We start from the raw sequence: 140207 nt of genomic DNA, 5'->3' as shown, positions 1-140207 counted from the left end.
TCTCACGACTCCACGCCAGGACATCACACTGGTAGCCTGAAAGCAGCCATGATCGGAGAATTTTCTTCAGGGAAATAGCACATGATACACATCAGGGCTTCCCAGCCCCCTATACCCTCAACCTCGCTCCCAAAGGCACTGGTAAACATTTACCACCAGAAATGTTCTCCTCTAACACTGACAACGTTTCATGCAGGAGAAATGAAAAAAGGTCAAGGTGTCCCTGAAGCAAAACCTTAGAAGCAGAAACTTCCCTCCCTCCTCACCCAGAGGTGATGAGTGCAGTGATAATTTATTTAGGAATTTGGGAACTTCCCTGGCTTCCCTGTCGAGTCACCCTGCCAAAAGTTGTTTGCAGAGTCTCTCTAAAATCTCTTACTGCACTTTAATGAGCTTTTCTTGCCAGAGCCTCGCTGTTCTCACCCTTCAAAGGAAGGCTAAGTCTGAGCCCAGCTCCCTGGTTGCTAGAATGGGGAAGATGATGTCATTCAACACAACCTGTACAGCTGACTGCCTCTGTCCCTCACCTCCTTGCAGGAAGCTGAGCTGGAGGCTCCTCAGACTGGGAGAGCCCTCCCCAAGTCACCCTATTCAATCCCTTGCCTTAGGGCAAAAGTGTGCCAGGCCCAGCACCCTGCTGAAGCTCTAACTCTCTATTTATGAACAAATCATCCTATAGGTGCTCATAAATGTTTCCAAATAAATGAGGGGATGGGTGGTTCCTGCAGTTCTGTTCCCCTCACTGCTTAATCCCCTTACCTGCTGTATCCCCATCCATCCTCAGTAATCCCCACCTCCCCACCCTCACTCCAAGACATTTGTTCCTGGCTCCCTCTGTCCCACCATCATCTCTACTTTCTCTTCCCAAGCTCTGTCAAGGCAGAACCAGAGATGCCATCACCCTTTTGCAAATACCCAAGCCAACCAGAAGGGTTTCCTAGTTATGTACAACCAAGCAGGGTTTCAGGGCTTCCTCTGTCAACAGACTCTGAGGTCCATCCATACCCCACACTTCACATGGCCACAGGGTAGAAGCAGAAAGAATTAGGAAGCCCAGCTTCTCCTCAAGAGAAGAAGAGGCAAAAAGAAAAGGAAGTGCCTGGGCTCTCAACAGGCAGGTGGCTGGGCAGAGGCAGGTAGAACAGAGTGACCTTCAAGTACTATGCTCTTCAGAAGACCCTCAACCCCTAGACTAGGCATAGGTCCATTTGTGTGCCTGTTGCAGTCATCCTGTATGGAGTACAGCCACTTGGTCCACTAGAGGCAGCTGAATTGGAAATGTGATGCTTAGGGCTCCCTAAGAGTAGAACTTGGACCAAGGGATAAAAACTATGTGGTGTCCAAAATTGGGTTGAATAGGAGAAATATGGATATATCTCTGACCGTCAGAGGCCAAATGGACTGCTTTGGGAGGTAGTGAGTTGCCACTGCAGGTATTCAAGAAGAGGTCTTTTGTCAAGAAAATATCTTTTGTCAGGAATGCAGTAGAAGGAATTCAAATGTCAGAGAAAAAAAGCCTGATGTCCTAGAGTCAAACATGCCCGGATCAAAACCTGTTATTACCTTTGTGGCCTTGGTTAAGATAACTAAATCCTCTGAGCCTCAGTTTCTTCATCTATAATGGATACTGCACCTCATAGGATTAAAATAAGGATTAAATTAGACAAAATATGGGAAAGCACCTGGCATTCAGAGGGTGCCCAATAAATGTAAATCCCCCTTCCATTAAAAAAGGGACTAGATTAGATGAATTTGGTCTTTCTACCCCCAGAGTATGACTCTGAAACCCTTCCTGGTTTTTTGAGAAGAATGGCATACATCTGGGAGAGATAAGGAAGTCAAGATTTGGTAGGTGAGGAGAGAAGGAAGGAGGATGCTGAGAATGGTCAGGGAATATTCAGAGAGGTCATCCTTGCCGTTACCTTGTTTCCTTTCTTTTGATTTCTGGAATAAAAGAGAAAAGTGGGATTCTGGATTTAAAATCAAGCCTGAGGAGTCTCAGTTTCCCCATCTGCATAGGGAAGGGATAGGATTAGACAGCCCCTTCCAGCTCTAACTGTTCCCGATCTAAGGAGGGGGAGGGGGGAAATGGTGCAGAAATGATGCGGGACGACAGGGAGCAACGCCCCTCCCCCCATCCCTGAGCAGGGCCCACCACCCTGACCCCATGCCCAACCCTCCGTGGAACCAGTCACCTCAGTCTCGAGTCTTACATTTTCTTTATTGTGCTAACACTGCCGCCTCGGAGCTCAGACCTCACACGCACGATTCAGTCCAGACCCCCACCCACCCGGCCCCCGGGGCTCCCTTGGCTGGGAACGCCTGGCCTCCGGCCTCCAGCGCTCTCGGACACTTCCTCCTCCCTCCCTCTGCCCGAGCCTCGTGGCCCCGGGGATGCGGAGAGGGCCGAGACGGCCTCTCTTCCCTCCCCCGCCCCCTCCCACTTTAGGGGAGGAGGCGCAGCCGCCCAACTCAGTTCCAGAGGGAAACTCTTCCAGGCCCCCTGCCGCCGGGCGGCCCCGGGCAGGCGAGGTCGGCGCCGGCCCAAGCGCGTCCCCAGCTGCAGGCAGAGAGCCCGCACCCTCCTCCTGGCCGGGCAGGAGCCCGGTGCCGCGCGCTCACACCAGGAGGCTGTCCTTGCACGGCAGCGGCCCCTCGGCGGCGCAGTCGGCTGGCTCTGCACTCTTGACCTTGACGTAGACCGGGGACCGGTCCGCTTCGCAGTCCAGAGCGGCGGCGGCGGCGCTGGACGCCAGGGCCGAGTCCTCGGGGCCTTCGCAGTGAGGAGGAGCGTACTTGAGGCGCAGAGAGCGCCTGACCTTCTGCATCGGGTACCCCAGGATCTGGGTAACGCTGCTGCCGCGCCCCTTGGCCTTGCACCCGGGCGCCACGTCGTCCTCTCTGTGGAAAACAACAGGCGCGCGGGTGAGCGGGCTCCTCCGCGGCGCGGCGTGGGTACGGCCTGGGCAGAGCCGGGGGCTCTTGGCAACCTCTCCTCTCGCGCGCCTCCCTCCGCCTCCCCTCGCCTGTCAACCTCAGCCTCGACCTACTCTTTTCTCTGCCTCTTCCTGGGCCAGTGACCCCGCAGCACTCCCGGGGGGCACCATCCCCACCCTCCAGACAAGGCTTATCCACACGTGTCCGGACAGCGCACGGTAGGCAGGCAGCCCCATCTAGGCGCCCTCCACTGCCCTTCTGATCGTTTCGCAAGACCACCGGCTCGGATAGAGAGGGCACCTTGGAGATCCAGAAGGAGCTGCTTTCCCTGTCCTTTCCTTAACTAACCTTGACCTTGCCCTCTCTCTCTCTCTCTCTCTCTCTCTCTCTCTCTTCTCCTCACCTGCCTCTTAATCTTCTCCCTCTTTTCCTCCATACCCAGGGCATTGCAATCATTAGCACTGCTAGTCTTGTTCTATTTTTATTTCTAGTTTGTTTCTAATATAAGTTATTAGCGCTATTATTTATATTAATTAACTCTTCTTAAGTAAGCATGTCCAAGAGTTCTCACTGGTGCAATACAGGGGAAAAGTGAGAAAATAAGTACAGGCCCTGCCCTGCAGGAGCTTACAGTCTAGACAAGACAGACAGACAGGTGCAAAGATGGGAGGGAGATGGAGGGCAGGGAAGCAGAAGTGAAGACTGGACATGGGAAGGCGGAGAGAGAAAAGCCATACGACGAGTGGCCGGTCAACATGCTGGGGTCCCAGCACTCCATGGTGATGGCAGGCAGGGTTGGGGTGGGGGTCCCAGCCAGCCGGTGGCAGGCAGGGGTGAGAAGGGGCAGGGCGCCAGCCCCCTGCCACACAGCAGCATGCATCAGATTTTACCTGATATCATTAGGCAAGTCACAGCAGGCCTTTCTGCGGACCTTGCCACTGTAGCAGGAGGCACCGCGGGGCCCCCTGCGGCAGCCCCAGACGAACCCCCAGATGCCCAACGTCAGACAGCCCAGCATGAGTAAAGAGCCCAGCACTGCGCCAATGATTATTCCTATGTGCCAGGATGCTGGGGAGAGAAATAAAGATTAGTCAGGCCTTCTGCAGCCTGGCAGATGGCTGGCTAACCAGGAGTTGCAGGTGTCTCTGGGAAAGAGGATGGGGGACCCAGGGGATCTCAGGGCCCCTGGACACACAGGGAGGACTATATGGGGAGATGCAAGTTAACCCCTCATGTTTGCATGTTTCTCCCAGGGCTTCCCAGCTGCCCCTGGCAGAGCTATGCGCTGATGGCAGTGGGAAGGCAGAGCCAGCTGAGGCTCCAAAATACAGCACAAGTTCCTCCAGTCCAACCCTCCCAGCCACAGGGCCTCCAGGGCCACTGTCCCTGCACCCACCTGAGACCTTTATCTCCACCACACATACGCTGTAGCCTACATTGTTGGTCACTGTGCACTGATACAGCCCATTATCCTTGGCGGAGATGCCTATCAACACCAGCTCACCATGGTTCAGGCCTGAAATTGAAGGAGCATCAGAGGGCTGTGGTGAGGCCGAGGGGCCTGGTCTCTGAGAGCTTCACCCCAGCCTAGACCACTGCAGGGTGGGGCATGGAAAGAGGGAAGGGTGTATGCACACACACAGGTCCACCCCACTCTCCAGGTGAGTCACCTTCCCCCTGCTGAAACAGAGAGGCAAGGAAGGGGCCCTTTTCCAGCAACAGGAGAGAAACTGTGAATTCACTCGGTGACCTTAGGGGAACATGTCCCCTCCCTGAGCCTTGGTCTCCTCATTTGTACAGCGAGGGCAGGGTTACACCAGAGGAAGTCTAAGGTCTCTTCCAGCTCTGATAGTCTTTGATTGTGAGTACTAGGCAGCTTCTGCCTGTGCCAGAAGCTTTATACACCTCATCCATTTAATCCTTACACGCCCCTGGAAGATAGACATTATCATTCCCTTTTCATATACTGTAGAATGAAACAGAGAGGTTAAGCCACTTGCCTGAGTCTTGTAGCCAGTCGTGGTCCAGCCAGGATTCAAGCCCAGCTCTATCCCAGACCATTCTCTTTCCAAATTAACCATACTGCTTTCAACTGACTCTCCCCTTTTGCCTCCTCTTCCCTCAATAGCAGCTTCTGGAACAGGCTCAGAGGAGGGGTCTCCCACAGGGGTTTTATGTTTGACTTGGTGCCACTGATGAACCAGGGAAGCCCCAGCGGGACCCAGCGTCCCAATCTTCCCCTCTCCCCGGGTCCCCTCACCTTGACTTATGGAGATGTAGAAGGACTCGTCGTAGGAGGCCTCAGAATGGAAGCTGCCCTGGGACTGATAGGAGCTGGCACGGTAGGGGCGGGTGTACCCACTGATCTTGTCCCACTTGTAGGTGAGAGGCAGGCTGCCCCCAGTGACAGAGCACTTCAGTACCACATTGTTGCCGTATGACATGTGGCCCTCAGACCAGCACTTGGGCATCGCAGGCCGTGCTGCAGGGAAGGGGGGGCAGTTGTGAGCCAGGGTCCAGCCAAGAGGCAGAGCCAGGCTCAGGGTGGCCAAGCCGCCCTTGGCTCTGAAGTCTGGGGAAGAGGAGCTCAGAGGAGTCTGGTCATACCTTGGACAGTGATGATGACCGTCCGCGTGGCCACGGTGGTCTTCTTCACCCGGCACTCATAGGTAGCTGTGTCGGATAGCTGCAGGTTCAAGAGGTTGATGGAGGCATCGTACTGGCTGGGATCTGGGGCTGCAAAGCGGACCCTCTGCTGCAGACTGGGGAGGCCGGCATGGTTGACCCTCTTGTTCTGGTAACTAAGGAACTGTGAAGAGAAGAAAACAGAGATGGTGAGACAGGCAGAGCCAAGGAAGGCCTTGTGGATTGGCTGTCTTGGGCAATTCACTGAACTTTTCTGAGACTCAGCTTTCTCAGCTGAAAAATGGGAACCATGATGCCTGATCCACTGACTTTCAACAGAATGTGTGAGATCAGATGAGATCAACCACTATCTGCCTAACGTCTACCTTCCAGGGGCATGTGAGGATTAAATGGGATGAGGTGTATACAGCTGCTGGCACACAGAGAAGCTGGCTGGTACTCAAAATCAAAGACGATCAGAGCTGGAAGTATATTGTCTGGGCCAGGACAGTGCCTCGTCTTCCCTTTGGAGTGGGGTGGGAGGAAGTTGACTGACTGGCTGACTTGAGTGGTGATTACAGAGCTCCTCCCTGTTCCCTCATTCTCTGAGAAGTCTTGGGGGAAGTTCAAGGCCTTGGTTTTCTTATCTGCCCTGCTTTTCCCCTCAGGGTGCTGGCTGCCCAACAGGTAGATGCCATGAAGTGTAGAGTAAGGGGAATCCGGTGCCCAGCACCTACCACATTCTCCTGACGTGAGGGTTCTGGGTTGACCTGCATCCACTCGATGCCCAGCCCATTAGGACCATAGTCCTCAGGGTCCAGGATGTAGGGGCAGCCCAGTTTGATACTGTCACCTTCCGCCACGTTCAGGATTTCCTGGTTATCCCCATTGATCCGCACAGCGGGCAGCAGTGCTAGGACACAGGCAGGGCAGATGGGGTAAGGGGAGCAGGACCAGGGCTTGGGTGGTCAGCTTCAGCCCCCCTCCCTCCACCACTCCTGTCAGTGGCAAGCCAGGGCTCAGTGGGGGTTCCACAAGGAGGAGGGGCTGCTCTGACCGTGTGCATAGGTGTGTGCGTGAATTGATAGACGCATGTCTATGCAGACTTGTGTAGGCATGTCTGTAGTCTATGATCGTGTAGGGTTGCATCTATACAGTTTGTATATATATATCTAGCTGTTAAGAATGCTTGTATGGGGGACTTCCCTGGTGGTCCAGTGGTTAAGACTTCGCCTTTCAATGCATGGGGTGCGGGTTTGATCCCTGGTCAGGGAGCTGAGGTCCCACATGCCTCACGGCCAAGGAACCAAAACATAAAACAGAGTGATATTGTAACAAATTCAATAAAGACTTTAAAACCAGTCCACATCAAAAGAATCTTAAAATAAAAAAAAAAGAATGCTTGTATGTTTGCATGATTGCGTATCCATGTATGGGTGTATACACATATGTACATTGTATGTTTACGAGTGTTTGTGGCCGCTTATGTGTACTGTAGGGAGATTCATGCATATGACCAGGTAGAGTGTCTGCTTATATATTTACATGACAGCGCATGTGTGTGCGTGTGTGAGTGTGTGTGTGTGTGTGTGTGTGTGTACAGGCACATGGAGCACATAGAGTTGTTAAATGCTCTGATGGAAGAGACTCGTTGGTTAAAAGCCACCTCTGGGGCTTCCCTGGTGGTGCAGTGGTTGGGAGTCCGCCTGCCAATGCAGGGGACACGGGTTCGAGCCCTGATCTGGGAGGATCCCACATGCCGCGGAGCAACTAAGCCCATGCGCCACAACTGCTGAGCCTGCACTCTGGAGCTCGTGAGCCACAACTACTGAGCCCGTGTGCCACAACTACTGAAGCCTGCATGCCTAGAGCTCATGCTCTGCAGCAGGAGAGGCCACCGCAATGAGAAGCCCGCACACCACAACGAAGAGTAACCCCTGCTCACCGCAACTAGAGAAAGCCCGCAAGCAGCAACAAAGACCCAACACAGCCAAAAATAAATAAATAAATTTATAAAAAAAAAAAGCCACCTCTGTCTGGACCAAGTGAGGTGGTCGTGTCTAGAGGCAGGATGATGGACACCGTGGCCCCTGGAGTCCCTTTCCAGCCCAAGGAGCAGAAGAATGCGTATGTCTCTGTGTGTCTGTGTATGACAGCGCATGTCTGCGGCTGTGTGCCCGTGTGACAGTGAATGCCTGGTTGTGTAAGTGCTCTGAGTGATAGTGCGTGCCTGCGCGTGACTGTGACCGCGAGCTTAGCTGGGTCTGTGTGTGATAGTGAACGACGGTGCTGGGACCATGGCCACACGCATCTGTCGGACAGGTGAGCCTCGTGTGAAGGCATGTGGCATTGTGCGCTTTGCGTCCTTCCCCTTGTGTGATTGTGTGGTCACCTCCACGTGCTCGCTCCAGTTGGGGCCTCTCCCACTACTGCCAGCCTCAGCCCCACTGAGTCAGCCTGAGATGAGGAGCCAGGATCTGGAAGCTCAGGACTGATCTCTCCCTCCCTAATCTGAAGCCCCAGGCAAGTGCTAGCCCCAACCGGTTGGACCTAGAGAGGAATATGAAGGTGGAGGTGTGCCCAGGGCCCCAACCCTGGCTGGGCTGGCAGCATGCCACCTCCCAGCCTCCTGCAATCCTCCCTCTGCCGGCTCCTCACCCAGCCTGGCTCAGTCTCCTCCTGTGAGAGTCAGCAAGTCCTTTGGAGCCCTAGCCCTTGGTCTCAGCAACTCATCCTGCTCTGCCCTTCTCTGGCTCTCTTCTGGGACCACCTTCACACTTAGAGAGCATCTCACACACACAACTGCACACTGTCACAGCCAAAGAGATCAACACATAGACAAACTCTTATAAGCCTTCAAAATGCAGATACCTACCTAGGCAGTCCCACCTTCTCACACACACACACTGTCGGATCCATACAGACACACATCTACACACAAACACAAGTGCGTATTAATCCAGAAGACACACCCGCTGTGCACACTTAGAGCCCCGCATGTGTATTCATGCAAGACCAAACATACCTGCAGAAGCTTAGTCCGGTTCTACAGAGCCAGCAGGCACCCTTTCAACACCCCTAACAACTCAGGCATCACTGAACCTGCCCCTCGGAATCCTGGCTGGGTCGTCAGCCATGTCCTAACCCCCTAGGCTCCAGGGTAATCCAGAGCAGGCAGGTTAGCTGCTGGGGCTCTAACGGGACCTGGTGATGCCTCCTAAAGCGCCAGGCCAAGCTAACACCAGCCCACTCCTGAGATAAGGATCCTGATGCCATCTGCCAGGTCCTGGGCTGTCACAAAGCAAACCAGGAATGAGTCAGAACTCAGCAGAGAGCAGAGGCCCCACCCTGGGGAAGGACTGCCGAAAGTAACCCACAACAAGAGAATGGTCTCCATGCCCTGGGAGCCAGCCGGAAAGGAGGGTAAGCATTCCAGGAAGGGGACTTGAGAAGGAAGGACAAGCTGCAAGAGAGTGCCTCCACCCTGCACTAGGCAGAGTGTCTGCCCTTGTCCCAGGCCAGGGAGCCTCACCCTAGCCTTTCCGTCTCCCTAAAAGCTTTCTCAACCTTCTGCCAAGGGTTCCAGCTTTTCTGCACCCCTCGCTCTCCTGGGGAAGTCGCCCCTGGTGTCTCACCTTCATTCCTCTTGCTGTGGCACTGAGGAAGTACTTCCAGGGAATGTGAGAGAAGAGAGAGGCTGGAGGGAGGGAAGAAGACCAGAGTGGGAGAGAGAGGTGGGTGCAGAGACTTGGAGGGAGGGAAGGAAATCACAACAGGCTCGCCAGGGAAGAGGGCAGACACCTCAATAGTCGTGTCTACTCTAAGCTTGTAAGTCCTTTGTGAATTTTTCAGCTTCTTCCAGAGCTCCTAACCCTCCCTCTGCAGATGAGGGAGGGGAAGAAAAGGGAGGGGAGAAAAAGTGGCTCCCACAGAGGGTATTGGTGCATTATGACATTAAGACACTATACACAGAGATGTCCCAGGTCCCCACAGCACAGCTCCTGAGTGAGCTCTGCCCGGCCAGCTCTTACCAGACAGAGAGGGTGTTGCAGGCATCCTGCTAGAAATGCAGTCATTCACACATAGTCACACTCTCACACCAAGGCTGAAAATGCACCCCCCCCTTCCTGAGCTCCTCCCCCAGGCCCCCTTAGCCTGAACCCAGACCCCCAGGAGGGTCTCAGAGCCATTTGCAGCAATGCCCACACAGATGGGCCCTTGCTGGGACTTGCCCCTTCCCAGGCAGGCAGCCGTGATGTCCAGTTCTGAGCCCTGCCTTGCAGACGTGCCCCAGGGAGTGGGCTCTGGGAGTTACCCTCCCCACCCTCCCAGGCTTATCCTAGACGGGGTGGGTGCTACCCTGGAACGCTCACAGCACAGGGGCCCCGAGCAGAGGTCTCAGGCCCCGGCTGTCCCTGGCCCACTCACACTCCACCAGCCTGAGGCTCTGCCCTCTCGAGGCAAGCAGGGTTGGGGGAGAGGCCCTCCTGCTGGAAGGACAGAGACCAATGGAAAGGGGATCTTTCCCAGGCTCTTTCTCAGCCCCCAACCAGCTTTGCTGCTCACCTGCCCCTCCTACCCCACCCCCAGATCCCCCAGTAACTCAGGGCGAGCCCTATGCTCCCATGCGCAACATGTGCATACATGTATGAGCCCCACACGTTCACAGACACGATGAAGAACCATCCAAGAACACGTGCCCCAAACCTTCAGGTGCAGGGCTCTCCTGGGGAGAGGCCCCCTTGGCAACATCCAAACCCTGGTAGCAGCAGGGCGAGGGTGAGCGGCATCCTGCCAGGGCATCTCAGCCCACCTTCCAGGTTCCTCTGTGAGCCCTTCGCTGCCCTTTTCTTGCCCATCCGGCGTCATGCAGGCACCCCTGCCCCTCCCCAGCCCCATACCTGGGCTCAGGCACACGAGCAGAAGATGGAATGCTCCTCCGACTCTCATGTCTCTAGGCTCAGCGTTTCCTCCGCCTGGGCTGGGATCCCTGGGGCCAGTGGCTATGGGGCTGGCGGTGTTGGGTACGTAGGGACCGGTAGACGGAGGGGGAGCTGAGGGCCCAGATGCTGCCCGGAGTGGCAGGAAGGTGCAGTGAGGGCCCGGCTGGGGAGCAGCCAGAGTTATTACTATGAGAGGGAGGGGGCCTGGTCCCCACCTTGGGGAGGAGTCCCAGGAGCCCTAATTAGCAGGGTGACACAATGGCTTACCCGGGAATTACCCAGCCCTTCCCCAAGCTCTTCCCTATGTTGAGAGTGGTGCAGGACGGCCAACGGGACATGTAATTAGACACCTGTTAAACTTCCACTTCCTCCCGGCCCCAGCCTCGGGGTGACGACAGTTGCCCAATTTTACAGTGTCCACGGAGCTCCCCTCACCACACATTTACTGCCTCCTTCCCCAGGGGAAGTGGAGAAGAGGAAGGAGAAGCCAGGCTGGGGATGGAAGGGTGGTCAGGCCTTGAAGGGCTCACACTGACCCCAGGGCACTGGTGTCTGACACGCCCGCCCAGCGCAGGCTCCAGCATTCCAAATTGCGGTCCCCTCCTCCTATCCCTGACCCTACAGACCCCGTCCCACCCAGGTCAAAGTCTGTGGGAAAGGGCACCAGGGAAGGGGTCACTGGGGCTGGAGGGGAGGTCCTGGCAGATGAAAGGGCCCCAGGACTTCAAAGGGAGCCAGGCCTCCTGAGCTGAAAGAAGGAGGGAAGGGGTGTGTAGGGGAACAGGGTCTTCCCCTGGCTGCCCCCTCTGGAGCTGTGCCCTCCACCCATACCCGACGTGAGGTCACCCCCAGGTGCAGGGGATCCCTGGGAGCTGGGGGTGTTACAGGGGCTCCAGACCCCCACCTCCCACACAGATCTACAACCAGTTCAGTGAGGCCTGAGAGGAGAGGGACCAGGGTGTGTGGAGTGGGCGAGGTGAGTGGGCAGGTGGTTGAGGGGCTGCTAGGGAGAATAGCGCCAGGAGGGCCGGGAAAGGGTGCGCCTGAGTGCCTGTATACCCCCTCACCAGGATGTGTCTGTGCATCTTTGTTGAAGAGCGTCAAGCCCCTCTACATGCCCCTCTTTCAGGGATCGCTTGGTGCCCTGGCTTCTATGCACAGGAAGGGAAACCAAGGACCTCATAACCGGGACAGGCATCAGGTGACTAAGCCATCACAGTTCTGGGCAGGTTGGAGCTGGGGTGGGGATGTCCTGCTGGGCAGAGGGAGAAGATGGAGGGCCAGCCCTTGCTTATTGGTCCAGGGGGTCCCAGAACAGGCCTTGGGCCTCCCCTGGATTCCAGGACTGCCCCATCAACAATGGTAAGGGTCTGGTCATGAGTTGCCTTGTTCAACAGCTTAGCCCTCTCAAAGGAATCAAGGGCCTGCCCCCGTCGCTGACAGATGCGCAAGAAGGGTGGGGGGGAAGAGTTTTGGAGAGAGTTATGGGGCTCAGGATGCTGCCAGGGCCCACCCCCTGGGAAAAAATAAGACAGAACAATAAGGAAGCACAAGGACTCCGTGCGTCTCTGCATTGCAGCCCCCCAGCTGCACTCCCAACGATAACAGGGCGCTCTGGGACCCACAAAATGTACACAATGAATAGCCTTATTTCCTTATTTATTTTGAGGATTATGGGGTTGTCCTGCGCACTCTGGAGAGCAGGGATCATTATCCCCACTTCACAGATGGGGAACCAGAAGCCTGGAGAAACATGAGGATTCAGCACAGGTGATGCTGCTGGGGCCTGAGTGGGGGGTATGCAGGCGTCCCGACTCTCAATCCAGAGTGGACCAAGAAAAGGGCATGGTGACCCTATGGGTTACCAGACCCACCCATGGGGAAAGTCAGTGATGGGTGGAGGGGTGAACAGGTGGGACCAGGAAGAGGGAGTCTGAAAAGAGAGGAGTAAGTTCGTGGTTCCATTAGACTGAAGTATAAGGCTGGAGTTTAACTGGGTTCTGGATTTTAGCTGATGTTAGAGTTAGTGTGAAGGCTGGAGCTGGGATTAAGGTTGGGCTTAGTTAGGTGGAATGATGAATGAGGTTGAGGTCAGATTTGAAGTTGGGATGAGAGTTAACACTGAGATTAAGCCTAGAACAACAGCTAGAACTGAGGCTAGGGTTTATGGCTGGGATTCATGTTACGATAAGGAACAGTGTTTTAGCTTCATTTAGAGCTTTGCCTGGGAATACAGTTAGAGCTAAACTGAAGGCTGCGGAGATTGATTTAGGATTGGATTTATAACTGTGTTAGACTTTAGTTTGGGATTTGAGTTAGAATAGGCTGTGGTTAGGGTTAGAACTTGGGTTAAAGTTATATGGACAGAGGATTCATGGGGATCAAAAATTAGGTTTTATTTATGATATAGAAAGACCTTAGCCTCCATTCACTAAATCTAAGTTTGGTTAGAATTTTCATCCCTTTGCTCTGGGAGAATACCAATGGCACACGTTGATTGGGGTCCCAAGATTTTGGCAAGAGTTCCAGATACACATGAGCCCATCTCAGGGGTATGAAGTAACTGAATTCCACAACAAATGTAACCTCTGAAATTCTGCTCCACGACCTAAGCTCACCACCTGGTCAAGCTCCCAGAAAGGCATTTGGGGAGGGGATGCAGGAACGTACAGCAATGAGTGGGGCTCTGACACCAAATTGAACTGGAAGATGGGGTCCATCAGAGGCAGTTTTACTAGGGAGGAGGGGAGTTCTGGTTTTGGCGTCTAGGAGACGGGAGTTGGGGAAGACTGAGGGCCTAGATGCTCTCGGAAGAACAGCCACTTTTGAGGGCTCCATACAGGGGCCCCTCAAAGCCTCAAAAGGCAGGGCACATTGTTGCTCTCCTTTGATCCACCTAGGTCTAATTGCCACCTCCTTGCAATCTGGGGCCCATTAAAGAAACTGTCAGCATTCCTGCCCTGTGCCCTGAGCCCTGCAAGGGTTTTGAGGGGGCAGTGTTGGAGTGAGGGCACTGGGGCATCAGCTCAGTTTTCATAGCACAAGTCCAGCCCATGGCCCCTTCCCTGGGACCAGCCCACAGCTCACATTTCTCTGTGGGCTTCATCCTCAGCGGAGGAAGAGGGCCCATTCCTGGGAGGCCACCTCCCCCAACTCCTCCCTCTCTTCTTCCCCACCAGTCTCAGCCCCAAACATCCCATTGCCCCATCCACTTCCTTTTCAGGTCCCATAAAGGTCTGGACAGATCTCGGAGACTACTGGGATTCCCTCTGTGCCCCGAGGGAGAAAGAGATTGGGAGAGGCAGTGGTTAGAAAAGGAGCAGAGAAACACATGTGCCATCCAAATGGCCCAACCAGAGGCTGAGAGAGAGACAGGAGGCAGAGGGCCCAGGCTACAGTCAGGGTCCCAGCACACCAATTTCCAAAAGGGCCCCTTGCTTTTCCCTGAGTAATCCATAGCTCCCCGGGGGCAGAATGGCTTCTCTTTTCTGCATACCGCCCCCCCCAGATTGGGTTGTATTTGCTTCTGTTCTAAGGCAGAAGGAGAAACACAAAGACAGAAGCTTGGAAAGGAGTGAACAGAGGTACAGAAGCAGAGGGAAGAGGTGAGACAAGGACCCAGAGAAGCCCAGAGATTGCTTCTGAGAGGAGGTACAGCCCAACCCCAGAACATCGCGGGGAGGGACAGGCCAAGGATGTGGCCCATCTACTCTTCCTTCAAAGTGCCCTTCACAGCAACTCTGCACAGCGCCTGTAGGCTCTCCCCTCGCCCTGCCTGGACCTACCCCCAGCCCCTCTCCCCAGGCCTCCCAGGCTCAGGTTCAAGCTCCCCATTTCCGCTCCAGGGCCCCAGGTCTGCAGCTTGACCCTTTCTAAGCCCTCACACACAGAGTCAGCAGGCTCCTGAGCCCCTCTCCCAAGTCCCCCTGTAGACCCAGGCTCACCCTTGCAACATCCATGGAGTGAGAAGCAGCCCTTGGAGTGGCCATGTAGAGAAAACCTCAGAGGAAATGGTCTGGGAGCAGGAGGGCCATGGGATAGACAATGCCATGCTTAGAGAGGACGGACAGAGGCACAGGGCACACACAGTCACAGAGAAGTCAGGGAACCCCAGCAGCTGCTGCCCTTCCCCCAGCTCTCAGTGAAGGTTTGGGGTTGGAGGACCCCCAGGTGAGGCCCTGGCTTGGACGACAAGAGTGGTGGAGCTTAGAGGTGGTACAGGTGGTGTGATGGGAGCAGTTACGTTGAGACGAGGAAGGGTTACAGTTAGTTGTAGAGAGAAGGACAAGATCCACGTGTGGGGTTCAGTTTCAGGAATGGGATAGGGGTTTAAGGACTGAGGCCCAGATCAAGGCTAGTGGACAAGAGCTTCTGACACGTGAGACACAGGGATTCCCTGGGTCTTGGCTCAGGCTTCCCAAGCCTCAGCGATTCCTGCTGGTCCACTTCAGAAGAAGGGGAATCCTAGGAGGGAGCCTGGATATGCCCAGCTCTCTCCCAGCGGGTGATGAGATCCTGGAGCTGACCCAGACTCATAGGAGCATACAGCCCTGAAATGGTCCCCATCCCTGAAAGGAGTGGCCTAACCTACTTTATCAGCAAAGCATCTTAGCAAAGGGCGGCTGATTAAATGTTATAAACTGAACTGTTATCAAGGGAACAGTGGAGGAAAGAAGAATTTGCTTTTAAAGAGTATGCGAATCCCTGATGACAAACCTGAAGAAGAATTAAGAGACCCTGAAGATAAAAGATATTGCACCTGGCTGAGATCAACCATATCCTTCATTCATTCAACAAACCAGCGGGGCCTTGTGCTAGGCCCTGGGGAAGCAGTGGTTAACAAAACTCTATCTTCTAGAGCGCCCAGTCTGGAGGGGGAGACAGACAAGGGAAGGGGCACCAACCCCTCATCACAGGCTGCTGAGCTATGGTGATATCTGGCAAGACCCCCTGGCCTGGTGGAAATGACCTTTAAACGGCGATCTGAAGGATAACTAAGGATGCGTCGGGCAGGACTGAGAGTGGAGAGAGGTGGCCGGAAGAGTATCTCAGTCCTTGAAAAATAAACCAGGGCCCTGCCAGACACGGCAGAGAAGAGAGTGAAGTCAGGATAGATAGCTGATGGGTATTTTTGGACTGAGGAGGGAAGATCCTTGAGAACTGAACCTCTGGGACCTCCTGAGTGCTCAATGGGGTCAGAGCCAGACCCTCAGGATAGACTAGGCAACTAAGATTGATCATCCTGAACCGTGTGTGTTTGGGTGTGGAGAGAAGGACCTTGTGATGGATTAATCCACGTGTCCAATGGGACTTTGACCTTTGAATTTATAGAAATAAAATTTGCCTTGGATTCTGCCATCTGGATCCCCCAACACATAGCCACAGAAGGGAGCTGTGGTCCCCCTTGGCCCCTGGGGCAGCCCCAGGCCTGCCTGGCCTCCTTGCAAGTTGGCAGGGAAGGTGTGTGGAGCTGGCAGTAGCAGAGCAAAGCTGGGTGTGTGTCTGCTTCAAAGCCTTCCCTACTAAGTCCTTCCAACCAGCCCTCACTCTGCTCTTCCAGTTTGTTTCTTGTTTCCTGGACACTGGGAGAGGGGAAGGTGGTACCAGAGGGGGTGGGGCTCAGAGGCAACACAGCTTAGCCAAGGCTGCCTGAGACAGTGGGAGTGTTAACTGTCACAGGAGAGCAACATGCCCAGCCCAAGGGATAAAGTGGAAGGTTCCCCAATTTCTCCCACTTCCTCCCTCCAGCACACCCTTCTCTCCCCCCACCAAATGCTCAGAAGAGCATTGTATTCCAGAACTTCAGACACTTCCCCACATGGGGTCGGGCCACACAGCAGCTAGGGTAGGAGATACCTGAACAAGTGTCATGAAGAAAACTTATGTGATCCCAAAGGGCAGAACTAGGGCCCCACAGCGGATGCTCAAGAAGACACGTATTGACTCAACATTAAGAACTTTCTGAGCATCAGGGCTGATCTGAGACAATCTGGGTTTGGCCTTATGAGGTAATGAGCACCCCATCACTTAGGGTGTGCAAACTCAGACTGTCCAACCATTGGATTAGTTTACAAAGGAGATTCAAGGACCAGAGAGTCTTGGAGGTCCTTTCCAGCCTCGACATTCTAAAATTTGGTGCTCACCCCCACTAGCCTGGGGACAAACAGTCTTTCCCCAGGAGCCATGCAAAAATGCGCATGATTGGGCTTCCCTGGGGGCACAGTGGTTGAGAGTCTGCCTGCCGATGCAGGGGACACGGGTTCGAGCCCTGGTCCGGGAAGATCCCACATGCCACGGAGCAACTAAGCCCGTGCGCCACAACTACTGAGCCTGCGCGTCCGGAGCCGTGCTCCGCAAAGAGAGGCCGCGACAGTGAGAGTAGAGGCCCGCGCACCGCGATGAAGAGTGGCCCCTGCTCGCCACAACTGGAGAAGGCCCTCGCACAGAAACGAAGAACCGACACAGCCAAAAAATAAATAAATAAATAAATTTTTTTAAAAAAATGCGCATGATCTCTGGGCAGTTTCTCTGACTCCCCACTCCCACCCACCCCCTTGACTCCTCTTTCCAGGAGTCTCCTGAGAAAGTCACCCAAAATCTCAACCTTATTCCTGTCCCAGCCTCAAAGTCATCAAAGGGCAGGGAGGTGACGACTATCCCGCTCCCAAGAGGACATGGAAAATGCAGGAAGAAACGCAGAGCTGGGAGGCTGGCAGCTTTGGGAGCTAAGGCAGAGGGAAAGTCTAAGCTATTTAAAGCCAGTCAAATCAAAAATAACTTAGCCCTTTCTGGGACTCTAGATTTCTGTGCTGATGGACATGAGCTTCTTCCAGGTAACCTTGGTGTGATTTGCCAGGATATCTCTCAGAGTGTGGGAGGGGGAGGGAAAGGGGGGCAGGTCACCTTGGCGGCAGCCTAGAACTGGGGAGAGACCTCTGGTCTGGAGTGGCCCATCCCCTCCCCAGCAGTCCTCTCCGAGGCCCCAAGCTCCCCAGAAGCAGCAGTGGGGTCGGATGAGTGAGAAAACAGAGTGAGGCGCTCCATGGCCTCAACACCCAGACTTCTTGTCTGAGACTAAAGTGTCTCCCCTCCACTGTCACCTCAACAGCTGCCACTCCCTCACCCCAAAAGCCCTGATTGGCTTTGAAATCTCCTGAGCCCCTTTCATTCGAGCTTAATCAGAGTGATTTTACTGAAACCAGTTAATGCCCAGCGGGGGGCCCGAGTCATTGACAGGGATGCTGAGGCTTTCAGGGGTGTTGGAGGACATCCCAGGACTCCACTGAGTCAGGGACAGCCTGGCCGGGCCACCAGGGTGGGCTGCTGAGTCACGTCCAACTGGTGCTGCTTCTGCAGCAGGTGCAAAGGTTCTGAGACCGCCTCCAAGCCCCAGTGCAACATGACTCAGGCAACACGCACACATGGGCAGGGAGAGCATGGAGCCCAGCCAGGAGCTGGGGCATACGTTCCCAGGAGGCAGCTGCCTGCAGACCTGACTCAGTGCTCCAAGGTGGCACCCAGCCACTGGATATTCCAGGCAGCACCAGCCCAGTCTGACACTGAAAGGACCGGAAAACCCAAGGAAATGGTAAGGAAGCTGGGAAGTCAATCAGGTACACATACCACAAAGTTAGTAGCTTGGGCATTTTTTTTTTTTTTTTTGCAAGCTTCTAATATCTTTACATCAACAAAGACAATCCACCAAACAGTACTTCTTACTTATCTCTAGATTTCCCCAGCGCTGCTCTACAGCTTGGAATCTCACAGCTTCCTAGATACCCCGAAGATGATTTAGCAGCTTGGAGGGGTGCACAGAGTTTATTTCTACCCTTGAGCCCTAGGAGGGAAAGTTGAAGCCATCCCTAGGAGAAAACACTGCCCACCCAAAAGTCCAACCTCTAGCAACAAGTCTGAGGCTGGTTGTTCCCGAGCAGGACAGGTGGGGGCAGTTGGGGGGAGGTCCACTTCTTGGCCTGTACTCCAAGGGAGCTTGTTCCTCTCAGCCCTGAGATGGATGACATCAGTAGGGAGCTGGGCAAACTCCAGGCACCTGAGGTCCTTTCTGGCTTTCCTGGGAAGAGGGTCCCCTGAAACAAGTAAAGTCTCACTCCTTGGTCCCTGCAGGTATTTTTAATCGTGCAATAGGAATGCTTAGAGAGAACCTAAGCAAGTATGCCAGCTGCCTCAGTGACATTGCCATGTCTTCTCTCCCATCCCAGGCTGGGTACCACATCTTCCCAAGACCCCTAGGGAGGAAGGGATTAACTTCTTTAGGTAGGAGGTATGCACTTAGGGGTATGGAGCAGGGAAGGTGAGAAAGCCTCTTCCCCTAGCAGCTGGTGGGGCTGCCCCCCTGGTCTGGGGGAAAAGGGGGCTGCAGTCTTCTCTGGTGGGGAAGGTGAGGAAGGTGCCTGGGGAAGCTGTAGTTGTCCTGAGGCAGAGGAAGCACAGGAAGCAGCTTGCCCACTCTCCCTGGGCCCTGTGAAAAGAGGACTCTTGCCAGAGGTCCTTGTAACCTGGCATTGTGAACACTGGGGACGCGCCCAGCAGCTATCCTCTGCCTCCTCTTAGTGCAGGACCCACCTGGCTCTGGATTTGAGAAATGAAACCGGGGGAGAAGGAGTCTGCCATAGTGATGGGAGCCGGATGGAGGCCCTTTCCCTTCAAAGGCATACAAAAATGGGGGAAATGGCTCCATCCCTGAAAGCTAGCACACAGCCCAAAATGGGAGCCTGATCGTCCAGGTCCTTCCAAATAGGGTGAGACTCTTCTAAAGCTACAAGAAATTTTGTGGGAAGCAGCACGGGGGCAGTGGGAAGCTAGAGCAGACTGACTGACACAGATGAGAAGCTTCTGTGGAGATGGAAACAGGTCTGCTGATTCACTGAGAACTGACTTCACTAGCATGTACCTAGCACATGGTAGGCACTCAGAGGTACTTGAATGAGTAAATGAATGAATGAAGAATATTTGGGGGAAAAGCGAGGCAAGCTAACACAGATCTTTATCTTTGGGGATAAAGCTTTGCGGAGCCTCACTTGTTGGAGAGAGGTGGACTAAGGAGAGCCGGCCACCTGAGTGGGGTGGGGGGCTGTGTTTGGGTGAGGGGACCAGGCTGGCAGGGTTAGACGCTGGGCCCTGGTCATGCCCCGATGGAGGATGGAGCGGGTGCCTATGTCGTGACACCGCCTGGCATTGAAAGGGCTCTGGCATGAGAGGGCTGAGACAGGAGTGTGAGCCACAGGTTCAAACATCACCCTCTCCACATTCATGATCTGAGTCACAGGCACGCAACTGGTAAGAGCTCTGACACCTCCTTCCCCAGCACCGCCCAGCCCAGCCCTTGCCCCAGCCCCACCCTGAGAGAGCATCTCTAGCTCCTTGCCCTGAAGTGTCTCTGAGCTGGGCGTGGAACGGGGACAGAGATAAGCCTGAGCTGAGGGCTCCCCTGGTGGCGCAGTGGTTGAGAATCTGCCTGCCAATGCAGGGGACACGGGTTCGAGCCCTGGTCTGGGAGGATCCCACATGCCGTGGAGCAGCTGGGCCCGTGAGCCACAACTACTGAGCCTGCGCGTCTGGAGCCTGTGCTCCGCAACAAGAGAGGCCGCGATAGTGAGAGGCCCGCGCACCGCGATGAAGAGTGGCTCCCGCTCGCCGCAACTAGAGAAAGCCCTCGCACAGAAACGAAGACCCAACACAGCCATAAATAAATAAAATTTAAAATAAAAAGACTGAGCTGAAAGTGGACATGATGACAGCATCCCAGAGGGTAACAGAAAAGCCGGGAGACACCAGGACAAAGGGACCACCTGGCTTAGGAGTGCGACCATGAGAGAGCGTCCTTCCATTCTCTGCCTCTGAGCATCAAACCGCCCACAGCCTGGGGCTCCCATAACCTATTTTGCTCCTCGTTCAGTGCCCGTGGCAGCCACAACCCCGCAGCAAGAAAGCTGGACTGCTCCTTAGAGAAGTAGAATAGATTTAATCTGTAACTCAGAAGTGTCTAGATTAGCAGCAGTTATGGACACCGAGAGCCTGGGAGGAAGCTGCCCCCTGAAGGCATCCCGAGGGGCAGAGAGGCACCCTCAGTTCACAGAGGTGTCGGGTGGGATGTTAGCTTTGCGCTCAGCTTCAGTGCAGTACTTCTCAGGAAGGCCGGTGGCTCTGCAGGGGAAACACAGGTGTAAGGGGGTGTAAGGGGTGTAATGGGTAGGGATAGAGGAGGAGACCAAAGAGGAGGCAGCAGAAGCAGGCTCTGGGTGGCGTTTACAGAACCTAGGGACCTGTACCCCAACCCTGGTCCCCCAATCCATCCCCCAAACACATCCCTGTCGAGGCTCCAGCATCCTGCCGAGGAGTTCCCAGAGAGCCAGGAAGACCCCATCCCAGAACTTTCTCCAGGAGCCCCCTTCAGAGGGCAACAGCCCATGTGGGCCTGGAGTCAGGAGGGAGGCCCTCCCCGCACCCCTGTCACCATCCCTTCATTCCCCTGATCCCACACTTTCCAGCCCACCTCCCTGGGGAAGAGGAGAGGAGCTGGGCAGGAAGGGATTCGGGCACACCTCAACTCCTCTATCTTTTTCTTCTTGATGTCTTCAATGCGCTCACGCCGCTTCCGGGTCTCCTCTTTGAGGCGCCGGCCCTCCTCGAAGGTGGCGATCCGGTCCTGCACCTGCTTCTGCTGGCTCTCCCGCACCTGGCGCCGGAGCTCATTGGCATACTGTAAGCGCCCCATGGCCTTTTTCTCCTCCTCCAGCTGCTCCTTCTCAATCTGCTCTCTCTGAGCCCTAGAGGAGGGACACGGTCGAATGGGCTGGGCTGAGCTGTCCCAGCCCAGGGAAGTCTCTGGGGGAGTTGCTGGGTAGCCTCCTCCAGGGGACACGCTGCAGAGACCAAGGCCCTCCACACTCAGGCCCTCCTCTTCTGTGGCTCCGAGATCAGCCCCAAAGGCTGATCCCAGCCAGGCCCGGGTTCATGGCATATGACTCGATGCCATGGGCATGTTTAGAAGGGCCCAGTGCTTGGGCCCAGAGCTAAGGCTCTGCTGTCACTGTTTTGAAATTCTTAATTGTTGAACAAAGGGCTCCACATTCTCGTTTTTCACTGAGCCCTGCAAATTTTGTAGCTGGCCCTACACCCAGGATGTCACCCACTGGAAGCTATTGTTCCTACTCTTCTCTCTTATAACAATGCCTAACTCCTCTCCAGCTTGTTCTGAGATAGCTTTCTTTCTCTCTCTCTCTTCCTTCCTTTCCACTAACAATAATAATGACATTAACAAAACCAACAAAGAGGATGTTTAGGAAGTTCAAAGAAGTTGTAAAGTCTGCAATGCTGGCTCTTCTTAGTTGCTGGAAGAAGAAGGAACTTAGCCTGTTATCTCTGATTTCTCTTACTGCTCCAAGTCTCCAACTCTCAGGAGCCTCTGCTGCAAGAAAACTTCACGAACCCTGACATCAGAAGGAAAACGGCTAATGTAGACCAGATGTTCCGAGAAAAAAAACTCAAATGAAATGTATTCACATCTCAGAGGAAATGCAGTCATAGGCCATCCTGAGCTAACTCCTTTTTTCTTTCTCAGTGTAATCAAAAACAAAAACTAAATGTAAAATCACCTTAGGCCAGGACCTCTCAGCTGGGGTCACTCATACCCCAACCAAAAGCACCACTTCACAGACTCATTTCCCTCTAGCTATCTTCCAAGCTCCACCATGCATGGCATGTCCTCTCGGTGCTCAGCAACTCTTTTACACCATGTAGACACCTCTTAAAATTCTATACCTTCCAGGTTTATCAGAAGAAAACTGCTGACTTCCTTGCTCCTCTGTACTTATACACCAAATCCCCACTGCTCGGACACATCTGTGAAAGCAGAAAGATTCTCCTCCTTGCCTTGCCATTATTTTCCTACATAGAGAGCAGTTTTCTATTGTTTCACATTATGTGAAACAGGGTGGAAATGGGGAACCTGTATGTGTCAATAGAGAGCCCCTGGGGTGGCAGGCAATTGGAACTAAACAGGGAAGGGCCTGGTCATTTCACAGGGCTGGGGCACGGATCCTGGAGGCTGGCTGCATTACAATCATCTTGGGGCTTTCAAAACTACTGATGCCTGGGCCTCACCCCAGACCAGTTAAATGAGAATCTATGGAGTTGGCTCCTGGGCACCAGTACTCTTTGAAAGCTGCCAGGCATTTATAAGAACCATTGGGTAGGGAAGGTCAGCTATTTCTGCTTAGTCAACAGGCTGACAGTTAAAGGCATCCCTCTGTCCAGAAGCAGGAAGTCCATATATAGGCCATAGAGGAGGCCATGCTCTCGAAGTAGGAAAAGTTGGAATGCTGGCCATGGAAGAGACGCTCCTAGCACTTGGAGATGCACATCATGGTGGTCACATGGCCCTGGAGACCCTAGGTCCAGATGCTAACCTAGAAAAAGATGAAATTGAACTTAAAGCTAGGGAGGGCAACATCGTTCTCAATGGTGAAAAACTGAAAGCATTTCCTCTAAGATCAGGAACAAGACAAGGATGTCCACTCTCACCACTATTATTCAACATAGTTTTGGAAGTCCTAGCCATGGCAATCAGAGAAGAAAAAGAAATAAAAGGAATTCAAATTGGAAAAGAAGAAGTAAAACTGTCACTGTTTGCAGATGACATGATACTATACATAGAGAATCCTAAAGATGCCACTAGAAAACTACTAGAGCTAATGAATGAATTTGGTAAAGTTGAAGGATACCAAATTAATGCACAGAAATCTCTTGCATTCCTATACACTAATGATGAAATATCTGAAAGAGAAATTAAGGAAATACTCCCATTTACCATTGCAACAAAAAGAATAAAATATCTAGGAATAAACCTACCTAAGGAGACAAAAGACCTGTATGCAGAAAACTATAAGACACTGATGAAAGAAATTAAAGATGATACAGACAGATGGAGAGATATACCATGTTCTTGGATTGGAAGAATCAACATTGTGAAAATGACTCTACTACCCAAAGCAATCTACAGATTCAATGCAATCCCTATCAAATTACCAATGGCATTTTTTACAGAACTAGAACAAAAAATCTTAAAATTTGTACGGAGACACAAAAGACCCCGAATAGCAAAAGTGGTCTTGAGGGAAAAAAACAGAGCTGGAGGAATCAGACTCCCTGACTTCAGACTATACTACAAAGCTACAGTAATCAAGACAATATGGTACTGGCACAAAAACAGAAATATAGATCAATGGAACAGGATGGAAAGCCCATCCTGCGCACCTATGGTCAACTAATCTATGACAAAGGAGGCAAGGATATACAATGGAGAAAAGACAGTCTCTTCAATAATTGGTGCTGGGAAAACTGGACAGCTACATGGAAAAGAATAAAATTAGAACACTCCCTAACACCATACACAAAAATAAACTCAAAATGGATTAGAGACCTAAATGTAAGACTGGACACTATCAAACTCTTAGAGGAAAACATAGGAAGAACACTCTTTGACATAAATTGCAGCAAGATCTTTTTTGATCCACCTCCTAGAGTAATGGAAATAAAAACAAAAATAAACAAATGGGACCTAGTGAAACTTAAAAGTTTTTGTACAGCAAAGGAAACTACAAACAAGACGAAAAGATAACCCTCAGAATGGGAGAAAATATTTGCAAACAAATCAACGGACAAAGGATTAGTCTCCAAAATATATAAAGAGCTCATGCAGCTCAATATTAAAGAAAAAAAAACCCAATCCAAAAATGGGCAGACCTAAACAGACATTTCTCCAAAGAAGACATACAGATGGCCAAGAGGCACATGAAAAGCTGCTCAACATCACTAATTATTAGAGAAATGCAAATCAAAACTACAGTGAGGTATCACCTCACACCAGTTAGAATGGGCATCATCAGAAAATCTACAAACAATAAATGCTGGAGAGGATGTGGAGAAAAGGGAACCCTCTTGCACTGTTGGTGGGAATGTAAATTGATACAGCCACTATGGAGAACAGTATGAATGTTCCTTAAAAAACTAAGAATAGAATTACCATATGACCCAGCAATCCCACTACTGGGTATATACCCAGAGAAAACCATAATTCAAAAAGACACATGCACCCCAATGTTCATTGCAGCACTATTTACAATAGCCAGGACATGGAAGCAAGCTAAATGCCCAGCAACAGATGAATGGATAATGAAGATGTGGTACATATATACAATGGAATATTACTCAACCATGAAAAAGAACAAACTTGGGTCATTTGTAGAGACGTGGATAGATCTAGAGACTGTCATACAGAGTGAAGTAAGTCAGAAAGAGAAAAACAAATATTGTATATTAATGCATATATGTGGAACCTAGAAAAATGGTACAGATGAACTGATTTGCAGGGCAGAAATTGAGACACAGATGTAGAGAACAAATGTATGGACACCAAGGGGGGAAAGTGGCAGAGGGGTGGGGTGGTGGTGTGCTGAATAGGGAGATTGGGATTGACATATATACACTAATATGTATAAAATGGATAACTAATAAGAACCTGCTGTATAAAAAAATAATTTAAATAAAATTCAAAAAAAAATGAAAGATGGGCTGCATCACTCAATCTCTACTTATCTGAGCAAAATTTCTGTAATTTTTGTAGCCCTCCACCCTAATTAAAATTTTGTTTGGTTTATTTCCTATTTTATTTTATTTTATTTTTTATTTTATTATTTTTTAATGGCTGCACTGAACAGCATGCATGATCTTAATTCCCCGACCAGGGATCAAAAATGGGCCTGGCAGTGAAAGTGCCGAGTCCTAACCACCGGACAGCCAGGGAATTCGCTGGTTTGTTTCCTTTAAAAATTTTTTTTGATGTTATAGAGTCTGGACCAGAGCAAGAAGAGAGTCTTTCCCAGTTAGGCCAGAACACTTAGAGGCAGTAGAACGTCCCAGGGGCCAGGTCTGGTGGTGGCAGATCTAACTGGTAGAAAGTAGAACTACTGAGACTGCTCACTGCTTTGGGGTAGGAGAAGGGAGACAGACAGTGAGAGGTGTGAACACTTAACTTCCACTTATGTGTTGGAATTATAACTGAGCCAACAGAGAGAACAAAAATAAAAGGATAAAGAGCTGACAAGCCAGAAAGATGGAGAAATATAGGTGAAGTCCATCCAAATACGAGTCTCTAACATCCTTCTTAGATGAATGGGCAAGAATGGTGTTTTATTCATCTCTAATATCTCCCATAGCATCCAACACAGAGCCTTGACTTCACGTGCTTAGTACATATTTGTCAAAAGACCTCCCTAAAAGCCCTGCTCTGATGACTCGCAACCCTGAGTGTGTGAGTTCTTCTCTCCCTCTCTCTTCAACCTCCCCTGCTGCAGTTTCAGCCCAAAGTTGTCGAGGGACATGGAGGTGGGGAGGGCAAAAGGGACCAGATTTATACCTTTACTTACACTTTTAATGCTCCTGGGGAAATAATCCCTATAATCCCCAATTCCTTAATCACTTCCAGGTGCTATTTTCCAATTCTTTAATAAAATTCTTGGCTCAAGTGTCTTTGAAATATTTCAATTATCCATCTACTTAGAATGACCCCACCAACCTGGCCAAGGTGGGTGCACATCTGTCCGTGGACATGCCAGAAATTGCCTCTCCACCCAGTACGGACCATCCCTGCCACAGTACCAGGAAGGGAAGCTGAGGTTCCCAGCTCCACCTACCGAAGAATCCTCTCGAACTCATCCCGGTCCCGTTGCACTTGAACGGCCAGAGTGTGCTCCTTGAAAGCCACCTGTTCTAGCCGACTTTTCCGCAGTTTGGCCTCAGTTTCCATCTTCTTCTGTGCGTTTTCCTTTTCCTTTCTGCGCCACTCTCTGTCGGCAACCTCCTGGTTGCGTTTGGCCCGCAAGGCATCCTGGGAAAGGAGGTGGGGGGGAACCACTGAGGATGCAAAATAACTTCAGGTCCCTTTAGGAAGACACCTACTTCGGACTCTGCCTCAGCTTGCTTTGAGAAGCCCCCCGAATTTCTCTAGCAGCAGGGTTATGCTAGGAAAGAATAAAGGGAATCCTGTCATAGAACTTTCAGGTCAGAAGATACCTTGAGGGGTCATCTTGTCCTTCCCCCACCCCCAGCTCATCCCAGTTCTTTCCCTATACCTGAAACACCTCCCATCTGTCCTGCGATTGCTTCTAATTTTAATAACTGCTAATGATGGAGATGGCACAGTTTCCTCTGGTGACACATTTCAATGGTTAGTTGAGGTTGAAAGTTTTTTATGTGGCAGCCAAAATCTTTCTCTTGGACCTTAAGCACGTAATACACTTCTCGATCCTTGCTGCCATAGGCTTGGAAGGAGGCCCATCCCTCTGTCCTCCAGCTACTGAAGTCGAGATAACTTGCATCCTCTCTTCTATACCCTCACCCTTGAGACCATTCTACAGGATGTCAAAGGAATAGTTAAGGGGATGGGAGAGGCTGAGAGAGGCTGAGACTGAATAGGTACCTGCTCTGCCTGGTAATCTTGGGCCTTCTCTTGCATTGCCCTCAGGCGGGCGATCTCCTTCTCTTTCTCCCTCCGGATTCTCTCCTGCTCAGCCTCAAACTCTGCTTCTCGAGCCTGCCAGGAAGAAAAGGCCTCACAGAATGGCTCCCATTGCCCCAGCCTTGCAGAGAGAAACTGAGCCCCTTGTCTATTCAATATTCCCCCTACCCTTTCCTGACTCCTTTTAAGGTAGGGCAAAATGACTAGCAATGCATTGACATGAAACTAATCAGCATTTGTAAGATGCTTCGTTGCTTACAAAATGCCTTCTCCTGTAATATCCCAGATGGTCCTCACAACATCGCATTAGATTGATATTATAAAGAAACTGATGTTCATAGAATTCAAGGGTCCTGTCCAAGATGGCACAGCTAGTAAACTACCAAACAGATTCAAATGCAGGTGAGCCCAGCCTTCATGCTCTGTCTGCTACTTCACAATTTCCAAGTTGCAAGGCTGCTGGGCCAAGTTTCTAGAAATAACAACTGTGGCTTCCTGCCTGTCTTGTAAAGTACAGGAGGTGGAAGTTGTCTCATTAGTCCTTGGGCAAATGGCCAACCGTGCGATGTGCGGTCCCCCAGTGGTTAGCAGACACCTAAGGAATGAACTATCAAAATTAGCTCCCTTTGCCACTTCTCTGAAAGAGCAGACATATCCTTAAAAGCTTTCCATACACAGCGTCCCAACTACCATTCTTGGGTAGTCATAAGACTAATGGCTTAGGTTGGGTGGAAATGTGATCATCCCGCAAAGAACGTTCCTTAGCCTTGTTCCACCTTTCCAGATTTCTGTGCACCCAGTGGGTTGCCAACTTGTGAGCTGTGCACAGCTGGCTGTGTGTCAAGCTGGTCTCTCTGCTCCACGTTGCCCTAGATGGCAGGGCAGGGAACTCTGGAGGCTTCCACCACCAATCTCTGCCTTTAGCTCTAAAGCGGCAGCCCCGGCTGTAAGAGCAGAGACCACTGTGAGGTCAGGGAAGGGCTTGTGATATACTTGGATACTTATGGTGGGCTGTGGGCATGCCCAAGTGCCCGATCCCTTTGCCAGTTTCCTGCCTCTCCCAGCTCCTCCTGCCAATGACATTTTCATGTATGAAGACAAGACATATTCCTCTCCTGCTCAGAAATCAATGGCAATTCCTCATCATTCCACACTTCCAGTTCTGCTCAAGGTCCAAGACATTCCCAACAACTGCTCTCAGCTCTCCATCATCTTGCTACCTCATTTCCCATCACAACCACCAGAGACTCTCTGCTGCAGCCAGTGAAACTGTTCACCAATTCCTACATGTGATTGGCTTATTATCACCACCTTCACTCATTCAGGGAAACAGTTGCTGAGTTCCATACGTTGTACATAGCATTACTCTAGGTACATTCAGCCTGTCTGATACTGAACACACACTGAAGCACTCAGGATCTTTTCAATCAGTCAATGACTAGGTTCACAAGGTTGTTGTAACGACTAGATAAGACAACACACAAAGTCCTTAACACAGAGCCTGTGTACAGACTAAGTGCTTGATTAATGGTAGTTGTGTGATCGTTATTATGCTGGAACCCCCATGTCCCCAGTCTCACATTCTCACTCTGTTGCCTGCATATCCCTGGCATCCAGTAAGGAAGCCAAAGCCAATAAATGAGCTTTGCTGAGCTTCATTTTCTATCGTTTGCATTTGGAGTATAGAGGTATATCAAATATGCCTTTTCCAATTGCACCCACACCCTCCGCCTGCCCATAATTAAGAATCCCTACCATAGAGAAGTATGGTATCATCATGGAACCTCAAAGCTAGCAGGGAAGGCAGGACTCACACATGAAGAATTGAATAACTTTCCTGCCACCTCAAGTCTTTCCTTCTCTTCTTATAGAAATCCATGTTCACTCCATCTAAACCATGCCTAAAAGCTTTCTCTTGCCCTCCATTCCTCACAGACCCCAATCATGCCATTACTCATTCTTGCCCCAGAATGAGTCTGCACATTCATGAGCTGCATCTCCCTATAACTGTTCGAGGGTATTGCTCCCTGTTCCATGGTGCATTTGTTCTTATAAGTACTACAGGGGGTGGTGGTTGAAGGCTCTATTTTCTGAGCCTAGCATCCAGTATAGGATGGTTGCCCAATATAGGAATTTTCACAAGAAATTTATGGGGCAGCTGACTCATGATTGATTACTGAAGATATAATTATCCAGGTCATGAGGAATCCACGAAAACTTTACTTTCACCAATAGTTTTAATTTTCTTCCCTGCCTGCACCTGACCCTCACCCCAACTTCTAATCAAAGGTGTTAACAAGGACAATAACACCCTAATTGGGGTGTCCTTTCCAGGCTACTCTCTGGTAATGAACAAGGGGACTGGCCAAGTGGAAGAGAAAAAGAAGCCAGGCCCTTGAACTAAGGACATGAATTTTAGGATGATGACATAACTATCTTCTGTTGCGTGAGCTTAGTTCTCATGCCTGCATCTCCCTGAGACAGACACTCCATTCCTGCTCAGAAGTCCCAGGCATCAGTAAGCAGGTCCCTACCATCTTCTTCTTGGTAAATTCCATCACCATCTGGTCTGCCAGCTTCTCCTGAGCCAGCAGCTCTGCTTTCTGCCTCTGGTTTTCATCACTGATGCGTTTGATCTCAGCCTGCATCTTCAGCTTTTGCTGGTGTCTTCGTTCCAAGTCCTGCCACGGAAGGGAGAGAGTCTCAGAGTAGAAGGGGAAAGATCAAAAGATACTGGCCTATCAGGACAGAGAGACACAGATGGAGGCAGGGAGAGAAATGCACACTCTGAAGTCTAGCTCCAATTACTGCCCTTGATTAAAGCGGTTCTTTCAAGGGTCATCAATGACCTCTCCTAGCCAAATGGGCCTTTGCAGTCTTCATCCACCTTGACTTTGCGGCAGCCCCTGACACTGTTGATCTCTATGCACTCTCAGGAAGTGGAGGCTCTTAAAATTCTACTCAGTGTCTTCCCCATGTCAGGCAAAATCCTATCCTTTGTTCATTATGCTTTCCTCCTGCCTTCAATTTCCTTCCCCTATTCAAACCCAAACTTTTGGTCTCTGTTCAATAGTGATGATTAAAATAGATAAAATAGAGTATTGCACTAATTGAGTACTTTTTATTCATAAGACACTTTATATAACCTGCGTCTAACACCGAAATGTGCCCCAAAAAACCCTGAGAAGTAGTCCTTGTTATCTTTCTTGTACAGGTGGAAAAACTGAGGCTCAGAGTTTAAGCGACTTGCCCAAGGGCCATACAGCTAATGAACTCCAGAGCCAGAATTTTGGAACCTGGTCTGTCTAAACTAAAGTTCCAATCTTCTCTGGAGCTCTTACTTGATTGTCCCAAGTTTTAATTCTCTCTGCATTTCTGAATTCCCTTTGCACTTAAGATGGTGCCACACCTCCTCGGACTTGATCATACGTTGCCGTGAGGATCCCATTCGCTTCCTGTGTGTTCATTCTGCCCCAGCCAGAGGACAGGGACCATGTGTAACACTTCTTCTCTTTCCCAATACTGAGAGGGAAACAGCAAATACTCAATAATGAGGCAGGGAAGAGGGGGCCAAGGTGAGTGGCAAGTGAGAAAGAGAAAAAACCTCAGAGAGAAAAACAATGAGTGATGGACATCAGAGGCCCCATCACCCTGAGTGACGAGATCCCTTCTAAGGAATGAGCCTGAGCCTTTGAAAGCTCCCAGTGATCAGACTACTTCTGAGCACATCCTCAGGTCCCAATGTGGAGGGGCACGGGGACCTTGGGCAGTGGCCTCCCTACCATCTCAAACTTGGACTCCTTGCTTCAAACTCTCCTACCCATCAACTCACCCCACCTCCCACACTGCTCCCAGCTCCCTCCATTTCTTCAAAGACTAACCCCTACCTGGCCTCCCAGCTCCTCCTCAGCCCAGCTTCTACCCTGACGCATCCCAGGCAACACTGCTGACCCTCCCCCAGCTTGGCTCACTGCCCAGTGAAGGGCTGTTTCCTCCAGGAAGCCTCCTGAACCAGACCAGCACAGTGCTGTGTGCCTCCCCCCAGGTCCACGTGGTGCCTGAGTCACGGCCGCCAGCATCCCCTCACTCTCCAAGCACCTGCCTCCTTGCTCACGCCACAGTTCCCCTCCTGACACTCCAACGCCCACACTCTTTTTTCCCCTTTCCCTTTCTTCCTTTCCTTCCTACCTTCTTCCCATCAGTTTTACGTATGCCATTGGTACCCCAGGCAGTATTTAATCCCACTGACCCTCAAAGCTAGAAAAGCTGCTGACTTCTGATCTATGACATACATATAATCATATATTTACTTACTTCTTTGCCTATTTATTTACTTTTTGTTGTGTTGTTTTTGTGGGTTCATTTCATTTCCAAGAAACCAAAGGACTTCCCCTGTTTCTCATCTTTGAAGCCATCGTAAAGCAACCCCAGATAAACTCCCTTCATTCTCTCCATCTTGCTAGCAAGGTGGGGAAAGCTGCCTTTGCATCACCCGGAGATGATGAAGTTCTAGGCTGGGGAGGCAGAGGTTTCTATCTCTGCCTAATGATACTTCCTGGAGACTTAGGGAGTGCCTAGGACAGGAAAAGGACAATGACGTAACACTAGAGTAATTGTGTTGACTCAGTGACACCTGGAACTTTCTCAATGAACCCACCAATGCCCATTCTCCACAATCAAGTTGGATTTTCCAGTCTCCTGCATATCTACCCCAGACCTGTCCTTCCTGGTCCTTTCCCTCTCTCTCCTGAGCCAGGAGCTTGGTCAGGTCTTGTCTGTCTTCATGGCCCTGTTGTTCCCCTTCTCAAGCAGTTCACAAGGCTGCCTGTCCCTCATCTTCCCTGACCATCTGGTGATCAGCCTCCCACCCCTCACACAGATCTTCATACTGCAAGTGCTCGAGAAGCCCTCATAATTATAAGGCCCCCCATGAGATCCTTCCGGGCCCCCTGTCGCTCCTCACCATCAAATTCACTGGGAGATGACAACTCAATCACCCCTAAACATGGGGAAGGAGGAGAACAATAAAAGAATATGTGTTCCACAAGTTAAATGGCACCATGAGGAAATAATCAGACAAATCAGAATGTGGGACATTCTTCAAGTCAAATGTCCTGGATGCTTCAAAATATCAGTGCTATAAAAATGAATGAATGAATGAATGAATGAATGAGGGAACTCTTCTAGATCAAAATAGACTAAAAAGACTTAGTGAATGCCATGTGTGAACCTTGATTGAATCCTGGTTTGGATGAAAGAAAATAACTGAAAATATATTTTTGTAACAACTGAGTAAATTTGAGCATAGAGTAAATATTAAACGATATTATAGAATCATCGGATTCTAATTTTGTTGATAATGGTATTGTTGACTTGTAAGCGAATGTCCTTCTTCAGAGATACAGGTTGAAGCATATAGCAGCAAAGTGTCAAGACGTTGGCAACTTACTTTCAAAGAGTTTAACAATATCAAAATATTTATATACATCTAAAAGAGACAAACAACTCGGGCAGATTAACAACCACTAAATCTAGGTGAAGCATTGATGGGGGTGGTACAGTTCTTTCAACTTGTCTGTGTGTATAAAATTTTTTAAAAGTAAAAGATTGAGGGGAAAAAAGAATAAATGCACCAAATGCTTGCCATGTACCTCACTGTGCCAGGGGCCTTTGTATATTGCAACAGATCAGGTAAGGCCAATAGAAGAAGATTTGTTTAAGTCTACCCGGTCTGAACAGGTGTGTCTTCATTTCTTTTGCAATGGCCATGGTTACTAATTTTATTTAGGCTAACAGGAAAAAAGGGTTTGGCTCCTCAACACAATTAATGACACTGGGAGGCAATGTACTTTGGATGAGGCAACAGCAGGGAGTCTGGAACTAAGACACTGCTACTCTTCACCTACAAAGTCTATAATATCCCTAGATAATTGAGGGAAGACAATAAAACATCCCTATGTTTATTTGTGCAAAGCATGTAGCCATATCTTTCCTTCACGTGTCCATTCACACGGATGTGTCAGTCCTGGACCCCAAGTCCCAGTAAGACAGGGACGGTATCCAAATCACTGCTCCTCCCCCAGCATGACTCCACAGCCCAACAAATGTTTCATCTGGCAATAAAAAGTTGATGGTGACGATGATGTGAAATGAGCATGTGCCTGACGGAACATCAGCCCACAAACTCAAACCCCACAGTGCTGGAGGGCTTTTTCGCTGTTGCTGGTGGAGCTTGGCATTATGTGTGCCGCCCTGTTACCCTTAGATCCTCCTCCTGGAGCTGTTCCCTATACGCCAGCATCTGCTCCTTCTCCTGCTCCCTCTGTTCGGCAAGCAGCGATCGCTCCTCCTGGTTCTTTTCCATCTGTTCCACTATGTGCCGTCTTCCTCTGGGAAGAAACAGTGCCACGGTGTCTTAGAAACCAAGGGTCTGTGTCTCTCTGTTCTAACCTCCACCCAAATAACCCCCAAGATGGGAGGCATCGTAGGAACAGTGTGACAAGTGCCCCCTAAACATGGCTATGCTTCATGAACCCAGACCAAACTCCTTCCCCAGAGGGTCCTGGCAGGTTGGTCCTCTCCCTTCTGAACTCCTGGTTCTGGGACTCACTCTTCTTTTTTTTTTTTTTTTTTAAATTGGATGCAGTCCACTTTATTGATTTTTTTTCTTTCATAGATTGTACTTTTCTCTTGTTGCAGAGCATGGGCTCTAGGCACGAGGGCTTCAGTAGTTGTGGCTCGCAGGCTCTAGAGCGCAGGCTCAGTAGTTGTGGCTCACGGGCCTAGTAGCTCCGTGGCATGTGGGATCTTCCCAGACCAGGGCTCGAACCCGCGTCCCCTGCATTGGCAAGCGGATTCTTAACCACTGCGCCACCAGGGAAGACCCTCACCCTTCTTGATATTCCCTCACTTCATTTGTTTGCCCAAGAGGCACCCACATCGTAACACACCTTCTCCCTTTCAGTGTGTAAGAGCTTCTGAAATCCTACCACCTCCCAAGCCTTCCCAGAGTAATCAGAGGGAGTGACCTTCTCAAGCTGGCTTCACAGAGCTTCCCAGAGTTAAAAAGCCCATGACTTCTGTCTCTGGTGCATCTGCTATCACCCAATGTATCTCGTCTTCCCACTCCACCTCCCATGCCTAGTTTGCTAACTGTTCTTCTTATACCCAATCGTATATTTTAAGACCGTCAGCTGCTGGTGGACAGGGCTGAGTCTGAGGAAGTCTCTCCACTCAGCAGTGCCCTGGCTCAACAATGGAAAGCAGAGAAACCAGATTCTACAATCAGTGTTGCCAGTGACTCCCTATGTGTTATTTGGATGTCAATAAATTTGGAAGCATCCAGATACCGTGATATATGAGTAAAGGCTGAGAGAGTGGGAGAAGACACAGATTAGGATAAGAATCTACGGGAAGGAATAGGAGATTGGCATTCAGATAGAGCTCTTGAATGGCTTCATGACTCCAAATGAAATACACTAGAGCAATGAGTAAGAGTTATATGGAAGCAGGTTTAGACTCAATATAAGGATCAGGTCAAATCATTAGAGCTGCTGATAAGGCAGGGATTTTCCTTTCATTGGAACTGTTTATGCAAAAAATGAAGAGCCACTTGGCCATGAAATAAACTTTTATTGGGAGCCTGCTATAGTGGACCAGGTACCTACTAGAAGTACAAAATTGAATGGTACATGAGAACAGAATACAGATGGGGAGAGAGAACTGCCACTCAGTGTGGTGCAATGACTAATTTTTTTACAAGGACTATTTATAGAGGTAATTCTTGAATTATATGTTTGGCGTTCTAAATCCAGGATACTATGATTCTATAATTTACCTGCGTTGGGACTTGTCCTTTCCTGAAAAATGAAGGGGACTGAATTTATTCATTCTAACATATATTAAGCACCTACTACAGTCCAAGCACTCTGGTAGGCCCAGAAGCTACAGAAATGAATAAGACAGGGACCCTGTCCTCAGTGAGCATATAGCCTGGTGAGGGTCAGGGAGCCACAGTGCAAGGAGGGGTGTGCCAGAGTATAAACAGGGTGTGGCGGGACCCAGAGAAGGGAGCCCTAAAGCCTGCCAGGTGAAGTGAGGGAGGTTTCTCAGGGGAGGAGACAGCAAAGCTACATACTAAAGGAAGAGAGCGCGTTTTTCAGGGGAAAAGGAAAGAGAAGGGTATTCAAAGGAGAGGGAACAACAAAAGTCATGAGCTTTTGTCAAGACCTGGCATGTTGGGGGAAATGAAGGAAAGCCTCATAGAATGGATGGCAGGAAAGGGTGCAAAATGAGGCTGAATTGGGGCCAGATTATGAAGCACCTGTTGTGATCTTGGAAATAAGCTTTAAGAAGTTCTGTGGTTCTCTGAATCACTCCATAAAGGTTTTGAGATAATAACAGAGGATGATAATGACCATTTCTCGCGTCTTCCCCCTTTGCAAGGCTATATGGACCTAAAGGCACATGGAAATGACTTAGAGAGGGAGGTGCCAAAGCCATCTCTTTACCGGATTCTCTCTTCCCGCCTCTTTCTGTGCAGCTCCTCCTGCCTCTGCACAGATTTCAGGCGCTCCACCTCCATCATCTGATCCAACCGCTTCTCCTCTGCATCAAGTTCTTTTTGGATCAGCTGCTTCTCCAGAATTTGGGCATCCCGGATGGCATGGCACTTAGCATTGAGGATGATCTGGGGAGTGGAAATGAAGTTGTGGTACTAGGCCTGGGAGTAAGGATGGGGGGGGGGAATGCATCACGGGGATGTGGAATTTGGAGCGGGGAGAAATGGGAGTAGAATCCTATTGAGTGTGCTCACAAGCCCAGAAAAGCAATAGCGTCTTTCAGGGTATTGGATCTTAGTGTTTGGGGGGTCATGGATCACGCTTTGGGAATATGATGAAAGCTATGGGCTTTCTCCTCCATAAAATTCATTTGCATCTGTACACACAAAATTTCCATAAAACTTCAGAAGTTCATGGTCCCCCCTTAGAGACCCATGAACCCCAAGTGAAGACCCCCTGTTCTACACTTCGGGGAAACAAACATTCTTGCAGAGGCCAAGCCACTAGATTTTTAAGCTAGAAGAGCCCAACATGACACATAAGGGAATGAAAAACCATGAGCCATCAATAAGAACTATGCAGTAAAAGCTTTGGAAAATAAAAGGAAGTAGAGAAGATTTACCTGAGAGACAGAAACTGTAGATGAAGGGGTTGGGGAGTCAGCATTTTTCATTTGGCCAGGAAGTGAACCACATGCAATTGAGTTACACAATAGAATTCCAAATGAGCCTCTGGTCTTTATGCTCTCAGCTAAGGGAAGCACTTTGAACACGACAAAAAGAACCCAATTGCCTGGGACCACCATACGTGGCCAGAATTGAACTAGCAGGATAAAGATACAAGTAACATCCTCACATGCCTTTATCAACCCACAGTTCGCAAAGCCTCTCCCATATATTAGCATATTTAATCCTGCCAATAATTCTGCTAAGTAGTTTCACCACCCTCATTTTACAAAGGAAGAAAGTGAGGCTCAGGGAGGGCAAGTGACTTGCTGAAGGTCACACAGCAGGCACGTGGCAAGTGCAGCTCTCCACCCCATTCCCCTGCCAAGGCCAGACCCTGACCTTTCACCCCTGCACCCTGTCTCCAGCTGGAGCCCATGCTGTCAGGTGTGTGAATAAGAGATAAGAGGAGGGAGGACTTCCTTGGCGGTCCAGTGGTTAAGACTCTGTGCTCCCACTGCAGGGGGCATGGATTCGATCCCTGGTCAGGGAACTAAGATCTCGCAAGCTGTGTGGCACGGCCAAAGGAAAAAAAGAGAGAGAAAGAGAGATAAGAGGAGGGAGGGAGAATGGAGGGCTCACCTTTCTCATGTCCTTCAGCTCCTCCTCCTGCTCCATCCGCAGCTGGCTGGCTCTCTGAAGGAGGTCCTGGGCCCTCTCCTTGGCCACCTCCTCCAGATCGTTGAGCTTCTTGCTGTTCCTCCAAACCATTTCCTTCTGTTTCATGATCTTCTTGCGTGTGGTCACTGCGTCCTATGGGAGCCACGTCGGGATTAGTGGGGGGGTTACTCCCTGTGTTCTGTGCCCTGGGCACTAGCCTGGCTGCCACGGTTGACCCCAGATGAGTTTCGCATCACCCCACCGCACCACTGTCAGAGCCCAGGGGTTTCTCAGCCTGGCTTCCTCACCCTTCCCGCTGCCCTGCGGTTCCTCACACACACAATCTTAATTCTACAACATGTCCTCTTTAGCACGTTCAAGCCCCATTTTAGGGTCCCCTAACTAGAGCTCCCAGTCTTGTGGGAAGCCAGCCTCTCCCCAGCCCTTCTCTCCAACCCCCCTCTGCATAGATGGGGGACGGGGGTAGCTACCACAATGGCTTCCTTCTCCTTCTTGAAGGCCTGCTCCCTGGCCTTGAGTTCTTCTCTAGTCAGGACGTGGGATGCCCATTTGATCCGCTCAAACTCCTCAGGGCTCATGATAAGGGACTCCCCAGAGGGGTCCTTGGTAGGGATGCTGACACAAGGATTGAACAAAATTAGGGAGGGGAGGGGAGGGCAAGCTCTCAGCACCACACTGCAGGCTGCTCGGCTCTCTTCCCCGCCCCTCATCACTGCCCACCACCTGCAGGGACTCGGGCAAGGGCAGGAAAGACAGCCAACTGCGCAACGGGTCCACTGGGGAAAAGGGGTCCCAGGCAAGGGTGGAGTAGCGTCACGGGCTAAAAAAGGGACAGTTTAAGGACTTTTCCTAAAAGGTCCAGTTCATATGCTACTTTCTCTGCACCGCCGTGTATGACCCTCCCCCATGTATACATACATAGACCACCTCCTTCCCTCTGCTCTCCCTGCCAGTGTTGTGGGCAACTTCTGTTTCCCTTGCTGGATCACAAGCTCCTCCAGGATACAGACTCTGTCTTAACCCCACAGGCAACCCAGTGTCTGGCACAGTGCTGGGCACAGAGTGAGGATAAATAAAGCTATTGAATTGAACTTTTAAAATAGATGATTCCTGGGCTTCCCTGGTGGCGCAGTGGTTGAGAATCTGCCTGCCAATGCAGGGGACACGGGTTCGAGCCCTAGTCTGGGAAGATCCCACATGCCGCGGAGCAACTGGGCCCGTGTGCCACAACTACTGAGCCTGTGTGTCTGGAGCCTGTGCTCCGCCACAAGAGAGGCCGCGACAGTGAGAGGCCCGCGCACCGCGATGAGGAGTGGCCCCCGCCTGCCACAACTAGAGAAAGCCCTCGCACAGAAACGAAGACCCAACACAGCCAAAAATAAAATAATTAATTAATTAATTAATTTTTTTAAAAAAAAAATAGATGATTCCTCAAGGATGACATAAAAAGAGCAAGGGGATGCCAGACAAGGATGAAGCGGATGCCAGTGAGAAACAAAAACATCCCTGTGCATCCAGCCCAGAGAGAAGCTTTGAACCCTAAATATTAATTAAACTCTCTGATCAACAATAGTCAGAGACATGTCTATAGACCTTTCTAGCCGCCCAACACATTCAACAAACCAATAGATAATTATAATGATTACAAACAAATGACACACATTAAACATGGAGCAGAGGCATTAAAGATGCCTCTGGGTGAGGCGATTTAACAGGTACATGGCTAGGAGGCAGGAAGTTAAACTTCCTCCAATAAAACTGGTGCAGGGAAGGTGTCCAGGAGGTGGACGAATGAGGGAGTGGACTTGAGGCTTAGCCAAGATCTTGTGGTTCACTGGGTGGCGTGGCCCCAAACATCTGGGATCTGGAATAACAAAAAATGATCTAAATCTGAGACAGCGTCTCACGCTGCTCTCAGCAGCCCTGACAAGTCACCAGCAACTTCACCTCCAACGTGTTTTTTAGGACTGGACCAGTCCAAGAAGGAGACATTTCTTGGGCTCCAGGAGTATCTGCAGGGCTGCTACCACATCTGGCCATTTGAAGCCAGAGCTGACCAGAGTGCTCCTGGAGCTCTGTCCCAGCCATGCCTCCCCAGCTTGTGACACAGGCTGCATTTCCTGGGAATTCAAGTTTTTAGTGAGTGGAGCCAGAGTAGAAAGAACGGTTTGGAGAATGAAGCACTAGCACAAGAGCTAAACCACTGAGTGACAGTGTTGGCTCATTTCACACGGCTGAGCTGGGCCTAAACCCCACAGGAGAGGCCCAAGCAAGGGGACCGCTCCAGTCAGGAAGCCATGCTGAGCTAATCCCAAAAGAACCCAAGAGCCCTTGGGAATTTCCTCTTCTGGCCTCAGAGCCTGGGAAGAAGCCAAGGGGCTAATTAGGCATCTGGTCAGTTTCCCTTTGCTTCCTATTCTTGATGCAGCCAAAAGGAAGTGACTCATCTGGACATTTCCCTTTACCAGTGGGAAAGTGCACTAATGGGGGCTCAGAGAGGACCCCTAAGCCCCTCCCCTCTACCAGCCCCATAGGACCCACGGCAGCCAGAAGAAAGGGAAGAGAAAGAGAATCAAGGACAATGGCAGTAATAGATACAAGGTGGGGAGAAACAAAAGAAACCAAAATGGAGAAAAAAGGAGAATCAAGAAACAAAAGGGGGGAATGAATAGGAAAGAGGTGGGGTCCGCAATGACAGAATGAGACCAGGTGGGTTTCCCCATCTCCCCGCAGAGATCCTCAGCGGAAAGGCTCTGTGCACTAGGTACTCACATGAGCTCCCGGACCATGTCCCGGGTGATGAGCTGGACGGTCTCTGGCTTGTGGTCCAAGCCCAGGGCAGTGAGAGTTTTCCGAATGGCATGCTTATCTCGGAGCAGCACGAGGGGGCTGTCGCTCTGGGTCAGAGGCTGTGGTGTCAGGAAGGACAGCTTAAAAGCTGGTCACCACACTTCCTGCTGGTCAGCCCTAACTTCAAGTACAGCCTTCCCCTCTCCTGGGGCTTCTACCCCATCCAGCAGCAGGGGAGGCTGGCTGGGGCCCAGACTGCAGGACCACCAAGAGTAGCCAGGGCACTGAGAGAGCAGCAGGGTACTCTGCCCTTAACATGGCCAGATGTGCTCTGTAACAACCAACTCTTCTGAGAGCAAGGTTTCTTTATACCTTGTACAGATACTCCCAGAGCAATGGGGGCGCGGGGGGAGGGTTGCTAGCGTACGTCCATTCCTAACCTAAAACCATCAGGAATGAAAATTTGGGGTCTCTAGTTTCTCCTCCCTCCATGGTTTATGAAAGAAAAAATAATTAGCTCTCCTGACCACACTGTGGGTTTGAAGCATACAATTTGTTACGGACCCATCCAATCTATGAAATTTGTTATTTTTAATCCTTTCTAATGATTCATTTACTTTCATCCCCCAAAAAAGCCATATGGAGGAAGTTAGAAATAGCTAAATGGCCCTGGTGGAGACCTGCCCTTAAATCTAATGGGGTGAGGAAGTCAGTGAGTTAGAATTCAGCAAGGAGAATACAAATTAGATATATGAGGTTTTTTTTAAAACGTTCTGACCATGAAGGAGTTACATAATAAGAAAATGAAATCACTTTTCAGGAAATTTTGAACACAGGAGAGAATTTCATTTGTCATGAACGCAGTATCTGTGGTCCTGTGTAGAGGCAGGGGCATGGCTTCAGTGGAGGTCCTTCCTGTCTGGAGAATCCCGCTTTGCACACCCGTCCCTGGAGTGCTGCTGCCACCTGGTGCCCATCTCTCCTTCCAAGTGGCACAACTCAGTCAGGTCACAGGCCACTTCTGCCCCCTACTGTCGGCTGGGAGACTTCCGGGACTCTCACCCAGCAAAAAGGCCAAAGAACAGGCCAGGAATAGGCATTACTTTGCCTGCACACTCTTGCAAGTCAGCAGGACTAAGTCTGGAGACCTCGGCCATTTCCAAATCTATCTTCACTTTAACTAGAAGACTCCCCATGGACTCAAAACAAATAAACGACACATCTGTAAGTGAAATTGCATTGCTTTGATTCTTTCCCTTGTCAATAGGAAACTGTTGCAGAGTGGGCATCTTCTAAATGGATAAAGATGCCCATCTGGAACACTCTGGAAAGTCCTTTTTTGTTCGCAATGAGGATAGTGAGGGGCAGGGGTAGACATCAACTCTCATCTCCCCAGTCTGCCTGCAGCCAGAGCTATTCACACTAGTATTCACACCACCACTGGTATCTTTCTTCTTTTTCGCTTTTCTCTGCTTCTTTTTCTTTTCTTTTTTTTCTTCCAGTTTTCTTGAGACATAGTTGACATACAGCACTGTATAAGTGTACAGCATAATGATTTGATTTACATCCATCATGAAGTGATAATCACAGTAAGTTTAGGGAATACCCATTATCTCACACAGATGCAAAATTAAAGAAATAGAGAAAAACATTTTCCTTGTGCTGAGAACTCTTAGGATTTACTCTAACAACTTTCATAGATAACATACAGGCAGTGTCCCTTTCCTCTCTCAATCTCTCACCACCCTTCTCTCCATGTCTCATCCTCCTTCTCTCCTTGCCTCTCTTCCTTCTTACTGCCTGAACATCATGTGTACCAAGGTTACTCCAAGTTACACTCTGGTTCCCCTTCTCTAGTCATCAGCCTCTTGGACGGGATGACATTTGCAAATAAACACCTGCCTGTTTCCCAAAGCAAAGTAACTGTTTTAGCTGAGCAACTGGGAAAGAAGGATGATTTTGTGCTTTTTCACTCTGATGCTATTCTCGGATGGAGGGGGAATTATGTTGGTCTGTATCTGCAAGCTTGGGCCAGTGGCCCTCAAACATTTCCATCACGGGGCGCTCGCTGAACAAATAGCGAATATTGAGTGCTCTGCAGCTGAGACTCCCTTCAACGTTATAACAGATTTTTAAATGCTGTGAAGACGTAAGGATTTCATGGTGGAGGAAGCCAGGTGCCCTGTTTGCTTGGGCCCCACCAGGCGTCCGAGCTCGTGCACTCGAGCTTCAGAACCCCTCCCTGTCTTCAGTCTGAGAATCACCTGGGAGGGGGGTGGCCTGCCCAGAGCTAGCATTGTCCTGAGCAATGCTAGTTTGGGTCACTGCCTCCAAGTGGCAGCTCCCTGGAGGGGCTGGGTGAGGGTTACCTTGATAGCTCCGAAGAGGCTCTCATCCACCTCGGAGTTCAGGGCTTTGGTCCGATAGCAAGGCCTGTTCCTTGACCTGTTGGAAGTGGTAGAGGAGGAGCTCAGGACGCCGGCTGTGCTTAACGGCTGCAGGGAGAGGCAGAGAATTGCGATCATCAGTACTGAGTGCCATCTGGACCCCGGGCAAGGTAGACACTTCGCCAGCCCGTGCTGGGGAGACGTTGGATGGGCACATGGAAAAGCACCTGGGTAAGCCCTGAAACGTAGGGGACACCCCACAGGAGCAGGGGCTGGCACACCAGCTCAGTGAGGAGGAGGACTCCTGAGGGTCCCCGGCTAAAGAAGGCCAAGACACCATGCGGCAGAGAAGGAAGGAGAAAGGACACAGGATGGCAGAAGGATGACCTCAGTGTCAGCTCGGTCCTAGTTTCCCACAAGCACAGTCTTGTGAGGCCACGTGGGCTTTCCTGCCCAGATATGTAGTGTCCTCTTCACCTCCAACCTCCTCAGCCCGAGCGCCAAACCCCCTTCACAACTGACACTACTATTTGACCTCCTTCATGTCCCCACCATCTCACAAGGTTGTGCTGGGGACCTGAGGACACTCAGGATGGAAAAGCACTTTGCCCACTGCTGGCAGGTGGTTGGTGCCTGATAAACTTCAGTGTATTAACAGCTACCAGCTACAGTTAGGCAGACCGGTTCACAGCATACACCATGATGCTCTTTCACTCCCAGGACCCCTTTAATGTGCATTAGTCAGTTTTTAACCATCCAGTACTTTCTAGATTTGGGGAGTTCCCCATCTAATGAGGTGAGAGAGACAAGGATCATCCCTGAATGTAGAAGCTGAAAACACCAGATGTTTGCCTTCCAAGCCTGGGCAAAGGACCCCTAGGCTGAGCCATCAGATGCCCCAAGCCTGACAATAAATAGGGAACTAGTGATGAAAGAAGGAGAACATGGAAACCCCTTCTGACAAAGGCAGCCACACCCCGTGTCTGGGGCAATGCCGATAAGGGCACCAGCGGCAACTGCCCACAATAAAGCTGCCAGTGCTGGAGGTGCAACAGTGCATCGAGGGTCTTTGCCAGACCATTTCTGGATTGTGATTTAGGCCTAGGTTCTGGCTGCAGTGCCTCCTCTGTTCTCATTTTCCAAGCCTACTTGCCCAGCATCGGTGTGAAGTCTGTGCGCGCTCCAAAATCCTCTCCATACATTCCCATCTCCTTAAATTCGAGTTCTGGCTCTGTTGCTTATAACCAAGAACCCTGACTGATACAACCTCCTTTCCCCAAGGTCAGTCCAGCTTCAGCTCACACCCAAGAGGAGAAGTCTATCTCCAGGAGGCAGTTTCTATGAGGACTGCAGGACAGCTCCAGGCTTAATCTAAAGCTGATTCAAATCTCACTCTGGAGGAGCCCACATCTCCCGCAGTTCTCTGAGCTGGGACACCTCGGGCGAATGGGCTGGACACGTTGGGTCTACCAAGCCTGGGAATGAGCAGCTGTCAGGAGGACAGGGTGAACGGGGAGATGCATTCCAGGTCACTAAACACTGGACAGCGCGTTTTGAAAGTTCCCTCTGGTCTGCCATGACCACACAGACACCCTCCCACCCCGGCAGCACCTGTTCCACCTGTATCAGGTTTTCACACTAAATCGGGCACTTATTCTCCAGCTGGCTCTGTTCCATACAACGAGCACTGCTGTGTGCACCCTTTCCCTCCCAGCCTGGCACAGCCAGCAACAGGCTTACAGAGGGCGCCTCCCTTTACAGCCTCGGTCAGCACCCATACAGTAGAGCAGAGAAGCTCGGCTTTATTAAAAAGTAAATACAGCAGCCCCAAGGATGCCTAAGAACAGACTCTGAAGGGTTATTATATGGTAACTGGGGACCAACAGCTCCCCTTTCCACCAAAAATAGAATAAGGGAAATGAATAGAAACCACTATAGGTGGGATTGAGGCAAAGCATTGGGAATAACCAGAAAAGATGGAGGGCAATGGAACATGAGAGATGGTGTGAATTCTGTAGACAGCTAAGGGGAAAGGTGCCTGGCACGTAGTAGGAGCTCGATATGTATTTGGGGAAGAATGAATGAATGAAGCCAAACAAGACGACCTCTTGGGGGCTGCAGACCAGATTGAGACGGAAGCCTTTCCCAAGTATGCCACCACTCCACATTTTCCATATCACGTATGTGCTCTGCACTGTGGAAAATAATGTATGAGAAAGGGCTTTGGAGCACAGATGGAAAGCATTATTGTTGTTTTGCATTTGTTTTCCTGTTCCTTTTCAAGGGCTCCTGCAAGCTTTTCCCTTGGCCTTGGGTGTCCACCAGACTGTAGGTTCCTCCAGGGCCGGGACTGCATCGCTTCTCTCCTATGCTCTTGATACCCAGGTCAAAAGGAAGTCGCACAAGAGATACTCGACTGCCTGAGCCTCGAAGTCAGAACATAGGAAGGAAAACAGATGATGACCACAGAAAAGCGGCCACTGGGCAGAACAGAAGGAAGCCCTGAGCTCTGGGGTTGGGTGGCTGAAAACCCTTATTGGGGAAATGCTGACTTTGAAGCCACAAGCCTTACACCAGGGTTAGAATAACCAGTCTTGCCAAAAGCAACAAGAAGGATTAGGGAGGTCACTGTGTAAAAGTACTAGAAAAAATGAAGGACCAAGCAGAAATGGAAAGTTAGATCCCTCTGGGCTAGAGGCAATAGCCAAGAGGTTCTTTCAGGAGGTGAAGGGCTGGTTTTATTTCTTGCATGACCAAATAAATATCCCCAAGAAGCTGAGCCATACCTAGAGAGAAGCCGGCTAGTCTTCCCTGGGGGAAGGCAGCTTTTTTTTTTTTTTTTTTTTTTTTTATTTTTGGCTGCACTGGGTCTTCGCTGCTGCACGCGGGCTTTCTCTAGTTGTGGCGAGCAGGGGCTACTCTTCCTTGCGGTGCACGGGCTTCTCATTGCAGTGGCTTCTCTTGCTGTGGAGCACGGGCTCTAGGTACGCGGGCTTCAGTAGTTGTGGCTCGTGGGCTCTAGAGCACAGGCTCAGTAGTTGCGGCGCACGGGCTTAGTTGCTCTGCGGCATGTGGGATCTTCCCGGACCAGGGCTCAAACCCGTGTCCCCTGCATTGGCAGGCGGATTCTCAACCACTGCGCCACCAAGGAAGTCCCAAGGCAGCTCTTGAAGGTAAGGAAAGACCGCTGAGGAGACAAGGATGATTGGCAAAGATGAGGACTGGGACAGAAAAAGATGCCAGCTCTGCCTTGATATTTTCCTTTTGGTGACCTAGCTGACTCCCTGTCTCTTCAAATACCATTCTATCCCAGGTTTACAAGAATTCAGCCATTGCTGGGGGCTCTGGGAGAGACTGATGCAGAAAGATTAGCTGGTCATTCAGAAGATGATTTTCACTCCATTGTAGATACAGGATGATCTCCCTAACATATTAAGTTTATTTATATATATATATATATGTTCTAGTCCCTGCTTTCAATTCTTTTTTTGTTTAATATTTATTTACTGGCTGCGTCGGGTCTTAGTTGCCGCATGTGGGATCTTTCCTTGTGGCACGCGGGCTCACTAATTGTGGCGCGTGGGCTTAGCTGCCCCGCGGCATGTGGGATCTTAGTTCCCCAACCAGGGATTGAACCGGCATCCCCTGCATTGCAAGACCGATTCTTAACCACTGGACCACCAGGGAAGTCCCCATATTAAGTGTTAAAGAAAGCAGATTATAAGAAACATGCAAGTACAGCAGTAAAAATGTTCATATGAAGGGTATGCACCCAGAATGTGTTACTAAAAGAAAGTTCACAAGAATGTTTAACAGTAATTTCAGGTGAGTATTAGCATCTTAAGGTGTTCCTTGTATTGAATAACGTTCTGCACTCAGTAGGTAACTCTCTTTATGACTGGGGCAGGGGGAGGGGGCAACTATTTTTATTTGACTACAGAACAAAGCAGTGGACCCGGTGCCCTGACTCTGAACACAGAGAGTGCAGCCCTTAAAAAGCTGCAGTGCCCGATGTCCCGAGACCCGGTATGTTCAGCTCAAATCCGACAAGACAGGTCTCGAACAGGGCTGGAACAGGGCAGTGTGGAGTTTCCATGATGTAACTGTAACACCTGTCAACTGAACAAAGACAAAGGCTTGTCCTTTCCTGGATGTCCTCTCCACCCTGGGATCTGGTGTCTCTTTTGCATATAGGTTCACCACAGGCTGGCAAATTCAGGCTTTGAGCTCTTAGCCTGATTCTACCTCCTTTCTGTAGACTTTGGTTACTAAGAAGGTGGGGATGCCCATGAACCAGGCACCTTACCTTCCACTGAGTGATACATTTGGGTCACCTCTTTCCTCAAATAAGACTAGGTTGGCCATCTGTGGAGTACCACTTGAAGATGACATCCTACTCAGTACTGAGGCCCTGTCCCTCCTTCTGGGGGATGTTATTCATTGTTTTTGTAAGAATCCTGGAGGTCTGCCTAATTGTGACCCTCCCCCCAACTATCACCCCTCCCCACTCCTCCAAACACTCTCAAAAACTAGTAGCACCATACACACACACACACACACACACACACACACACACACACACACACACTCTTGGTCTCACAGAAGGGCAGAGATCATTAACTTGACCCATTGCTTCTCAAAGGTGCCCATATGCCCAGTCCTGTCCAAGGGACTTCAGAAGGGCCCAGTCAACAGACCAAAACCCCTTCCTGAGTGGCCCTTGGGCGGGGAATCCCTGATTTGCATGAGCCAAAGCCCACAAGTCTAGCCCAGGTGAAACTCACTGATTAATTTGGACTCAGAAATATGACATTTTTGAAACGGGAGAAAAAGAGAACTAACATCTACTGTGTGCCCTTAGATGCCAAGTGTGATGCTAGGCCCTCAGAGACAGACACACAGCACTGGGCCTGTAAATCACCCAGGAGAGCTGGAGATAAATATGCATCGTAAAATGCGTAAGTGCTCTTTGTGGGAGATTTGTTTCTTTTATAACTAACAAGGCTCTTCTTGAAATCCTGACTTGGGGACCCTGAAGTTAAACCACTGAGCCCCAGAAAAGCAGTGTGACCTCTGAGCATGAAGTGTGTCCACAGGTACATCACAGACTCCTTTGCCACCGGGTGTGCACCCAGAAATTCTAAGGTTATTTCCAGTAACCCAAGGCTCCAACACCTAAACTCTGCCCCTCTCACTTATTCCTCAGGGACCACACCGTCCTCATGGGATCCCAGACATCTGCTTCATACCTCCTCCCAGGCCCGCTGCCCTTTCAACCCTCATGACCCTTGTCCTCTCCAGCCTGGTGAACCCCAGGCCTGCTAGACAGTCCCAATCCCTCTCCAGGGACTTTCAAATCTGGTACCCTCTTCATTCATTCATTCATTCATTTGCAAATGTTTGTTGAGTACCTACGAGTGACCCAGAGCCCCAGTAACAGAAGACAAAACTTAGGCTCAGGACATTAGGTGACTTACACATTGTCACCCTGCTGGTCAGAGGCAGAACGCGTACCATGACCTGTTATCTGGCCTCCTCACCGATGGTTTTCCCACATCACATCCCACAATCCCCAGCCCATGGAGGCCCCAGACCGATAGGAGGGGGAAGAAGGTTGGGACAGCCCTTCTCCCTACTGCCTCTGCTCAGCACCGGATCACATTTCCAATCGCTATCGACCCCACCCCTAATTTCTCTTTTGGACCCCCCTCAGGACTTCCCTTGCCTCTTCCAGGGGTGTCATCCCCGCTCCTGGGCCTTCCTGACCCCAGACCCAACTTCTGTCTGTCTCCCAGATGCCCACTTTCCCAGATTAGAACCCCAACCCAATTGAGGACACATGAGGCCCCCATCCGAGGTTCTCCTCCACACCCGGGACCTCACCATCTCAGCCGCACTCTTTTAACTCCGCGCCTCCACCGCTTCCGCCACCCACTGCACCACCGACGCTAGGTGTTGACGCGTTACCATAGTAACCAGGAGCCCGCATTCTCCGGCCCGGGCCCCGCCCCCGCCCGGCCCCGGCCCCGCCCCTCCGCTCTGATCCGCTCTGGCTGGTCGACGCGGCGCGCTGTGGCTTTAGGAACACGAGCCCCACCCTCTGACCATTCCCGCCGGCGCTCGAGCGGGAACTGGCTCTGAAAGACTGACCCGCCCTGGCGCGCCCCGCTCTTCACTTTGCTTTGGCTGAACTCTTGGGTCAGGACCCAAACCGTCAAGGTCCTAGCATGGGCCCAAGGGGGTCTGACTTGCTGGCCACTCCAGGAGCCAGGCCCAGGGTCACGGTTTTTCCCCTACACCCCGTCTAGGTTACCATGGTAACCGTTGCCCCAGTGCCTGTGAGGGGCCAAGCCAAACCCTGATGAGAATTTAGTCTGCAGAGAAGCAAGCAGGATCAGACGAAACAAGTTTCACAGCAGCAGGGAGTCTGGTTAGACCAAAGAAGGAACTTCCAGCCGTGAGGATGTGTATGTAGTTTCAGGAGCAGTTCCTTAAAATGTGGGCCTCAGACCTCCAGCTCCGAATCGCCTAGGAGAGTTTATTAAAAATGAAATGTAGACCCTACTAAATCGAAATCTATGGACCTGGTTTTAGGGAACCTGCCTTTTAATGCTTCCCAGTTTGTATGTAGTGTTCTGGAAAGCTTTTTAGGAGTTTTATGATTTTCCCAATTTGGTTTGGCACCTATACCTCCCAACCTGCAGGGACAAGATTGGACTTACCCCACAGCTGTGCCTGCTCCAAGCCTCACAAAGCCTTCCCACAAGACCAAGTCCTTTTGGTTTTTCCTCCAGTGCTGATAAACTGAACTCTTAGACCAAAAAGAAGTGGTGACTGCAGTTCTGAGCTACTTTCCCACGCCCAAACCTCCCTCCACAGCCCACCTTTCTGGGGCTTACTCCAACCTGACTTTTGTGTTGTAAAGCCAGTCACTGCCTCCTCTGACATACTCAGGGCTGAAGGATCGGCTGCAGAGCTAGGGTGGTTGAGGGCTGTTTACAAGCTCCAGGGGAGTGGGGGAAGGGAGACCAGGTCACCTCCAGTTGTTTTTAAAAGGGCTTAACTCCGGCAAGCTTCACATTCCTTCCCTGGATTTTCCAGCCTTATCTCCTTTGGGATCCTCAGAAGGACAAGTTAGGGGGTGGGGCGGGCAGAAAGTGTTGGAGGTGGGATCAGAGGGAGGGAGAAGCCAGGGTAGCTACCCTACAGGTGCTGGCACGATCCTCCCGGCTTGAGAATGAGGGAAGGGCTTTTCTGTTCCTGGCACCCTTCCTTCCCCAGCCTCTTCGTTGCAGCCCAGAGAGGAGGGAAGATGAAGTAACCAGTCCCCTGTGGATTGGATGCTTCCCTTATGTTTTCCACCCAGTTCTCACAGCCACAACTCTATGGGGTAGTTATTATCCGCATCACCAAAGAAGAAACTGAGACCAAGAGAGATAACTGTCCAAACTCAAAAGTTAGTGTTCTTTTCTCAACTCAGGCTGCCTCTCTGAAGGAAAGGTGTGAGGTTGAGGCAGAAAGGAGGGGGATGACCAAATGCAGGGTAAGGGAATTGCTTCCCAGGCTTTTGTTTGAATTTACCTCAAAGCTATCAGCGCTTAAGCTTCAGGCCTCCCATTTGCATGAGCCCCTTGAAAAAGTAAGTTGAGGGAATTCCCTGGTGGTCCAGTGGTTAGGACTCCGCGCTTCTACTGCACGAGGCACAGGTTTGATTCCTGGTCAGGGAACTAAGATCCTGCATGCTGCGCGGCACGGCCGAAAAAAAAAGTAAGCTGAGTTAAGGATACATGTTACTTTGGATTTAATGAAACAGGTTTGTGTGGTTCTCCACCACTTACACAGATAGTTAAGTTACTGCCAGCTGTCCAGGTGGAGGAACAGCTGCCTGGAACACTCCTTCCACCAAGCCACTATGCCACCTCACCTGATGTCAGGACAGGAAAGACTGGCCATAATCTCCATGGGAATATGTGCTACGACGCTCACACCAAGGGTATTTGCACAGTGGAGGAAAAACAAGGTTTGAAATGAACAAAGCCAGAAGTCCCTCTGTGAAAAGATTCTAAGCCTCTGTTATGTAAAACTGTAAGTGAGTATTCTGTTCTCATCAAGACCTGTTCAAACTGAAGTTCTCTCTGGCCTGGAAGAGACCCAGTGATGCAACATATGTAATTATAAACACAGTATGCATCTCATCAGAGAAAAAAAGCTGCCTTCAAAGGACCTAAACTCATTGACTACTTCTGTTTTTCCAACAGTGATAGGTTTTCTTTTTGACTTCTTCTCCTAGATAATTTTAAACACACATGCTTACTTGGATTTTTCTAGGTATAATGAGATGGTCTTTCCATTTAAAAACTACTTAAGCCTTGTGTATTAGTTTTCTACCACTGCTGCAGCAACTTACCACAAACTTAGTGGTTTAAAACAACATAAAGTTATTATCTTACAATTCTGGAGTTCAACAAGGGTCTTACTGGGTAAAAACCAGGTGTCGGCAGGGTTGCATTCCTTACTAAGGCTCTAGGCTGAATCCTTTATCTAGTTTCTAGAGGCCACTCATGTTCCTTGGCTCATGACCCCCTTCCTCCATCTTTAAAGCCAGTAACATTGTGGGATTTCCCTGGTGGTCCAGTGGTTAAGACTCCGCTCTCCCAATGCAGGGGGCCTGGGTTACATCCTGATCAGGGATATAGATCTCCCATGCTGCAACGAAGATCCCGCTCGCAGCAACAAAGATCCCTCATGCCGCAACTAAAACCCGGTACAGCTAAATAAATAAATATATTTAAAAATTTAAAAAAAAAACAAAAAACAGTAACATTGCATCTCTCTGAGCACTCCACCCTAGTTGCATCTCGTTCTGGGAAAGATTCCCTGAGTTTTAGACTTGTGATTAGGTTGGGTCCACCTGGATAATCCAAGATGATCTCCCCATCTCAGGGTCCCTAATCGAACCATATCTGCAGAGTCCCTTTTGCCTGTAGGTAAATATTCACAGTTCTGGGAATTAAGAGGTGGACATTCGCAGGAGGGGAGGTGGTGCACTGTTCTGCCTCCCACACCTTGCTACATAACAGTGATATTTTAATGATCTATAATATATTCTCAAAAAGTTGAAACAACTTACATATGCCTTTCTAAACTGCTTTTTGGAAAGTGTCTTTAAAAATTTAAATAATACGGACTTCCCTGGTGGCGCAGTGGTTAAGAATCCACCTGCCAATTCAGGGGACACGGGTTCGAGCCCTGGTCTGGGAAGATCCCACATGCCGCGGAGCAACTAAGCCCGTGTGCCACAACTACTGAAGCCTGCGCACCTAGAGCCCACAAGCCACAACTACTGAAGCCCGCACACGTAGAGCCTGTGCTCCACAACAAGAGAAGCCACCATGATGAGAAGCCCGCGCTCCACAACGAAGAATAGACCCTGCTCGCCATAACCAGAGAAAACCCGCACACAGCAATGAAGACCCAACGCAGCCAGAAAGAAAGAGTACATTTTCTTCTTCTGTCAACTTTACAAGTATGTATTAAAGGACAGAAAATTTACTTAAAAATTAACGGGTTTATTCCACACAGCAAAGGAAACCATCAACAAAAGGAAAAAGCAACCTACCAAATGGGAGAAAATATTTGCAAATCATATATCTGATGAGGGTAAATATTCAAAGTGTGTAAAGAACTCATACAACTCAACAGCCAAAAAAAAAAAAAAATTGAAAAATGGATAGAGGATCTGAATAGAGATTTTTCCAGAGAAGACATACATATAGCCAACAGGTACATGAAAAGATGCTCAACATCACTAATCATCAGGAAAATACAAATCAAAACCACAATGAGCTATCACCTCATAACTGTTAGAATGGCTATTATCAGAAAGACAGGAAATAACAAGTATTGGCGAGGATGTGGAGAAAGGGGAATCCCTGTGCACTGTTGGTGGGAGTGTAAACTGGTGCAGTCTCTATGGAAAACAGTATGAAGGTTCCTCAAAAAATTAAAAATAGGGCTTCCCTCGTGGTGCAGTGGTTAAGAATCCGCCTGCCAATGCAGGGGACACGGGTTTGAGCCCTGGTTCGGGAAGATCCCACATGCAGCGGAGCTAAGCCCGTGCGCCACAACTACTGAGCCTGTGCTCTGGAGCCCACGAGCCACAACTACTGAAGCCCGTGCGCCTAGAGCCCGTGCTCTGCAACAAGAGAAGCCACCACGATGAGAAGCCCACGCACCTCAACCAAGAGTAGCCCCCGCTCGCAGCAAATAGAGAAAGCCCGCACGCAGCAACGAAGACCCAATGCAGCCAAAAATAAAATAAATGAAATAAATTTATTAAAAAAAAAAATTAAAAATAGAACTACCATATGATCCAGCAATTCCACTTCCGGGTATTTATTCAAAAGAAACAAAAACACTACTCAAAAAGATATATGCACCCCATATTCACCGCAGCAATAACCAAGACATGGAAGGAATCTAAATGTCCATCAATGGATAAAGGAAATGTGGTGTATATATACAATGGAATATTATTTAGTTATGAAAAAGACTGAAATCTTTCTATTTGCAACAACATGGATGGCCCTTGAGGGCATTATGGTAAGTAAAATAAGTCAAATAGAGAAAGACAAATACTGTGTGATATCACTTATATGTGGAATCTACAAAAAGAACTCATGGGTACAGAGAACATACTGGTGATTGCCAGAGGCAGGGCAGGGGGTCAAAAAGTACAAATTTCTAGTTTTAAAATAAATAAGTCCCGGGACTTCCCTGGCAGTCTGGTGGTTAAGACTCCACGCTTCCACTGCAGGGGGTGCAGGTTCAATCCCTGGATGGGGAACTAAGATGCCATATGCCATGCAGCACGGCCAAAATATAAAAAAAATAAAAAATAAATTAAATTAAATTTAATTTAAAAGTCCTGGGGATATAATGCACAGCATGGTGACTGTAGTTAGTAATACTGTATTGTATATTTGAAAGTTGCTAAGAGAGTAGATCTTAAAAGTTTTCATCATAAGAAAAACACTGTGTGGTGATAAATTATTGTGGTGATCATTTCACAATATATACAAATATTGAATCATTGTATTGTACACCTGAAACTAATACAATGTTATATGTCAATTATATTTCGGATGGAGTTAGAGTCTGTCATACAGAGTGAAGTAAGTCAGAAAGAGAAAAACAAATACAGTATGCTAACACATATATACGGAATCTAAGGGGGAAAAAAAGCCATGAAGAACCTAGTGGCAAGACGGGAATAAAGACACAGACCTACTAGAGAATGGACTTGAGGATATGGGGAGGGTGTGGGGTGAGATGTGACAGAGTGAGAGAGTGTCATGGACATATATACACTACCAAATGTAAAATAGATAGCTAGTGGGAAGCAGCCGCATAGCACAGGGAGATCAGCTCGGTGCTTTGTGACCACCTAGAGGGGTGGGATGGGGAGGGTGGGAGGGAGGGAGATGCAAGAGGGAAGAGATATGGGAACATATTGTATATGTATAACTGATTAACTTTGTTATAAAGCAGAAGCTAACACACCATTGTAAGGCAATTATACTTCAATAAAGATGTTTAAAAAAAATTATATTTCAATAAAAGATATTAATGGGTTTATGAAACACAAATAATAAAAATGAACCATGAATCAGTAGAAATTATTTTGAAATTGAGAAGCAAATTGACACAAAAATTTTCAGATTACCAAAAAAGGTAATTCAATAAGAGGAATAGACAAATTTTGAACAGAATAAACAAGCACTTGGATTGTTTAATAATCCAACTAACAAGGGGAAGAAAATTGTATGAATACATTGGGGAAATATTAAATTTCTTGTTGATTTGATATAAAAGATTGACACTGATGGAGATTGCATAAAACTCACATTAGTACACTAAAATGACTTATGACAATCGGGTAAATGAGTGTCATGAACTCAAAGAACACTTATGATTAATTACTGAAGGACTTCCCTGGTGGTCCAGGGGGTAAGACTCTGTACTCCCAATGCAGGGGGCCCAGTTTCAATCCCTGGTCAGGCAACTAGATCCCACGTGCAAGCCGCAACTAAGAGTCCACATGGCGCAACGAAGATCCCGTGTGCCGCAAATAAGATCCGGCACAGTCTAAATTAAAAAAAAAAAAAAAAAGATTAATTACTGGACAATCTCCTGAAATTCTACAACTCATATAAGAGAGAAATTTCAGAGATTTTTCGCAAATTTGACAACAATCAAAAAATTGATACAACAAGAAGCTGTGAAATGAAACATTCTAATCTATCAATAATAAAAGTGTTGATCAAAATCATGCCAGAGTAAAAAAACTGAATTATTGTTCTGTTCTCCATATAAGGTAATATTATAAAATCTTTATCATGTGAAGAGACAAAGAATAAGCTGCCAAAAAAAAGGTAAGGGCGAAAACTATTTTAGACTTGTTTCAGGCAGTGAATTCATATGAATCTTATGTCACTCTTCCAGATGTTATGATGTTTATAGTATTTGTCAGATTTTTATTTTTTTAATTTTTTTGCCACACCGCACGGCACGTGGGATCTTAGTTTCCCAACCAGGGATGGAACCCTTGACCCCTGCAGTGGAAGCACGGAGTCTTAACCACTGGACCACCAGGGAAATCCCTGCCAGATTTTTTTTTTAATGTATAATTTGTTGCGACATTATTCTAGTTAAATGTTTACTCCTGTAATTAATTTTGTTTTGTTTTTCTTAAAAGGAGCTTCCAAAATTGTATAAGCTTCAGGCCTCACAAAACCCAGTTCCACCTCTGAGAAGTGGGGAGGCAACCTTTCCCTTCTCAGCAATTGGCTCAATTGCCCAGCCGTGTCCGATGGGTGTGGGGCGGATTGCCCTTGCTCTCACCTCCCGACCTCAGCCAGGCTCAGCCCACTCCTCCCCTCACCGTCCTGTTCCACCTTCTCCCCTGTGCCCTTCCTTGTCTTCCTGTCTTTTCTACTTGCTGTGCATCTTTGGGGGCTTCCTCCTTCTAGCCCAATCCTTAAGCTCTCATTTCACTCTCCTCCTGTGCTCTGCCCCATTTTCAGCATTCTCATTGCCTAGCAAGCCGAGGGATGAGAACAACGGGGGAGGTTTAAGAGGCTGGCTGCTGCCGCCTGAGGAAGAGGGCAGGTCCAGATTATCTGCCTAACCCTAACTCCACCTCCGGCTGCCTGACCCTTCCTACCAAGTCGCCACTCCCAGAGAAGTCTCAGAGTAAACCCAGGATTGCTGGGCCAGGAGCCAGGAGCCCAGATCCCGGAGAGTTGCTGGGTGCCTCGGAGCTGGAGCAGAGCCCAGGGGCTGGGCTGGGTCCCGCAGCTCCTCCTCACCCTACCGGGCCTTGGGGCGCTGTGTCAGGCAGGCCTCACCCTACTGTTCTCCTGAGATGCTCCCCACATTGGCTGAGGCAGGAGGGATAGGAATTTTGACTCTGTGATGAACAAGCACATTTAAATGGGAGGAGCCTGGGAGACAGGACCCAGAGGAGCCATTTGGTTAAAGTGAAAACTCTGGCCTCTCACTAGAGCATGTCTCCTAAGAGCATGAGAAAGGAGACTCTGATTCCCTTTCTCTCTCTCTCCCTCTCTCTCTGATATGCATTTAGGAACAGGGATCAGAGTTGTGGAGTCTGGATGTGGCATGGGGGGAGCAGGGCCCCACATGGACAATGGGCAAAAAGATGGGGCTTCCACATTCCCATAGAAGACTTTGTGTTAAGTGCATGGATCTGTGGGTTAGTGGTGGTCTACTGCACTCCTGTTTTCTCTGAACCCCTTTGCTGTATATACACATCCTGGCAGTTCTCCAGGATAGAGGCCCCAGCTCCTTCCTCTGGACCCACCTCCTTGGGCAGCTTCTACTCCCATCTTAGGGGTGACACCTGCCCATGATGGGAACTCTAGGATGCCCGTCAGGTCTCAGTAAATCATTGTTTCCTAGACTGTTCAGAGCCCACAATTCTATCTAAGGCAGCCTGGAAGGTGCTCTCCCAGGACTTGTGCTCCTGGGGCAGCGCAGTGAAGAAGGAAAGTAGTGACTGATTTTGGAGCCAGACCAACAGACTTTGACCCCTGGCGCCGTTACTTATAGCTGAGAGACCTTAGGTGAACCGCCTAACCACCTGGGCCTTGTTTCCTCATCTGTGTCGGTGGGTAATAGCCCAAAAGAGAGGCACTGGGAAGAGCAGACCAGGCTGGAAAATCAGTTTGCATAGTGCCTGGTGGTTTTCTTCCCTGTTCCTTCCCACAGAGCAGGGAGATACTGGGGGGGGGGGGGGGGGGGTGGGAAGAATGTCTTTTGTCCTCAGTGTCGTATAAACACGACCAGGAATCAGACTGTAAATCCTCTAAGTTGCAAAGGATGCCTGAGAGACTGTTTCACAACCCCCTTCTTCCTGGAATACTTGAACTATCAAAATTGCCTCAAGCCTCTCTAAAACAAAGTATGGCTTAAAACATAAATAAATACTTAAATGCATGAATTATTTTCCTCCAGGAATTTGCTGCCTTCCTGCTTTCTTCCAAACTCTCTTTCTCTTTCCCATTCTTCAAAACTGTAGAGCCTTCCTGCTACAACCTGAGAGACTAGGCAAGGGACAGGGATGGGGAAGAGAGTTTGAGGAACAAGAAGAAATCTGGGGCCAAGGAGAGAGATTGTGAGCACGAGGGAAAGAGTTGGGGTGGAGTGGAACCGGGGGAGGAAGATGGTTAGGGTGGGAGTGGAAGTGGGGACTACCCGGTGAGGCTTGTGTCTGGCCGGAGGCCCTGCGTCTAGATGGGGGAAGGAGGGAAAGACGAGAGGGCACAGGCCAGAAGGGCAACATCACCCTCTGATACTGGTGCCCCCACCCACGGGAGGAGGCGTGCATGAGGAGATGAACCTCCAGAGCCGTGACAGAGAGAGCCCCATGCTGGTCATACATCCGCATTTCCTCAACCTCCCTACCTGGCCACATTCCCACTGGGCAGATAACCCTCAGGCCAAGGAGAAAGTCATCCACAAATCTGCAGCCTCCCCTACTTCTTCTTCAAAATCTCATCACCCTCCTGACCGCCCCAGGTCCTTGGGCCAGTGTCGCCCTGGTGCCCTGCACACGTCTCCACACACCTGGCACCAGCTTCCCCTCCTACGTGACCAGCACGGCCCTGGACTGGGTGGCGGATGCTGAGATAAGGCCAAGGAGGGGAAAACCACCCAAGCCAGGAAGTTACACAGCCTGGTTCCCCCGGCAACCCAGCCACAGTCGCCAAACAGTACAGCGTGGGGGGGTGGGGACAACTCCCGTTCAAGGCACAGCCAGGGCTGGCTCAGACCTCAGTTTTCTTGTTGGAGAAACTTCTTTCTCCAAACCCCCTAGGACAGTGTTGCTGCCTAAGAATTATGGGGGAAGCCAGTTTGAAATGCAAATTCAAGACACCACCCCCATCACCTCCACCACAGATTCCCGGCCTAATAGGTCTAATAGGACTAACTAGAATCTGCATTTCTAACCAGTACCCCAGGGGATTCCAATGCTCGAAGTCTTAGAGGGTAGCTGGGTTGGGGGAAAATACAGGATGGGGCCTACAGTCAGCCCATCCCCAGGGATGCTTGCCATGGGTATTTTCAACACCCGGCGACTGACCAGGAGTCCAGAGACCTGGATTCTAGTACATGCAGAACCAATTCAAAACCATGAACTTGGGCTGAGCTCCTCTTGGGCCTGCTACTAATGTTCTGAGAACCATGAGCCATCTAAAGACACATAGGGTGTGCTTTCTACTCTCAAGATCCCTGGGACCATGGCCCATCACTTTCAGTCTCTCGGTCTCAGTTTCTCTCTTCTCCCCAAAGGGTATAAAAATATTCAAGCCTTCCCAAGAGGTGACAAGTCTCCCTGGAATTAATAGATATGGAAGTGCCTTGAAAATACAGCTCTCAGATACCGTCCTGGGGGCTGTGGTAGTTTTTATGGCTGGAGGGAAATGGTAGGCTGTCAGAGGGCTCCAAAAAGTCAGGGGGCCTTCAGGACAGAAACCCCAAGTTGCAAGATCAGGGGCTGGGCCTCAGGGTCTCTCAGTTCCTTTCTGTGGCTGCCAGATCTCCGTTTGCCTTGGAGGGGTGGCTGGTGCAGAGCTGAACTTCCTGCACTTCTTCCTAAGCCAGACCCCTCCCTTCCTCACTGTGGCCCTGGCCTCCACCTACAGAAAAACCACAGTTCATGCTGGCTGCAGGCCGAAGCCTTCCCCAGGGTCAGCCACCAAGCCAGGGAGCTCCACGATGGGGTGAGCAATTAGCTTGGACTTCTTCTGCCACAAGTTTTAAGTCCCAGTTCAGCCACCTGCTAGGTAGGTTCTACAAGTTACTTTTGCTCTCTTAGCCTCAGTTTCCTCATCTGTAAAATAGGAGAGAATAATATTCTGTGGTGGTGGTCAAGCCCCTTCTCCTGGATTTCCCATCCTAGCCACAGACACCATTTGCTTAGTGGCTGAATCCTGAAGTCCCTCTTTCTGGATCCCTCGCCCCCTTCTTCAACTCTGCACAGTCAGAGTACTAAACAATATTGAAATCCAGTCTCTTCTTTCCATCGCCACTGGCCCTCCTTCCCCAGGCCGCTCTTGCTTCTGCTGTGACTGCTGCAGTAACCTCCTGGAGTTGGCCTGCCTCACTCACCAGTCTTCTCTAACCCTAGGCCATTCTCTACCCTGCAGCCTAAGGAAATCAGCTAAATTAAAACCCAACTCTCATCTCCTCATCCCCCTGCTTAAAATCCTTCAATATGTCTTCCCCTGCACTTAATGAAAGGTCCAAAATTATTCATTGACATTGAAGGCCCTCTGATGATGTGCATTTCTCAGCACCCACCCCTCCAGCCTCTAAACACACCCATTCTACTGTCCAGCCCTGCACATTCCCACCTCCAGCCCACACCCATGCTGCAGATCGGCGGAGACCCAGAGACTGCTGTCCTCTTCAACACTACTGGCCTCTCCCTTATGCTTCTAATTATCCTTAAATCCTCCGTTCAGACCTTCCAGAAATCTTCACTGATGCCCCTCCCCGTGAGGCTGGGTTAAGTCCCCTCCTCTGGGTTCTCACCTAGACTCCCCTTAGCAGGCCACAAATCACATTATAATTGGCCCTCTGCTCTTCTAGCTCCTCCCAGGAGGGCACAGACTGTACTTGTTTTGTTGACTTCTGTATCCTCCAACACCCAGTAGATGCCTTGCCCTGAATAGGTTCTCAATAAATATTTTTTGAAATAATGGAAGAACAAATACAATATACAGGTAAAGCTCTCAGCAGAGTGACTAACAGAAAAATGGTGAATCATCGTCGTCATCATCACCGTGATGGTTCAGCCCCGCACCGAGCTACATTTCTCTCATGGAAACACAACTCAAAGTTCAGGCCCTGTCCACAGCGGGGCGAAATGGTATGGCAGCCCCAGTGTTTGGGGAGATGATTGTATGACCCACTCCCCACCTACCCTCTCCCAGTGATGTTGATCTGTCCCCACCCAATCCCTGGTTCTCACCCTGACTCAGACTTCTTTGCCCACCCCCACTCCAGGCAGAAGAGGAATAGCCCCTTCACCTCCCCACTGAAACTTGACCTCTGACCACAGAGCCAGTGACTACTCCTTCTTCTGGAGGAGCAATCCCACCCCCACCAACAAGCAGCCCCACTCCCCCCAGCAGATCAGGGGAGAGGATCCCTGAGACACGTAGCCTCAGCTCACCATGGCATCACCACCAACCTCCACCCCAGAAATGATCCAGGGCTGCGGGAGGCTGGCAAGTGATCCTCCCAAAGAGCCCTATTTGCATTTCTCTAAAAGCACATATCACTGGCTTTCTGAATTATCATGGCTCCTATCCATGTTTTACCTCCCCTACAGGACTAGGTACTTTTTGAGCAAAGAGACCATGTATTAATAATCTTCATATCCCCGATAAGGCCTGGCATAGGCTAGAACCCCAATAATTGTTGAACGAATGAATACATGAATGAAAAAATGGATGTATATATGAGTGTTCCCAGCAGAATTGCTCATTTTCCACCTTAAGAAGATGAGATTTGTCCTATTATTGAAGACCTTCCTCCTGACCCTTAAGAGAATCTAGAGGCTAATAACACCTCAGAGTCAAGAGGATCTTTTTTCCTTGTTTAACCTAAATGTCTCTAGGTGCAACTTCAGTGCATTGTCTTTTAATCTACCTCCCTAGCCACTGGGACTAAAACTCCTTTCTTCACAAGGAAACCGTTACTAATTTACTTTTAGCCTTCTCTTCAACAAATGTAATCCCAGGCCCTTTATTGCTCCCTCCCTGGGGCCCTACTGTCCAGCCCTTTCCCTGTTCCACTGGTCCTTGGGCTTTTTGCCAAGCTCTCAAAGGCCTCTCTGGGCTGCACAGGCAGGAATGGACATATTGTTCTCCACGGAGCCATGTACAAACGCTCAGACGCTTACACTCTGCCTACACACACCCGACACACACCTCTCTGCACCCTCAGTCCCCAGTCCTTGGTAAACACATACTCACAGGCAGCCTCCACACATGGTCACAGTTTCATCTCCTCCCACCCGCACCCCCTGAGCCCTGGCCCTGTGAATTCTCACACACCTGGACGCACACTCAGTGCACATGAACAGGCCGCACAGAACTATACTTTTCCCCAACAGGTCAGCCACACTGGGAACCCCTCTTCCTCCTCCCCCTCCTCCCCTCCCCCTCCTCCCCTCCCCCTCCCCCTCCCCCTCCCCCTCCTCTTCCTCCTCCCTGCCTTCCTTCTCCAGCTCTCCTTCCCATCAGCCACCATGGGCCAAGCCTACCTTCCCTTTACCTCCACAGTGATTTTCCACTGCAAGGCTGAAGGCAAGGAGTAAATGAACCAATGCTGGCTCCTACCTCTTCCTCCTGCCCTCTTCCCATTTATTTTCTGCCAAATCCTCAACCACCTTCCATTTGCCCGGAGCACACAAACCACCCTCCATCCCCTTCCCAACCTCCACTCCTCAGGCTATAGGGAGAACCGGCTTCTCAGGTTTTTACTTTTGGGAAATGAACAATGAGGAAGCATTGGAAACTGAAATGGAAACTGGTTTCATTTCAGATCCAATGACAGGCTGGGTCGCTGGGACCCTGGGCTGGCTGGGCACCAGACCAGGCGATTCAGGAGCATGAGGGCAGTGTGATATTCACTCATTCATTCGTTCATTCAACAAATATTTATCCAGCACCTACAACATGCCAGGCGCTACTCTGCATCAACAAAACCAACACAAACCTGCCCTTACAGAGTGTACATCCTGTGGGTGGAGACAGAAAATAAATAAGTAAAATACACTGAGTATCACGTAGTGATAGGAGAAAGGAGGGAAGGAGGATGGGGTGCAGGCTGAGAGTGGAGTGTGCAATTTTAAACACGGTGGCCAGGGAAGGCAGTATGTTTGAACTGGAAGGTGACATTTGAACAAAGACCTGAAGGAGAGAAAGTAGCCACGGTGACACCTGGAAGGGGAGATGGTTCGGGGCAGCAGGAACCATCCTGCAGGCGCAGGGTGTTAGGGAACACCAGTGTGGAAAGCCACGGGGAATGAGTTGCTAGGAGATGGCAGGAAAAGGGGGTGCCACTCAGAGAAGCTTTTCCTTCTATTCCCAGGATTGGGACCCATTCTGGGCTCCAGGGCCTGATGGAGTGCCAGGAGAGATGAGAGGGGCCAAATTAGGGATGAAACTGTGATCTCAGATGGAACAAAATGCTGTAAAGCAAACAGAAAACAAAACAAAACGTTGAGGTGTCAGTGGAGGCCATTTCCAGAAGGAAGGACCTGAACCTGGAGCGAAGTGGATTAAGGGGAGACGTGGAGGGGCCTCCCAGAGCTTGCTGGTGGGTGGTGGTTCCAGCAAGGAGGGAGGTGAGCCCCGTGGCTGAGCACCTCTCAAATCCAGTCCGGCTAGAGCAGCACAGTCTCAGCCAGCTCCCAGCCAGGGTGACCTGGGTTCAAAACCCCTGTCCGTCCACTAAATCCTTATGTGGCTTTGGGTGAGTTTCTTGTCCTGAGACCCAGTATGCTCATCTGGGAACAAAATGAGGGAAATAATACAGTAATATCCACCTCGCGGACTAACATGGGAATCTGCTGGGAGAAGACAGTGCTTCTCAGTCTTGGCTCTGTGGTGTGCCGGTCCCAGAAAGTCGTGAGGCCTGTGGCCAATAATCCATAGCTATAGTTAAATCAGAGAAGGGTGCAAATGGTTTGTTTTTTTAGTTTAAATATCAATGAATTCAATGTTGTCTCTGCAATGACATCACTCTTCCTCACTGGCATTCCATGAAGGCTTCCTGAATGGGAGATAACGGGGTGGAGTGACAGCTAATCCCCTGGGAATTTGCAAATAGGCTGCACCCTATCTTATCTGTGCCACAGCCCAAGGGAATACAGCAGGCAAGCAAATACCATCTTGCCCATGGCTGGGGCTCGGATAAGGTGGAGAGCCCCTGAGCTGATGGTTAATGTACAGCAGCGGCATGGGGCCTGGCACACAGTAGGTGCTTCTTGGCAGAGGGAACCACAGTGGAGTGGGAGAAAGGAGAATGGAAGCTCTCTTGTTATCCACCAGTGCACAATCTGTCACCCTCAGGCACAACGTTGTGGCTTTCCCATCCTCGGGAAATAGAGATACACTGAAGTAGACATGGGGAGAGGGACAGTGGAGGCCAGGCTGGCTGATGCTTGTGGGAGCTGAAGTGGGGGACTGGCCCAGGGCCTCTACGGAGACGCAGGGTCGGATGGGAAGGCCGTGGGGTTGGAAACTACAGGTGGAACATTCATGCCTGGGTCAGGGCTGGGAGCTCAGGACAATCTGACCCCAAAATTGATTATTGTGGTCCAAGGCCACCCGTCCAGAAGGAATGCTGCTAGGCTCTCACCAGCACGCAGCTCACAAGTGCCTGGGATGATCAACAAGGCTTCCTGCCTCCAGCCACGACCACCAACTCCTTCCTGCTCACTCATCCCCCAGCTCGCCAGATCCTCACCACCGCAACCCCTACCCGTGGCCCCCAGACTGGTCTGGCCACCAGAGGCCACCTTGCATCAAGCCTGCCTGAGGGCCTCCCACGCAGACACTTGCCAGGACTCAGGGCACCTTCCTGCAGTGGCTGAGAACTGTTCTGGCTGTGGGAGGGGCCCAGCCAGGAGCACCTGGGTAGGTGCCGGCCCCCCTCCCTGTGGACCCTGCCCACGCATGCTGCCATCATGGCTTCTAGCCCGAGGGCAGCTGGGAGGGCCTGTCCCTTCTCCACCCCACCCCTAAACCAAGTGAGAAAAAGAATGGGAAGGAAATCGATGATGGGGAGATGTGTGTAACCTTTCATTTCAAAGCCCTCTTCCCTGGAGCCAGTCACCGCCCTTCCCCCACACTCCTCCCTTCCCAACAGCGGACTCAGTGGCCCCAGACACAGCCAGAGTCCATCCAAAAAAAGACAGAGATTCTTTATTTAAATCAGCAAACTCAGATTCTTCAAGCCCCAGCCCATGGTGGGCAGCCTTCCCTCCCCGGTCCCCTCACCCCCACCCCTTAGCCACAGAGAGGGGAACGGAAAATGAGAAGCCTGAAGGCCTCTGCCAGGGCAGGCTGCCTCAGAAGTGTGGTGAGCGCAGTCCAGCTGGGGCTGGGCGGGCAGCCGCCACCGGCCCCTCCCTATAAATTAAGTCCCTGCAGCCACAGCTGTGGGCGAGGCGTACTTGGGGGGAGAAGGCCATTAGGCAGCATCGCTGACTCCCAGCCGAGGAATGGATTAGGGCACAGGGCTCAGGGGAAGAGAGGCCAGAGAGAAAGAGAAGAGGTTTGGTGGGGAGAGGGGGTGATGCCCACCTAACTTTGGTCCCGGGGAAGAGAGGCCAGTTGGTCCAGTTTTGGTGGATTTGGAGAAGGGAATGTATTAGTAAGCACAGTGGGGAGGCCACCGTCAGGCAACCCCAGAGGAGACAGGCCAGGCCCCCACCCTGGCAGAGGGGAGCATGAGAGCTCCAGGGGCTCTCAGGGAATGTCACTGCTAAAATATATATATATACATATATATATATATATATATACATATATATATATATTAACCATTCACGGCAGGCAGGGGCAGGGCTGTGGGTGGGATCAGAGGATCTGGCGTGGCATCCCGTAGCCGGTCATGCCTGCCTGAGATGCCCCGCGGTTGGTCCCCATCTGTAACCCAATCACATTCTTGCCCTCCTGCAGCTGGTTGTCTGAGAAGTTCCGAGGGTTCTCCTTGGATTTCCTGGGTGGAAAGGGAGCATTGGTTAGGAGGGTGGAGGCTGCCCCAGTAAATGTCCTCCATGGACAGAGCACAGGCTTTCTTTGGCTTAAGTGCTGGTGCCAGCTCTGCCCTGGAGAGCCTTGAGCTCTCTGAAGCCACCCCCTCATCTCTCAAAAGGGACTGTCCCTTGCCATCCCGGGAGACGCGTGAGGATTAAGTGAGACGAGGAATGGGAAAGTGCTTTGTAAAGGGCATTTCCTAGGGACAGGAGTGGGCAGATCACCGCACCGGCCCGGGGCCTGGGCTGTCCCAGCAGTACTCACTTGGGAAACCAGTTGGGATCTCCACAGAAGAGCCCATTGTTCTGGGCTACCGCCAGCCCACCCAGGTTCATCAGTGTCCGCTGCACACAGGCCATGTTCTTTCCTGGGAAGGTGGAGGGGGTGTGTTGGCCTCAGTGGGTCTGGGGTCCTGCATGGCAGGCTTCCACCTCTATCACTACGTCAGCAGGCCCAGCTTCCTAATTCTTTTACTCTTGGTCTCCCTACCCTTCTCCAACCCAACCCCCAATATGGTTAACTCCTCCATAAACACACACACACACACACACACACACACACACACACACACACACACACACCCCACTCTTTGTCCTCAAGTGTCAGAAACCTGCCCCTTCTCCCTGGTGGACATGGCCCAGCCCAGCCTCTGGTCTTCTGGATGACAGTGCCCTGGCCCTGACCCACCTTCCCAGAGGTCCACAGTCTGGAAGATGTCAGTGGTGTTGATGCCGTAGCGCTCGGCTGCTTGCAGGAACTGGGAGATCTGCTCCATCTGCTTGAAGGCCATGGTGGAGGCCTGGATCTTCCTCACTGGGGCCTGCCCCTCGGGGTACAGCCCATTAATGAGCTCACACAGCACCTGGGTGAGGATAGTAGGTGTGCAGAAGTGAGGCCCTGCCTACCACAGATCAGAATGTACCACCCTCGGCGCTAGAGACAGTGAACCGCAGAGGTGCCTCTCCTACCTGAAGACAGCTCTGACTCTACCTGGAGTGAGCATCAGGCCCTTCCTGCCCAGCCGCCTGCCTCTGAGCCCAGAGTGTAAACCGCGCTATTCCAGGATTACCAACTAGAGCACACCTCCCCCAGCTCTCCCCTTAGAGCGCCTCTTCCTTCCGTCACACAACACACGGCTTCCACGGCAGGGAGGCACGTTCACCCTCCCACTTCCCTCGGCGGGAGGGAGGAAAGCAGGGGGCCTCTGCACGATGAAGATATCCCGGCTCAAGAAAAGCTGGGAGGGGGCTGCCCTCTGTTCTTCAGCTGAGACAATCCCCGGTCCCTCAGACCCAGCCCTGCTCTCCTGGCACTTCTGGTCAGAGGCGCCCAGCTCTCACCGTGCCATCCTTGAGCCAGTTCTGGAAGTTCTCGCGCCCAGGCTGGGGCCGGCCCACATCCTTGCGGCACTGGGTGGTGATCCATTGGATCAGGATCTGCTCCAGGTCCGTATCATATTGTTTCTCAATCTTCTGCTGCACCTCCCGGCTCAGGCCGTAGGAAGGTCCCCTGTTGGCCATTCCAAAGGGTGGTGGTGTCTGGGGAAAGCTGGGGAGAGGACACATCCAGGCCTGTGGTCAGCGCTCTGCAGCCTGTGGGGTGGGGGATTCTGACACACACCATATCCCCCGGGTGGGCCCTGGTGGTGAGAACAGCCACCAAATGAGGGAAGTCTCACCTTAACCCCTGGACGTGGGCTACAGTCTCAGTGCTCAGAACTCTAGGAAGTGTTAAGGCACCTCCGGGTTCTTCCACCCCTGTGACAGGTAGCCTGTCTACTCTACTGAGGCTTCCCATTAGATTTCATTTGAATGGTTCCACTGCTACAATGAAGTATAAAACCCACTGGAATAGAAAATAGGGTAAATGAGGCCAGGATTGGGGGTTCAGCCCCTCATTTGGGGCGGTCAGCTTTAGCAAAGGCAAACTGGTCATTCTAACCCCAACCCTGCCTTTTCCAGTTCTGGGCAAGAGAATGATTTGGAAAGAATATGGAGTGGCTGGAGAAACCTATGTCAGGAGCTAGGGGACTGGACAGATCTACCCTTAATTAGCCACTGGGTTTTAATTGAACACCATTTGTGCTGGGGATTGTGGAAGACACAGAAGTCCTTGGTCCTAAAGTTGCCCACAGTGCCATCAGAGAGACAAAGTGAGCACATACGAAAGGGCAAGAGTTGTACATGATGAATATTAAACTACACAGTCAGACCATATGTTGTAGGAATTGAGAGAGGAGTATTGGCAGAAGCAGCCTGGAGGGCTTCCTGGAAGAGGTAGGTCTGAGTAGGTCCTTAACAGATTTCACCAGGCAAAGGGGCTTCCCATGAGAAACCAGGTAATACCTAATTCTACTTTCCTTTCTAGAAGCAGTGGTAGGCAGAATAATGGCCCCCCAAAGGTGTCTATGTCCTAATTCCCAGAACCTGGGAATGTTACCTGATATGGCAAAAGGAATTTTGCAGATGTGATTGAATTACGGTTCTTGAGATAGGGAGAGTACTCTGGGTCTCCAGGGGGGCCCAATGTACTCACGACAAGGGTCCTTATGAGTGAAAGAGGAAGGCAGATGAGTCAGAGTGGGAGAAGTGAGAAGGAAGCCAAGGTTGGAGTGACGCAGGGTCATGAACCAAGCAATGCAGATGGCCTCCAGAAGCTGGGAAAGGCAAGGAATGGAATCTCCCCTAAGTCCCCCGGAAGGAATGCAAGCCCTGCCAACACCTTGATTTTAGCCAGTGAAACCTAGCTCTACAAGATATTACATGTGTGTTGCTTTAAGTCACTCAGTTTGTGATAATTTGTTACAGCAGGAATAGAGCACTAATCCAGGAGCCTTGGGTGGCATTTTTAGGGAAACCCGGGAAGAGAGGGAGGGATGGGGAAATACACAGCAGGGTTTCTTTAACTTAGTTTGAGGACCTCAGTTAGGAAGAACTGGGTGGTTTCCTGACCACAGGCCTGGGTTGACAGCACCTCGCAGTGGGCAGTCTGTCCCCACCTGCCACCTCCCTGCCTAGGTCCCGTACCCAGAGCCCTGTCCTAGGAATGCTACCCATGCCAAGGGGGAGCCAGGACCCCATTTCCTGCCCCCATCCCCTCCCCATGGGCTCTTCTTTCTGCTGAGATAGAGCTGGTTGACTGTACGTAAAAGGGGATGCCCCAGGCCAGGCACCTCTGTTCAAGGACAGGGAAGGGAAACGCTCCCTCTCCCCACCTCAGGCCCCAGGCCAGAGGAGTCACTCTGGCTTCCTGGGTCCCCTGCACAGCAGGTTGAGCCATCCCAGCACCCCCTCCCTGGGCCTCGGGGCAGGCCACAGGGACAGCAGCTGCCTCAAACGCCCTCCCACCTCTCAGCCCCGGCGGAGGTGCGGCTCGGGCCAGTCCCCTCCCCCCACTCCAACATGGCTGCTCCTTCCGACTGCAGCCTATTGGGCTGCACATTTCCGGCAGCGATCCTCCCCATAATGTTAAACCTCATTAAGACAACCCAGCCCCGCTTCACCCAGCCCGGAAGCCCGGCCAGATAAATGTCAGTCTGGGCCTTGACCCACACCACCAGCCCCATACACGCACTCAGCATGGGGAGGGCAGGCCGGGCCAAGTGGAGAGAGGGAGACAAGATTCCCTCCCCTCAGCCCAGCCCCAGCTGCCCAGCCGAGAGCCACTCGGTCTCCCTAAGCCTGTGACCCCTGACGCACAGGGCCACGGCTGGGAGGCTCAGAAGGAAGGAGAGGGGGGCCAGAGGCTGCTGCCACCAGTAAGCGCCCTTTTCCCAGCCCAATGTTCAGACCTCACTTCTGGGAGCAGATTCACTGTGGTCACCCGGGCCTCAGGGCTGTGTCTCCGTGGATCCAAGTGGCCTGAGGCCCAGGGATCACTATGGCCCAGGGAAAGAAAGGACAGGAGAATGATTAACCCAGACACCAGGGTTAGGAGGGGAGCGCAGGACCGAAGAGTGACCCCTCCAGTGTCACCTATGGTATGGACGGGCAGGACAGACTCGGCCTCCCAGACCCACCTCTGGGTGGGTGTTGGGGGCCCTCCTAAACTCTGGCGCCTGGGCACATCTGGCAAGGTCACAGACTCCAGCTGCAGTGTCTCGGCTCCACTCTGGGGCCATTGCCCTAGATCCCGAGGTGCCAGAGCCATAAAGCAGAGCTCTGGGAGGAGGCAGGCCAGACGGGCCCAGCCTGCCCACGGCTGCTCTCCCCACCCCCGCGAGCAGGCACACGCTGAGGGGCTGCGGCCGCTGGAGCTGGAGTGGCCCGCGCTAGTGACACTCGGGGAACCTACCCTGGCTCTCCCTTAAAGGAGGGAAGGTAGCCAGTTGCCTACTGGGGTGGGGAAAGGCTGTGTGGGAGACGCCCAGAGCTGGGGGTCCAAAGGGAAAACAACAGCTGCACAGCATGGGGGGTGGATTGGCAGTGAGTAACCTAAACTCCAGAGCTGCCTACAGCGGTGGGAACAGCCCTCACTCCCACCCACAAGGTTACAACAGTTGGGAAAGGGGGAGGGGCCACAAAAGGCACTCCAGCCCTCAGCCCCACCCAGACCCTGGGCTGGAAGCTTACCTCACCCCACCGCCGACGCCAAAGAAAAAGCGGACATGGGGTGGGAGTAGGATTCCAGGGCTCCTGGCTGGGGTGTTGAACTGGAAAGACAAAGGGACTCTCCATTCATTGTACAGAGAGGACACAGGGGAACTTCCCAATCCAGAATTGGCATTAAGACTATTTTGAAAAGGCGAAACAGGGATACTTGCCCCCAAAGTGAAGTGCCACAGGGAGCGGGGGTGATGGGAGACCTATGACTGAGGGGCCACCTTGGGGCAGCCCCCTTGGTATCAAGAGTCAGCGGGCAGAAGAGAAAGCTGAAGCTATACAAACAGGAAGCCACAAGGCTTGCGCAGGAGGAGGGGTATGGTGGGGGCCGTTGCCATGGCTTCTGTGTACCAAACACAGGAATGGGGCAGGGTGGGGGCACCAGGCAGAAACATCCACTCGGCGCAGGAGTGGCGGGGAGGCTCCGAGTGGGGGCGGGGCGGGGGCGGGGCGAGGGCGGGAGCAGAAGTGGGATCCTTGGGAAAGGGGCCGCTTCACAGGTACAGACAGGTGCAAGGGATTCCTCAAGGAAGCAGCTGTGGAGGGTTCGGAGGGCGGAGAAGGGAAATTACAAGTTTTGGGGTAGAGAAATAGATTTAAGATTTAGTTCAGGAATAGAAGAAATGTCCTGGGAACAGAAGGTACATTCTGAGCTAGAGAGCCCCATAACTGAAAATCCTGGGCGGGAGAAGGGATGGGGATGGGGGTGGGGGAGAATGGATGGGGGGTGGGGTGGGGGAGAATGGATGGGGGGTGGGGTGGGGGAGAAGGGATGGGGGGTGGGGTGGGGGAGAAGGGATGGGGGGTGGGGTGGGGTGGGGGAGAAGGGATGGGGGGTGGGGTGGGGGAGAAGGGATGGGGTGGGGTGGGGGAGAAGGGATGGGGGTGGGGGAGAAGGGATGGGGGTGGGGAGAAGAGATTAGAGGCCAATCCCCAGAGAGCAAAAGAGGGACCCAGGCTGTGGAGTGGGGGGGTGGGGGGAGAACCGCACTTGGACAAAGACTTATTTGTTGATTCTGGAAGGGTAGGGCCCTTCTGGCCCCACCCTACCTTGGCCTCCTCGGCAGTCTTCCCTGTGGGCTAGGAAGGAGAAACTGGGAGTGGGGTTAAAGACGGGGAGCTGTCCCTCTGTCTGGTGCTCTGGAGTCAGAAAACTAGGAGAGCCACAGGCCTCCTCCTACACCGGATCCCCACACTAGTCCATCCTCACTTCTACCCTGCTCTTTCTGCTCACAGATACCAAGGTGCCCCAGAATTTCACAGATACCGGCTCCAGGAGACTCCAGGAGGCCTGCAGAGGGAGCGGGGGTCGGCGGGGGGGGGGGAGGTGGCCGTCCATTTCCGGTCCTGCTGATCCGACCTCCACAGCCGCCCCCCTCGCCACACCCTGGGCCGTTACTGGGATGAATCACCCACCGCCCGCCGCTGGGGTGACGCAGTGGTCTGGGCAGCCCGCCCGCCCGCCCGCGGCCACCACCGACTTTCCCAGCAGCAGGGGGCAAGGGGTGGGGGCATCGGCTCCCGTAGGGGCTGGAGGCCTGGAAAGCATCCATCCTCCCTCAACACCACCTCCAACAGGCAGGGCACGCTGGGGCGCAGTCAGGGCTGCAGCCTCCCAGATGTTTCAGGTCGGGGGGACCCTCCTGGAGGCGATTGGAGCTTCAACTCCCCGCCCGAACCCGGGAAGGCGAGGCCACTGCGGGACCCGCGCACGGAGCCCCCTCGCCCCAACCCGCGACTCCGAATCCCCAGAAAAACGAGCTGCAGGAGAATGAACAGAAAGGCCGGCTTCGGGGACGCAGAGGGCAGGCAGCACCCACACGTGCTCCTGGAACTAGGAAGTGAAGTGTCGCTTCGGAAACACCGGCGGCGCCAAGCTGGCCAGGGTGGGCGCCGGGACCCTGTACGCTCCATCACTCGGGGCCAGCCAGCTAATCCCTGACGACCCCCTTTCCCCACCCCAGCGAAGACCCGGGGCTGGAGCCGGCGGGCGGGACGCAGTCCCCGAGTCCCTGATCCGGACGGACGGCCCCGTCTATGCACTCGCAACAGCGGCTGACCTCATTGCTCAACAATGCGGGGTCAGAGCCTGGGGACAGACCTGACAGCCCGGGGAGGGGCAGAGCAGTCAACGGACCCTTGCCTGCCAGCCCTTGATCACCAAGCTCACTGGAGCAAGTCGCAAGCTCTGGCTTCTAGCTTTCTAGAGACCCCTCCCTCCAGCTCACCTTTCACGCGGGCCGGAAAGTTGCGCACTCAAGGCGGGATCTGCAGCGCGAGTGAGACACCCGGGCCGGGCCCGGCCGGAGGTTTTCAGCCTGCTCCCGCCTCGGACGGGGCGGACCAGGGGCGGGGCAAGGGCCGAGAGGGTTTAAAGGCGCCGCAGTCCAGAAGCTGAGGGCAGTGCTTAAAAGAGAGGGGCGGTGGACAAGAACCTGAGTTAAAGGACCTGGAGGCAGTAGCCTACACTCTTGAGAACCTCTACCCCTACCCCAGAGCCCTTAAACTTGTGCCCCAGTGGGAAACTTTCTGCCTAGGTTAGCTCAAGACTGTGGGCGTTTTTATGCGGGAAGAAACCTCTTGGTTTAAAAAGGGTGGTTAGGTAAATGGAGGCACAGGAAGACGCTCACCGCATTCCCCCCCCCCCCTCCGCCTCCACACACACACACACAGCTGTCTAGGGTGTGGCAGGACTGGGGCTAGAGGGCCAGGACAACTCCTGGTCTTGGTGGTCTTGCTCCCCACCTTCTTAAAGCCCCAGACTAGCAGTGAGGTCATTCCGTGCCCAGGGCCCAAGAGGCATGATCAGCGTTGGGGCCCAGGGTTCAGACTTGACTTCTTTTTTTTTTAAACAATTTTATTTTTTCATTTTATAATTTATTTACTTATTTTGGGGCTGTGTTAGGTCTTTGTTGCGGTGCGCAGGCTTCTCGCTGCGGTGGCTTCTCTTGTTGTGGAGCACAGGCTCTAGGTGTGTGGGCTTCAGTAGTTGTGGCACATGAGCTCAGTAGTTGTTGTTCGCGGGCTCTAGAGCGCAGGCTCAGTAGTTGTGGTGCACGGGCTTAGTTGCTCCACGGCATGTGAGATCTTCCCGGACCGGGGCTCAAACCCGTGTCCCCTGCATTGGCAGGTGGATTCTCAACCACTGCGCCACCAAGGAAGTCCCCAGACTTGACTTCTTTCCCCTTCATTTCCTCCTCTATGACCTGGCACCTCTTCTTAATCCTGGAGGGATCAAAAGAACCCTCAGTGGAGGAGGAGGCTGGCAGTTCTTCTGTCTCTGAGGGTGGAGGAGAGCCTCGTTTGGGGGTTGAAGGAGGGCTCCCCCCTCCCTGTTTTCAGGCTTCAGTTGAGCAGTCCCTCTGGGGTGGAGTCCCTGCTTACATCCATCAGTGGAGTTCTTCATAGATGATAGAAGACCCAGTTGAGCCTGGTTTTCAAGTGCATCACCAACCAGTGCCGGACTTCCCTGGTGGTGCAGTGGTTAAGAATCCGCCTGCCAATGCAGGGGACACGGGTTTGGTCCCTGGTCCGGGAAGATCCCACATGCCACAGAGCAACTAAGCCCGTGTGCCACAACTACTGAGCCCACGTGCCACAACTACTGAAGCCCGTGCGCCTAGAGCCCGTGCTCCGCAGCAAGAGAAGCCACCGCAATGAGAAGCCCGCGCACCACAACAAAGAGTAGCGCCGGCTCCACGCAACTAGAGACAGCCCGTGCGCAGCAATGAAGACCCAATGCAGCCAAAAATAAATTTAAAAAATAATAATAATTAAAAAAAAAACAAACCAGTGCCTTCCCACTTTTCCATTCTCTCTTGCCCGATCCTCCCTACCCCTATATTCCAGTGATTCCCTGGTAGGCCAAGGAATCCTCCGTGCCTTTACACAGGCTGTTCCTCTGCCTGGGATGCGTTTCCTCCCTTGACTGACTTCTCACCTGCTCTATCCATCACCGACTTTGTGACTTTTGGGCAACTTACCAAAGCACTGTACACCTCAGTTCCCTAGTCTATAAAATAGAGCTAATAGTACTACCTACCTCAGAGTGGTAGAGAATTAAATGATACATGTAAAGAGCTTACAGCAGTGCCTGGCACATAGTGAGTGCTCAGCTGCTGGCTATTATCATTGTTCTCACTTCCTGTGATGATGCCTGCAATCGTCCCAATTTATCCCAGCGCAAGCTGTAAGCATTCACTGTTTGCTGAGTCCTTCCTTCGTGCTACCTTAATAACCAACACATAGTTTATCACAGAACTTATCACATCATACTGTAACTATTTCTTTACTTGCCTGCTTCACCGACCAGAAAGAACTCCCCAAGAGCAGACATGTCTTGTGAACTTTGTACTTCCTCTGCATCTAGCTCAATGGCTGGTCTCAGTAGGCATTCAATAGCTGACCTCAGTAGGCACTCAATAAACGCTTTTTGAATGGATATTGAACGTACGCCCATTCATTCAGGAAGAGTACCCTCCTTTTTTAGGGTTCAGGGATTTTCCAACCTCCCTCTCAGATTCAAAGCAGATGACACACAGAAAGATTTTTCAGACTTTCTTTATTCACCTGTAAAAAACCTCACCCACACCACAAACACCACACACACGCACGTGCACACACACACACACACACACACGGGCAGACCTAAGATCCCTGTTCCAGTCCCCAGACTCTAGAGGCTCAGCACATACATCCCACACCAAGCCCGCTGTCAGGGTCTGTGCCTGAGCACCAAAGGAGGAGGGGCAGTGTCCCAGGCTGGAGCTAGGTCTTGCTGGGGGCCTTCTTTGCAGGGTCCGTGTGCCTTCACCCTGCCTCACATTAGGGCATTCACAGCAGAGTGGCCTGTTCAGGGTGGGAGACTGGCTGTCGATAGGCCGGTAGCCGGAACCTAGCAGCATCTCGACGGCGGCGGAAGGCCAGGAATTCCTCCCGAAGGGCAGCACAGCGGGCCTCGGGGCCAGGAGCGTGGGCAGTACTCAGGAGGCAGCCCTCCTCTGGAGTCTTCGCACCTGCAAGAGGGCAGAATAACGGAAGGAAGAAGTCTTAAGGTTCCCTGGGTGAAGTCTTGTGGTTCACCGGCACCATGAAGCTCTCTAGGGCCTGCCAATGCAGAGAAGCAAAGACAGCAAGAGGAGAGGGCCTGGGGCACAGGGCCCAGCTGGGAACTGACTGGGTCCTAAGGGTGGGGGTGCAGGACAGCAAGGCCAGGGGTGCCCGCCTTTCTGGAGGGCTCCCATACCTAGCTCTGGCTCAGCTTCAAGTCGGGATCGAGGGCCAGTCAAGCCCAGGTGCAGAGTCTCCAGCAATTCCATGTCCCCTGGGAATTCTGAGTCCCATTCATAGTTCTCATCCACAGATGTGTTCCTCCTGTTAAAAGTGACAGACGTTTGGTATGGGTGGAGCAATGGAGGGTAGCCAGAAAAGCCTGAACCCGGGTACCCCAAGCTGAGGGTGGGCCATGGGTTTCCTCTGAAGATCCCTGGATCTCAGCAAAAGGACCTCAGCTCTCCTGGTCCCAGGGTGGGAATGGAGCAGAGAAGGCAGACGGTATAGGAGAGGGGTGGGGAGAATCTGGATAGGGCAGGGCTGGGCAGGGACTGCCCTCACCTCGTGCTGACTGTCACCACATGCTCCCTTCGGGGCCACCTCTCAGGGCCACTGGCCCAGCTGCTGGTGTCTCCTGGAGCGGGGCTGAGGTAGCTGCCTCCTGCAGAGGGGGCCGTGGAGGGGGGCCGAAGGAAGGAGGCGCTGCCCCGCCCACTGCTCTGGCTCGTGAGGCTGCCCCGAGGCGCGGCAGGCAGAAGGCTTGGCAGCAGCCGCTCCCTCGGCGTCCAGTCAGTCAGTGCTGTGTACGGGGGTTCTGGGGAGGCCCCAACCCCAAGCACGGCCCCAGGAAGCGCTGCCCTGGGGAACTCAGAGCGGGAGTCCAGGGGGTGGAGGAGAGATGAGGTGGGGCGGGGCCGGGTATCCATGTAATCTGGGGGAGGGGCAGGCTCCTCCAAGGGGGGCCAGTCCCCATCGACATTCATCTCCCTGAAGAAGGGCAGGCTCAGGTACTGGAGCAGGGGTCCTGGACCTGGCAGGGAACTGGGAGGCGCTGCTGGAGGGGGCCTCACAGGGCTGATGTCTGCAATGCAGAGGGGCTGGGGCATCCCACTGGGGCTGCTGCTGCCATCATAGGACCTGGCCTGACGCTGAGCAGGGGTCCGAGGCTCAGCCTGCTCAGGGCCTGACTTTTCTTGGGAGGTCCCCACCTTGGGTCCCATCACAAATCGCCCATCTGGTCCCCGGCAAATGGGCTCCAGGGGTAAGGGCCCTCGGCTAGGTGGAGGATCCGGAGGGGGGCTGGGGGGTCCAGCGGGTTCCCCCCAGAGCAGACTCTGGCGCAGGCTGGGGACTGGGGAGCCCTGGAGCTTCAGCTTCGCCACGCTGTCAGGACTGCCCGAGCCCGAAGCAGAGCTGGGGAAGGACAGGAGATCAGGGTCTGTGGTAGGGGGCCAGTCCCCCTCCCAGGAACCAGCGTCAGGCCTTGAGAGGTTTGATGCAGAACAGAGCAGAGCTAGGGAGAGCAAGGGAGAAAAGGACCCACATGGTGGAAGGGTGGAGCGGTGGAGGGAAGGCACAGGCAACACTGGACCAGCCCCCAGGCTGGGGCCTCTGCACTTCCATCCTTACCTCCCTCTCACTTCTGTTCCACCTCTCCTACCCCTCCCCAAGGTGCAGAAAAGGAAGCAGAAAACCCTGGTGCTCACAGAAGGCAGAAGAAAGCCAAGGAAGTGGAGGGACTTACTGGGGAGCTGACTTCCCGGCCGGAGAGAAGATAAGAGGTGGATCTGTAAGGACAGGAGAACCAAAGGTGACACAGGCAAAACCAAGCCCCACCAGGGCCCAAGACCCTCTCACCCAACACCAGGCGCCCAATCCCATCTGCCTGGGAAAAGTGGAGGCCACTGGGGAAGCAGGACCACGGGTTGTGAGAACACACCTGGCCCACGCAGGAGGGAGGGATTTCTCCTCCAGGTAGGAGGTGCTTATGGAGGGGCGGGGCCCTTCTTTGGCCGGGCCCCAGGTGGCCTACCTTGGCGGAGGCGTTTGCGGTGGCGACGCGCGGCTCTGCGCCGGTTCATAAGGCAAGCGGCCAGGATACTCACGAGGACAGCCACGCCCAGGAAGCAGACCCCGCCCACCACGCCGGCCAGCACTGGCTGGGGCAGGAGGCCCGGCAGCTGTGTGCGCGAGGGGTAGACCTCCAGGCCTGGGCAAAGGGCCACGGGGGAGGGTCGGTGTCCACGACTTAGTGGGCTTCGAGGCCCCCCCATCCCCAGGGCTCTGCCCTCCTGCCAGATTCTCACCAGAAGTGGAGACGTTGGCCGTGTTGCTGGGATCACTGACATAGCTACCGGCGAAGGCCACCAGGCGGAACTCGTAGAGAACGTCCTGGGGGTTGGGGTCCAGGAAGGGGGTCAGGGCTCAGCACTGCCCACCCCCAACCCCGTTCGGAAAGACTTTGCAGTTGGAAGGTACGGGTGAAGTGGACAGCCAGAGGTGAGGATAGTCAAATCAGGGTGAGACCAGGTTTGGGGAGTGGAGCAGAGGGCTGGAGGGCTGCTGGGAGGACCCTCCCTGTGCCCGCCTCCCACACCTACCTTGATAAGTCCTGGCACCAACAACTGCATTTCACTGCCTGCCACGGCCCGATCCAGCACCTCCCACCCCTGGGAGCCTTGTCGTGCCTCCAGGACGTAGCCATCCAGTCTCTTAGGGACCAGTTCCGGGGGATCCCAATGCAGGAGTACCCCCCGGGGTGTCCTCACTGCCACCAGACCTCTCGGAGGGGGCAGGGGAGGCAGCATCTCTGTTGGGGGAGGACTGGGGGCAGCTGGTGTGGTAGGAAGCCCTGAATGGGACAGAGAGACTTGTAAAGATCGATTTCCAGGGCTCGTCCCCTGCTCCTCTGGCCTTCGACATCCCCGGGTGCCCAGCTGCTCTCCCAGAGCCCCTAAAGACAAGCCTGGATCATCTTCCACAAAGCCCTCTGGCCCCCAAGCTGCACAGCACCTCTGCCCCCTCCCACCCAGGTCCCTACAGCCCTTGCCTGTCCTTGCCTGCTGCTCTGGGTAAGAGGTCTCTCACCTTCAGGGGCAGACAAGACGATCTCGCTGAAGGGCCCGCTCCCCAGCTTGTTCTGAGCGAGGACGCTGAACTGGTACTGGGTGTGGGGCTGCAGGCCTGGCACTAGGAGGTGAGCAGCCCCCACGGGCACTGCCAAGGACACCCAGTCGTAGTGGGCTCGGTCAGGACGCTTTGCCCTGGAGGACAGGAGGAAATGGGGGGCACCTCACGAACTAGGAAGAACAGGAAGGTTGGAGTCCAGAGAGCTGACCTCTCCCCTCCCTTCCACCATCCAGGGTCTCAGGACCTGGGCCATGAATCCCTGAGATTTTCTGGAACTCGGGCAGCAGAGTTAGGGCAGGGCTGGGATAGAGGGGTGGGAGAAAGGGCAGAGGGCCAGAGAGAATCAGGGTGTTGAGGGAGAGGGATGGCAGGGGCAGGTCACTCACAATGGGGTGTACCAGACGCTGAATCTCTGCAGATAGCCACCATCAAAGCCAGGCTCCCAGGAGACATTGGCACCCTTGGGCAAAGGCACGACGGACACATTGGTGACAACGTGGGGGCTGGTGCCTGGGTGGGGGGAACAGAGGGATGATGGTCAGGGTCCTGAGGGACAGCAAAGAGCCAGGGGGAGACCAGGGATTCGGCCCTCCACCCATCATCCCAGGGGCTCCCCACCCAACATCCCCCATCTGGGCCCCCCAAAATGATTTATTCCCGTCTCCTTCCCACATGGCTGCCTCCAGCTGGCTCTGCCCCCACTAACCCAGCACGTAGACGTTGGTGGAGGTGGCCACTCGGGCCACAGCATTGCTGGCCGTGCACTCCCAGCGCCCGTGGGCCTCCTTGGTCAATGGTCGCAGGATAAGGCTACTGTTGCTCTCCACCTGGGCCTGGCCCTGCAACCCCCGGCCCACCTACAGAGCCACTGGTCAGCCCTGAGGCCACACGCAGCCGCCCCTCACCAAGGGCGCCGCTCATCTCTCTGGGCAGCTCCAGCTTCCTCCCCGCCCTGCCTCTGACAGCCGTCTCCTCCCCACCTCCTCCCTCCCACAGAACGGCCAGGGGCACGGAGAGGCAGGGGCGTAGCAGGCGTGAATACGGGAGGAGTGGGGGTCAGGAGCCTTACCTTAGCCCAAGAGATAGTAGGCGAAGGGTCTCCTCGGGCAGAGCAGGGGATGAGTAGCTCCCGCCCTACTTCTTGGAAATATTCTTCCTTGGGCCGTTCTAGAAAAGCTGGGGGAGCCTGTAAGCCAGATCTGGCATTGGGAGGGGGCTCTCTCACACTGCTGCCTGAGGGTCGTTACTTCCCCTCTGCGGGGCCCCCATCACGCTGCGTCTGTCTCCATCTCTCAGTGTCTCTCTAGCTTTCTCTGTGTTCCCCAGCAGGGGGGCTGGAGGGACATTGCTGGAGAGACAGGGCCTCCCTGGAGATGTACAAACCTCTGCAGAACACCCTTCACCCTGCCCTCTGCTTCCCACTCTCTTCTCTCTAGAGCGGAAGGCAGCCTGGTCCAAGTTAAAAGGTCGGGGCAGGCAGGATATCTTACTGTATGGAGGTGACCGACGCCCCAACTCACCAGCACCATCTGCAAAAACCTCTGTGAAGGCATCTGATAGCTGCTGCCGTGGCCACAGACTGGGAAGCCCCACCCCCTCCCCACATATGTCTGTCCCACCCGCCTCTGTCAGCCCGGTGTCAGCACTAGGCTCGCATCTTCAGTCACCTGACCCGCTGCCGCTGGCCCCCCGAGCCTCACCTTGAGCAGCACGCGGGTCACCGGGGAGGGCCCTGCAGTGCCAAGACGGTTGTAGGGGGTGCAGGAGTATTCTCCCAGCACATCCTCATTCCCCAGGGCAATGATCAGGGAGCCTTCTGGGCCCTGGGACCAGCCAGGGAACTGGAGGCATGAGGAGATGACAACCAGAGAGAGAAACTCAGCGGAGGCCAGACCAGAGATGGAGAGAGGCAATGCGCGGGAGGGACCCACATCTATGCAGAGGATGCCACAACCCTACCCCTAGGCCAGACCTCTCTGTGAATTCCATCCTTCCTTTCTCTTTCCTACAGAGGGGCCACTACCAATGGGGGTGAAGACTGGACTTTTTTTTTAAACCTTAGACAAAAATTTATTGAGCACCACTACAGTTGCAGTAGCCCTGGGGAGACTAGGATTAAAAGATGAAATACTAGCCCACAAAGAATTTGTGGTCTTTGCCAACAAACAGAAGATCTCAGTCACCTTGGAATGAGGTAATATTAACTTGGCATCCATAGTTCTTCCTTTTGGTCCCAACCAGTCTTTCCAGATTTCTCTGCACCAGTCACGTCCCCATAGGCACTGTAGCTCCCCCCCAGCTGGTAGACTCATTATGCCGTAAATGCACTACACTGTTTCCTGCCTCTGGGCCCTGGTTTCTGCACGGAATGTCTCTCCACCCTTCAAGGCCCATCACCAGAGTCCCAGAAGCTGTTGCTGATCTATCCTCAACCAGCCCTAAGAGGAAGGTGCCCGCTGCCTCCTGGCCTTCTAGCAGAGTGTCTGCGCGGCTGTGCTGCCCCCTCTAGGCAGGGTGTCTCTGCTCCTGTTCCCCATGCGACAACCTACACAGCACCTGATACGAAGTGCATGTTCCCCAGTCACTGAACTGATCTAATGCCACCCCAGCTGTCCTGACTAGAATACCACCAAGCTAAGCCCTCTCTCCCCTGCCCCAAGCCTGTACCTTGTCCAGCTGCAGGGCCTGCCCATCCTTGGTCCAGCTGACAAAGAGCAGTGGGGGATTGGCACGAACCGGGCACCGTATCACCCCCCGCATGCCCACGGGCAGGGGTGTCTCAGGAGGCATGGCAGTCACCTGGGCGGGGTCTGGGGGGAAGCAGTGGCAAGTTGTCGGGGAGGAGCTTGGCCTGGCCCAGGGGAGGAGAGCAGTCTGGGGAGGGAGCTGGGGTCAGGCTTACAGAGAACAGTGAGGTAGGCAGAGGCCGAGGGTGGGCGTGAAAGGCCGTTGCTGGGTACACAGGTGTAGCGGCCCGCATCATCAGGCTGGGCGGCCTGCAGCCTCAAGCTGCCATCCACCAGGATCCGCACTCGGGGCTGCAGGCGGCTGCAGTGTGGCACGTGGGCAGGGGGGTCCAGGCCTTGCTGGACTCAGACTGCCCATCAGTTCCCCACGCCCACCCCACCCCATGCCCCACCTAATGTGGAAGACATTGGTGCTGTCCTGGAACCAGCTGTAGGTGAGGTTAGCGGGGTACGCCTCAGCCTGGCAGGCCAGGGAAACATCCTGGGAGGCATTGACCGTGCTGTTCTTGGGGGGCACCACGATGACTGGGGGTCCTGTGGGGGGGAGCACACGGGGAAGGGGAGGCCTCAGCCCAGTCTTCCAGGAACCCTGAGGGTCACTTCTACAGTTCTTCCCAGCTCCGCTCTCTGGAATACAGGGCTGGTTGCTACAAAGCCTTGGGAATGGAAACAGGTCCTAACCCTTTTATTTAACACAGGTTCTTCCTCTGCCCCGGCCAGCTCCCCTTCCCATCACCTCCATTCACCCAGTTTCCCGTGTGTGTGTGTGTGTGTGTGTGTGTGTGTGTGTGTGTGTGTTGAGGAGGGGGAATCAGTTTTACCCCTCTGATCACCCTTTACACCTTTACACCCACTACCCTTTCCATCCCTCATCTGTCACATCTGAAATCACCTCTGTCTCCTACCCTAATCCGGGTACCCAGTACCTTACCCCAGGATGCTGCAGCAATCCCTGACTCCAGGCTCCGCCATCACTGCCACTCTGATGGCCATTCATGCAGAAATGTCCCCCCCCCACCTTTGGCCGTAGAACACTTCTAGTCAAGAACCCACAACAGCTCCTGGCTCCTAGCACATTAAGCTCCAACTTCTTGACCCAGCCCTGTGGGCCCTTGTAACCCCTGCCTGGCCAACTATCTTTTCATATGTCAAGTCTTTGTGAACTCTTTCAGGTCCGTATGGGCAGCTCACTGTGCCTATGCCAGACTCACTCCCATCTCCATGCCTTTGCTCTCTGAACCCGCAGTCTAGAATGCTCTTCCCTGAGAGCCTGGCCAGGCCACAGAGCCCCTGCCAAACCGTCTCTAGCGTCTGCAGCTGCACTGCTGTCTCCCTTCTCTGGGCTCCTACTGTGTGAGCGGTCAGTAATAAGTGGTAACGATACGAGTTGGTGTATAGAGCACTTACAGGCACGCCGGGCATGGATGAGCACCTTCCCTGCACTATCCTCATTTAATCCTCCCAAGAGCCTTTCGTGGTAGAAATTATTGTCTCCACTTCATAGGTGAAGACACGAAGGCTCAGAGGCAGAGAGACTGTGAGGTGACTTGCCCGAGATCAGCGGGGAAGGCAAATTCATACTCAGGCCTTCTCAACACCAGACTTCACCCTGCACCACTGCTCAGCACTGCCTCTCCCACAGTACCCAGGAGAGCAGCACTTCGCCACTGCGTCTTATCTCCCCTTGTGGATAAGAGGCTCCGTGAAGGCAGGGTCTACTTCTCAGCTTTCTTTCTAAGGGGAAGGGCTTGGCCAGGAATTACTATGATCATTGTGCTCGTCTGAACCTAATTCTTGTAACAATCCTGCGAGGAACATAGGAACCTCTTTGTATAGATGAGGAAACTGGAGGTCAAGGGGGTTCCATGGCTCATGGTCTAACACCAGCACCCATGCCCTTCTCACTATACCACATTGCTGGCACTAAATATCTATCTCTGTTCACTGATCCTTTTACAGGCAAGATGCTGGTTTTAGAGGAAGAGCCTGCATTGGGAGCTCCCTCCCTCTCCAAGGGCCCCTGCCCTCAGGCACAAGCCTCCCCCCCCCCCCCCCCCCCCCCCGCTGCTGGCTGTGTGCACCTCCAGCCACAGGTCAGTCGTCTCACGTGTGTGTCCTGTTTCCCCGCCCTCCCCCGAGACAGCACCTAGCACCAGCAGCTGGGTGGCATGGGTGGCGCTGCCCTCAGTGCTGGAGGCTTGGCAGGTGTAGACCCCGGAGCTGCCTCGCTCCACCCTCCGGATCCGCAGCGTCCCGTTCTGCACCTAGAGTCAGAGTGGGTGAGAACGGACCCTTGTGTCTCCCCTGCCCACGGCGGGCCTCAGACCCCGCACTTCCGAGGCTGGCCAGCAGAGGGAGGCAGTGTGCTGGGCTCAGGGAAGCCAATGCCAAGCCCCTCCTCCGGCCCGTCTCCCAGCCTCCTGGCCTCCAGCCCCGCTCCCAGGCCACTGCCTGCCTCACACTCTATCTGGCCCACCCTGTCCAGCCCTGGGACTCACTTGCACCTGACTCTGGCCCTGGCCGAGGTCCTGTCCTCGGAGCTTCCAAGTCACACGAGGTTGGGGGCTGCCGCGGGCCGCGCAACGCAGGGTCACAGGCTCCAGTTCCCGCACTTCCAGCACCTGGGGAGGTGTCTCCAGGAATTGAGGGGGTGCTGCAAGGAGAGAGGCATCAGGGATTGCCAGAGGGGCCATCAGCCCAAAGAGCAGCGTCCGAGAACCAGAGAGACAGATCAGGGCCTCAGCCTTCAGCCCATCAGCCCACCAGCTTCATAGGAATCCCAACCCAGGGCCCCCCTGTCTGCTGCACCCAGGGCCCCCCTGTCTGCTGCACCCAGGGCCACCCTGTCTGCTGCACGCAGGGCCACCCTGTCTGCTGCACCCAGGGCCACCCTGTCTGCTGCACCCAGGGCCACCCTGTCTGCTGCACCCAGGACCCAGTGAGGACACACCAGCCCGTCCCCCTACTGGCCTGCAGAGTTGGTGAGGGAGCTGAGCACCAGGCTGGGTGTTCAGAGCTGGGAGAGAGCTAGGTGCCCTCTAGAAAAGCACTGTCCTGGGAGTCAGGAGACCTGAGTTCTACACTGCTCTGCCACTAATCAGTGGCATGACCCAGTCTCCCCATGCCCCATCTATGAAATGGGACTAATTATGACCTCCTTGCTTCTTAGGGTTGAGACAGAATTCATGAGGTACTGAGTTAAAAGGTGTTTTGAAAAAACAAAATGTTGTATATGTGTGAGTGATGTTTCACTCAGGGCTCAAAAACCCCTTATCCCCTCCTACCCATTACCCTCTCCTGGCCAGAGAGGCAGGAGCAGGGAAGAGAGAGGAAGAGGAAGTTCCTGACAAAGAGCCGAGAAGGCTGATTGGATTTAGGTTTGAGGAACTGAAAGGGCAGGAGTGGGGGTGGCAGGGGTAAGATGCAAACAGAGAGCCAGAAAACAAGGGGTGTCAGCAAGGGTGGGGCATCGGGACTGCCCTCCTCCCCTCCCCCCTCCTTCCCCTCCCCACCCTCCTCCTTCCCCTCCCCACCCTCCTCCTTCCCCTCCCCTCCCTCCTCCTTCCCCTCCCCTCCCTCCTCCTTCCCCTCCCCGCCCTCCTCCTTCCCCTCCCCTTCCTCCTCCTTCCTCTCCCCTCCCTCCTCCACCGCCTGCCTGCTCCCAGCTTCATACAATTGACTGTGAGGTGCACCCAGGAGCCGTTAGCAGAGTCGTCCTCAGGTCTGTGCTGGTCCAGGAAGAGCACGCGGCACTCGTACCAGCCCTGGTCCTCAGCCCGGAGCCCCTCGATCTGGAGAGATGCCCCCTTTTGAAGCCGGACACGCCCTGGGGGAAGAGCCCTGGATCAAGGGTGCTGAAGGGACCCCCTGGGAGCCCCAGGCCCCTGGTCACACTGGTCATTCTCAGACGTCAAGAACAGGCTCAGTGTCTCCCAGTTACCCTGATAGAGTGGGGTCCAGAGAGGCGCAGATGGGGTTGGGGTCACTGAGGGCAGGTCTCTCCCTTCAGCCCCTCTGATGGCTCCTGCCTTTCAGCAGCTGGGACCCAGCTTAGACAAAGAGAAACCAGAGCAGCAGCAGGTGGACACTGAACTCCGCCCAGCTTCCAGGACTGTAGGGGGAAGGGGCTCGAAGAGCCGACACTTAGTCTCCTCTGGATTCGTAGAGAATCTGCCCATCCCTGAGCTCTTTTTGTAAGGAGAGTCCCGGGAGTACTCCTGCCAGAGGACTCTGTCCCCAGAAACCACAGCTGTGTCTGGGGCCTGAGCAGGGATCCATACCTCGCCTACCAAAGCCCCTAATCCGCCAGGGCTATTATCAGCGGCCTAAGCGCCTTAGGGTGGCCAGAGTCCAAACCAGCCAGGCAGCGAGGTCAGCAGCCTCCTCACCCCATCCCCTCACGCTCCAGGGCATCCAAGCCCCGGCTGACAGACTATATAGAGCTCCACAAAGCACCCAGCCCCAGCGCAAGCAGACAGCGCCCTCCCACCCTGACGGAGCCCTGCACCCCAGACAGCTTCGTGGGTCCCTGGCAGTGCAGCCTAGCCAGCAAGGCACACACTTGGGAGCCACAGAGACCTAGCCTCCAGCTCTGCCATTTACTTCTCTGGCCAAATCCCTTAACTTCTCTCTCAACATCAACTTCTTCATCTATAAAATGAGAGAGGAAAAAAATCCAGGTAGGGTGGATGGAAGGCAGGCAGCATGGTGCCTGGCATCAGCGGGTGCTTAAATAAAAATGGTTGAACAAATGAATGAGCTCATGATTTGAAATCAGCAGCCTGCATTCAACCTTGGCTCCATCCCTCACCTGACAACACACCTTCTCCCTCTTCTCCCCTGTATCAGTGAACAGTGCCAACACACATGTCACCCTACCAGAAACCTGGTGTCACCTAGACTGTTCTCTCCATTACCCCCACATCTGCTTGTTCAGTAAGCCTTTCAATTCTACCTCCTAGATGCTGTTTCCCTCTCTACCACCTTCTCTTTAGTTTAGTCCCATAGCATCTCTCACCTGGGTTACGTCAACAGTCCACGAAGAGGTCCCGCTGCCTCCAGCCTCCCGCCCTCCACATTCATCAGCTACCCACCCCGCCTTGATCTTTGATAGGGACAACTGACATTTTCTAATTCTTGTGGGTTATGCCAAACAAAGGCAACCAGACTATGCCCCTACTTAGCCCTTTCTAAGACTGGCCAATCTGAAGCTGCTCACGCACTCGCCCCCTCCGATCTGCTTGCATTCTACCTCTAGGGGCATCTTTCTGAAATAGAATCAAAACCTGTGGGGGCCCTGAAGCCATCAGGAAAAAAGAGGAGATCAGGCTGAGGCCGGCGCTGTGCTCATAGGCAAGTGACTTTTTTCTTCCAAGAATGAGGTCCAAGGGTGCAGATTCTCTAGAAAGGGTGGAGCTGCTTAAAGGGCTAGGTGTTTAAATCCCCACCTAGAAGATAAGCCTGGGTCGTGCAGGTAAATATTGAATATGATCACACCCTTCCTCCCACCAGTGGGATTCCTCAGTAACCCTAAACTGCCTGGCCACGGGACCCCTGCAGACCCCACTGCGACCTCTTCTTTTTTCTCTTTTCTTTTTTTTGTCTGCGCCATGCGGCTTGCTCCCCAACCAGGGATTGAACCCCGGCCATGGCAGTGAAAGCCAGGAATCCTAACCACTAGGCCACCGGGGAACTCCCTGTGAACTCTACTACGTCCCGTGTGATGGTAACTTTTCATTATGGTGATCTTCAGTCGCTACAAAGAAGGAAGAAGAGGGAAGGGAAATAGAGTTTGGGATATGGGCCATGTAATATCAGGCATTGTCACCATACTTAATCCTTCCAAGAATTCCATTATAGAGGAAGGAACTGATGTTAAGCTTCTTTCCAATAAGCTACTCAGGGATACAGCCAGGACTTCTTTCTCATGATGCAGCATACTCTCCATTGCACACTGGTGAGAGGATCAAGTGACACTCAGGGCACTTATCACTGAGCATAGTCAGTGTATTCTCACTCGGGGGATGTTGGTAGCCAATGGGTAACAGCTCCAAATGTCTGTTGATCAGAACATCCAATAAAGCGTAGAGTATGTCCTAACTTTTCTGTGAGGTATGAATGCCTAGACCTGTAGTGTCACAGAAGAACAGGAAGCTGGCCAGGGGCAGGCAGTCCTGTATCCTCCTGAGTCCTGGGCCCCCCTCCACCCGCAGGGCCAGAGTCTGAGTGTCTTTGCACCTCCCCACGTGCAGGGGAGTATAGAGGAAGGAGACGCAGTCCCCATTCTTGCAGGTTCTAGGAAGGCAGGGAATCCACACTCATGGACATGTGCAAGTTCACATACACAGAGAAGCTTAAAAAATATTCCAAGAGGCTAAGAAGCAAGAGGAGTATGGAAGGCTTCCAGGAAGAGGTGACTCTGCAGAGGGTATGCAAGGCTAAAAGGTAGTGAGGGGAGATGATCAGAGGGAGCCAGGTTGTTCTAAATGGAGGATAAGATAACTGATTTTTATCAAATGACTCAGGACAGAGGGAAAATCCATGTCCCTTCTGCCACATGGGGTATCTTAAAACTCCCAAGAAATATAGCACAAAAGTCAAAGACCAAGAGCTGGTCCCATGAATTAGAAGAGCTGATCTAAGATCCACCCCAGGAAAGCTGGTGTAGAGGACGTGGACCCTCTTTCCTCTGCATGCCTAGTCACGGTTTCACACCATGCAGGCACTCTGTACAGCCTCTGTGCTGGGTTCTTTACGTACAGCAGCTAACTTCATCCTAGGATTTAGTCCTGGCTTGTTTTATACTGCTTTTTACTACTTTTGTACTAGTCTATAAATCCAGTCTCCTCTGCTAGATGGATTCTAGGGTCCTCAAAGATTGGAAGCCTTCTCTTCAGTGTAATCCCTGAAGCTCCAGTCTCTCTCATGGTCCCTCCCACATTCTAGGCCACGGGCCTCACACACACAGTCCCAGGCCATCTCCCCTTCGCTTGCCCAAGAGGGTTTATGACAGGACAGCATTGTCCTTAGCAACCTCCACCTCCCGTTGCCTAGCAACTGCAGTTCAGAGTCCCCTACACAAAGGCTGAGAGGCCCCTTCCACACTGGGAGGCAGTAAAAGGGTTAATGGGTGCAGGGGCCTCTCCCCAGGGCCCTGACTCCCCAGACTAGCCCCGCCCGACCAGGAGCTCCAGAGTTGGGGCAGGGGTGGGCATGAAGGGCAGGGGTAGGAAGAAAGACCTGCAGCTCAGAGGAACATCACAGAGACAGAAAGAAAACCCACAGGTAGCAAAGTTGCTACCGTCCAGTGGTTTGTCTGCCTGAGGGACCTCAAGACAGGACAGAGGGCAGCGGGTGGGGGTGCGGGGAGGAGAGTTGCACATCTCCCTGGGGGAAGCCCAGGAAAAGCCCTTCTCTCCCCCGTCCTCCACCTCCCCCTGCCCTGCCGTCAGTCGGGCAGCGCTCTGCATCTGCGGGAGCCTCAGCCTGGCAGCTCAGCCCCTCCCAGCCCGGCGGGCAGAGGCAGGGAGGGCTGGTGGGCACGGCCGTTGTCTCTCCACTTGTCCTAATTGGGGCCCCGCTTTCATCAGTTCTCCGGGGGCTTGTGCAGACACATACGCTCCCACCAGGCTGTTTGCCAACAACTGCCCCCAGTTTGAAAATAAACTCTTCCCTTCTGCAGCACCTGCCTGAGCCTCCTCCCCTCTCTGCTCAGCCTGCCCCGCGGCGACAGCTCAGCCAATCCTGTGGCTTCTCCCAGGATTCAAACTAAAGAGGGAAAAGGGAGGGGGTCCCCCTGCCCCCATCGACGTCCTCCCAGGTGGCCTTTCCTGGGCTTCCCCTCTGAAGAGGAGGCAGCCAGACTCTCTCCCCAGCGGCCCCAGCCCCAGCCCTAGGCTCTCCCACACACTGCCCTCCGAGACCTGCACTAAACCGCTCAGATTAAGGCTCCATCGGGGATTAGGAGGAAGCTGAGCCTTTCGAGGGAGTCAGCTGGGGCACAGGAGAAGGCCCCTAAGGAGGCCTATACGCTATTTTAAGTCCATACAGAAGCCAGCTGAAGCAGAAGCCCAGCCCAGCTCCATCCATTTGCTGATCTTTAGGGGAGCCTGGTCCATCCCCAGTCCACCCTGCTCATGCACGAACTCTGCAGTACCCAGAATGAGAAGCAGTGGAGAAGCAGATAGGTTGTAGACCCACCCACACTGCTGCCCCATCAGCCCACTCCCTAGAAGCCTAGAACACCCAAACTAGCATTTAAGAAAGTAGGGGAGGAGGAGGGCGGGGCAGTGAGAAGATAGCGGAGCCAGGGACCAGGAGAGGGCCACGTAGGGAGAAGGATCAGGACGGTCTGGGAGGTTTCATGATGAGCTCCAGAAAGAGCGATTAGAGAATCAGGACGGACACTTGGAATAGGGCTGCAGGATCTCCTTTGGAACAGACCATGTGGAGTTTTAAAGAGACCACATGTGTGTCTGTGTGTGTGTGTGTGTGTGTGTGTGTGTGTGTGTGTGTGTGTGTGTAAATGAATGAATCCTTCAATGAATGGACACGGCTTGGGAGCAGAGCCACGCTTGTTAAGCAGAGTTCAGGCAGTGGAGCTGGAGATGAGGTTGGGGCAGGGACAGAGTTGTTAAGAAGAGGTCTTGTTCCCACTCTACCCAGTCCACCTTTGTTGGGGACACCTCCCGACCTCCCACTGGAGGATAAGCCTTACCCACGTAAGCAGGGTCGATGCGGGGAGAGTAGAGGCCGAACTGAATGAAGATGGGAAGCAGGAATCCAAAGCGCAGCCACTCGATGACGTGCAGAGGGGGCCGGCCAGCCGGGGGCAGCAGGTCACAGCCCAGCACCGCGCTCTCCCCGGCCCGGCCCGACACCGCCTCAGGCTTCCCTCGACCTGCGGGGCAGGTGGCATGAGGACACAGCAGAGGACCAGAACCAGGGATGGGAGGGGAGATACCCTCTTGATCTTTGTGGGCTCCCCAGGCCTTTGGGAAGTGGTCGAGGCAATCCTCGACTTCTGCAGAACCAGTGCTGTTCCTCCCCTCCACTGACCGGCTCACAGAGAACCCCAGGGGACCACCACCCACCCCAAGGCCAACAGGGAGTTCCGGAGCCCAGGAAGTCCAGCTCACCGTCAGCCCCCTGGCTGATGATCAGGCTGAGGATGGCCAGGCTGAGGCACCAAACCATAGCCCAGCTGCCTGCTCGCCCGGCCCCTCCTATCCACAGGGGCCCAGACGGAGGGGCCCAGGGACCTGCACAGCCCAGCAAGCCCTGTCAATCCTTCTGATTGGGTAACGGGGGTCAGCTCTCACTCTTCTGGACAGTTAGGGCTTGGCTCATGTAACACCTGATGAAGCCGTCCTCTGGAGCACCACCAGATCTAGATGCAAAATGCAAGGCAACATGCAGAGTGGGCCAATGTTGGAAACCAGAAGAAACCCCGAGTTAGAGAAAAGCTGGAGGTGAGCAAAGGCAGAAAAAGGAGAGAGGAGAGCCGATGAGTGGGGGAAGGGCTGGGGTGAGGGGGTGCCGGGTGGGGAGGCCAGACAGATGAGGACATGTGGGGAGCAGAGGAGTTGGAAAGATCTTAGAAAAAGCAGAGGAATTCTGGGGATACCCAGGTTACTAAGGCTCTTGGAAAGCTGAGCCAGGAGGGAAATTGGGTTCCCATACACTTGGAAAAGGACTTCTCAGGAAAGTATGGGAGATGAAGAGCCCCCATAGCCCAGCCTCTTCTCCCTCTTCTTTCCTTAGTCCTGATGCTGATAACAAGGGAGCAGATAGCAAGGTAGAACCAGTATTATCGCCTCCACCCTACGGTGACAAATAAAGACCTTGGGTATCTCAGAGCCTTGCTCAGGCGCACAGAGCCAGTTAAGGGCAAAGCCTGGATGAAAACCCAGAGAAAATGGCCCCCAGAGCACAAATCCTTGCCTCATTTCTCCAGCCTCTGTGAACCCTGCAAGCTGGAGGCCCTGTACCTCTTTCTCCATCAGCCTCCCAATACTGCTTTAGCCGTGAATGAGTCAGACACTTGGGAGAGGAAGACTGCCTCCCCATCTGCTGGTATGGGGGGCCCAGGCAGCATCCTCCAGGTCTGGGCAGGTCCTGGGGCTGGCGGCTGGCGCCACTTCCTCTTCTTGATGCTGCCAGGCAGGCCTCCCTCTGCCAGACACCATGACCCAAGTGCCTTAACCCAATTCCTCCCACTTAGTCTCCCTCCAATATCTTCGGGGCCTAAGGTTTGCTAGGCTCTCCCTTCACTAACCCCAGGGGCATGGTGCATGAGAAGCTAAAAAGTCAACGAGTTCCTGGGGTGTACAAAGTGAGCCCTGGGGCATGGAGGGGAGGAACTCTTGACAGCCCCAGCCCCTGAGCATCTAGGGAAGTCACAGCGGGCTGGGAGTGGGGTGGGGTGGGATGGGGGTGGGGGTGCTGCCTTGGGCCTGGCAGATCCAAGTGGGCTCTGCTCTGCGGGCCTCCACCCCACTCTTGGCCTCACAGTTCAGGACGGGCTATAAAACATCCTCCATGTCCCTCAGCCTGACCCCTGCCTGTACTGAATGGCCCTGCACGTCTAACTCCTGATAACTCACCAGCAAACATCCATCCCCCTTGCTTGCCACTGTCCCCAGCCACCTCTCCCATACCTCGTGGACATATCTTTTTCCAAATGCATAGGAACCCCCAGTTCCCTCCAGGCTCAGTTTTCTGAAAACCTCAGTATCCAGGTTTGCCCAGAATTCCTCTGCTTTTCCTAAGATCCTTCCAACTCTTCTGTCGCCACTATGTCCTCACCTAATAGTCTCCCCACCCAGTACTCTCTCATTCCCCCATCCCAGTTATCCCCACTTCTCACAACTCCCACCCCCCAAATTCCTATTTTTCGCACCTGATCTCCAATTGCACCAGGTCCTCTCCGCTTCAAGGAACTCCCTGTCTCCTCCCGAATCGCCACTCACCCACTTCTCCTATCCTCTCTTCCCTGGAATTTCCCTCCCTCGAATTCTCTTGCCTCAGCCCACAGTACACTTCTGGTACCCCGCCCCCAATTCCCTTCTCCTTCGCCTTCTCCGGACCCCTGGAACTTCTCCCTGCTTTTGGAACCCACCAAGAACCACCCCCCCAACCCCCCACCCCCAGGCACACTCATTACCTCCAGAACTCCTCCACTTCTCCGGGAGCACCCGCCCATCCACCCACGCAGAATTCCACTTCACTCCCCAGAACTCCCCTAGTTCAGCTCCCCAAAGAATTCCACTTCTCTCCACAAGTTCCCCGCTTTTTCCCGCCCCCCATAACTCCCGCACTGTTCTCCATCCCCCCGCCGGCACCCCGTTCCATTGCCCCCAGGGCGCTCCCGCCCTCACCTGCTCCGCACCGCTCCGCTCCACTCTTCCAGCTACACAATAGGGGGCGGACCCGCCTCCTAGCCTCGGATGCCCAGAGCGCCTCCCGTCGCCCTGGAGACCGCCGATCCCCCTCCCGCGGCGGCCAATTGGAGCGAGCAGAAGGCGAGGCAAGGCGGGCGCGACCCCCGAGCAGCCTGGGAGTTGTAGTTTCGAGAGAGCAGGACTGGGCGGCACGTGGGCCCGGGTCGCCCCCTGGTGGAGCTCGATACAACGAAGGGTGGAAAGGCCGGTTGGCCGCTTCCCGCCGCAAGCTTGAGGGGCTACGCCGGTCAGGGCCCGGGCTCCCGGGGTCGCAGGAGCCGGCCCTCAGCTGGCTCCTTGCACACCTTCCCTCCTGTGTAAGCCACCTTGGACCCTCTCCCCTCCCCTAACGGGCTTAACCGCAGAAGTGGCAGCTAGGGTTGAAATCTGAGCCTGGGGGCAGGAGCACCAAGCGGGGAGCAGGACTCCCCGCCCTCCTCCCAGGGGACCCACCCCGCTCCTCTGATCTCCTCCCCCATCCCCATTCCTACCTCCACACATATCTTCTCTGGCTGGACTGGAAATACCTGTCTGCACTGGCGAGCTCCCAAATCTTGCCCAGGCGCCGCCCACAGTGTACAGAGGGGAAGGCGGCGCTCCCAGCCTGAGGTTGCCAAGTTAGCTACCAGCACCAGCCACCCAGAGAAACGGGCCCAGAGGGGAGAGACATCCTGGCACGGGAGACTGAGAGAGGAGGAATGAAATAAGTGATCATTTACTGAACCCCTACAGGGAGCCAGATCCTGGACTACATGCTTCATGACTCTTATGGAACCTGTACAGAAACCCTCAGAAGTAGGTGTGGCTCCGTTTGACTAACTGAGGTTCCAAGAGGTGTAGTCACCTGCCCAAGACTTCCTGTCCAGCACAGGGCAGAGCTGGAATCAGACCCAGCTGGGGCTCCATCACACCCACCTCCTTGGAAACTTCAACAGCAGGCAAAAATACATCTTGCATGTCTGCCCCATAGAGCTTTCTACCTCCTCCCCTTGGTGCCGCCTTGGGGAGGCAGGGTCATGACACCTTCCCCACCAGGCTTAAGCAGTCTTAAGTCTGCCCGGGTGCTCCCCTGGAAGCCTTCCCTAAAAGCAGCACTCTGATGTCACCCCAGGCTGAACTCCTGCCACTCAGAGCGCACCATTCCCAATCATGGCCTCAACACCAGGAGAGACCCAAAAGGATAGGTCTAACCACGGCTCACACTGAACTTGGAGGCACAGCAGTGAGTGGTCCTGAAGAGATATCTTAGTTCTCTGCCCAGGAATTGACCCTGCGAAGCCTGGATGAAAACCAGGAATCCTAACCACCAGACCACCAGGGGCTAGGGGCTAGAGACAAAGTTCCCTGGCTCTTACCTCCATTGAAAGTAAGAATGTTTCAAGGAGGCAAAAACTGTAAAAACACGTACGAAGTTTATTATTAGAGACACAGCACAAGTGGGAGAGCACACAGAAAAACAGTTTATTTAAGACTGAAGCAAAGTAGAAATATACACCTGGAGAGAAAGGGTATGGGCGTCCTCTCTAATGTGGAGAAGCACAGTAAAGAGGTGATTTAAATCACTTATACAGGACAGTCCTTCTGTGTCTTTGTTTACCTTTGGCCTATTGTTTCGTTTTGCACACGTGACCAGTCCTAGGACCCTTTGTTTACCTTTGGCCTATTGTTTCGTTTTGCACACCTGACCAGTCCTAGGACCCTCCCCAACATGCGTGCACAACTTTTTGCTAAGATGGATCTCACCGCAGAGGCCTGTGTGTGCACATCCACACTTATTATGGGGTGGTGACCCCTCCATTTTTGACCCCCAAGGAGCCTTCCTGTGCATGTGCAGACAGGGAAGTTTCCCTTGACCTCAGGAGTGGGACCCTTATCTCTTTACTTCAGCAGAGCTCAGCTTCCGCCACTAACTTTGTCCTTGGAGTGTCTGGGTGAGAACAAAGCTTTAGTTTTACTCCACGCGACAAACACCAGCTGTCCAGCCCAAGTGCCCATCTATCTCCTATCTCAAGACCAGTATCCCTGCCACATCCTCCCTTCCAGGTGGTCATCCAGCCCCATACATTCTGGGCCAGGAAGCTCACCACCCCTTATAGTGACTCATTCCATCTTCAGGGACTTTTTTTTTTTTTTTTTTTGGCTGCACTGGGTCTTCGTTGCTGCGCGGGCTTTCTCTAGTTGCGGCGAGCAGGGGCTACTCTTCGGTGCGGTGCGCGGCCTTCTCATTGCAGCGTCTTCTCTTGTTGCGGAGCACGGGCTCTAGGCATGCGGGCTTCAGTAGTTGCGGCACGCAGGCTCAGTAGTTGTGGCTCACGGACTCTAGAGCACAGGCTCAGTAGCTGTGGCGCACGGGCTTAGTTGCTCCGCAGCACATGGGATCTTCCCAGACCAGGGCTCGAACCCGTGTTCCCTGCATTGGCAGGCGGATTCTTAACCACTGCACCACCAGGGAAGCCCCATCTTCAGGGACTTTGACTGCTGGAAAGTTCTTCCAGGTGTAAACATCTGGGTGCTTTTTGCCACAGCCTGAGATGAAAATGGAACGGGGGGGGGGGGTGAAGTGAGGGAGGAGGCAGGAGGAGTGGCCTGATCTCTCCCACTATGGCTCCAGCAAATTTTCCTGAAGTGGCTGCTTCCAATGTTACAATGTAACAGATTGACCTAACAGTGCTGAGACTCTAATGAGAACATGTCAGTGGACACAGCATGAAAGCAAGGCCAGGCAGAATACCTAGGAAAGACCGTCGAAGAGCGCAACCTCTTTCACATCTTGGCCCCTCACCAACTAGTGGGAAAGATCTCCCTTCCCCATGTTAGAATCAGCTCCATCTCTGGCTCAAAGGTTTCATTTCTGCTGTCTCCAGTGTTTTCTTGAAGGTAAGTTAAACTCTTTTGGACATTAAAATAACTTTTTGTAAAATTGGGATTTAAAATGATTTTCAATTTTTTAAAGTTTATGATATGGTCATTTTTTTTTTTCTGGAAGTTTATTTTGTGTTTTATTATTACTGTCATTTTGCTCTGATTCAGATGCATCTTGTTGGCTTTTTGGTAAGAAAAGGAACCTAACCCTAACTTGTTCGCTCACCACGCCAGGAGTGAAAGTCAGTAAAATTAGTCCCTGAGGCTCAAAACGAAAGATTTCCCTCTGGGTTGTCCTGGATCCGTAATCATCACCCTCTGGGATAGTGTATTCAATCTGCTAGGATTCTACCTAGCATCATTCTACCAAAGCTTCAGCCAGCCCACGTATTTTCAACTTGTTGACAAGAAGACCAGACAATGTTGTCAATTACAGGGACTTTGCTGACCACATGCTATGAGCACTGGTCCTGTCACCTGATCAGAAAAGAGGTATGGTTCCTCATCGATTGTCCTTTGGCTGTTGGCGTGCTTATCTGCTGACCCAACGAGACTCTAGCTCCACATGAGTGTGTGGAGTTGGTCTTGTTCATCCTTGAATTCCTCCCCAGCCCTTAGCCTTATCAGAGGGGCCCTGCCTACCTCTCCAGACTCATTTATCACTTACCCCTTCATCACAGGGCAGCAGCATGTGGCCTCGTAGTCCCTAGAATTCATGGTGCTTGTTCACTTATCAGTGGCTTCCCACTTATCTTCTGTCTGGCTAGAATGTCCTTCTCTCCCTTCCCTGAACTCACTGCTAATCACAGGTCAAAATTCTGTTTACCTCTTCCCTCCAAGACACCATCAATGACTCCTCCCACCACGCCCTCACCTTCACCCACAGCCCTTGTCACACCTCGTTGTAATTATATCTTACACACCCCACAAAGAGTTCCTTGAGGGCAGTGTCTTTTCCGCCTCTCCAGGGCTAGCCCAATGCCTGACACTTCAATGCTCAAATATTATCCTCCTCCCCTCAGTTTGCTTTTTACCTATTTCAAAACAGCAAACTTTGCATAAGGCAAAGTGCTGTCAGGTGATTATTATCCTGGCTTCCTGCAGAGGAAGAGGTCTGGGTCTCTCTGAGCTTATATTCCACCTTCTTGAGGATCTGAGCCGTCCTCTTCCAGGTGCTCTGGACCGGTTGGGGACCTCAGCCTTTCTCTGTTCAGAGACTGGGTGTGAGAAGGTATTTTGCCAAATTCCAGGGAGGGCCCTGGGCCAGCCATACAGGGACGTTCATTCCCTTATTGACTTCCCGTGCCAGACTCTGAAATATACAAGAAAATACCTGCCCCCGTGTGTGCAAGATGGCTGTTGGCCTTTTCCACTCAGTCTCCAGAAAGGTATTAAAGGAATCGGAGGAGTTGGGTGCTGCAGGCTTGGTCCTAGAACTTCGTGCTTTTTTGGAGGTGGGACTCCTCAGCCCAAAGGGAGGCACAGAGAACCAGCCTCAGGCCAGGGACTGCCTTCCAGCAGGACAAGGAGTCAGACCTTCAGGGAGTAGAGTGGATCGGTTGCTATTCTTAGGAGCTCTTTGGGGACCGGTTTCCCAACCTCATCACCTCCTTCCCAAGCCCTACAGGGTTCCATCTCCTGCCCAAAAACCTAGACAGAAAGCCCCTGCTTACCTCCTGGACCTGCTTCCTTTCCAGCCCTGGAGACCCTGACTCTTGGTTTCCACCATACCCCTGGCTACTATTGGAGCCCCCTCCTGGAGTGTCCCAGTGCCTGGTCCATGTGTCCTGTTTTCCCTAAAGCCGTCCTTGGTCCCCGTGGTTCCCCAGTGCGTCCCACTGCGCCTTCACAGCCTCAGTGTTCCTTTTCTTGAGAAACACTTTGGAGGTCAGCATCCTTCTCCTCACTGAGAGGGGAAAGCCAGATGCAGAGAGATGTCTGGCATGGCTTCTGCCACATGGCTCTGTCTCTACCTCTCAGACCCTCTTCTAAAATCCCCCGGGGTTACCAGCCCCTCCTGCCCCTGTGGGAGCCAAGGCGCTCACTTAGCCCTGTCTCTGTAAGAGCGCCAGTCAGCTGCACCTGTGCACGCCTCTCCTTCAAAGCGCATGTTCCTGGTGGAAAGGGACGGTGCCTCCATGGACATCTGCTGGACAAAGTGTCCCAAGCCAGAGACCAGTGGCAGAGCACAGCCCAGATCTCCTGAGATCTCACCCAGCGATCTCCCTACCGTATCCTACACACCACCCTCCTCCAGGTCACTCACTCCCTAGGCATGTCCTGTGACTTAAGTGGTTTTCCATTCCCTCCCCAATTCACCCCCCTCCCCACCCTGCCACAGCAGCCACATTAAGTCACATCTACAAGATCTGATGTGGGGAGAATGACCAAGACTTAAGCAGAGGGTGAGGAATTCAGACTGATCACTGGGCTTGGGAAAGAGAAAGAACATATACACTTAAAGGCCTTTGTTGGGGGGACGGGTAATGTATGTGTAGGGAGTGGGCATTAACCCAGGACAAGAGTCCAGAGAGAAGGTGTGACACCTGGAAATCTATGGAGAAGGGACAGACAGGACAGTAACACCAACCACAAACAGAGGTCAAGGGTCCAGACCTCCACTATTAATCCAGCTTAGTTGCCATCTCTGTGGGGCAGGCACCAGAGCCCCAGAGAAGCTGGCACCAGGGAGATGACCGAAAGGTCAGAGTAGAAAGGTCAGACCCAGAGTAGGACTGCACTGGGGTGCTTCAGAGCCCCCGTGCCGGACAGCCGCTAGATTGGGGTGGGGTGGGGTGGGTGGGAGTAGCTAAGTGAACTCATCTGCCAGGGCGGAAGGAGGGTGTGAGAGCAGAAAGACCGGCAGGAATAACACCACTCTTATGTAGTGTTCTCATTGCCTGAAATCTCCCATGCAGGAGTCACAGCTTCAATTAGGTTAAAAGGAATTGCTCACTTTTCTTACTGAAGTGTAAATGTTATGTGTGTTGGTGGGGAATGGGTTAGGCATGAATAATAACATACCAACACTTCATTGTGAGCAGGTCTTTTAGACTCACTTTCCTTCCCAAAGGCAGGTGTGGGAAGCACGTGGGGTTGGAAGAGGGCAACTGGAATGGAAGAAAAGGCAGGAAAGCAGGTTTTGCCAGAGTCACCCAGTGAAGGACCAAATAGCTCCTCCCGAGTGAGGTCACCTAATTTGACTTTACTGCCAGACAATCTTCCCTCGGGGAGCATGGCCCTTGGGACACCCACCCCTTGGCCCCCTGGGAAGAGATGAGTCTGGGAAGGAGAGGAAGGTCTCCCTTGGGGCTGGGAAGAAACAATGCTCAGGACAGGGGTCCCCAGGGGGCCATCAGGCCAGGCTAGGGCCAGGCTTCCCTTTCTTTCTCAGTCTCATTCTGTTTCTCCTGAGTTTCTTCATTCTTGGCATTTTGCACCTTGTCTGGACTCGGATGAGCCAAAGCCCCACAGCAAGAATTACAAAAAGCAAGAGGATGAGCAATGCCTTGGCCAGGAGACAGAAGGAGGTGGAGGACTTCTCCGAAGGGTAGCCAAGATCTGGGACAGAAGAAGGCAAGGAGAGAGGGGCTCACCAGAGGGAAGGTCTGGATTAGGGGGCAGACACCTACCCCAAATTCCACAAAGGGCGTCTCAAGTTCACAGTCAGTTGATGTTCCTCGGCAAGTATCTCAGGAAATGTATATTCTATTCACAGAATTTCAGGGGCTGGGGTCTGAGGAGTAATCTCAACCTGAGTAAGAGACTAGAAGGGACCTTTGGAAGCTGGGAGGACTAGGAAGGCGCACAGGGAAAGTGGGGGGCCCCTCCCCAATCCAGGGGTCAAGTCTCCACGTAGTTAGGTTCTAGATTCCATGTACTCTCCTGGGGAGAAGAGAGGGAGGGAGGGGGTAGACTTGAGGCCCTGTGGTCGCTCAGGGGCTGTCTCTGGGGCCCTGGTACCTGCACAGAAGGGCCCAGCAGGGATGAGACGGGAATTGATGTCGCTGATGGGGCTGTTTGCCCGGCATGTGTAGGAGACGGCCTTGTCCCCGGGCCTCCAGGACGTGCTGAGGACAGAGCCTTCGTGGGCCGTGTCAGTGCCGTCCTCCCAGGATATCCAGCAGTTGGTCACATCCAGGCCTGCCTTCCCTACGGATCATGTCAAGGACATATTACAGTATCTTCTTCCTCAGAGATCTCAAAGTTCACAGTCATGTGAGGCTGTGACAGCCATCCTAGATGAAGGAGAAACACAAAGACCCTCTAAGTAATCAGGGGTTGGGTCTGTTTTCCTGAGCTCTTCAACACTGGGGTATGGAGGCTGCCCACTGAGACCTGCTTCACTTAACAAACAAGCCAAACTAACAGCACCTAGCCACCATCAAACCTGTTGTTCCAGCGTCCCCAGGGCAGCTGCCGAGCAGACAGAGCTGCCTTTGGCATCTTCTACCTCCCCTTTATGACTTGCCTTCTCTCTCTTACCTTTGCATCCCACCTTCTTTCAAACTCCGTCCTGCCTCCTTGATCTTGGAAAATATTATCACCCCTCCCAGGGGCATTTATAGTTTAATCAGTGCCTCTGCAAGATTCAAGGTAGAAAATCAGTCAGTGGACTTCCCTGGTGGCACAGTGGTTAAGAATCCACCTGCCAATGCAGGGGACACGGGTTCAATCCCTGGTCTGGGAAGATCCCACATACCGCGGAGCAACTAAGCCCGGGAGCCACAACTACTGAGCTCGTGCGCCACAACTACTGAAGCCTGCACACCTAGAGCCTGAGCTCCGCAGCAAAAGAAGCCCCCACTCCCTGCAACTAGAGAAAGCCCACACGCAGCAATGAAGACCCAATGCAGCCAAAAATTAATTAATTAATTAATGAAAAAAGAAAAAGAAAATCAGTCAATGTCACAGGCACTAAGAGGAAATTTGGGCTCAAGTAGAGAGGAGACCCTGATTAGTAGCCCTCAAATCACACAGGAGGACAAAAGGCTCAAGAATGGAGGTGGCATTCATGTCCAGGATGCAGAATCTCACTGGGAGAGAAAGGCTCCCTAGACATCTGTAAACGAAACCCCTGACCCATCTCACTGCATTGGGCACATCCACAGGAACAGCGTCAGTCCAGGGCCTTGCTACACCAGGTCACTTTACCTGCAGTGCAGATACTGGGGTCAGACACACTGGAGGCAGACTGCCTTCCCATCTCAGACCCTCAAGCCATAACCCCGAGTCCTAAGACCCCTGATCCTTTGTGTGAGAAGCTCAGGAGAGCCAGAAAAAGCAGGTTTATGGTTCCCAGTAAACTCACGGTACACACGAAGACTGTAGTGCTGCATGGTAGAGATCTGGGACTTCCCCAGGTTGACTTGAGCTTGGTAAGGCCCCGAATCCTCCCAGCTCAGATTGCTGATGTGCAGGGAGTAGGTGGGCTCCAGGAAGCTCACTCAGCCCTCATAGCGAGGGTTGGTCACCATGATGGTAGCCGGATGTCCCTTTCCCCTGGCATCACAGTGGCAAGCCTTATGTGGGAGGACCAGATGATGTTCTCAACCTCTTTTTTTTTTAAGTTATTTATTTTATTTATTTATTTTTGGTTGCATTGGGTCTTCGTTGCTGTGCAAGGGCTTTCTCTAGTTGTGGCGAGCGGGGGCTACCCTTGGCTGTGGTGTGCAGGCATCTCATTGCAGTGGCCTCTCCTATTGCGGAGCACGGGCTCTAGGGCGCACGGGCTCAGTAGTTATGGCTCACGGGCCTAGCTGCTCCGCGGCATGTGGGATCTTCCCAGACCAGGGCTCGAACCCGTGTCCCCTGCACTGGCAGGTGGACTCCCAACCACTGTGCCACCAGAGAAACCCTCAACCTCTTCATCCAATGGTATTTCCAGGGGAGGCTGATGGACTCCTGAAGGACCACAACCACTTCCTTGGGATCCACACCATCTCCAGAGTCCCCTTTGGCTGCAGATAAAGAAAGAAAATATGGAAACAACACAGCTGGTGTCTCTAGGCTGCTGAGACTGGCAGCAGGGCTGTGGTCTCAATCTCAGTTGAGTATTTTCTATGACCCACACTCAACCTTGTCCTCCAGTTGCCTCTTCTGGCTCTAGCTTTTTGCTGCACCTGACTTGAGCACCTACCAGGGCTTGGCTTCCATCTGTGCCTCACCCTCTAAATTTTCTCTTCTCCATTTGCTGTCCTTCCATATCCCCAGGAGGGATATGGGGCTGCTTCCCCTTCCATATCCCCACGTTTCCTCATCTCTTGGTCCTGCACTGAAGCCACACCCTAGTCCTCTTTACTCCAGAAGAGCTGAAGCATTTGGTCCCAAAGGTGGTGACTTGCTAGCCCAAGACCCAGCAGGAGAACAGAGGGGGAAAGAGATACTCCTGTCCTGGAGCTGGCAGTCTGTCTCATTACCCACTGACTCATGTTTGCTGTCCCTCAAACTCAGCTGAAATCCCACTTCCTAAATGAAGCCTTCCTAGATCCTACTCTCTGTACTCTCAGACTTGCCAGAAATACCACTTTCCCCAAGTTCTTTGAACACTTTCTATCCAGCCCTATCATTTGGCTTTCAGCATACTCTGCCTCGGGTCTCCCTTAGCAGTTCCTATGTTGCTGTGATCATATGACCATATAAACATCTTTATCTCCCCAGGCAGACTCCATCTTTTGGGACATCTCTGTATGTCCTACGGATGCTGGTCCCCATGGAGAAATGATATTTAAGCTGAGACCTCAAGGATGAGTAAGGTCTGCTAAGTGAAGAAAAGAATGAAGGAGATGATAGTTCTTAAACTTCAATTTATACAATTATCAAACCTCAGGGGCTGGGTTTTTTGAAAAGGTACATCAGGTCTCAGTCTGAGTATGAAAACTTTTTAACATAAAATCATTTAAAAAATAATATTAAAGCAAGGAAGAAAAAATTCAGTTGAAGATTTGAGCACATGAGTTAGGTTCTCTGAGAGTCAGATACTGGAGTTAGGAGTGAAAGAGGTTTAGGACTTCCTTGGTGGTGCAGTGGTTAAGAATCCGCCTGCTAATGCAGGGGACACGGGTTCGAGCCCTGGTCTGGGAAGATCCCACGTGCTGCGGAGCAACTAAGCCCGTGCGCCACAACTACTGAGCCTGCGAGCCACAACTACTGAAGCCCGTGCGCCTAGACCCTGTGCTCCACAACAAAGAGAAGCCACCACAATGAGAAGCCTGCGCACCGCAACGAAGAGTAGACCCCGCTCACTGCAACTAGAGAAAGCCCGTGAGCAGCAACAATGACCCAACGCAGCCAAAAATAAATTAATTAATTAATTTAAAAAAAAAGAAAGAAAGAGGTTTAATGTGTGTGTGGGAGGGAGTGTGGAGGGTAAAGCCTGTAAAAGATAAAAGGGGAAGGAAGCAGAAATGAGCAAGGAGAGCCTGGGACCATGATGCTGAGCAGACAGTCTCCGCTAATTCAGCAGGGAGCTCTGCAGCGGAGCTCCCGCACCCTCACTGTGCACAGTCATTGGCTGGGGCTGCCCAGGAAGTGCATGGGTCCTGCAGGTGCTGCAACTGGAGGCTGTCAGTTAACTGCATCCCTCGCAGCTGAAGACAGGTTCTCTCTTGAAAGGAGGTCCAGGGGCACCTTCATGGCTGCTGCAGTGAATATGCTGATCAGACAAAAGGTGACTGTGTGCAGATTGATTAAATGTGTCTCCATAAACAGCACATTATACTTATTGAGCAGAGGGAAATAATTACCATCACTCCCTCCCCAGCCCCTATCCCACTCTCACTAAGCCCTTTTCAGTCCAGTGTGGAGAAAGCCCTTCTCCGAACATGATTTTCAAGTGCTCTGGAAATCTGATTTTTTATTCTGGCTCATGGGTTGCGACCCAAATGCAACTCCATTTCCGTCTCTCACTGCCTCTTCAATCTTATTCAGTGGGGTGGTCTTCCCCTGAGGTTTCTGCTCTCAGTTCAGAAATGAGAACTTCTGTCTCATGTATTGAGTTGGCCAAAAAGTTCCTTCAGTTTTTAACTAAAAATAAAAGACACATTTTTCATTTTCACCAAGAACTTTATTGAACAACATATTCACCAGTTTCTTCCACTGCCTTCTGCCATTTTTCAGGCAACTTCATAATTCCATCTTCCCAAAACTTTTCTATCTTTTTGAGCAAAGAACTGTTCCAGGTGACTTTTACAGTCTTCTGGGGAATTGAAATTTTTTCCATGAAAAGAATTTTGTAAAGACCAAAATAAATGGAAATCCGAAGTTGCAATATCTGGTGAATATGGTGGATGAATCAGAACTTCCCAGCCAAGCTGTAACGGTTATTGCCTGGTCATCATGAAACATGCAGTCTTGCGTTATCCTGATGGAAGTTTATGGGTTTTCTGTTGACTAATTCCAGATGCTTTCATCAGGTGCTTCTTTCAGTTGGTCTAATCAGGAGCAGTACTTTTTGGAATTAATCGTTTGGTTTTCCGGAACGAGCTCATAATAGAGGACTCCCTTCCAATCCCACTATATATACACAACATCACCTACTTTGGATGAAGACCGACCTTTGGTGTGGTTGGTGGTGGTTCACTTCACTTGCCCCATGATCCCTTCTGTTCCACATTCTTGTACAGGATCCACTTTTCATCATCTGTCACAATCTGTTTTTAAAATGGGACGTTTTTGTTACTTTTCAGTAGAGAATCACATGTGGAAATATGGTCGAGAAGGTTTTTTTCACTTAACTTATGTGGAACCCAAACATCAAAGCGATGAACATAACCAAGCTGGTGCAAATGATTTTCAGTGCTTGATTTGGATATTTTGAGTATGTCGGCTATCTCCCACATGGTATAACGTTGACTGTTCTCAATTAATGTCTTGATTAGATCGCTATCAACTTCAACTGGTCTACCCGACCGTGGAGCATCATCCAGCGAGAAACCTCCAGCATGAAACTCCGAAAACCACTTTTTACATTTTCGATCAGTCACAGCACCTTCCCCATGCACTGCACAAATCTTTTTTTGCGTTTCTACCTTTCTTGAAAAAATAAAGGATAATATACCGAAAATGTTGCTTTTTTCTTCCATCTTCAATATTAAAATGGCTACACAAAAATTCACAAATATTGATAAGATTTTTTTTAAATGCACGCTGAAATGACAGCTGTCACAACTGAATCTAACAAAATTGTTTCAAATGAAGTTAAAGACAACTAAGCGCTACTAGAGCCATCTAACGGAAAAAAAAAAAAAAAAAAACCCGAAACTTTTGGCCAACCCAATAATATACAAAATTCCAAACTTAAATAGAATCAAGCTATCTCCCCTTGCCCTGGCTTGCGTCTATTTCAGGCTGGAAGGTTACAGCAGGGCAGTGGGAGAGGTCCTGCTCTCTGCTCAGCTTCCCCCTTCCTCTTGCTCCCCTCAACTTGCCTCCCCAATTCATGTTCCCCCTCTCCAGGAGGGTGGGCAGGGAGGGGAGGTGGTAGAATTGTTCTTATCTGGCGGAGTGGCTTTGCGCTCTGTGGGTCTGGCAGATGGTTAAGACGAACTCTTCTGAGGAGCAGTTTCGTGGGTTTTTACAGGTTTCTGCTGGTTCTTTCTCTCCTACTCTTGACCCAGGAAGGATGCGTCTCTCTTCTGGGTGGTCCTTTGAAAGTCCTTCCTCAGCTCCTGGACACCTGGCTGCACGTCTCGTCTCCACCCCTCACCCCTCCAACTGTCCCCACTGTATGGTACCCAGGCCAACCAAACAAACAGGCTGTGTCTCATAGGTGGTCCTCGGTTGCCCTCCAAAAACATTCCTGGCCCCTGACAGATTCCGAGATCTACAGCACATCGCCACACTCCTGGCCGCCTCGCGGGAGTCCCATCTCAGTCCACAGTTGTTTTTAATTCTCTGAGCCCTGACTTAGGCTCCGGTCCCCTTACTCTCACCTGCAGGCACACGTCCTCTCTCTGAAGTCCCATCAGACATAAAATCATCTATCCTTTGAGGGATGAGGTGGGGACTGACAATAAAATAACAGTTATTTCTAAAGAACTCTCTTTCCGGAATTCCGTGGTGGTCCAGTGGTTAGGACTCTGTGCTTCCACTGCAGGGGGCACGGGTTCGATCCCTGGTCAGGGAACTAAGATCCCACAAGCCGCGTGGTGCGGCCAAAAAAAAAAAAAAAGGAGAAAAGAAATCTCTTTCCAATCTCCCTCTCTCAACTCTCCATCCGTGGATGAGGGGATTCCAAGAGCGGTGACACAGGTTCTTCTTCATTCTGGTTGAGAATTTCACAGAGGGAGGTCTTCCTCACGCTGCCTTTGATCTCTCCATTCCTGTCCCATGGACACCTCAGTGGAACCACGGCAGGGAGAGTTCCAGTTAACACATAGGGTCCCCTTACCACAGCCTTTGACCCAGTTGATTTCTGCAGTGCTGTGGTGGACAGTTTCATGACTGTGCCCCTCCACCCTGAAGTTTGCACCTCTGCTTTTCTGCTTCAGGGCTATCTCTGCAGCAGTGGAAGGGCATCAGCCCAGTTGCAGTGTAGCTGGAAAGTGTAGGGAGTGTATAGACCCCAGAGGCAACCCCTGGAGACAATGGAGTGCTGCGTTGTTGGATAAATGCCCCAGCCTCCCTGCCCTTCCGTGGGATAATTCTGACGCTTGTTCTCCAGGGTTCTTCAGCAGATTGAGCCCGGTTGTCCACACCTTTTACGGGCTTTTCTCCCTTCCCCATCTCATGTTCCTCATTCCTTTATGTTGGCTTCCTGGATCATCTCCCAGAAAATACTACCTCTACCCAAGTTCTTGTCAAAGGTCCTGCTTTGGGAGGAACCTAGATTAAGATAATATTATATATGATAAAGTAGTTGAGCCAGTCAAAGTTAGATGCCCTGTCTCCTCTGCCTGGGTCTTTAGGGGGCAAATAAGTTAACGAGAAATAAGTCTCGGGACTTCCCTGGTGGTCCAGTGGTTAAGACTCCATGCTCCCAATGCAGGGGACACAGATTCGATCCTTGGTCGGGGAACTAAGATCCTGCATGCCACATTATGCAGCCAATTCCCACCCCAATTCTCCTGAGGTAACAGCCTTGGGAAACAGGGGCCGGTGAAAAGCTGGTGTTGTTCTGATGAAAGGATGGGGGGATAATAAAGGGTCAAACCTTTGATCAGATTTTCTCTTCAGCTTCTCGTCAGGAACCGGGACCCACATGGCAGAGCCATTAGCAGATAAGTTCCAAATCAGTCACCTCCCTCCCGCAGCAAAGCACATTGAGACCTGCACATGTCTTCTGTTCCATCAAAGGGGCTGCGCCTGATACATGGTTTACCTTCTTCCTTTCTTTTTCTTTTTTAAATGTCAGGGTTAAAAGAGTGATTATTCAGTTGAACTATGAAGGTGGCTGGTGAGAACTGAAACAGCCCGCAAATTGCTGAAGGGCACCCAGAGAAGCCTTTGTGAAACAGAGGAGGAAGGAGTGTCCCTTGTGAGGGACCAGCCTGGGCAGGACCCCCGGGGTGGGAGAGAGCAGAGCACATGGAGGCACAGATGGCATCCTGACCAAGTTGGGCAAGGGTGAGGTGGCAAAGATCAGAGAGGGGGCAGCAGAGGTGCCCTGGAGACAGCTCAACTTAGAGCCTTGAGACCTGCTCAAGAGCTTAGAAGTCATAGTCTCTCAAGAAGTTTACTTTGACAGGCAGGAGAAATAAAGGCTGGAGGTGAAGGGAAAACAGGGTAGAGGGAAGGTTTTATTGTTGCTGACTTTTTGAAATTTTATTGAAGTATGGTTGATTTACAATGTTGTGTTAATTGCTGCTGTAAAGCCAAATGATTCAGTTATACATATATACATTCTTTTTTATATTCTTTTTCATTATGGTTTACCATAGGATATTGAATATAGTTCCCTGTGCTATACAGTAGGACCTTGTTGTTTATGCTGTTGATTTTTTTTTTTTTTAATGGGAGAGATTTGAACATATTTAAGTACTGAGAAGAGAAGAAGCAAGTGGGGAGTGGAGCTGCAGGAAAGAAAGGAGATGGTCAGTGGAGCAAGGCCTCCCCCACCACCCCCAGAAGTTGGGAGGGAGCTGGGATTCAGAGCCCAGGAAGAAGAACCAGTCTTAGATTGCAAGATTGCCCTTCATTATAATAAGAAAAGATGATCAGAGATGCAGGTAGCATCTTCTTTGTCTGTGGCAGGAAGTTAAGCGGTGTCCTGTCATGTGGTTTCAATTTTCTCTGTAAAGTGGAGGCAAAGTTATCTGCTGACACTGAAGGTTTAGGTGGGTGTGTCAAAGGCAGGTATTTCAGGAGAATGGACAAAGTCTGAAACAGATGAAGTGAGTCTGGGTCCAGGTTTCTTGGGACAGTCCCAGCTTAAGTCTGTTGTCCTGGCCTAATTATTAATCATGCTCCTTTTCACTCTTAGAAAGTATCCTGGTTTGTAGGGTAAATTATGTGTTTACCCTAAAACAGGAGCAAAATCTTAGAAAAGGAATCACAGTGAAATAGCTAAGCTTTAAGAATTCAATGTCATCCTTAGCTTTTCTGGTCAACAAATTGCCCTAAAGATCTGGAGAAAGGTAGTGGGGTGGGCAGGGGAAATGATGACAGATCTGGAACCAAACTGCTTGGTTTGGAACCTTCGTCTGCAGAATGGGATCCTCACAACACCAGCTTTGTAGGGCGGTTGTGAAAATGAAGTGAGATGATGCCCATAAAGTACTTAGTATAGAGCGGCACAGAGCCAGGGCTCAAAGAGTGTGAGTTGTGGTTGTTACTGAAGGTTGGTTAAGTGTCAAGATGGTGGGCTTGGGGAGTGTGAAGACCTGGGACCCCTTCGTACTTGGCCAGGGTCTATGGCTATTGAAGAGAATAGGGAGGAAGTCTCTAACAGATGATACATGAATAGGCTGATTTGAGACTGTTCTCTGGCAGCACCAATCAGCCCCTGATCTGAGGACACAGAGGGCTTTGCTGCCGGCAGGTTCAGCCCAGCTCGGTGCTTTGCACGCCACCTGCCTGCTCACCAGATCAGCCCTTTATGTACGCAGAGACGCAGCACGCTGGGCTGAGCCTTATTTTATTTTATTTTATTTTTTGGCCATGTGGCAGCTTGTGGGATCTCATCTCCCCGACCAGGGATTGAACTCTTGCCCCCTGCAGTGGAAGCGCGGAACCCTAACCACTGGACCACTGGGGAATTCCCTGAGCCCCTTTAAAACACACTGCCTGATGACTCATTCCTTATCTCTTGGGCATCCAAATCCCAGAGTGGTTCCTATACCCACACCCTTCCCTCAAACTTCCTTGTAAGTATGATGTGTCTGCCCTTCTTTGCTCAAATCGACTCCCCGCCATAGGCTCTGCTTATCGTTCTCACAGTGCAGATTTTGTATCTTCTGCATCAGAATCCCACAGAGGGCTGGTTACAATGCTGATTCCTTGGGCTCCACTCCAGACCCAGGGAATCACGACGGGGGCGGGACCTGGTGGTGGCTGTGAATCCACCTGCTTATCCAGGTCCCCAGGGGATTCCGCTGTATGCTAATGTTTGAGACTGTCCCACGCTGCCAGTTCTTCTGTTTTGCTGAAGCAGGGAGACAGTTCCCCAGCCTGAGCTGCCTTTGTCTCTAGTCACAAAATGTTTCTTTCCCAGTGAGTAGAGCTGTGAAACGCTGCCTTCTTGGGCTGGGCTTCCTAGAACATGAGAGGGACTCTGGGAGCTTTGGATCTGTCCTCCTGGGAGTCCCCCTGGGAATTGGGAAGCACTGTGTCCAGGACTGCCAAGGGAAGCAGGTCCGGGCCAGAGCTTCAACCCGAGCCGTGCGCCTGCATTTAGTCCTTGACATGCGGGGTGCTGATGCAGAACTTGTTTGAAAATAGGAAAGAAAAAAAGTTCAGAACCTACTAATCTTGTCCAACCCCTTATTTTACAAAAAAACACAAAAAACAAAAATAAAAACCAGAGGTCCATGGGGTGGAGGGACTTCTCCGATGCCACGCAGTTGCCAAAACCCAGGTCCTCTGGTACCTTGGTGGCAGGACTTTACTTGATGAAACAAATTTGGGATGTAACACACTCTATCTGTGATGTCCCAACATAGAAAATCCTCAGTAAATGTTAGTATTGCTGGTGTCATTATTAATTTGTATTTGTATTCATTCGTTATTGTTAATTTCTATTTGAGACTGGAGGCGCTCAAAGAGAGCCCAAGGGGAACAAAGTGGGGTGGCCTGAGGGAAGCCAGCTGGCTGCCCAGACAGCTCTGCACAGAATGATACTTTTCTCAGCAAATTCAACACTGATCAGGTTCCAGCTCTCCACACCACCATGGGCTCAGAACTCCAGCTCATCAATGTCCCAGAGTTGATCAGAATCTGGGAGGCTGCCTCATCTTATCAGAGCTGTCATCAACTGATATATAAAAGTAGCCACTCATCCTACAAACATTTAGGAAGTCCAACACAGTGCCGGAAACTGCAGGGCCCAGGGCTGTTTTCCTGAGCAGTCTTGTGACCCTATAGCTGATGTTACTACACCCTCAGAGTTGCTGCTGTAGAGTAGAGAGCTATGTGGGTGGCCTCCTATGGCCGGGATAGAACACTGAAGCATGCAATTTGGATACTGACAGTGTTCCTGGCACTGGATTATCTTCCTACCCTGCTTTCTTCTAATCTCATTTTCCTGACTGGTGTCTTATCTTGCCACATTGTATGCATTTTGTGAAACACGTGTGAGTTTAGCCAAGCATACAGTTAGAGAGACTAGAAGACCACCCTCACTTCTGACACCAATTGCAAGTTTCAGGGGTTCCCCCAAACCACCCTCAGTTTCAAAGATTTGCTAAAGGGATTCATAGAACACACTGAAAGCTTTTATTCTCACAGGTTAAAAATCAGCCTAGGGAGGAAGTGCAGAGGCCCAGGAAAAGTACCAAACATGTCCTCTCTCCATGGAATCCTAGGACAGTGTTACGCTCCTGGCATCTCTGTGCACACACAGAGAATCTCGCCCAAGCCTTGGTGCTGGTTTTGTTGGGGCTTGATGACATACGGCCCTCATGACTGATCTTTAGCCTCTAGCCTTCCAAAGGTTGCGGGGAGAAATGATACTGCATGGCCCAAAGCCCTCATCATACATCACATTGTTAGACCGTCTGGTGGCCAAGGTCCCCATGCAAACGAAGACACGCTTATCAGACCTGATATTCCAAAGGTCTAAAGATCACTTCCAGTAGCCAATGGCAAAAGCCAGACCTCTCTTTGGGAAAGTTAATTCTTCACGACACAATGTGTTAAATTCATTTTTCCAGCAAGGGGAGAAGGAAAGAAGGAATAAACCAACCAGTCAAATCGAATCAATCCAGTCACGACCAGACACCTGACTACAGTCCCCTATTGACAATAGGTGAGGGACCTCAGCAGGGACTCTAGCCCACAGCCTGAGCCCCTCTGTTGTGCTTCTTGTGGTACCCAGGGTTGGAAGAGGGAGCCAGGGGTGCTGCTCTGCCCTGAGTGAGGGGAGGAGAGACAGTGCCCTCTGAGGCCAGGGAAGGCAAGGAGATACTGAGGAGACTGAGGTGGATTCAGACTTGTGCCATCTTCTCACGTTACTAGGGAAGGGATTCCAGGCGGAGTAGGCTAAGATGGGCATGCGTGCAGTAGAAGGGTGGGGGTCCTGGCAGCTTTGCAGAGCTGTTTGGGAAGGATGCTGAGTCAAGTTCATGGTTGGCACTCAGGGTCCAGAGCCTCAGAGCCACTCTCACAAGCCTTCAGCCAGCACCTGGGCAAAGCAGCTACCATTTCTCCCCTGGTGCTCCGGGGAGTCCTGGGAGTTCAGGTTCCTGAAATACCTCCAGGCTGTGTGGTCGCAGGGTCCCCTCGGCAGAGAGGTATGCAGACCGTGTAACTGCCCACCCCAGCAGCAAGGGGAGAAGGCAATGCAGCCAGCTCTGGGGAGAGGGCATCGGCAGACCCGGGGAGAAATGGGGGCCAAGCTGAGGTTGTGGGGCTTCTTGTGGGTCTCTGGAGCCCATCTGCACCCGGGACTCCAGCTCCTGCTTCTCTGTTCATGTCCCTGTGTGTGCCTCGGTCAGGCTCTCCCCCTCTCTGCTCTCTCTAACACACACTGTATTAGTCAGCTCGGGCTCCCATAACAAAATGCCACAGACTAGGAGGCTTAAAGAACAGAAATGTAATTTCTCACAGTTCTGGGGGTTAGAAGTCCAAGATCAGGGTGCCAGCAAGGTAGGTTTCGTCCTGAAGCCTCTTCTCTTCACTTGTAGGTGGCTGCCATCTCGATATATCTTCACACGACCTTTTCTTTTTGCACGCCTAGATAGAGAGAGAGAGAGACGAGGGGAGGGGGAAGGGGTGGGGGAGGGGAAGGGAAGGGGGATGGTGGAGAGGGAGAGAGAGGAGGCTCTTGGTGTCTCTTCTTACAAAGGCACTTATCACATCATGAGGGCCCCACTCTCATGATCTCATCTAACCCTAATTACCTTCCAGAAACCCCCATCTCCAAATACCACCATATTGGGGGCTAGACCTTCAACTTATGAATTTGGGGTTTTCACAAACATTCGGTCTATAACACACACATTATGGCTTATCCACAGGAGACAAGTTGCCTGTGTCTGAGGCCAAAATCCAAATGGCTCAGACTTAGTGAGATCCCAGGAAAGTGGTTCTCTAAAGGGTCCACAACATCTGTGACTGTAAAAAGAGGACCCATCTAACTGCTTATTTTCATGTGACCTGAGGTTCCTCTCCCTCTACACATCTCCCTCCTCCAAGGTCCCCATGCTCTGTACCCAGCATGGCGGGAGGAACACAGAGGAGTGAGATCTGACCCTGGCCAGCTTGCTGGGCTCACAGCCCAGTTGGGGGACAAGACCTACCCTCCACGGAGAGTGTCTCAGGCTTGCTTGTCTCTTTGGAGACACTGTTCTCAGCCTCGCAGGCGTAGTTCCCAGCATCCTGCTCTGACATCGCCGGGAAGAGGAAGGAGACGGCTCCACCATAGGGAGTCACGTGGTTCCGCAGGGTGTCCCCACTGAGGTAGAACGGGGATCGGAGGGGAGGAGCTCCACAACTCGGCTGGTGGGTCTCAAGGTGAGCAGAGGACAGGACGCAGGAACTGGGGCAGCACACAGCTGGAAGGGTCAGCGGGACCCCCCAGGCTCCTCCCTTAGGGACCCCTCCCCACATTCCCAGGGGGCCCCACTGCCCACCGCCCAGGCCCCTGGGGAGTGTCTTCCCGTCCTCCCCTTACCCCACACCCTGACTTCCAGCTGGGGACTCTGTTTCTGGACCCAGCCACCCTCAAGTGCTGCCTCGCACCAGTAAAGCCCGGAGTCTCCCTCCTCGGCTGCTGGGATGCAGAGTGATGCTAAGGAGGTAGTATCTAGAAGACTATAGATACATATACATATATAATATATATAAATATATAAGACTATTTATATATATACATAAAACAGCAAAAGAGTGAAAACAACTAAAATGTGTATTAATAAAGGACTGGTTAAATAATTACGGGCCAGGGCTTCCCTGGTGGCGCAGTGGTTGAGAGTCTGCCTGCCAATGCAGGGGACACGGGTTCGAGCCCTGGTCTGGGAAGATCCCACATGCCGCGGAGCGACTAGGCCTGTGAGCCACAACTACTGAGCCTGCGCGTCTGGAGCCTGTGCTCCGCAACAAGAGAGGCCGCGATAGTGAGAGGCCCGCGCACCGCGATGAAGAGTGGCTCCCGCTTGCCGCAACTGGAGAAAGCCCTCGCACAGAAACGAAGACCCAACACAGCCAAAAATTTAAAAAATAAAAAAATAAATAAATTTTTAAAAAAACAAAAAAACAGACCAGCATCCACCGGGCAGAAGGAGGGGCAGGGAGGAAACTAAACACAGATCACAAAATTAAAAAAAAAAAATAATAATAATAATAATTACGGCCCAGCCATATAATGAAATATAATGTAACCATGAGAAAGAGGTATGTCCATAAATACCAAATGGAGTGAGCCCAAAGATAAAGTGTTAGTGAAAGAAAATTAAAAGCAACATGTGAACCCACGTGTACAGTGCACCTCCACTGTGTATAAAAAGGTATACACATACATATTCACACATCTACAAGCTTGCATATGCATATAAGGTTTTTAGCATATAGTGGGTAGACCGGGTAACTCGTGGGCTAGGTCTGGGAAAAAACAGTTTTCACAATGCGCTTCTTTGTTCTTTAAAAAATTTTCTAATATTTTTACGGCATTCATATATTTTATTAATTAAAAAACTAGATAAAACAAAAGATTCTAACCTTTATTTCCCGTTTTCCATCCTTTCATAAACCCCTCCTACCTGAATTACCTGAGTAGGGATCCACTTCCTGCAGCAGAAGATCCTGAGGGGCTGAGTCTCTCATTGCACAAGGAGGATGATCAGGAGGAGGAAAGGAGAGACTCTGGAATCGAGAATCTGGGTGAGGGATTTCCCTGGTGCTCCAGGGGTTAAGAATCTGCCTTCCAATGCAGGGGATGCAAGTACAATCCCTGGTCGGGGAACTAAGATCCCACATGCCGCGGGGCAACTGAGCCCACGCACTCTGGAGCCCGCGTACCACAACTAGAGAGCCTGCACCCTGCAAGGAACGATCCCCTAACAAAGATCCTGCGTGCCGCAACTAAGACCTGACGCGGCCAAATAAATAAATAAATAAATAAATACGAAAACAATTTTTTTAAAAAGGTAAACATTAAAAAAAAAAAAAGAATCTGGGTGACCGCAGCTTAGGCAGAGCAGGATGAGTAAGTGAGAAGACTGACAGCTGACCATAGGCTTGCATTCTTGTTGGTGGCAGAAGACAGGAGAGACACAAAGCAGGGTTGGGCCAGAGTCCTTGGAGTAACAGGTCGAGGTCCCAGGTAATGCTGGAAGACACATAAGGTGAGCAGATACAGTCTTCACTCAGAGACAAAAAGAAGGGATTTTTGCTGGCATCATGCTCTGTCTCTCCAGTTATGGGAAAGATTTGTTCTGTCCTGGATGTTGAGCTCACAGCAAAGCCAGTCACGCATCTTATAGCTCCTGCAGGCAAGGCTAGGACTTCAGTTGGTGGAGAGGCCTGGTGTGAATGGGAGAAAGTGGCTGAGAGAGAAAAGCAGAATGTGCCCAGGCACAGATGTTCGTCACTGGGCACTGGGAAGGAGGGGGTGGGTTCAAGGCCATTTGCAGGAGGGAAGAGACCTTGAGACCTCCCATACCTTCAGACCTGGCATACGGCTCAGCACAGATGGGCACATAAGCTCCAGCTCAGCACCATGAAGCCAGCCTTACTGACTGATTTAGAGTCAGGGGCTATAGCAACCTCAGCGGGACAGTTGTCCTCTCAGACAGACATTTCTAGTCTGGGTGGTCAGAAGGGGACGTAAATACAGCCATACACACAGAAACAGCAAGGACATGAAACTAAGGACGCACCAAACTTTCCATCACAGGGCTCTGCAATGGAGAAAAGTGATGGGGATTAGATTCGACAATAAGGACTTCCTGATGGAAAGAGAGATTCAACATGGAAATGGTGGATACAGGAGGATGAGTGAGCCCCCTTACTCCCTCTTCCTACACACATTTGGGAAGTGCCAGCCCCCACTGCTTCCCCACCCCCAACTGGTCATAGTTCCTGAGAAGCTTCATAGGAGCATTTCCGCCTGGCATCTGGCCATCATGGCTTTAGGGTGTCCACGGAGCCAGCCCATGGCATACCTCTCCCCACTCCCCATCCTCCCTGCTTCAGGAGGAATGAGGAAAGGAAGCCAGATGGGACTTAAATGACAACTGCCTCGTCCTCTAAGAAGCAGCAGGCAGGACAAGACTTGGGGTTGGGGTGGAGACTTTAGAAAGGATAACTGACTTTGGTGTCAGTTATGAGAGTAAACGTGGATCTTCATACAGGACACCAGATCTGATGAGGTGGGTTTAAGCACGTGGAAAGGACTCTTCATCTCTTAGGAGCCTGGATCCAACTTGAAGGAGGTAAATGGATGACTGTAGTCACCTGGGTAACAGATGCTAGGATGGCATCCAAACAGACCAGGACCTAAGAAGGGAGGCAGATAAAGATGCCTAAACTATATCTTACAAGACAGATTCCTGGTACTTTTTTTTTTGGTTTCCCTTTTGCTTACCCTAGCCTTTAGTAAATACCTGTCTAAAGGTTTCAGCCCAGCTCAGCCGTGTGTTGAAGAGGAAGCAGAGCTCTCCAAAACCCAGCATGATAGACACTGGGAGTGGTCACCAAGGAGAGCCCCCAAGAGAAGGTGAACCTCAAAAGCCAAAAGAACCTCAGATCTGTGGCCCAGTTGGTCCTCTCACCAGGAGATCCTTGTTCCAGGCCCAACTTCGGAGGTTCTGAGTTTTGTTACTATCACAGAAGGCAATATTTCCTTGTAAACTGAGCTGTAACTGGCTCTCTCCTGTCATGGGAAGGGGAGCTTCTCCCATTCCAAACCATCGTTTCCCAAGCTGACCCCAGAAAATACTTCATATGACTGTGTGAAAATACAGATTGCTTTTCGTTTTGAAGGCTAGAGGATTCACTTATGCTTATTTATCATGAGGCACTACATGAGCCTTGTACATCCTTAAATGCATCTCATCAATGCTGTTGGTATTGTTTCCTTTTAACTTCTATTTGATGGTGTTCAATTTTCCGAGTTTCTGTCTCACTTAGTGTGGCCATGAGTAGAAAACCTTGCAAAACTGGTGTGGGTAGGCAGAAGTTATAATACCGTTTACAAATCAGAAGGAGTAGAAGGCTACCTAGGTGGTAAAGTCTGAGTTGTTTTAGAGAAGCCCTTCTCAAGCACAACTCTCTTAGATGCGCCCTCTGCCGCCCCCCCCCCACCGCACCCCTGCCACTGATTTATTTTTGGTTGTCACTACTTTCCCCCAAGTTCTTCTTTAATATGCAAGTACTGCTGGGAAGATAAGAGGAAACTACAGCATATCTCTGCTTAAAAACTGTTCTAATGTGTTTGTAAATGTTTAGGAAAAAAATGTAAATCTCCTTGGGTAAGCAGGATGAGATGAAGCTATGAGCTCATTTTGGTAAACGTGCAAGTTTAAGCATTTAAAGCTAAGAGGTTTAAATCAACCTAAGCTTCCAAGGCCAGGAGTTAAGCGTCAAAGTATGGTAGCCAAAAAAACATTTTATTGACTGGAAGAGACTCTCATGGGACTCTTTACCATGAATGATTTAGAGAAAATAACATAAGGCAATTTTTTTCTACTTCAATTTAACTCAACAAAGATCTATTTCATTCTACTATATGTAGGACACTGTGCTAGGTGAAACTGGGGACACAACATTGCATATAACTGTCCCCTTTCCCAGGCAGTCTACCATGCAGGACAAAATACATATGGAGACACAAAGCAAAGTGTCAGAGTACTGGGTGAGTTCAGTGAAGGGAGATAGCCCACCCAGTTGCAGGGCTCAGCAGGCATGGAGAAGGGATTTAGAGGCGGCTATAAGTAAAATAAATTGTATGTGAAGGAACTGACATAAACAAAGGCACGGAGATGGGAAATCACAATATATTTTAGGAAATATCAGGTGGTCAGGTCTGGATGAATCATAAGGTAGGAATGGGAAGTTAGTGGAAAATGAAGATGGGAGAGAAGATTAGGGCCTCTGAGCAAGACCAAGGCAAAGGAAGTTTAGAGCCGATTTACAATGAGTCTTCTGTTCTTTCCCATTTCTGCTTCTGAGAGCTCATCCTTAACCACCCACTAGAACCATGATTCTTAGGCACACTTCCAGGATGGGCTTCTGGGGCACAGACATCTCTCCACAATGAGCTGAGTCTTTGGTTCTGCTCTTAGAAAGACTAACCTTCTCATGTGGCTTAGTGTTCTTCCTTTGGCCACTCTTCCCAGCCTCTTCCCGTTTGCCATATCCCTAACCTCTCCACCAGCCTTGGTACTGCTCATCCTCTTGGTCTTTCAACCATGGCTGCCTTTGTTCTCTCTTGAAAGTGACTAGTGATAGAATGGTACCCAACCACATTACCCAAGTGCCAGGCCCTCCTTTGATGGGCAACAGAGTCTCCTGAGGATTAAGAGCTAATTGGAGATCTCAGGCCTATTTAATATGTGTACTTCTCACTCTCCAACTCTTCTCATGTCTTTCTCCAACACTGTCTGTGTCCACGTCTCCTGGACCCATCTGATTCTCCTTTTCCTCGTCAGATGGCAGAAGCAGGAATCACAGGAAGGAGGAGCAACACATACACCAAAGGACTAGGGCCTCTTAATGCATGAGAGGGTAACAGAGGTGGGATATTGCTTACCTTCTGTTATGTGCTAAATTGTGTCCACTTTCTCCACCATCCCATTCATAAGTTGAAGTCTTAACCCCTAGTACCTCAGAATGTGACTGTATTTAGAGATAGGATTTTTTTAAAGAGGTGATTAAAGTAAAATGAGGCTGTTAGGGTGGGCTCTAATCCAGTCTGACTGGTGTCCTCATAAGAAGAAAAGGTTAGAACCCCAAGGCTGCTCGTCCACAGAGGGACAACCCTGTGAAGAGGCAGCACAAGAGTAGCCATCTGCAAGCCAAGGAGACAGGGCTCAGAGGAAACCAACTCTGCTGGAACCTTGGGAACCTTGATCTTGGACTTCCAGCCTCCAGAATTGTGAGAAAATAAATTTCTGTTGTTTAAGCCATGTAGTCTGTGGTATTTTGTTATGGCAGCCCTAACAAACTCATAGACCCTCCCAAGGCCATGTTGGAATGGATGGACTGGAGAGAAGTTTTTGATATTATCAGTGTCTACCAAATCCATGGCATCCTTCAGAATAAATCACTTCTGTCTTGATATACCACCAAAATTCGCCATGCCTTGAGTTTTATGATCCTGATACCCTGGCCACAACTGACTGGACCAAGGATCAAGGACTGGCAAGACATGTGGGTTTATGGGAGAGCTCCTTATCATAGAGTGCTAAGTTTCTCAATTAGATTCTCTCTGGGGAGTTTTGAATACAAAACAGTAAAAGACCAGGGAAGGCAGAGGTAATAGAAACAGAAGTAGGAGAAGAAAAGACAGAAGAGAGAGAGAAGCTGAGTAAGGAGAACAGCTATATCTAGAGCAGACATTGGCTTCTGAGGGGACAATCAGAGCTGCTGTCGAGTAATTCCCCCTCTTCTGTGAGACCTGACTGTGAGACTGTTGAGACAGTTTCCTTACTTGTCCTTGTAGCCTTAAAATAAATCACTGTCACTCAAGCTCTTTAAGCCTGAGCCTCTCTTTTTCCATCAATCTGAAAGGACCTACCTACTACTATAGTGTGTTTGTTTGCTAGGGCTGCTGTAACAAAGTGCCACAAATTGAGTGGCTTATATAATCAGAACTTCTTGTCTCACACTTCTGGAGGCTGGAAGTCCAAGATCAAGGTGTCGGCAGGGTTGGTTCCTTCTGAGGGCTATGAGGGAAGGATCTATTCCAGGCCCCTCTCCTTGGCTTGTAGATGGCGCTCTTCTTCCTGTGTCTTCCCTTTGTACACGTCTGTGTCCAAATTTCCTTTTCTTCTAAGGATATCAGTCATGTTGTATTAGGACTCACCCTAATGACCTCATTTTAATGTAATTGCCTCTTAAAAGATTCTATCCCCAAATATGGTCACATTCTGAGATACTGGGGGTTAAGAGGTCAACATACGTATGGGGGTTGGGGGGAGTGTGCACAGTTCAGCTGGTAACAAGTAAGTTTTTTTTTTTAATTAATTTATTTATTTATTTATTTATTTTTGGCTGCGTTGGGTCTTCATTGCTGTGCGTGGGCTTTCTCTGGTTGTTGCGAGCGGGGGCTACTCTTTTTTTTTTTTTTTAATTTTTTTTTAATTAATTAATTAATTTATTTTTTATTTTATGGCTGTGTTGGGTCTTCGTTTCCGTGCGAGGGCTTTCTCTAGTTGTGGCAAGCGGGGGCCACTCTTCATCACGGTGCGCGGGCCTCTCACTATTGCGGCCTCTCTTGTTGCGGAGCACAGGCTCCAGATGCGCAGGCTCAGTAATTGTGGCTCACGGGCCCAGTTGCTCCGTGGCATGTGGGATCTTCCCAGACCAGGGCTCGAACCCGTGTCCCCTGCATTGGCAGGCAGATTCTCAACCACTGCGCCACCAGGGAAGCCCGCAGGGGCTACTCTTCATTGGGGTGTGCGGGCTTCTCATTGTGGTGGCTTCTCTTGTTGTGGAGCACAGGCTCTAGGCACACGGGCTTCATTAGTTGTGGCACATGGGCTTCAGTAGTTGTGGCTCACGGGCTGTAGAGCCCAGGCTCAGTAGTTGTGGCACACGGGCTTAGTTTCTCCATGGCATGTGGGATCTTCCCGGACCAGGGCTCGAACCCACGTCCACCGCATTGGCAGGCGGATTCTTAACCACTGCGCCACCAGGGAAGCCCGACAGGTAGGTTTTTAATGTTTTAATTTTTTAAAACTTTTTTCCAGCTTTATTGAGATATAATTGACAAATAAAACTGTAATATATTAAAGTGTACAATGTGATGATTTGATATATTTATACATTGTGAAATGATTCCCACAATCAAATTAATTAGCACATCTATCAATCACCTCATAACTTTTTCTGTAAGAATGTTTAAGATCTAATTCTAGCAAACTTCAAGTATACAATACAGTTATTAGTTAATTTTTTTTTTTAAGTAAACTAATATCTTTCAGTAATAAGTTCTGAGGATCTAGTGTACAGCATGGTGGCTATAGCTAATAACAAGTAGGTTTCTATCTAAAACCAAGGCATTTCCAGCAGGCCTCCTCCCAGCCAGTCAGCTTTCCTCCATTGACTTTCCTCCAAATAAGCAGCCATTCTGGGGTGATGGCCCTGCTCAGCAACCAAGCTGTCCCTGAGGCCTGATGTTAATGCTTTTCCAGAAAGGAATACTGATGTTCCTACCTACCTCCAGCCCACAAGCACAGACTAAATAAAGTATAATAGATCTGTGTATCCTGATATAAAAAGATCTCAAAGACAATTTTAAGTGAACAAACAAGTTGGAAAACAGTCTGTTCAGCATAAGCACATTCACGCTTAAGAACAAACCTATATATTTTGTATATGTATATAAAATAATGTAAGTGCACAGAGAATAAACCAGGCGATACGGAAATAGAGGAGAAGAGCATGAACATCTCAGTCAGGCTGTAATGGAAGGAGAAAGTTGAGGGGAGGTAACAAGCTTGAAAGAAATTTTTTAAATAATGGAGTAGCCCTGAGGACACTGGTAAACAGAAGGGAGAATGGGAAATGCTGAATAATTGATAGGACAGGACCCTTGAGTAGATGGAAAAGAATGGAATTAAAAGCAGAAGCTGATAAGCAGTGCAAAAGAGAAAGAAAAGAAAAACAGAAACTGGGCATGCAGAAAAGTCCTGAGGACAAAGAAAGAAAACTGGAAACATTCTGGTAAAATGTTTAGTCTTAGTGCTTAGTGCTTAGTCTCAGCACAATAAAAAGTGAGATAGCTCAGTGTTATGGGCTGAATTATGTCCCCCCAAATCCATATGTTGAAGTCCTAACCCCCAGTACTTCAGAATGTGACTATATTTGAACATACGGTGTTTAAAGGAGGTGATTAAGTTGAAATGAGGTCATTAGGCTGGGCCCTAATCCAATGAGACTGGTGTTCTTATAAGAGGACATGAGGACACAGACACACAAGGAAGAAAGACCATGTGAGGACACAGTGAGAAGGCAGCTATCCACAAGCCAAAGAGAGAGGCCTCTGAAGAAACCCACCCACCAACACCTTGATCTTGGACTTCTACCCTTCAGAACTTGAGAAAATACATTTCTGTTCTTTAAGCCCCCATTCTGTGGTATTTGTTATGGCAGCTCAAGTTGACTAATACATCTACCAAGGCTGTGGTGTGCTCAAGAAGAAGAGGAAGATTTCAAATGCCAACTGGAAAAGGAGAGGGGGCAGCAAGCACACACACAGGAGAGAACAGCCTAAGCCCTTCCAGGAGGCTGGCAGAAAACAGCCTACCCAGACCAGGGGTGCTAAAGAGGTCAACCGCTCTTTCACGTCTCTTTTCCATTCCCCCAAAACTGCCTTAATTCAGACTGGGCTGCCGCAGTCATCTCTGTGCTGGGGGAAGTACACTCAGATCTGCTGCTAGGAGCCTGGTTGGCTGGTAGCCTCCAGCTGCTGAACCTCTGGGTGCATCAGGTGTTCACACTGCCCCACCCTCAGGCATCTCCCAGCTAGCGATGAGCACAGCAGGGTGCCAGACACAGGCCATTTGTGCCTGACGTGGGACATTGCTATTGGACACCCCACTGACCTGGCTGAGATTTTTCTCAGAGCTGCGCTGTGGTCTGAGGCTCCTCTTACTCAACCCTCTCCCCTTCCCCCCATCCCCTTTCACAGGTGTCACACCTGCATTATGCCTGATGGCTCTCCTCACCTACTCCTGCTCCCTCCTCTCTATCCATCACTGGTGTGGTGTTTCCCCCAGTGACTCTCTTGCATGTCGACTTCTGTCTTGGTCTCTACTTCTCTTAAAGGATCTCACTGCCCCTGGTCTCCTTTCCCTCCATCCATCCTCCACACTAGAGTCCTCCTTCTTTTCAAATTCAACTCTTGTCACACTCACTGCTTTCTTTCTTTCCAAGATGCCTGGTCACTTACAAGATGAAATTAAAAGACTTAAGTGTCTCCATATTCAGCCTGTGCTCGACTTTCCATTCTCATACCCCACCACCCCAAATGCCCCTCCTGACAGCCATATGGAACTACCTGCACTTTTCTAAACTTCAGTGCCATTTCACATCAAGGCCTTTGGCCATATAATTCCTTTCTCCTGGAACATTCTTTTCCATTCCCAGCACACCACCACTACCACCACACAGACACACACAGATGCACACACACACACACACATCCCACCTAGTGATCTTTGAATTCCTGTTAAGATCCACTTCAAATGTCCTGGACACAGCCAAGCAAAGGAAATAGTGCCTCTCCCTGTGCTATTTTTATACCCAACACTAATATCTCTTATGGCATTTATCAAGCTGTCCTGCAGTTCCTTGTATCTTAGGGAAAACTTTAAGGTAGGAATAAAGTTATCTCTGTATCCTCAACACCAGCACAATACCTAACACACAGCAGGTGCCCAAACGTTGTGTAATGTTAAGTATATCTATATGTGTACATACAGACACACACACACAATATTAAATATAACACATGAAAGCAAATGTCTTGGTCAGTCATCAGCACTCTGGCCAGGCTCTTCTCTTATCGACTTACCCTCCCACCCAGGGTCTGCCTCCCTTTGCCATCACGGGGTCTGTGATCCTTCATCTCTTGAATGGAGAGAGGTACATATGGGTGTTGGAGGAGCCATGGACTGAAGTATCACAATCACTGAATATGTTCTGGGAGTCAGAAATGGACAGGGAACATTTCCCTTTCCCAGGGAAGGAGTCCTCAGGTTGCCAAGAAACGAGAGATCAGATCTTCCCAAGGAGAGGTTTTCTGGCCACTTTTTCTTTTTTTGCATAAGTTCATTCAAGTCCGTTTCTATTACTTGAAAATAAAGGACTTTAATGAATTCACTTGAAAGACATTGCTGGGAAGGTAATGACTTACTTGAGAGGTTGAGTTTGGGTGGAAAGTCAGTGTTGGCTAGTGGAGCAGGGTGGTGGATGCTGGCAGGGCAGGGGTAGGGTGGTGAGGCTAGATGAGCTTTTAGGTCCCTTGTAAGAAGATAGAGGTGCCTCCTCTGGTTAGTGATTCTGGTCAGTCTCCTCTCTCCACTCCCCCAAAATGAGAAGCAAAAGGCAGGAAGAAGCCTCCTCACAAGTCACCCGTTCCCTCAAGGAAGAGACACATGGAAGTCCCAGCAGGGTTATTCACAGCGGCAAGCGACCAGGACGCCAGGAGAAGCATGGCCACACTTGTCCCAGCAGCAGCCAGTGCTTCAGATTTGATGGAGCAAAGGAGAGGGTCTCTAGGAGCAGGGTGAGCTGACTACACAGACCGTGAGAAGAGGATGTAGAAGAAGTGTGGTCTCAGGGCAGCGTTTTCCTTACATGATTATGAAAACAAAGTCCACTCCGTGTGGGCTGAACAGTGTCCCCCCCAAGATGCCCACACCCTAATCCTGGAACCTGTGAGTGTTACATTACATGGCAAAAGAAACTTTGCAGATGTGATTAAATTAAGAATCTTGAGATGGGGAGGTTATCCTGGGATTACTGGGAGGGCCTGAGGTAATCACTAGGGTCCTTAGGAAAGGGACTCAGTAGAAGTCAGCGTCAGAAGAAGGCCAGGTGATGATGGATGTAGAGGGAAGCAGATCAGAGACAGAAGATGCTATATCACCAGCTTTTTAAAGATGCAGGAAGGGGGCCACAAACCAAGGGATACATCCGTATTCCTTAGTAGATAGCAACTACTTTGGAGTATCACTATGAGGATTAAATGATTTAATACATGTGATGGTAGTTGTGCAATAAATGCCTGCTATTATAAATATCCTTGGATCTCTTAGAACTGCACTGCCCAATATGGTAGCCACAAGCCACATGTGACAACTGAGCACACAAAATGTGGCTGGTCTGAACTGAGGTATGCCACAAGTGTAAAATATACCCAAATTTCAAAGACGTAGTACAAAAAAAAAAGAATGTAAAATAATTCAATAATTATGATATTGATTACAGGCTGAAATGATAATATTTTGGGTATAGTGGATACATAAAATATATTATCCAAATTAATTTCACCCGTTTCCCTTTCCCTGTATGTTACCTTTATATCAAAGTGGCTATTAGAAACTTTAAATTTCTGTGTGTGGTTCGCATTATGTTTCCACCAGACAGAGCGCTCTGAGTTTCTGAACCTTGCTGAATAGAACACACAAAGGCAAGCCCTGAGCATTCAGGGGAAGCAGTAGGACACACTGACTTCTTTACAAATGCCGCTGGCACTCATCTGCTTCCTCTTTTTTGTATCTTTATGATGCTGTCCAAGAGACATTCCTGGGAGCACCCTTAATTCTTGACTGCCAGGTCCAGCTAAACCAAGAGAGTAAGTTCAATTAGCCTCAGACACAGTGTGGGTCCCTGCCCCAGGGCAGAAGGAGGTAATTGTCACTTTCTCTTTGAGACATCCAGTGAGCTCAGAGCACCATCCTCCCACGTGGCTTAGCAGGAGCCTGTTCCCTCCATACCATACACTATTTTTTAATCCTTGCCATCTGCTCCAAAATGTTTACCCAGCAGTCTGCCCCCATTCTTGAAATTCCACAATTTGGGTGACTCTTTTGAATAGAAAATTTAACTCTGTCCAGAAACGGTGCATGGGTCTTATGACTGTTAAACCTCTGCAACCATCAGGGATTCAGCTTGCTTTCCTTTCTTCACCCTCACCCCAAGAGTGACCCTAGACCAGAAAAAGGCCTCCCAGCTTCCTTCTCCAGTTGTCCCTAAAGACATACACACAGCTGGGACTTCCCTGGTGGCGCAGTGGATAAGACTCCGAGCTCACCACGCAGGGGGCCTGGGTTTGATCCCTGGTCAGGGAACTAGATCCCACATGCATGCCGCAAGTAAGAGTTCGCATGCCACAACTAAGGAGCCCGCGAGCCACAGCTAAGGAGCCCACATGCTGCAACTAAGACCCAGTGTAACCAAATTAATTAATTAATTAATTTTTTTTAAAAAAAAGACATACACACAGCTGACCCCCATCTTAAAGGCTCTACTGCCAATCGTTACACTGATACTGACTGCAAAGGATGGCAAAAATAACAAAGCTTGGCAAGCTGCAAGGCCTCCAGAATCTTCCTCAAGTCCCACAGCTAGTCCCTGGATGATGGGGACTCAAGTGGACTCCAGTCCCTGCCCTCATTCCTGAGGGTGGAGCTCACCACCCCATGCCTAAGGAGCACGTGGGCTCCTTTCCCCGAGAAGCCCCTTCCCCACTTTGTGGGCCTGAAGAGGTAGCAGGAGCAGACTCAGGGCCAAGTGGGCAGTTTGTACCTAAGAGGCCTTTAGACTGGGTGATGTGCACTTCACAGGCTCTCTGCCTGTACCTCTGGATACTCTTCACAATCCTTATCAAATAGAATTACCAGAGGGACTTCCCTGGTGAGCCAGTGGTTAAGAATCCACCATTCACTGCGGGGGACATGGGTTCGATCCCTGGTTGGGGAACTAAGATTCCACATGCCAGGGCTTCCCCGGTGGTGCAGTGGTTAAGAATCCACCTGCAAATGCAGGGGACACGAGTTCGAGCCCTGGTCCGGGAAGATCCCACATGCTGCGGAGCAACTAAGCCCATGCACCACAGCTACTGAGCCTGCGCTCTAGAGCCCGGAAGCCACAACTACTGAAGCCCACGCGCCTAGAGTCTGTGCTCTGCAACAACACTGCCACAATGAGAAGCCCACACACCGCAACGAAGAGTAGCCTCCGCCGCAACTAGAGAAAGCCTGCGCACAGCAACAAAGACCCAATTCAGCCAAAAATAAATAAATAGAATAAATTAATTAAAGAAAAAAAGATCCCACATGCCGTGGAGCAACTAAACCCATGCACCATAACTACTGAGCCCACGCTTTCTGGATCCTACATGCCACAACTAGCGAGCTCACGCGCTACAACTACTGAGCCTGCCCGCCGCAACGGAGAACCTGTGCACTGCAACGAAAGATCCCACATGCAGCCATGAAGATCCGGGTACCGCAACTAAGACCCTATGCAGCCTAATTAATTAATTAATTAATTAATTTTAAAAAATTACCGTATATCTAGCAATTCTACTTTGGGGTATATAACCAAAAGAATTGAAAGCAGGGACTCAGACAGATATTTGTTCACCCATGTTCAAAGCATGTGAATTGTGGCATTATTCACAATAGCCAAAAGGTAAAAGAAACCCAAAGGTAAAAGAAACCCACCAATGATGAATAGATAAGCAAAATGTGGTATTTACATACAATGAAATATTAGTCAACCTTAAAAAAGGAAGGATATTCTGACACCTGCCACAACATGAATGAACCTTGAGGACATTATGCTTAGTGAGAAAAGCCAGTTATAAAAGGACGACCATTGTATGATTCCACTTATATGGCTAGAGTAGTCAGTTTCTGAGACAGAAAGTAGATTACAGGTTTCCAGGGCACAAGGGAGGGGGTAATGGATACTTCTTGTTTAATGGGTACAGAGCTTTAATTTGGGAAGACGAAAAAGTTCTGGAGATGGCTGCCAACAATGTGAATGCACTTAATGACCCTGAACTGTATACTTAAAAATGATTAAATTCGTAGATTTTATGTTATAGATATTTTACCACAATCTAAAAACAATACCTCCAACTAAGAGAAAAAATAATCTGTATTTCTACAACATCTCTAACCAGAGCCAGATTATGATCAAATATGCCTCCAAATCTCCTCACCTTCCCTAGCAGAGGACCCTCTACCAGAGAATACCCCCAGGCCCCTCTCAGCTCCTCCAGGCACTGTGCCCAAGGGTGGGCTTCACTTAGATGTTTCTCTTTCTCTTATTGGAACTTATGGGCTGCCTGAGAACACATATTCTCATGAATCCACAGGGGAAGTCGGAAGTTTGGGTCTGGGCATGTTTGCAAGCACATTTGGCTACATACCTGACAACACAGACTTTGTTAGTTATAAAGCTGATATTTTTATCTCCATCTTCTAACTGCTGATACTCTGACTTGGTTGGTTCAGAACTCAAGCAGGGAAGAGAGAGGTGTTACACATTGACCACCTAAAATCCCAGCACTGCCAGTATTAGACAGGAGGCCAAGGCCAGGATTTTCTACTGGACCTAGGTTTCAGCAGTCTTAGCTAGGGAAGGTATATGCTGGTTATCAAGCTATTGTGTGTAGGTTCCAAATCTACCCTTTCATATTTGTTTTGTGATGCTGAGTACCTTCCAAATTATGTTTCTCCTTTGCTGGCTTGCAGCTGTTAGGTTCTGCCAGGAGGGACGCTAGAGAGAGACTGGAAGGCAGGAGTAGGGAAGATGCCCTTCCTATTGGCTTGCACCTCCTGGCAGGTGGGCCCAGCAACGGCCCTTCACCCAAGCAGCAAGTCAACCTGGTACATCTTCTTTCCACACTCCCAGGACAAGCCTCGTGACTCCACCTCAGAGGTACCAGCACGAGCCAGACAGCACCCCCTCCTCAGAGGTCTGAGCCAGCTCTGCCGCCTCCTTGAAAAACAGAGGTAGTCAAAGTGGGACTTTACTCTGAGGTTAAGGCTCAGCAGTGTGGGCCTCTCCTCCAAGGTCATAGGTCCTGGTAACACTGACCTCACCCCTCATCCCCCAGCCATAGAGGTAGATGCTTCCTGCACTTATTTTCTTTCTTACCTCACTATTCCTTTTTTTAAAATTTTTTTAGTCCTCTAGTAACTATTTGACCAATTTCCTACATTAAATATTTTCTGTTAGAATACCTAGCATGGCTGCTGTTTTCCTGACTGGGCCCTGATTATTTTGGGGGGTTAAGGTCTGTGGCAGGTAGACCCTTAGGGTGATCCTTATGACCCCTGTCCCCTGGTGTCCAGGTCCTGCATAATCTCCTCCCCTTGAGTGTGGGCAGGACCTGTGATTTGCTTCCAACCCATAGAACATGGCAAAGTGAAGGAATTTTGCAGAGGTAATTAAGGTCCTCAAACTGTTGACTTTGAGTAAATAAAAAGGGAGATCATCTGAGATGGGCCTGACCTAATCAGGTGAAAGCCCCTAAGAGAGGACTAGGCCTTCTCTGAGGTCAGAAAGACACTCCTTGCTGACTTGATAAAGTAAGAGCTGTCTTAAAGAGGCCCACATGGCAAAGAACTCAGAACAGGGCCCTCAGTCCTATGACCACAAGGTAATGAAATCTGCCAACAAGTGGAATGAGCTCAGAAGCAGATTGTCCCCCGGTTGAGCCTCCAGATGAAAACACAGCCCAGTTGAAACCTTGACTGCAATCTTGGGAGACCCTGAGCAGAAGACTCTGCTAAACCACTCCTGGATTCCTGACCCACAGAAACTGTGAGCTAATATATATGTGTGTGTTCTTAAGCTGCTCATGTGGCGATCTCTTATGTGGCCATAGGAAACTAATACCATGTCTTCAGACTTTGTATGCGGCAAATCAAACATAGTGTTAAAATTACCCATGAAAATCCTTTAGGAAAGCTGACACTCACAGCTAGATTCTTTTCTTCTACATTGGAATTTATGATACCAGTTGAAGTAGGTGGCTTTCATTTAGGGACCATGTGGTTCCAAAATATATGTGTTTTTTAAACATGAGAATCACACTCAGCATACTAAGATACTCACACAAGAAAACTGAGATTTATGAAAATGAAAGCCAATTTGTGTCTCCCTCTCACCCTCATTCTGTGGTACATATTCATTGAATTTGAAATAGCAGGTGGAAATTCTTTTACTAAGTAAAGTATTCTCTTGCTCAGTATATAGTTGGACTTATTTAACTTCAACGAGTATATAATGTAATTCTTCTTTATTTGAGTTTTTGTGTTTGCATTTTTAAATTAATAAGACATTTGTGTTAAATTTTGGAGAAGCTTCTTTTATAATTTAAGACCCCTGGTTTAGCCAAGACTCTACTGAGTCTGCCAATACTCCATTAATAAGAGAAATGAAAACACTCTCTCAGGAGGTAGCTGCAGCAGAACAAGAAATACTTCTTTCGGTCCTCTGTGTAAGATGGCCACATAAGGACTGAGGACACCCTCTACCTCTACCCAGTCCAGAAATAATGATAGTGAAAAGTGAAAAACAGCACGTCTGTCACAAAAACAATCTGTATCTTGGAACTAGGCAAAAGAGATTTTTTAAAGTGTTCTTTCAGTGCAGTGCTGAGCTTGGTTTCTATTGATTAGGTTATTTTACAATACTTAAGAAGTTAACTTGTAGTTTTTGTCCACTAAAAAATGTGAATAACTGGGGCTTCCCTGGTGGCGCAGTGGTTGAGAATCTGCCTGCCAATGCAGGGGACACGGGTTCGAGCCCTGGTCTGGGAGGATCCCACATGCCGCAGAGCAGCTGGGCCCGTGAGCCACAATTACTGAGCCTGCGCATCTGGAGCCTGTGCTCCGCAACAAGAGAGGCTGCGATAGTGAGAGGCCCGCGCACCGCGATGAACAGTGGCCCCCGCTTGCCGCAACTACAGAAAGCCCTCGCCCAGAAACGAAGACCCAACACAGCCATAAATAAATTAATTAATTTTAGAAAATGTGAATAATTTATTGTCAAATAGAACAGATAACCCCAAAGGTTACAGTTTATTGCCCTATAACACTTTAAAACATTTTGTGTCTAAATCTAACCCAGCAATCTTAACCTAACATTTCTTTATTAAATTGCCTATCTATACATCTGCATATTCAGTTTCTCAAATGCTCTTTGAACCAATTTTGACATCTTACTGGTTCCCATATTAATTCATGAGATAGTTGAATAAAATTTTTGACATGATTCATTTCATATATGCATGAGAGTTAGGCTTTTATCATTTTGAAAATTATACTTTGACCAGGGTCCAAAGAAGAGTGTCAACCACACTCCAGAAACTTCAATGCATTTACACTAGATGAAGTTCAGTGGGACTAGACTGAAGAAAAACTTCAGGGTGATTTTTCCCCTCTCTTTCCTGAAGAAGAGAACTTCCATCATCACCTAGTTCTGTAACAACAGAAGGGAAAATCTTGAGACACTCCCAGTTTGAGAGGCAAAGGCTGGAGACAAGGGCAGGCCCTGACACAGTCTGGAAAGGGGTCAGAGGGAGTACTTCTGAGCTCTGTAGCACAGTAACTTCCTGAGAAGCCAGGCTTAAAAGCCCAGGCATGAACAGCTACTACAAACAAAAAGCAGCAGCAGCAATGAAGAGCCTTGTTCCAAAGCAACATGAATCCCGTCTGGTTTCCATGTAGCACCACCATCAACAAGGCTGTGTAGGGACTGGTCTGGGCCAACCCCTATAGTCAAAATAGCAAGTATTTTTAAAATATTAGCAAACGCTTAAACTGAAAATAGATTTCCACCTTTGCCAAGCATGAGGTTTTTTTCTCACACCAACCAAATCGCTGATTCTCTGATGCCAGCTGGGTGCCCCACAATTCAATTCTGACACTAAGTACACAGAGCCCATGCAGACTCCTGAGGTTTCAGGCCTCAGTACCAGAAACACCAGCCTCAAGACTGGGGTCTGTCCAACACGACTACCAAGTCAGGGGTTCCCACAACCCACCCCCATTCCCACCAGGTTCCATGATTGGCTAGAACAACTCACAGAACTCAGGAAAATTCTACATTTATTATTACAGTTTATTATGTTAAATTAATCAAACAAGGAGGCCATCAGACTGAGATGGCTCTATTGTCATGGCAGCCTATGTAAACAAACCAAAATCAAAGCCTGGAAATGCCTTCAGGTTATGAAATCAAAGCTTAAGGACAACCGATCACAAACAGCCAGTCAGGCTTTAAGCTACAGCCAAATAATTTCCTTTCTTTGGCACCTTCTCCAAGTCACTCCCTGAGCTTGTACAGGCGGAAAACCCCTGACCTCTTCCAGTTTGGCATTGCCCCATTCCAATGGATTTTTTGCTCAAACTCTTAAAAATTACAAAATGTTTCAGTTTATCTTTTATCTTTATAAAGCACACAAATGAACAGTCAGATGAAGGGATACGTAGGATGAGTCCAGAAGATTCCCGAGTACAGGAGCCTCTGTCCCCATGGATTTGGAATGTGCCACCTTCTGTGGTTGTATTTGCCGACTGGGCAGCTCCCTGAACCATGTCATTAAGGGTTTTTATGGAGGTTTTATTATATAGGCATGATTGATTAATCACTGGCCATTGGTAATTAACTCAACTTTAACCCTTCTCCTCCCCCAGGAGGTTGGGTGGAAGAGGGTGAGAGGGGGCAGAGTGGGGCTGAAAGTTCCAAGTGTTTAATACTGCCTTGTTCTTTCTGGCACCAACCCCCATCCTGAAGCTATCTAGGGGCTGGCCAAGAGTCACATTATTAGCATGAACTTAGTTGAAAGGGGCTCCTTATGATTATGGGAAGATGCTCCTATCACCTCTATCACTTGGGAAATTCCATGGGTTTTAGGTCTCTGCCAGGAATCAGGGACAAAGATCAAATAGTTTTTTCTTATTATACCTCAATAAGGGATCCAGATAAATGCATCAGAAAGTCAAACAGATTAGTTGTGACATGATATATCTAAATAAGTTATATTTCCCTTTGAAGTGACAAAGATTCTTATATTTGATCCAACCATATATTGTCCACAAGAGGCACATCCAAAACAAAGTGACTCGGTATGTTTAAAAATAAAAAGATGGGAAAAGATATATTTAGAAAAGGAAAATTATAGTCCTAAACTATTAAACAAAATAAAAAATAATTAATGAAAACCAAGATCTGCAATGAAGATATGCTTGTCATAAACCTTTAGTTTCTGAATAATAAGAGGAAAATGACTGAAAAACAATTGCTGTGGAGACTTTGTCAGTTCTTAGCTGATCAAGTAAACAAACATAAAGATGTAGAACCTCTGACAAAACTCATTGCTGAGATACATTTAGCAAATATGAAAAAAATTAAAAAGAATACACTCTCTTTTTCAGTGTCTATGGAATATTTTAAAAAATGGATTGTGTGCTGGAGAGGGTGTGGAGAAAAGGGAACCCTCCTGCACTGTTTGTGGGAATGTAAATTGATACAGCCACTATGGAGAACAGTATGGAGGTTCCTTAAAAAACTAAAAATAGAACTACCATATGACCCAGCAATCCCACTACTGGACATATACCCTGAGAAAACCATAATTCAAAAAGATACATGTACCACAATGTTCATTGCAGCACTATTTACAATAGCCAGGACATGGAAGCAACCTAAATGTCCATCGATAGATGAATGGATAAAGAAGATATGGCACATATGTACAATGGAATATTACACAGCCATAAAAAGGAATGAAATTGAGTTATTTGTAATGAGGTGGATGGACCTAGTGTCTGTCATACAGAGTGAAGTAAGTCAGAAAGAGAAAAACAAATACCGTATGCTAATGCACATGTATGGAATCTAAAAAAAAAAACCAGAACTGATGAACCTAGTGGCAGGGCAGAAATAAAGATGCAAATGTAGAGAATGGACTTGAGGACACAGCAGGGGAAGGGGAAGCCGGGACGAAGTGAGAGAGTAGCATTGACATATATACACTATCAAATGTAAAATGGATGGCTAGTGGGAAGCTGCTGCAGAGCACAGGGAGATCAGCTTGGTGCGTTGTGACCACCTAGAGGGGTGGGATAGGGAAGGTGGGATGGAGGCTCAAGAGGGAGGGGATATGGGGATATATGTATACATATAGCTGATTCACTTTGTTGTACAGCAGAAACTAACACAACATTGTAAAGCAATCATACTCTAGTAAAGATATAAAAAAAAAAGGATGTGTATTAAACCACCAAAAAACTCTAACAAAATTCCAAACCCAGAAATTACACATGGCTGTATCCTTTACCACATACAATAAAACTAGAAATTGGAAAAATCTGTAACCAAAAAAATGTCTGACTACTTGGTATGAAAAAACTCTTCAAAATAATCCATGGATCAAAGAGGAAACCTAAACCACAATTTAAAGAACGCTTCAAAAATAATGATAATGACAATACCACATATTAACACCAAGAGGAGACAGCCAAATCTGTAATCAGAGGCTACTTCAAAGTAGCCAATAAAAATAGTAATTAACATTTGTTGAGCACTTACTATGTGACAGACACTGCACTAAGCACTTTTACATGTAGTTTCTCAATTATTCCTCATAACCAATCTGAAATGCTTTTATTAATATTATCAAATAAGAAAGTAAAAATATATGAAGTAAGCACATAATGCAAGAAGTTGAAAAGAAGAACATTAAAGTTTTAAAAACAGAAGAAATAGGGAATTCCCTGGCTCTCCAATGGTTAGGACTCCATGCTTTCACTGCCGAGGGCACAGGTTCAATCCCTGGTTGGGGAACTAAGATCCCATAAGCTGCATGGCGCAGCTAAAAATAAATAAATAAAAAATAAAATAAAATAAGATAAAAAAACAGAAGAAATAAATTAATAAAACCAAAAGATGAAATTAATTAGAAACCTATGAAAGAACAGAATTGATAAATAAGCCCCAGAGGGTGTACATAGCAGAAGCTGTTGTGCCTGTCCCAACGCCCAGGGCATCATCACTTTTGTGTCTTCCAAAGGAATTCCAGTGTCAGTATCTGCATCCCTTTGTATGACAGCTTTTTCTAAGACTGTGTGAGGCCTTTCTGCTTGTGCCCAAGACAGGCTTAAGTGCCAGGGAATGAACACGCTGACACTCACAACCTACCCCATTTCTATACACAGTAGCCCTCGACCACTAACTGTCAGGAGCTGTGTGTGTAAATACCTCCACGCCACCACGCCTCTGGTGGGAGCTCTCTGAGGCATGCCTTTACTCCCGAGTTCCCCAGGATCACATTCCCGTCCCCACAGCAGTGGCTAGCTGAACGACTCATCCTTTATTGGCCGACTTCCTTCCCCTGGGTCACCTCCCCGCTCCCCTCTAGTGTTTTCTTGCATCAACCAAATAAACCAAATAAACTACTTGAACTCAAATCCTTCTCAAAGGGAAACCTAAACTGTACGTTGAATAAATATCCAAAACAAAGTCTTGTACCCATAGAGGGAGAAAAAATTACACCCAATTAAAAATGATATTTTATAGCCACAGATCAAAACTAAATATTATAACCACACATATAGAGACTAAATTTTTTTAAAAATCTATATAAAACTTCATGCCAACTTATTTGAAAATCTTAATGAAATGGTAAATTTATGGGAAAATAGAAATTATCAAAATTGACTCAAGAGAATGTAGAAGGTCTGAAAAGACTAACAAACATGGAACAAATTGGAAATCATTGCCAAAGAATCCATCCTCCAAATGTGGTAGGTCTAGGTGTAATATTTTAACATGATAAAAAACATATATTTCAAACCAACAGCCAGTTGTTCATGCTAACAAAAAATATCTACAATATTAATAGTAGATGAAATAGATTTCAAGTCAAAAATCTGACTAAAATAGCACCAAAAAGAGAAAATTACAGACTAACTTGACTTATGAATATAGATGCAAAAATCCTGAATAAAATATTAGCCAATTAAATGCAGCAGTGTGTTAAAAGAATAATGTACTGTGATCAAGTAGGTTTATTTTTATAAGACTACAAGGACTAAAATTAGAATATCTATTAATATGTTATTACCCATAAGGAGAAAAATAAAAAGATTAACTCAATACAGTAAAAACATCATTTTCTGATATTAAAAGAGAAAAACCTAAATAGACTGGAGACGAAAACATATTTATTTAATAGAAGAGGGAATATCCATTTCAAAGCACTAGGCAATATTGTTATTTAAAGGCAAAATTTTAGAGACTTTCCCAATAAAGTAAGGAGTAAGATAACGATAGTTGCTATTGTCATTGTTGTATGACTTTGTTGCAACTCTATGCAATAGGACAGAAAAAAGACATAAATGTATAGCTATCAGAAAGAGAGAAGTCTTTGTTGCAGTTCACATAGTTGCCTACCTGTAAAACCCAAGAATTTTGTGAAAATAAAGACCACCCAAATGAAAACAAATTAGAGGCTATTTATTCAGAGCTTGGTATTCAGAGGGGAATCAGTCACATTCACTTGGGTTTGGTGGAACTCAAATGCAAGCAGGAAAGCTTTACAGTGGGAGAAAAAAAAAAAAACAAAAACGGGAGAGGGGAGGTTTCAAGTATGCTCAGATAGGAGGTTGTTGGCATGGGGATACTGAATCCAGGCTAACTAGATTCATCCTATGTGATTGATTTGGGGAGCATATTTGACTTTCTCTGGTTGGTCCTGAGCTGGAATTGTAGCCGAAATTCAGCCTCTGTACACTGGTACCAAACTGAACCTTGGAGACAGAGTTTTGGTGAAGTAGAAAAGAATAGCTTTATTGTTTGCCAGGCAAAGGGGGTCACAGTGGGCTAATTAATGCCCTCAAAACTGACCTGGAGGGGGTAGTGAGGAGTTTTATAGTAATGGTTCAAAGAGGAGCGCATGATCAGCTCGTGGGCATTCTTCTGATTGGTTGGTGGTGAGGTAATTGGGAGTCAGCATCATCAACCTTCTGGTTCCAACCGGTCTGGGGTCTACGTGCTAGTGGGCAGCAGACAGTTAACTTCTTCCAGCTGGTGGAGGTTTCAGTATCTGCAAAACAGCTCAAAGGCATTGTTATGTATCTCTCTTGAGGGGGAACCAGGACCCTGCCCCAAGGCTGCACTATTGTTTCTTGGCTGTTCCTCCCTTGTCTCTGCATCCCCTCCCTTCCCTGATTAGCAAATGTTTGAACCTGCCCTTTGAAACTCAGAGAAGGTCATGGAGGCTGAATGAAGCCTATTTCCTACAAAAAAGAAACAGGGACACAGAAAGGTTTTTGTGCCAAGGAGCCCCACAGGGTCCTGCTCAGTTACAGAATCAGGAGCAAAAATTTGGGGAACTGGCCACCATTGACAAAGTCCTGACTTTTCTGGTCTGACTGCTGCAGAGGGTCTGGTTTGACTTTCCAGGTTGGTTGCTACAAAGGTTATGGGTCAGAGTGTTATGGTCATCTATGGTCTGACCATTTTCCATTTGTATATTTTTTTTCTTTTCTTTCCTTTTTTTTTGGCTGCTTCGGGTCTTCGTTGCTGCACATGGGCTTTCTCTACTTGTGGCGGGCGGGGGCTACTCCTCATTGTGGTGTGCGGGCTTCTCATTGCGGTGGCTTCTCTTGTTGCGGAGCACGGGAGCTAGGTGCGTGGGCTTCAGTAGTTGCAGCACGTGGGCTCACTAGTTGTGGCAAACAGGCTCTAAGGCGCGCGGGCTTCAGTAGTTGTGGGGCACAGGCTTAGTTGCTCCATGGCATGTGGGATCTTCCCAGACCAGGAAGGTCCCTGCATTGGCAGGCGGATTCTTAACCACTACACCACCAGGGAAGTCCCCCATTTGTATATTTAGTCTCTTAATATCAACCAAAAAATAAATGAAAACCAACCACCAAATAAGGTTATGAAGTATAGTTGTAACCTAGATTTCTGCAACCAGAATATCTTGAAGTCATCAGCCTTCTTGGATTACCTTTCTCTACAATTCAAAGAAAACAGTTCGGTCCTCCATCCCATGTAGAAAATCCAGGGTCCCTCTGAAACAGGAGGGAAGGGGGCAGGGCACAATCTTTATAAGAATGACATAGCCCAAGGACACAACATAACCTGATTAGAACCAAATATGTCCAAGATGGTCCAAGTAGACTTCCACTAGACCTTGAGCCTCAGTATGCACTCAGTGTAACATACCCACAGGCACCTTGGCAGTTCCAAGGCCAACCATCAAAGATCAAAAAGTCTGCAGTGACCCAATTCCCGGAAACCTCTGCCCCTACCCCAAAATAGCTGGAATACTCTTCCCACTCATTAGCCTGTGAAATTACTCACCCCTATAAAAACTGACAACCCTGTACCCTGGGGCCGCTCTTGCCTTCTGAGATGGCCCACACTCTGTCTGTGGAGTGTGCTCCTCTCTAAATAAATACACTTCTTACCTATCACTTTGCCTCTCACCGAATTCTTTCTGTGATGAGACATCAAAAACCTGAGCTTCATTAAGTCCTGAGACCAGGTGTGTGATCTCAGTTAAAAGACCGTGGGTTCAGGCTTCCCTGGTGGTGCAGTGGTTAAGAATCTGCCTGCCAATGCAGGGGACATGGGTTTGAACCCTGGTCCGGAAAGATCCAACATGCCACGGAGCAACTAAGCCCATGTGCCACAACAAATGAGCCTCCACTCTAGAGCCCATGAGCCACAACTACTGAGCCCTCCTGCCACAACTACTGAAGCCCACGTGCCAAGAGCCCATGCTCCACAACAAAAGAAGCCACCGCAATGAGAAGCCCATGCACTGCAACGAAGAGTAGCCCCCACTCACCACAACCAGAGAAAAGCCTGAGCAGCAATGAAGACCCAACACAGCCAAAAATAAAATAAATAAAATAAAATAAATTAAAAAAAAAAAAAAAGACTATGGGTTCAAGTCCCAATCTGGGTTTTAGATGGGTTTGAGTCCCAGCCCATGGGTTCAAGTCCCAATCTCTTAGTTACACGATTTCACTTCCAATTAAATAATATTCTCAGGGGACTTTGTATTTCTCCCGGTTACCTCTTGCTGTAACTCCTGGACTTCACCAGGTTCTTAGTCTTTGCTGTTAACTTGCCTCTCATAACAATTTAATTCTTCCATCATCTCTTAGCCCTACACTGGACACTGCCCTTATTCCTTCATTCAAAACACTGTTAATCCCAGCCTGTTATATACAGCAGACTTTTTATCAAAGCAACTGAGAAAATAAAGAGGTTTATTTATTGAAGAACAGTGTGGGTGACAATATTGAATATAAGTCATCATTGTCCTAAAAATGCATTTTCCATTCCTCAACGTGGGGACGTTCCCACTGGTCTTATTCCTCCTTAGGTGCCTGGCTGCGTTCGTGTCTCCACCTCTTTCTCTCCAGTCCTTCTCCCAATCCCTCTCTAGACATTCCTCACACTCCTCTCACCTTTCTGTTCTTGACCCCTCAACCCCTCTCCCAGCCTCCCCACAGACACTTAAAATTCTTCTCACTTTATAATAATGTCATTCAGGCCTCCTTGAGTCTCCCCAAACCAAATGTCAGGCTGTGACTTTCTCAACCATAAATGCCCATGGAGGCATTTGTTTAAGACATACAACCATGGACCCCAGAGATGACATATGACATTCCCCAAGGAGGCAGTAGTAGCTGAGTTGCTTTTTCTTTTTTTAATCTGTTTTTTTCCTACTCTCTACACAATATAAATTTGCAAAAATCAGCTATATTTTAGAATAATAATTCATGGGGGTAAACTCCACTTGCAATATAAACAGTAAAAAAAGATGCTCAATAATAAATATAAAAAGTATATGGGGCTTCTCTGGTGGCATAGTGGTTAAGAATCCGCCTGCCAGTACAGGGGACGTGGGTTCGAGCCCCGGTCCAGGAAGATCGCACATGTGCAGAGCAACTAAGCCCCTGCGCCACAACTACTGAGCCTGCGAGCCACAACTACTGAGCCCATGTGCCACAACTACTGAAGCCGGCAGACCTAGGGTCCATGCTCCACAACAAAAGAAGCCACCTTAATGAGAGGCCTGCACACCGCAATGAAGAGTAGCCCCCAATCGCTGCAACTAAAAAGAAAGCCCGCGTGCAGCAACAAAGACCCAATGCAGCCAAAAATAAATAAATAAATAAACATTTTTTTTTTAAAGTATATGAACTGATATAAGGAAAAATTATATTGAGGAATATAATAAAAGCTTTGAGAGAGACTACCATATTCCTGGATGGTAAAATGCAGTATTGTGAAAACGTCAGTGATTTTATATTCACTTACAAATTTAATGCAATTTTAATCAAAACCCCAAATGAGTTTTTTGTTTGCAAACTGACTTATTTACCATAAAATGTATCAAGAAGAATAACGAGAATAATTAACAAAACATTTTGAGAGGTATATGCGTTGTCACATATTAAAATATGTTACAGTGCTAAAATCTAATTTCATAGCCTTGTTACATGAATATGCAGATACCAGTGGAATCTAATGAAAAGTCCCATCAGTTAGAATTAGGTTCAACTGCAATGACCAATAAAAACAACATAACAATGATTTATACAAAATAGAAGTTTATTTTTCTCTTGTTTATTAGAAGTCTAAAGATAAGCAATCCACAGCTGATAGAAAGTCATCAAGACCTCTTCAGACACCAAGACTTCTTCTATTTTGCAATAGTGCTCAACAAGTAACTTCTACTTATGGTCCAAAATGGCTGCCAGAGTGCTTGTCATCACATTTACATTACAGTTGTCAGAAAGCAGGAAAAGATCTAAAGAAGAGCATGGCCCTTTTCATTCAGGACATATCCTGAAATTTACAAACAAAATTCCCCTTATATATCAATGACCAGAACATAGCCACGTGACCACGCCTATCAGCAAAGGAGGCTGGGAAACATAGTTTTGATTTAGGGGAATCAGGTGTCCAGCTAAATTAGAAAGTTTTATTACTAAAGATGAAGGGGAGAAGGGATATTGGAGTGTCTCTGGCAGCAAAGCACAGACCAACATACACATGAGCATTTAATATAATCTAGTATAATGTAGAGGTGGCATTTACAATCAATAGAGAAAGTTGGATTATCTGATAAAGGGTGCTGAGATATTTGGCTAGCCTTTAGGAGAAAAGTTAAGCTAAAGCTCCACCTCATTCCTTATATCAAAATAAATTCCAAAAGAAATAAAGAATTGAACATTTTAAAAAATGAAATCATAAAAGGACTAGACAAAAACTCAAAATCGTAGCTTTTGAAACCTCTTTTAAACTATAACATCAAATGTAGACTCCATAAAGGAAAAGACAGACAAATCTGACTGCATGAAAATTTAAAGCATCTCTTGGTCCCAAAACACCATAGCTAAAAGTAAATGCAAGTGACAAATTAGGACAAAATGCCTGCAATATATTAACCAACGAAGAGTAAATATCCTTATTTTATGAGGTTACAAAAATCACTAAGAAAAAGATGAACCCCCTATTAGGAAAAATAGGCAAAGGATAGAAACAGACGATTCATAAAAGGAAAAAGCAGATGGGCAGAAAAGTGTTTAACCTCACAAGCAATGATCAAAAATTAAAATAAAAATGGTTTTGTGCTCTTTTTAAACTATAAACTGTGAAAAAAAAAAAAGAAAGCATGATAATACCCAGTTTGGGGAAAGACAGTTGGCTGTTTAAAGTAACATTGCTACCACTTTCGGGGAAGACAATTGATAATGCCAGTCAAATGTTCTGAAATACTTCTCTGACCCTTGTAAAATCCACTTCTGGGATATAAAAGGAAATAATCAGTGATGTAGGCAACGCTGTAGGTACAAGGATGTTTATTACAGGGTTATGTATATAACCTAGGAGCAGGGTATCTCCCTAGACTCTTGGGGGATAAACTGTAGACATCTATTTTACTGCACTCCCGATTGTACCATAATTATTGCGGACTTATTAAATGTTGTCTTGAGACTTGCCATTCTTTCAACTGTGTCGATGAAAATTCTAGTATTTGAAAAGGTGCTATAAATATGAGGTTGAGTGTCATGGTGATGTGGAAGAGTATTCAATGATATGCGGACATGCTGTTGAAGTTTTTTGCTAAACTAATAAAGCTGACTACAAAATTCTTCATGCACAGTATATTCTTGTTCTCCCTGATGTCTGCTCCTAGCCTCTGTTCCCAGCTCCTTTGCTCCTTTGCCACTCCACTTTACTCCATGCTTCATTTCAACCAGAGCAAACAAAACCCCAGGGTGTTGTTAATAGCATACTTTTACTGAAGGGTTGAGTCATGGAGTACAATTACGGCACAGGGCAGGAAACCACTTCACGTTTAATATCAGACATTCTCTGCCACAAGGAATTCCTCACTGGTTGTGCTTCTTCCCAGAATCTACCCTTTTCTATGCTTCCAGTGCTCCTCCCCAGTTGCCCTCCTCCCATCTCCCTCCAGTCTCTTGAACTGCCAGCTCAAACTTTCCTCTTGTTCTCCTGTGGAGTAATTTATTACTCTCCCCTGGGAGCAGGGTTGAGACGTGT

General features: G+C 50.3%; 5 protein-coding genes and 3 long non-coding RNA genes across 13 annotated transcripts; 1 reads left to right on the top strand and 7 right to left on the bottom strand.

The window, feature by feature from the left end:
• Nucleotides 1-2202: 2202 nt before the first annotated feature.
• VSIG8 (V-set and immunoglobulin domain containing 8) lies at nt 2203-10676 on the bottom strand. 2 transcript variants are annotated; one of them, XM_082406644.1, is made up of 7 exons: nt 10464-10676; nt 6300-6475; nt 5545-5746; nt 5198-5419; nt 4334-4453; nt 3828-4005; nt 2203-2901 (listed from the first exon to the last, which is right to left on the bottom strand). In XM_082406644.1, the coding sequence occupies exons 1-7, from the start codon at nt 10510-10512 to the stop codon at nt 2619-2621; spliced, it is 1230 nt and encodes a 409-aa protein (XP_082262770.1). In that variant the 5' UTR covers nt 10513-10676; the 3' UTR covers nt 2203-2618. The 2 variants fall into 2 exon arrangements, with proteins under 2 accessions (XP_082262770.1, XP_082262769.1); XM_082406643.1 differs by lacking the exon at nt 10464-10676 and adding an exon at nt 8588-8726.
• Nucleotides 8900-16958, top strand: LOC309635995. Of its 2 annotated transcripts, XR_014249154.1 has the most exons (4): nt 8909-8985; nt 11635-11706; nt 12175-12275; nt 14046-16958. It is a non-coding gene; the product is annotated as an uncharacterized lncRNA (long non-coding RNA). The 2 variants fall into 2 exon arrangements; XR_014249153.1 differs by lacking the exon at nt 11635-11706 and having other exon boundaries at nt 8900-8985.
• A 3509-nt stretch (nt 16959-20467) lies between these two features.
• CFAP45 (cilia and flagella associated protein 45) lies at nt 20468-53262 on the bottom strand. Of its 4 annotated transcripts, XM_082405804.1 has the most exons (13): nt 49032-53262; nt 48849-48937; nt 42109-42234; nt 39722-39858; nt 37420-37564; nt 36911-37081; nt 35553-35731; nt 33302-33431; nt 29577-29723; nt 27004-27117; nt 26219-26412; nt 21068-21292; nt 20468-20669 (listed from the first exon to the last, which is right to left on the bottom strand). In XM_082405804.1, exons 1-13 carry the CDS (start codon nt 49072-49074, stop codon nt 20591-20593), a joined length of 1779 nt encoding a protein of 592 aa, XP_082261930.1. In that variant the 5' UTR covers nt 49075-53262; the 3' UTR covers nt 20468-20590. The 4 variants fall into 4 exon arrangements, with proteins under 4 accessions (XP_082261930.1, XP_082261931.1, XP_082261933.1 ...); XM_082405805.1 differs by lacking the exon at nt 27004-27117; XM_082405806.1 differs by lacking the exon at nt 20468-20669 and having other exon boundaries at nt 21160-22933.
• Nucleotides 53263-53892: 630 nt separating this feature from the next.
• On the bottom strand, nt 53893-60818 carry LOC309635998. Its single transcript, XR_014249155.1, has 2 exons — nt 55030-60818; nt 53893-54273 (listed from the first exon to the last, which is right to left on the bottom strand). It is a non-coding gene; the product is annotated as an uncharacterized lncRNA (long non-coding RNA).
• A 2810-nt stretch (nt 60819-63628) lies between these two features.
• Nucleotides 63629-71455, bottom strand: TAGLN2 (transgelin 2). Its single transcript, XM_082407403.1, has 5 exons — nt 71317-71455; nt 65828-66035; nt 65175-65349; nt 64752-64854; nt 63629-64449 (listed from the first exon to the last, which is right to left on the bottom strand). Exons 2-5 carry the CDS (start codon nt 66005-66007, stop codon nt 64308-64310), a joined length of 600 nt encoding a protein of 199 aa, XP_082263529.1. The 5' UTR covers nt 66008-66035; nt 71317-71455; the 3' UTR covers nt 63629-64307.
• A 2177-nt stretch (nt 71456-73632) lies between these two features.
• IGSF9 (immunoglobulin superfamily member 9) lies at nt 73633-89285 on the bottom strand. The gene is made up of 20 exons (XM_082405132.1): nt 89154-89285; nt 88733-88915; nt 83690-83842; nt 82515-82669; nt 82163-82280; nt 80409-80550; nt 80172-80317; nt 79937-80079; nt 78970-79110; nt 78339-78455; nt 77976-78126; nt 77656-77779; nt 77228-77403; nt 76741-76991; nt 76447-76531; nt 76173-76349; nt 75885-75927; nt 74702-75553; nt 74334-74461; nt 73633-74103 (listed from the first exon to the last, which is right to left on the bottom strand). Exons 1-20 carry the CDS (start codon nt 89209-89211, stop codon nt 73922-73924), a joined length of 3525 nt encoding a protein of 1174 aa, XP_082261258.1. The 5' UTR covers nt 89212-89285; the 3' UTR covers nt 73633-73921.
• Nucleotides 89286-92053: 2768 nt separating this feature from the next.
• SLAMF9 (SLAM family member 9) lies at nt 92054-111305 on the bottom strand (the record flags this gene model as incomplete). The annotated part of the gene is given in 9 exon segments (XM_082372384.1): nt 92054-93983; nt 97344-97880; nt 98283-98478; nt 98482-98501; nt 98504-98557; nt 99631-99766; nt 99770-99819; nt 99822-99875; nt 111215-111305. Coding segments are annotated over 8 exon segments (807 nt in total). The 3' UTR covers nt 92054-93983; nt 97344-97674.
• A 352-nt stretch (nt 111306-111657) lies between these two features.
• Nucleotides 111658-136318, bottom strand: LOC309635883. Its single transcript, XR_014249081.1, has 5 exons — nt 134517-136318; nt 114369-114410; nt 113155-113241; nt 112682-112775; nt 111658-111728 (listed from the first exon to the last, which is right to left on the bottom strand). It is a non-coding gene; the product is annotated as an uncharacterized lncRNA (long non-coding RNA).
• Nucleotides 136319-140207: the final 3889 nt, after the last annotated feature.

The sequence above is a fragment of the Balaenoptera borealis genome (genome assembly GCF_965194805.1).
Source record: "Balaenoptera borealis genome assembly, chromosome: 1".
Taxonomy (NCBI): Eukaryota; Metazoa; Chordata; class Mammalia; order Artiodactyla; family Balaenopteridae; genus Balaenoptera; species Balaenoptera borealis.
Note: the sequence above shows the minus strand (reverse complement) of the source record. Positions and strands in the feature narration are given on the sequence as shown.

Excerpts from the sequence above, each read along its gene's own strand:
- VSIG8 (XM_082406644.1), bottom strand. The coding sequence starts at position 10,512 with ATGAGAGTCGGAGGAGCATTCCATCTTCTGCTCGTGTGCCTGAGCCCA. Across the intron at positions 4,454-5,197 it reads CTACATCTCCATAAGTCAAG|GCCTGAACCATGGTGAGCTG; the intron begins GTGAGGGGACCC and ends CTTCAATTTCAG. Across the intron at positions 2,902-3,827 it reads GACTTGCCTAATGATATCAG|AGAGGACGACGTGGCGCCCG; the intron begins GTAAAATCTGAT and ends TGTTTTCCACAG.
- CFAP45 (XM_082405804.1), bottom strand. The coding sequence starts at position 49,074 with ATGTCAGAGGAGGCAGTGACTGGCTTTACAACACAAAAGTCAG. Across the intron at positions 35,732-36,910 it reads AGCTGAAGGACATGAGAAAG|ATCATCCTCAATGCTAAGTG; the intron begins GTGAGCCCTCCA and ends TCCACTCCCCAG. Across the intron at positions 26,413-27,003 it reads AAGATTACCAGGCAGAGCAG|GATGCCTTGCGGGCCAAACG; the intron begins GTACCTATTCAG and ends CTCCTTTCCCAG.
- TAGLN2 (XM_082407403.1), bottom strand. The coding sequence starts at position 66,007 with ATGGCCAACAGGGGACCTTCCTACGGCCTGAGCCGGGAGGTGCAGCAG. Across the intron at positions 65,350-65,827 it reads ACTGGCTCAAGGATGGCACG|GTGCTGTGTGAGCTCATTAA; the intron begins GTGAGAGCTGGG and ends ATCCTCACCCAG. Across the intron at positions 64,450-64,751 it reads GATCCCAACTGGTTTCCCAA|GAAATCCAAGGAGAACCCTC; the intron begins GTGAGTACTGCT and ends CTTTCCACCCAG.
- IGSF9 (XM_082405132.1), bottom strand. The coding sequence starts at position 89,211 with ATGGTTTGGTGCCTCAGCCTGGCCATCCTCAGCCTGATCATCAGCCAG. Across the intron at positions 82,670-83,689 it reads GGTGCACCTCACAGTCAATT|CACCCCCTCAATTCCTGGAG; the intron begins GTATGAAGCTGG and ends CTCTCCTTGCAG. Across the intron at positions 80,551-82,162 it reads CACCCAGCTGCTGGTGCTAG|GACCCCCAGTCATCGTGGTG; the intron begins GTGCTGTCTCGG and ends TCCCCCCCACAG.